The 144,179-nt window shown below is 33.7% G+C and overlaps 11 protein-coding genes across 16 annotated transcripts; 4 read left to right on the top strand and 7 right to left on the bottom strand.

Annotated features, from left to right (window-relative positions):
* The first annotated feature begins 7,798 nt into the window (after window positions 1-7,798).
* LOC113781210 (LRR receptor-like serine/threonine-protein kinase GSO1) lies at window positions 7,799-10,368 on the top strand. 2 transcript variants are annotated; one of them, XM_027327100.1, is made up of 3 exons: window positions 8,020-8,072; window positions 8,161-9,761; window positions 10,036-10,368. In XM_027327100.1, exons 2-3 carry the CDS (start codon window positions 8,222-8,224, stop codon window positions 10,287-10,289), a joined length of 1,794 nt encoding a protein of 597 aa, XP_027182901.1. In that variant the 5' UTR covers window positions 8,020-8,072; window positions 8,161-8,221; the 3' UTR covers window positions 10,290-10,368. The 2 variants fall into 2 exon arrangements, with proteins under 2 accessions (XP_027182891.1, XP_027182901.1); XM_027327090.1 differs by having other exon boundaries at window positions 7,799-9,761.
* Window positions 10,369-53,080: 42,712 nt separating this feature from the next.
* On the top strand, window positions 53,081-55,793 carry LOC113779119 (receptor-like protein kinase). Of its 2 annotated transcripts, none has more exons than XM_027324583.1 (2): window positions 53,081-53,749; window positions 55,397-55,793. In XM_027324583.1, exons 1-2 carry the CDS (start codon window positions 53,114-53,116, stop codon window positions 55,424-55,426), a joined length of 666 nt encoding a protein of 221 aa, XP_027180384.1. In that variant the 5' UTR covers window positions 53,081-53,113; the 3' UTR covers window positions 55,427-55,793. The 2 variants fall into 2 exon arrangements, with proteins under 2 accessions (XP_027180384.1, XP_027180375.1); XM_027324574.1 differs by lacking the exon at window positions 53,081-53,749 and adding an exon at window positions 54,055-55,121.
* Window positions 55,794-56,654: 861 nt separating this feature from the next.
* LOC113764073 (ubiquitin-conjugating enzyme E2 20-like) lies at window positions 56,655-58,786 on the top strand. The gene is made up of 6 exons (XM_027308123.1): window positions 56,655-57,036; window positions 57,569-57,596; window positions 57,719-57,946; window positions 58,043-58,106; window positions 58,220-58,279; window positions 58,387-58,786. The coding sequence occupies exons 1-6, from the start codon at window positions 56,909-56,911 to the stop codon at window positions 58,428-58,430; spliced, it is 552 nt and encodes a 183-aa protein (XP_027163924.1). The 5' UTR covers window positions 56,655-56,908; the 3' UTR covers window positions 58,431-58,786.
* A 1,001-nt stretch (window positions 58,787-59,787) lies between these two features.
* LOC113777385 (THUMP domain-containing protein 1 homolog) lies at window positions 59,788-67,251 on the bottom strand. The gene is made up of 7 exons (XM_027322425.1): window positions 67,140-67,251; window positions 66,920-67,036; window positions 63,122-63,592; window positions 61,228-61,367; window positions 60,996-61,116; window positions 60,408-60,548; window positions 59,788-60,202 (listed from the first exon to the last, which is right to left on the bottom strand). The coding sequence occupies exons 1-7, from the start codon at window positions 67,194-67,196 to the stop codon at window positions 60,119-60,121; spliced, it is 1,131 nt and encodes a 376-aa protein (XP_027178226.1). The 5' UTR covers window positions 67,197-67,251; the 3' UTR covers window positions 59,788-60,118.
* Window positions 67,252-69,914: 2,663 nt separating this feature from the next.
* Window positions 69,915-76,030, bottom strand: LOC113764639 (EKC/KEOPS complex subunit TP53RK). Of its 4 annotated transcripts, none has more exons than XM_027308623.1 (9): window positions 75,907-76,030; window positions 75,650-75,716; window positions 74,305-74,405; window positions 73,076-73,189; window positions 72,715-72,993; window positions 72,455-72,568; window positions 71,700-71,772; window positions 71,510-71,575; window positions 69,915-70,299 (listed from the first exon to the last, which is right to left on the bottom strand). In XM_027308623.1, the coding sequence occupies exons 3-8, from the start codon at window positions 74,365-74,367 to the stop codon at window positions 71,538-71,540; spliced, it is 681 nt and encodes a 226-aa protein (XP_027164424.1). In that variant the 5' UTR covers window positions 74,368-74,405; window positions 75,650-75,716; window positions 75,907-76,030; the 3' UTR covers window positions 69,915-70,299; window positions 71,510-71,537. The 4 variants fall into 4 exon arrangements, with proteins under 4 accessions (XP_027164424.1, XP_027164419.1, XP_027164411.1 ...); XM_027308618.1 differs by lacking the exon at window positions 75,650-75,716 and adding an exon at window positions 74,873-74,976; XM_027308610.1 differs by lacking the exon at window positions 75,650-75,716.
* Window positions 76,031-78,094: 2,064 nt separating this feature from the next.
* Window positions 78,095-82,936, top strand: LOC113780214. Its single transcript, XM_027326031.1, has 7 exons — window positions 78,095-78,262; window positions 78,669-78,806; window positions 79,183-79,319; window positions 79,430-79,532; window positions 80,656-80,878; window positions 82,405-82,464; window positions 82,574-82,936. The coding sequence occupies exons 3-7, from the start codon at window positions 79,218-79,220 to the stop codon at window positions 82,578-82,580; spliced, it is 495 nt and encodes a 164-aa protein (XP_027181832.1). The 5' UTR covers window positions 78,095-78,262; window positions 78,669-78,806; window positions 79,183-79,217; the 3' UTR covers window positions 82,581-82,936.
* A 2,456-nt stretch (window positions 82,937-85,392) lies between these two features.
* Window positions 85,393-87,389, bottom strand: LOC113781093 (serine carboxypeptidase-like 40). Its single transcript, XM_027326942.1, has 8 exons — window positions 87,203-87,389; window positions 86,995-87,102; window positions 86,632-86,903; window positions 86,302-86,544; window positions 86,080-86,198; window positions 85,881-85,976; window positions 85,660-85,765; window positions 85,393-85,536 (listed from the first exon to the last, which is right to left on the bottom strand). Exons 2-8 carry the CDS (start codon window positions 87,068-87,070, stop codon window positions 85,393-85,395), a joined length of 1,056 nt encoding a protein of 351 aa, XP_027182743.1. The 5' UTR covers window positions 87,071-87,102; window positions 87,203-87,389.
* A 15,768-nt stretch (window positions 87,390-103,157) lies between these two features.
* Window positions 103,158-105,295, bottom strand: LOC113771139 (replication protein A 70 kDa DNA-binding subunit B-like). The gene is made up of 9 exons (XM_027315756.1): window positions 105,163-105,295; window positions 104,988-105,084; window positions 104,761-104,885; window positions 104,585-104,663; window positions 104,369-104,498; window positions 104,124-104,275; window positions 103,905-104,025; window positions 103,529-103,769; window positions 103,158-103,300 (listed from the first exon to the last, which is right to left on the bottom strand). The coding sequence occupies exons 1-9, from the start codon at window positions 105,293-105,295 to the stop codon at window positions 103,158-103,160; spliced, it is 1,221 nt and encodes a 406-aa protein (XP_027171557.1).
* A 511-nt stretch (window positions 105,296-105,806) lies between these two features.
* On the bottom strand, window positions 105,807-112,874 carry LOC113771129. Its single transcript, XM_027315750.1, has 8 exons — window positions 112,787-112,874; window positions 111,767-111,959; window positions 111,104-111,480; window positions 110,575-110,955; window positions 110,356-110,457; window positions 109,329-110,240; window positions 106,609-109,234; window positions 105,807-106,518 (listed from the first exon to the last, which is right to left on the bottom strand). Exons 1-8 carry the CDS (start codon window positions 112,872-112,874, stop codon window positions 105,807-105,809), a joined length of 5,391 nt encoding a protein of 1,796 aa, XP_027171551.1.
* Window positions 112,875-115,109: 2,235 nt separating this feature from the next.
* On the bottom strand, window positions 115,110-117,200 carry LOC113771120 (serine carboxypeptidase II-3-like). The gene is made up of 8 exons (XM_027315742.1): window positions 116,890-117,200; window positions 116,674-116,800; window positions 116,358-116,618; window positions 116,057-116,275; window positions 115,826-115,944; window positions 115,592-115,687; window positions 115,388-115,493; window positions 115,110-115,253 (listed from the first exon to the last, which is right to left on the bottom strand). The coding sequence occupies exons 1-8, from the start codon at window positions 117,198-117,200 to the stop codon at window positions 115,110-115,112; spliced, it is 1,383 nt and encodes a 460-aa protein (XP_027171543.1).
* A 5,775-nt stretch (window positions 117,201-122,975) lies between these two features.
* On the bottom strand, window positions 122,976-124,070 carry LOC113771109 (mitogen-activated protein kinase kinase kinase 17-like). Its single transcript, XM_027315732.1, has one exon. It carries the CDS (start codon window positions 124,068-124,070, stop codon window positions 122,976-122,978), a length of 1,095 nt encoding a protein of 364 aa, XP_027171533.1.
* Between the last annotated feature and the right edge of the window lie 20,109 nt (window positions 124,071-144,179).

Here is a 144,179-nt window from a genome sequence, read left to right as displayed (position 1 = left end):
ATAGAGTACCCTGTTTTACATACAAAAAAAAATCGGATAAAATAAACATAAATCTGTTTGCGAATAAAACACTAGCTCTTTAAGGCTTTCCTCCATAGACACAACAGAGTACCCATTTCTCAAAAACAAATTTATTTATTGGCTCAAATAAAAATAAATCCATTTTTCAATAAAACACCAGCTACTTATGGCTTTCCTCCATAAATTATCTATTTTCATAACTTAATTTATTAGTTGGACAAAATGAGAATAAAATTATGTTGAACAGCAAATTAGCCTTTACGACGAAATTGACATATAGGAAAGTAACATATAACAAGAATTAACTCCATTTCCATTACAAAATTATGCTAGAAATTCTTTTTGCAAATGCAAGACACCTAATTCATAAAATGAAATAGTAGCTCTTCACGGCTTTCTTATCAGTCCTCCAACTAGGGGTGGCAAAAAATCCGATCCGATTTGAAACCCGACTAATCCGATCTGATTCGATCCAAAAAATAGGATATCCGATCCGATTTTTCTTAGCAGAACAGATGTGGATCAAGTACCGGCAAAAACGGATACGGATACGAATCAGTAAAATAAAAATTCGCGGGTACCTGACCCGCAGGGTATATTATATAAATATTAAAAAAATAAGGGTTCATTATATAATTTTATAATTTTTAATCCTAAGTATAAGTAAAGTGGTTTACAACCTCATATTTTAATCTTATATGATCCGCCTCTCCTCATTTTGTCTAAAAAAAATAAATATTCTGGGTGAAACCTGAACCAAATGAATAAAACAAAGAAAAATTTATGAAATTCTATCATAAAAATTGTTCATCCCTTTCATTCTTTTTCATTTTTATTATACTTCCATCGATATTTCCTACAAATTATTCATCAATTCAATCAAAAATTTGTGTTTGGAGCTCCAATTTTCTGTTAGCTAGATAATTAAAACATTTGTGTCTTTCATTTATTTATTTATTTTATTGCAATTGTGTCTCTTAAATTTGTCTCCTTTTATTTTAGTGCAAGAAATTTATTTTTCTTTTTGATCACCTTTAATGCAACAAGGTCTATTCCAATGATGTAAGAAAGTTGGGAAATTTTTTTCAAGATTATTTTGGTTATACTTTCTTCAAAAACTATTAGTTCTGTTTAATTCTTTTCCGGACTTGATTCCACAATCGACTCATTTTGATGCAATCTTGTGCCATAACATCCTTAAGGAAGTTGGAAAAGTTGTCATATACTTATTATCCTTGTATTTGTTATGTTGTAGAAGGATAAAATGCATGAGAATGGTGATGTATTCAAAATTATCATAAAACTTCGTTTATCTATTAGATATTATAATTCTAATATGTACTAAATTTATGAAATTGGTTTGATTATTAGATGAAATGTATGAGAATGGTGATGTATGGATTTTGATTATAAAATCTCTACCAATGTTAATTGGAAAGCATACTTTTTTTTATTGGAAAACATGTTGATATTAAGTGAAAAATATATTTTATTAGAAAATAAATTTTTTTTTAGGGGCGGGTATCCTATGACCCGTCCCTTTTTTTCGGGTACTCGAATAGCGGGTACCCAAAAATATTAGGAGCGGGTTAGGGTCGCAAAATGGTTGATCCAATTTTTTAGGGTCGGATCAGCCAAATCTTGTTAGGGGCGAGTACCCGACCCGTGCCCACCCTTACCTCAAACGTATGAGCAAGGTGCCAATCATTAAATTAGTAATTTTTTTAATTCATACATAATTAAGTTTTTTTTTTCCATTTCCACAAAAAACAAATAAAATTTTTTTATCAGAAACCACAAATGCCAAGATGATTGGTCTAAAAGGGAAAGGAATACCACATATGTACAGTACTTGCATTTCACGTTCGAAAATGCTACAGTGCTGCATTTGAAAAATACCCTAAAAAACATCTAATTCAAACGGATGCAATCTTCTTTATTTAAAGGAAAAATCGTTCAAAATGTCCATCGCATTTTACAAGATGATTTTTTTCATCCCTCACTTCTAAAAGTGTAATTTTACGTCGCTTACAAATTCACAGTGACCAAATTTGGTCCCTACCTAGCTTTCCGACTACTTTTTCCCGGAATCCACCACGTGACTTGCATGTGATCATTTTTTAAAGGCAAAATTATCAAATCAAATTTTTACATAATTGATTCATAGTCCCTCATATTTCACAAAATAATTTTTTTCGTGCCTAACATTTTACAAAATGAGTTGCTTCGTTTCTCACATTTCAAAAAATTAATTTTTACATCCCTCGTATTTTTTAAAATGAATTTTTTCATCCCTCATTGATCATGTATACGAATAGCTTTTTTCCTATGAACCCACGTATATGTCTATTTGATTTTATCTGAACAGTATAAATAACATTTAATTTATCTCTATTCGATTTCATTTAAACATGCTAATCGTAGTTATACACATGCTATTCAATAGATATATATAGGGGTTTTAAACAAATAATTTTGTTTAAAACCCATGTATATATTTATATGAATTCACCATTTGAACCTATTTAATATTTGTGACATTTCTCTTTTGGTAATAATCTGTTTATTGAGTTGTATAATAAGATCATCTAATTAATGGGTCCTAACTCGAATCGTATAATTGTGCTAACAAATTTCAATCTGAAATTTTCACTCGACACTTTTAAAACCAACAGTTGAATTACTTTCCTTGTGATTGTGTTAAAATTTGAAAGTGCTAATCACTTATTTCTTTTTGTCCTGCTTTGCTTTTGTTTACTTTTTCTATCCAAATTTAATTCGATATAAATACTTGATAATATTTAGGATTAAATATCTTCTTTATATTCAAATTTCGAGTAAAAGAAAATGAATATAAGTGAAAAGCTAACAATTTTTTTTAACTCATGTATACGTCTATTTGATTTCACTCACACAATACGAATAGTGTGTGATATATCTCTATTTGATTTTACATGCTATTCGTACTGTTCAAGTGAAATCAAATAAATATATACACGGATTTAAAAAAAAATTATTCACACACATAATCAATAAAAGATGAAACAATTCATTTTAAAAAATGTGAAGGACAAAAAATTTTATTTTATGAAATGTGAGGGATTATGAATCGAATTATATAAAATTTTCTTTGACAAATTTTATATAAAACATGATCACGTGCATGGCACGTGGTCAATTCCGATAAAAAACTAGTCGGAAACTTAAGTAGGGACCAAATTTGACCAATGTAAATTTGTAAGGGACGTAAAATTACATTTTAAAAAACGAGGGACGAAAAAAGTTATTTTGCAAAATGTGAGAGAAGTTTTGAACAATTTTCCCTTATTTAAAATACCAAATCTGTGAATGTATTTTAACTGTTATCCATCGGTATTGTAAAGTATCATTTTACCATCAAATACCAACTCTTTAACAATCATTTTTTCATAAATAAATTTGTTTATCGGATAAAATAAAATTATACCAATTTTCCAATAAATAGCTATTTCCAATAAATTACTGCTGTTTTATTAAAAAATGGGTTTATTTTTTATTTTATCCAATAAATAAATTTATTTATGAAAAAATGGGTACTCTGTTCTTATAATAGAGAAAAGCCATAAAGAGCTGGCGTTTTATGAGAAAATATGTACTCTGTTTTTCTAATAGAGGAAAGCCATAAAGAGCTGGTGTTTTTATTGAAAAACGGATTTATTTTTATTTTATCAGATAAATAAATTTGTTTATGGGAAAATAGGTGTTAAAGAACTGGTATTTGATGAAAAATGATATTTTACGAAACCAATGGATAACAGTTAAAATACATTCACAAATTTCGTAGTTTAAATAATGAAGACTGTGATTTAAAATACCAAATATGTGAATGCGCTTTAACTGTTATTCATTGGTATTGTAAAATATCATTTTTTATCAAATAGCAGCTCTTTAACACCCATTTTTTCATAAACAAATTTTTTTCTCGAATAAAATTTTAATATACTTGTTTTCCAATAAAACACCAGGTCTTTATGGCTTTCGTCTATTATAAGAACAGAGTGCCCATTTTTCCTTAGAACACCAACTCTTTATGATTTTTTTCTATTATAAGAACAGAGTACCTATTTTTCCATAAACAAATTTATTTATCGGATAAAATAGAAATAAACCTGTTTTTCAATAAAACACCAGCTATTTCTTGAAAATAGCTATTTATTGGAAAACGGGTATATTTTAATTTTATCCCATAAATAAATTTGTTTATGAAAAAATGGGTGTTAAAGAACTGATATTTGATGGAAAAATGATACTTTAGCATATCAATGGATAGCAGTTAAAACACATTCACATATTTGATATTTTAAATAATGAAAATTGCTTCCATTTGAATCAGATTTTTTGGCGATATTTTTCAAAAACAGCACTGCAGCATTTCGAACGTCAAATACAAGTACAGTACATATCTGCTATTCCTTTTCCTTTCAGACCAATCAATTTGACTTTTGTGCTTTTCATAAAAATTTTTCATTTGTTTTTTTTGTCAAAATGCAAAAAAAAAAATTTAATTATGTATAAACTGAAAAAATTACTAGATTAATTATTGCCACTTTGCTCATATGTTGGACGACTGATAAGAAAGTCGTGAAGAGCTGGTATTTTTATTAATGAAAACTTTTCCCGTTAATGGCCTGTTCTTTATGACATTCCTTCATTATATGATCAAAGTACCATGTTTTTTTGTATTTATCACCAACTCACATATTGTGACTCTGAATTAAAAAATTTTCAACATCGTATTTTCATTAATTAGTCTTTTTTTTCCGTACTATCATTAAATTGAATGAAAAATTTAGTTGTACGGTGTTTGGGAGCAACTTCTAAAGTAGAGGTGAATAATCCTAAATATTTTTATAATTGTTTAGTATATTTATGTCATGGGTATATATTGTTGGTATGTTATTATTAATTTTATTACAAAATTATAGTTTCACAATTTTTAAACTGTAATAAAGCAGTGGGGAAACAATGCACATTAAACGGAGGAATTGGAGGGGAAAAAAGACTGCATCCGCATACGTCTTGTTTTGTTTATCTGCACGGGTGTTACCATTGCAACATAATGGTCCGTCAGCTCCTCATTTTACAAATACACGTGTCAAGCTCTGAGGGGCTGCCTACAGTACGAATGGTCAAAGGCTTCCTACCATAAAGGTAGTGTTTCGGCGTTGCCTTGAAACTACTCCCTCCATTTTACTTTGACAGTCCTGATTTGTTTTTCACACAATCTAAGAAAAAACAGTTAATTTTGTTCGAACAATCAATTTAGGCAGTTATTTTCCTAAAATACCCTCACATTAATTATATTACAACTTTATGGGAACTTGAATTAATGGTAAAAAAAAAATCAACTCTCATTAAATGAGGTAGGTTTATAGTAACAACAACTTACATTGAATAAAGATATTTTAGGAAAATTAAAATACAACTACATTTTTCAATTGGAAAGTGGACTACAATTTGGGATAGACGCAAAAGAAAAACGGGACTATCAAAGTGGGACGGAGGGAGTACTACGGATACTTCTGCTCCGCTTTTCCTTCTTCCAAGTTATTATCCCCCTCACGTGTGCGCTTTACATTTATTATTTGTTAAAACTTCGGTACCTTCTTTACGCATAATTTTTTGCCCAAGGCCTTGGCAGCATTTTCCCATTGCTAACGGGTAGATTTGCAAATATATAAATGCCAGTGGTTCTGAGCTGCAATTACACTGTCCTGACCCAGCAAACTGCATTGGAAAACGCAAACGGATGTCCAAACCTGTGCTTTTAGCTTGCAGCCGCTGACAACATATTAACGTTTGATCTCCACGCGCAATTCCACAACTTAACGTCTTCGTTTGCATTCCATCCACCTTCAACACGTGTCGCTCTCTGGAGGCCTTCCTATCATAGGCACGGTCAAACCCTTTCCACCATAAAGGTATCCCCTTTCAATAGCTTTCCATTTTTTTCCCATCGTTTACTCTGTCAGTGTAGCAGAGCAAAAGTGAATTATTCTAAGTCAAAGTCTCTCTGGCACAAAAAACAAAAGGGGCCAAGGTCTCTAGGACGGATTTCTCTGAGGCTTCGACATTAATGAGTTGTCATACCCCACGGTTTGCCAGAAAATGGGGAAAAAAATGGCATTTTATTTAGGTTTGTCGAAGAAAAATAGGTTGTGCAAAATTAAAAGTATAAACATAATTCATTTGAGGGGGGAGATGGGTAGGTTTTTGAAATTCAGGATCGTAAAGTGTTACCACCTAATAGCTCGAGGGGGGCAAAGTGTTATTTAAGATCTATTTATGAAAATGATCAAGTAGAATGGCATCAATATTTAATGAAACATCTTCCACAATTTTGACTCGTGAAAATAAGGTTAAAACTAAGTCTATTTCGTGAATCGGTTATTAGCATTCTCCAATTCTGCTAAACCTTTAATTTTTTTCTCTCAACTAGATACATGATAAAATGAAAACATGTTGATTTTTGAAACAAATATTACGTAGCATAAATACTCAAACAAAAAGTAGATAAATCAATTTGAGATAGAAAAAGTAGGTGATAGCACAAAGCAGTTATGACCAAGTCAATGCAATGCAATCAGCCTATTATCGGCACAGTACCGGAGGGCGGAGCCAAGTCAATGCAAGTGCCCCAGCCTCACAAGTTTTAAAAAATTATATAATAGGCCCCTTGCACTTTATAATATATTTTACAATAATTTTTTTGTTTTGCACCTTATTTGCCCCTCCTCAACTTTGTAAAATCCCTTCCATAACTACATTATCCCCTTCAAAATTTTAAAATATTCACTCCTCTATCTAAATTTCCTTTTTAAATTTTATAGAGTTCTTTTCTCCACAGAAAATCTTCGGTCTTTGCTGTAGAAGTTGAAATCCTGGAAATAGCCTCTTGGTCTTTAGTCTGTACGAAATCCATTAAGCCCTCGATGTAATATGGGAAAGATTATAATGTCAATATTTACTGCTTTAATTTTAATTTCCACCCTAGATGCTAATTTGCAGAATCGAAAAGTAACCTTATGATAATTAGTGCAAATAGATTACTTGATGTGATATTAAATTTGGAAATACGTAATTTTTGGTTTTGAATTTATTGGAGAAAAACTTTTCAAAAACTAAAGCAAAATTATTATATTCCTTTACTTCATGAAATGAAAGTTATCTTATTAGTTAGAAATTGCAATTACTTACAATGCTTATAAGTTTGACATATTTGTCACAGTTCTGATCGTGTTCCTTTTTCTCCTTATTTTCTGGCTTTACTAATTTTAGTGCATTGTTACCGCAAAAATATTAATCCCAATATATATATGTGCTTAGAACGAGTGAATTTATCACTCACAGCAATATCTGGCTTTGAACAATGTAATTTACACAAAAACTATAAAAAAAAAAAAGACAAAAGAATCCAAAAACAAATTTTATGTTTTTGTAATTTTCTTCGTAAATTGTTTCAAATCATTTCTGAGGTTAAAATTTCTCAATAATGAATCCAAAAACAAATAATAAATTCTTTTCGAAATCAGATTCCTGAGTCTTCCATTGTTGACATGTCAATGTAAACGCAGCAAAAGTGAAATGTGCTTTCCAAGCCTGATATTGATAGCCACGTCAACTGCCAAAGTCGCTTTGAGGCTTCAATAATTTGACGGCCACTGCCAGCTCTATATATCTATCTGCAACGTAGCCGAACCAAGCCCTTTTTCTAGGAGTAGTCCTTTTTCTTCCGACATTTCACATGACCATGGGTGGATCAACCCATTTCTCTGTTTTCTTACTCGTCGCAATAATTTTACTCTGTTCTTCCAGCAAAACTGTAAATGCAACTTGCGATGCAAGTGAGAAACAAGCTCTTATGGACTTCAAGAAAGACTTGGAAGATCCCTATGGTAGACTCTCGTCTTGGATCCACGACGTTGATTGCTGCAAATGGGGAGGAGTTGTTTGTAGCAACCGAAGTGGCCGCGTGATTCAACTTCACCTTCAGAGTGAATCACCATTAAGCGGTAAAATCAGTCATTCGTTACAAAATTTGACTCACTTGCGTTTCCTTGATCTAAGTCTAAATGATTTCAGTGGAATTCCAATTCCCAGTTTTTTTGGGTCTCTCAGAAGTCTGAGGTACCTGGATTTATCTGGAGCTGGATTTCAAGGAATGGTTCCCTATCAGCTTGGAAACCTGTCAAGTTTACGCACTTTAAGCATAGGAGGCGATCCGTCCTATCTTCAAGTTGATAACCTGCAATGGTTGGCTGGTCTCTCTAATCTGGAGCACCTGGAAATGAGTCGCGTGAACCTTAGTACGGCGTCTAATTGGCTAGAGGTGATTAACACGATCCCTTCTTTGGTAGAGATACATCTGTCCTCTTGTCAACTTGATTTAATTTCTCATCATCTTGGCAGAGATACATTTGTCTTCCATGCCAATTTTTCTTCTCTTACTGGCCTAGATCTTTCTGGAAATTTTCTTGGACACCTCATCCCTAGATGGATTTTCGGTCTTACTGCCCTTACTTCCCTTGGTTTAAGTGGGACCTCGTTTGAAGGTCCATTGTCCAGAGATTTTTGGAACTTGACTTCCCTCGAGAACTTGGATCTTTCTAGGAACTTCCTGAGTGGTTCATTACCAGATGAACTTATTCATTTTAACAATCTCATTTCTCTCAACCTTGCGGGGAATAAATTCGAAGGTTCCTTGGATGGAATTTGGAATTGGAGTTCCCTTGCATCTTTGGATCTATCATACAATAACTTCGCTATCTTCCTCCCAAGCCAATTATCCACTTTAACTGCCCTAATTTCACTTGATCTTGGCCACAATCAGTTTCGAGGTTCTATCCCAAGCTCTATTGCCAACATTTCCAACCTTCAATATCTTGACCTATCTAATAACAACCTTAGCTCCTCTTTACCAAGTGAAGTATTCACATCGAAGGACTTGATTACACTTGATGCGAGTAGTAATCACTTGAATGGTCCAATTCCAAGCACTGTTGGCAACTGTTCCAATCTAGAATACCTTTGGCTAGGTGATAATGCTCTATCTGGTTCAATTCCATCAAATTTAGGAAGATGTACCAATTTAGAAATGCTTTGGCTAGGTAATAATGCTCTATCTGGTTCAATTCCATCAAATTTAGGAAGATGTACCAAGCTAGAAATCCTTTGGCTAAATGATAATGCTCTGTCTGGTTCAATTCCATCAAATTTAGGAAGATGTACCCAGCTCAAAGAACTTTGGCTAAATGATAATGCTCTATCTGGCTCAATTCCATCAAATTTAGGAAAACTGTCATCCTTGGAGCACTGGGATGTATCTCACAACAAACTCACTGGAACTCTTCCTGAAAGTCTCTGGCAGCTTTCCAAACTTGAAGATCTTCGTATTGACGACAATTCAATGGAAGGCATTGTGAGTGAGAGTCACTTAGACAATCTGACAGCTTTAACGGATTTTGATGCATCTGGAAACTCCTTGACCTTAAAAGTAAGTGCAAGTTGGACTCCTCGTGCCCAATTTAAAAAACTTGGATTGGGCTCCTGGAAGCTAGGTCCCCAATTTCCTACATGGATCCGGTCACAAAAAATCCTTCAGCATTTGAACTTGTCACTCACAGGAATTTCAAATACCATTCCACCTTGGCTATTCAACTCATCATTGAAAACCGTAGAACTTTCTCGCAATCAATTCCATGGTAAGAGTTCAAATATCTCTAAAATTGTTAGAGGTTTATATGTGCATTATAGCCAAGCACATTCAATGGCTATTCCCTCTTGGTTATTTAACCCATCATTGGTCCACATGAAACTTTCTCACAATTAATTTTATGGTAAAAGTTCAAATATCTCTAAAACTGTTAAAAGATTTATATGCAAACAACAATCAAACATATTCAATTACCTACACACCCAATTAATTTATCATTGATTGACATATTTAGAACTTAATTTCTAACTATTTATTTTCAGGAGGCATCTCTCACATTTTGTGTGAAGTGAAGAATGAATATCAAGTTCTTGGATATTTGGATCTTCGGGAGAATTCTCTATCAGGAGATATTCCTGACTGTTGGATGAATTACCCAATCTTGTATCACATCAACCTCGACAGCAATAACTTCACTGGAAGCATTCCAAGGTCTTTGTTTCATTTGGAAGATCTCATGTATTTAAGCTTGGGTAACAACAGCCTCACTGGTCCGATAACCTTTGACTTTGAATAAATAAGTTTGGAATTCGGAACCCTCCAGCAGAGTTGTGGTGATGTAATTGCAGGTCAAGCTGCAATCCCAAATCTTTCATATATAGAAAATGTTGTTGTAATTTTTAACAGTCGGTCGTTAATGGATTCACCAATGTTTTGAAGCTATGATTGTCAGATTCCACGTAATGGTTTCTATTATACATATGACGACAATAGGAAATGACATTTGCACCCCGTCCTCTTGAAATGAACAAAAGAAAAAGTCAATATTACCTAAAATGCATATCAAACTGTAAACTTGAAATGAACATCTTTATTGGGAGAAGTTCAGTTTTCTGATCCAGTATTAGGCCCAACTGTTTTGATCAAAATAAATTTGGTCTCCAAAATTTCTCCTTTTTTTTTTTTTTCAAATTTAGGACAATAGACAATAATTCAATAATTTTCATGGTCAAAATCAATTTACCTTCAGCCAACAGTTTTTACTTTGCATTTTTTTTGTCCCCACTATTAAGAGTTTGAATTGTTATAGTTTCTTAAGTTTTAAGTAATATTATTAAGAGTTTTAAATAAAAAGATAAATAAATTAGATCAAAATTGTTTTTAGACATGTATTACAAATACTATTTAAATTTCTTTTACTTCTTTTTTTTTTATTTTCTTTGTTTTATAATGCCACTAGTTTCTCATATCTTTCTTCTCTTTTGGATTTATAGTTGGTCTCAAATTGGGCATACTACATGTGCTTATCATTTTGCACTATGAACGATTAATTGATCATGAGTTCTCTCCTTTTCTTTCACATATATTAATTATTAAACACTCAATTATATTATATGTAAATTAGATTGACAAGCTAACATATGTTTTCTTTCTTTTTTTTTTCTTTGTACATTTCAACAGATTATCAATCCAGTTCGAAATGAAATATCTATTGTATAAAATTATTTAGATTTTGAGATAATCACTTATCCTTGGAAATTAGGTTCTAATATGAAGGGGAGGCACAAAAAAAAATTCAGAATCCATAGAAGTACGTCGTATTGATACTTACATTCATTAGTTATTTTCACCACAATTTTTAACTAAAAGCATTTCAATAATTATTGCACAAGTATTGCAATAATTTATGCCCAAAATTATAACCACAATAAAATAATCAATAATTATACACTTAGAAAGTTAAGACAATGAGATAATCACTATGTTACATGCTTATAGTTAATTAATGTCTAAGAATCTGCTCTTTCAAGCATCATTGTTTCGTGGTCCATCAAAAATAACGAGACTCATATACCTAAATCATAAAATTCAGACCTAGTTCTAATAGGAGCCAAAGAATTTCACACTCAACAACTTTATAATAAAAAGTCAAAAATTAAAAACAAAATAAAGCATCTCTACCTAGCAAACAACCATTGCCATGACAGGTTGTAATACCTTCGCACATCGAAAGTCACATATGTAACCACATCTACTTAAAGCCAATTTCTAATATCGTTTGTAATGTTTGGAGGAAAATTTTGAGGCTAGTATCCATATACTCGAAAGCCAAGTAAAAAGTAGTCTTATCGTACTTATGAACTTGTTTAAACATCAACCTGTTCCTAAAAATTTCCTAAATTGTATAAAAAATTGTTCAATTAATAAATCATTTAAAAAATTTAAAAAGGTTTTAAAAATCTGTCAAGAAATTATAAAGCTAATCACTCAATGAATATAATATCTCTACAAAAATGCACCAAATAGTTCCGAGATTTTCTTTCTAGGAAAAATCAAATCACCACTGGGACTTTTTGTCCACTACGTTTTCATATGTATAATTAAAAAAAAAAAAAAGTACATACAGTCATGAATCATCAACTAAAAAAGTTTCTTGCACACATGATCGCTTTTGCACCTTGAATAAAGTAAGGCAACTTGTTCCAGCTAAAAGTTTGTCACACATGCCAAATCAAATGGATTAAAGGGATAGTAAATTTAGAACTCATGGACATGCATTTTCTGGGCTCAAATGCCCAGATATAACAAACATAACAAAAAACAAGAAGATATTCTACCATCCTACCTGACCTGTCGCTAGTTATAGTTTTCCATAGATCCCTTCTCTAATTCCAATTCCATTGATCAAAGTGACAAATCAAAGAGACATATTTGAATAAAGACATATCAAAAACTTCAAATAACATGATGGATCTCTTTTTGGGTTTGTGTGAAAGAGGTCAAGAGAAAGTTTGGTAATTGGCAATTAATATTAAAAAGGAGATGATGGAGGAGGAGGACGGGCCACTGTGAACGTTGAGGGGAAGAGAAATTTAAAAATAAATCTATATGGATTAGGTATTTTTGGAACTGTTTTCATCATCTTTATTGTAATGGTATATAAGAAAAATATTGTAGTTGTTTGTTGAGGTGTTTTTAAAATTTTAAAATTCTTGGGGTTTTTTTATTATTAAATAAAAATCACCCACCACCATCGCTACCACTCTTTCCCTTCTTCTCTCTTCTCCCGCTCTCTCCTCCTCCTTCCTCCTCCCTCCCCTCCCCTCCTTTCACCCTTTGGTCAAAACTTGGGTAGACCCGTTTTTCAAAAACCCAATGATCTATATTGTACCACATCATTTGGTGAGATGGTATAGCACAATTTGGGTCATTGAATTATTGAAAATTTGGTTTATCCAAGTGTGACCCTAACCCAGACCACTCCCCTTAATACGATGAGATGCTTAAGTTGCTACCGACCCTATCTGATGAGATATGGTCGCTATCGAAGGTCTCAACCCTTTTATAAGAGAGGGAGAAGGTTCTGCAAGTGGGAAAGAAGGGAGAGGAGAGGAGGGTAGGGAAAGGGAGGAGTAGGAAGGAGGGAGGATGAAGAGAAAAAGAAAGAGGGAGGAGAGAGGAGGGAGAGGGTGGTGATAGTGTTAGACAGCATTGGATAGTGGTAGGAATTATTTTATTTTTATTTTTTAATTGTATTTGAGAATCTATATCTATATAAATTTGAGAAGGAGTTTTTAGTATGGTTAAATCAAAATGCTTCCAACTCTTCGTTTTTTTTTATAGAATTTTATTTTTTTTAAAATTGTTATATGTCCTTTCATGCCTTTTGAATTTAAAAAGTAAGAAGTGGCTCCACTTATATAGGAATTTGGTTTGAAATATATTAATGTAAGTCTAAATAAAAAGGAAACATCACCAAAACAACTAAAAGTAAAAAAGTAAATAATAATATTTTGTCTTCAACTTCGTAATTCTAACTAAGAGGGCAAATTATATAGAAAATGAAAAGGAAATAATATTCATTGGTCATGGATTTAAAAATTCAAGAATGATACCATTCATGAAACCTAAATTATGAAATCACTAACTAATTAACAAAGTACTACTACCATTTGGATATGGAAAATTTTGTTTGAAATCTTTATTTTTGACAAAAAAATAAAAACAACACCAATTCTACCAAAAATAAAAAAAAATAACAATAGAATATGGATTCAACTTCTCCTTTAAAATTTGAAATTATTCAATTCAAAATGTATATGAAAAATAATTAAATTTGGTGTTTTATACTTTTGTATTGAATTTTTATTTTTATATTTTACTCACCAAATTCATTTTGCAATAGTGTAACATTGACAATATGTTAAGTTATATTTTGAATAAAAATAAAAAAAATTTGGACTCTCAGACCAATAGATGTGAAAAATGCTAATCACAATTACTACAAAAGGAAAATTACAACACACATAGAGCAGTTATATACGTTTATATATATGTAATTCTTATAAATGTATAAGAAAACTTTAGATTTTTTTATAACGTAATATATCTAGAATGAAAAACTTTGATATTACTTTATTCTGATTGGATGGGTAAAAGAAAAAGGGAGAAGTAGAGGAAGTGGGAATGGAGAAGGTTGGCCATGCAGGATAGAGGTTGGGGGCTATCCAAGTGTTTGGGAGAATGATAAGAGGAACGGGATAAAAAATTAAGTTATGAGAATAGGAAGTTAGAGGCAGAGATGAAGAGAATGGTGAGGAATTAAAGAATGATGAGAAAAGTCGAAAAAAGAAAGTGAATAACAAGATTGGGCGAAGAAAGGAGGGAAGAAATAAGGGAATTACGCGAATATGACAAAGATGGCAAAAAACGATAGGAAGGATGACATTGCGATAGGACCTGCGAAAGTCATAGGAGGCAGCGGATAGTCAGTTGGCAAATAAAAAAGGGCAGAAAGGGTAATAGTTTTTAATAATTTAAAAAATTGCTTTTGTATTTTACAAAGATTTTTTTGTAATCTATATTAAACTACATGAAAAACACTATTCTATAAAGCACTCAACAATTTTAAGGGTACAAGATGGGCGAAATTTTTTTTCTAAAATCGAGAAAAATGAATTAGTTATAATTTATGTTTTTATATTATAATTTTTGATATGCCAATATAACATGATATCTTTCGTCGGCTATTGATAAACAGGTTTTCAATTGCTCTATCATGTAAATTATTATAAATTAAATTATTTTATTCAAATTTTTATCTTATATTGATAGACAATAGGTAAAAAAAATTTGATTTTAATTTATTTAAGATGTTAAAATCAAGAAAGTCCATTTTGTGCTCACGAAGTAATTTTTTTGAACATGTTAAGCACAACTTCTTTGAAATTTGTAATCCTTTTCATATCCTCTATCAAGTACTTCAATGTATATGTATACATTTTTTTTGAATTAAAATATAAATCTGTGCATAACACGGATCAAAATTCTAGTATATGTATGAATTGGAGATTATTTTCCACTCTAGATTACTAGTTTTAACGAATAGTCCACACCTGTCCCATCGAAACTTCAAATCTTAAATCAGAAAAAAGACTGACATTGCATCGTTGTCCATTGCTGACTTGTCAATGTAACAGACCAAAAGTGTGTAATTCTTTCCGAGCCTGATTTTTGGCAGCCAAGACAAATTCTCTGAGGCTTAACAATATGAGAAGCGCTACTTGCTGTAAATTTTCATTGAAACATTATTGCTTAATATGCATTTACTTCTTCCAACGAATTTTTATTACCCCCTTCAATCTAATTGTCTAGTGAGCGTAACTTTCAACTCCCATTGAATCTCTTCTTATTAGAAATTCTAAAATCCGATCGACTCTAAATCATGGGAGAATGCCTTTAAAAAGAAATAAATATCGAAAAACTTGAAGAAAAATAAAGCAGTGCCCCAGGAAGGTTTGAGGAATAACTTTGTTACTATTACCCAATCACATGCTATGAAACAAATAGAAGGCTCTTATGCATGTCTGTATTGTGATTCAAGCAGTTGTTGAAATTTCAGCAATTTGGGTGATATTAAAAATTTGTGAGAGTTGAATACTTTCAGTGATTTAAGAATCGACCTTAATGTTCGTAAGAGATCAATTTATGTAAAACTTTGTGAGAGTTTTAATCACTCTCTATCTTTTTCATTTTTTTTAATCACTCTCTATCTTGTTAATCACTAAAGGAAATTTTAGTTAATGTAAACTTTTTTGTTTTTTACTAATTATATATATATTTTTTTGGATAATGGATAAAGGCTATAGAAGGTTTCCAGATTTTAACCATGACATGTTAACGTGGAATAAAATGGTGGCCCGTCAAGGACAGACGCAGTTTACAGTGACAGGAAAAATTTTAAATACATATGAAACTATAAATATCGAGTTTCTTTTATTGAATTGTGGATGAATATTACCTTTGCTTTGGCTTGTGCAGATAAGATTGTGACGTTTATCAATCTTTTTATTTGCATACAATTTCTCTTCGCTCAACACTAACCCTTGTGGAGTTGTAGTACTATAAAAGCAAGGGAGAATTGCGAGTTTGGTCCCTAATCTTTGGGGAATTGACTAAAATCTCACTTTTGTTTCAAATATTAAGTCTCTTATTATTCATCATTACAAATTTTGTTAGGATTTTGACCTATTCTTTGTTGTTCAAACCAATTTTTGTATATAACTGCTAGTGATGAAGTACATTATAAATGGTGCTAACTTTCAAAAATAAAAGTTCCAAATTAATTTTATTAGTGTAATAGAGAAGTTCTCTCCAACACAATAAAGAGGAATCTAGTCCCTAATTCAATCAATAGCCTTGGTGTAAGCACCTTTTTAAGAATTCACAAGTGCCATTCGAGAGCTAGTTATCAAGTTAGCTAAACACTAGTTACAACCATGTTGGGTTGGTTTGTGTTACATTAATTGAATTGTAAATTATTTTTTACCCCCCATTTGTTTCGCCTTCGACCACATAATCAGTCCACTAGTTATGTTTTAACATATAGTTATCCCCTGTAGTTTTAGATGTAAAATTGATTCGAAGCACATCTAGTAATATAACAAAAAAAAAAGCACATCTAGTAACGGCATTCGTTAAAATTTCAATTAAGTTCTTATTTAAATATGAAATATAACAAGATCCTAACCACTTTACCTAAAATCATAGGAAGATCATGTGGTCGAATGTGAAATCACTGTGGGTTGGTCGAATGTAAAATATAATGCCTCACGCACGTTTTTGAAACATGTTTGCATCAATTAATATGAGGGATAAATTCAGAAACCTCCCCTACCTCCCCTAAGGTTTCTGACAATATCACTACTTCCCTTGAGGTTTGTAAAATTACACAAACCTCCCCTAAGATTAATGTTTTAGTAACAAATTAATCCATATCACAAAAAGTAACATTTAAAAATACTTTAAGGAGAAAAATGAAACTTTTATCGCATAAATACCCCTTATACATGTATATAAGTTGTATTAGTAAAAGAATAAAAAAATTAAAAGTTAGAAATAATTAATACATACATTTCACTATTCAACACATTAGACAACACAAATAAACAATAAAACTATACTAATGATCATAAGATTCAGTAAAATAGACCGGTCATCACTTTTAACATTAGGTTTTACTATAATTCTTGTGATTATGAACAGAAAAAAAATTTAAATTTTGCCTTTTCCCTTATTTCTTCTTTATTTCCACGAAATTACTTTATAACTATTATAGTTTTAAGAGTTTCAAAAAAAAAATTTCCATGAACAATCTTCTTTTGCCATATGTTTTTTCTTTTACCAAAGCTCTTCTTCTCACATTGTGTATAACTAGATTTTAATCATTGTCAAGTTCTATCAATCACAAAATAGCACTATCTGGTATATCAATTGGCCTTATCTTATAATTTCAAGTCACTATTCATTATTAAAGAAATTTTCAACAATTATTTTCATTAATTAGTTACTTATAGTTAATTAGTGATCTAATTACTCAATCATTAGATATTTGTTTCTATAAGACATAATGCCTTAGGGTATATGAGTAATTTTTCCCATGTGATATAATTGGGCCCACCATTCTACTAAGGGAGGTAAGTGTAATTTTACAAATCTCAAGAGAGACCAGTGAAATCGTTAGAAACCTCAGGGAAGGTTTCTAAAATTATCCCTTAATATAATTGGAATTGCTTTTACGTCTTTTTTTGTTCACTTTTCATAAAATATAGAGAAATTGAATAATACTATTGAACAAAAGGGATTAAGTGGTATAATGTGAAACCACAAAGGGAGCATATAGAAATCTACCCATGATTAAATTTGGCGAAATCAGGAACTAGATTAATTGTGTCCAAATATAAGGGTCCAGATTGGTTCATCTTTCAAACTTTGGAACTACAATTTTTTTTTTTGGCATAAAATACACACTAAAGGGGACCATTTTTGCCCACCCCTCCAACATACATTGGTATCAAATTTGTAATTGTCTTTGTAAAAGTGTTTGGACTATGGTTTTCTATCAAAAAAAAATTTTTTTGAACACATTTTTCAATCATCCTTTTGCCTTACATATATCAAATTGCTATAATATATATATATATATTATAAAAATCATAAAAATATTAATCCAAACAGGACTGCCACACTTGCAATGAAGAAACAAAAGAGTATTTTGAGGAAAAAAAGGTGTGCATATATGTGACTAATTTCTCAATGGGTGGTTTTAAGGCAATACGTTCGAACTCTAAAAAGCCAATTTTTATTAACCTATTTTAGTCCTATTATTTATATTTATGAAAACAGAATAAATAAAACAACTCTTATGTTTCCTTCTTATTTTCTGGCTTTACTAATTTTAGTGCAATGTTACTACAAAATCTTACTACATGAGTGCTTCAAAGACAGCATAAAAGTTAAATCCTATCATCTTTGCTTAGAAAGAGTGGTTTTAACATCTTGGACCAATATTTGGCACTAAACTAAACAACATAATATACACAAAAAAAAGGACACAAAAGAACTTGCCTCTCCCTCAATCCCAATACTCAGTTTAATTTGTGAAATTCATGCTTAACCCTTTGTGAAATTTCCTTCTTCCCTTTCACCCTCCTAATCCAACCTAAATTTTATATCCAAACCGCCTCCCATGGAATCTGTTATAGCAAAATTCATAATGCCGGCTATGATGTTATTTTTGTAGTGGTTTATGAATTCGGCATGGAGGTTGTGGACCCATTCCATGGCAGGGCCACTCGAATGGCAGATCTCAGATGGGAACAAATTTAATAGTTCCCCTCGCTTGCACGCAACTGGGTTGCAGCCATGGCACTATTCCTCCCTCTTGGCATTGAATACTGAGCCTTTTCACGCATGATTTTGCTAAGTTCCCAACTTTACTTTGGTATTTTGATAAAGTTTAAAAATCAAAGGCGGTATAGGATACTGGGCATCAAAATTAATTCCTAAATCTAATACTGTGGTGATATTCAATGTTGGGCCTTGACATCACAGAATAGGTATTGCTTTTTCTTGCAATTTTCTACATTAGATTATTTCGGATAGCCCTTCCCAATGATGCGCTTGGGGTTATATATCCACAAAAATGCTATTTATCGAAAGTTTAGCTATGATCAACTTCTTTCTTTGGGTTGGTTGTAATGGATGCTGTTATTGGTTTTTGTCCAGCAACTAGAAATCAGTATTCATGATTTTTAGGGAAGGTGTGGTGTAATTGTAGGATTTTTCCATTATTAAATTCACTCTGTTTTTTAATATAAATAATAGGATTGCAAAATTATTGGTGACCATCAGTTCATCATTGCGGCTTTTGTGAGAGCTGTGCTTCCAAGATTCATGCATGAATAGAACAATTAGTTAAAGGGTCATATGATTTCATTAGACTCGACTGCTATACTTCTCATGCAATTTCCCATCGATGAAAATTAAGTGAACTTATACCAGTCGAGTTCAGTACCAACATGAGCTCAGTCGCAGCTTTATAATTGTTTTAAATTACAGCAATTTCGGATTTATTTAGGCACATTTTTGGCTTTTCTGTTGTTATGATGTTGCTGGAGTTTTTGAAGTTAGTTGATCATTGAACTTCAACAATGATAAGTTATCACTTAGGATAGCTCTGCATTCTCTTTTCCTCTTCTGTTTCTTATGGTATTAAGAGTTGAAAAAGCAGGGGCATTGTGTAAGTTGAGAGCTTTCATATCTGAATAAAAACAAAAGTAGAAAAAACATGGCCTTTGCATTGAGGAAAGCATCTGTGCTAGAAAGATTGGAAAGTACATAGCAATATCCATCTGCTATTGTATATTTTTTGACTGCCCAGCTTTATAATGATATACCCTCTGTATTGCTGAAGAAATATGATATATTCAGTTCAAGTTATTGCAAATTTGGAAAAAAAAATCATTGAACCAACTAGGTTTGCATATTATTTTTAGCTTTTAGCTCAGTAGTTAGCTTAGAAGAGAAAAGGTGATGAACTTTTGATATTGTTTGGATTTCAGAAAGAAGTCATTTAGGACATTAGAGATGTTCAATGCTCTACAACCACTGATTCAAATACAAACTTATAACTGCACAGCAGGTTTCCTCTTATTTGCTTATAGGGGTGGGCAAAATTATCTACTAATCCGACGAGGACTATTGCACACATACTTGTAGAGGAAGGAGGAAACTGCGGTGGGGACTATTGCACACATACATGTAAAGTTTGAAACGAAAAAGAATCAAGGCAAAGGAAATGGAAAAGTAGATTAAAATTTCCTTTTATAAATACTTCACTGGCAATTGAGTTGACAAATGTACCTATCTTCATTTTCATTATGTGAAGATGACTTTTTTTTGTGGAAATTTTATGGAGTTGTATGGTAAAATTTTTGTCCAATCAGCTCTAGAAAGCAGAATTTTGTGGATTCCAATCTAATTCGATTAAATTGCTGGCATTAACCAGTCAACGAAATCTGTGCTCAAGTGATTCAATTAGAGATCCAACCTGACCCAATGACTTGTTCAGCGAGATGACCAATTCGACCAATTGGCTGATCTGAGTTTAATAACTATGCTTCAAATCTCAAGAGAAAAGCTTCGTTTCTCAAGTATTGACAGCAAGTCTGCCGTTTATATGGCAACTCAAAAAATTTCCTTTCTCAACCAACTTGTACAATTAATTTATTCATGTATAAATTCTGGAAGTTTGAAATTTGAATTACAGTTACAAAATAAAAGAAAAATCCATAATATTGATTGTTAGTTTATGTTACAATATTTAAATTTTAATCATCAAATGGAGTTGCATCAGAATTTGATGAAACATTCTTCTACAAAATTAACTTGTGATCGATTTTAGCCATATCTTATAAGTGCATTACCTAAGTCCCGGATTCTTACGTGGGTTCTGTGATGGATATTTGGAATTTTTCTTCACTAAAAATTTACGTGCCTGCCGTATTACCTTCCTTTTAGAATTTACCAATCCAACGCCTGCTGTTAAATTTTTTTCCCACAATGAACTTCATGGACAGTTTTCAAATATCTCTAGGAATGTTAATTAAAATTAGAATTAATTACAAAAACTCCCTTTGAGATATAGCCAGTTAATTTTACAGTTTGTCCCCTAATATTGTTTTTCTTTACTTATTTTGCCTTCAAAATTTTTAGCCAACTCTAGGGGTATAATAGAAATATCAAACGAACAACAAAAGGTTTTATACATTAAGCTGTGCACCTTGGCTTCCTAAATGCTAATTTGCAACTAAATCACTTCTTAAACTATAAAACAACAACAAAAAATTACTCGGTCTCGAATCATTAAAAGGTTTTCATAATGAAAACGTATCCATTAAACGAACATAAAGAATTTGAAGAAAGAAAAACTTGAGCTGAAAATAAGGTTAAATAACTTCTTGTTAGTGCATGAATGTTTCTATGAATTGCAGGCATAAAAGAATATGAAGTTTCTTATGCTTAATCATCTTTATATGTAGGTTGTGATGACATATTTACACTTGAAAATATGTATCAGCATAATATGTGTGCTCCCAAAGTCAAGTATTTTCATTCAAAGACACTTATCCTTTATTTTTTTTGTTTGAGCTTGTTGGCTGACATCTATTTCGGTCGAACTTAATTTTTTTCATTCAGTTCTTTTCCATCTTAAACTTGAAATAGAAATTCCTTCGTGCATTGTAATAAAATTACTATGATGCTTTAAAAGCTGTATTTAAACAAAAATTTTATGAATTACTTAACAAAAGGAATTATTTTTTTCCTTTTACCAATTTATCTAGGGCTACATTCGTCTATCCCCCCCGAAAAATTGGATATCCAAATAGTAATTCTCTCGTAAAAATAAATCATGACATTTGCAAACAAAAAAAATTCGGAGTAATTCCTCAGTTGGTGTTTTTTTTACTTTTTTAGGCAAGAGGCTTGAAGTGCGTGTTTACAACACCAGATTTTGATGAATTATTCTGGTACTAGAACTTTTGTAGAGTATCATACAAAAGTAGAATGATCAAAACAACTTTCATGTTTATTTTTCCTTCGTCTTATTTTCGGTTTTTACTAGTTTTAGTACATTGTTACAACAAGAATCTTACTACATGAGTGCGTCAACAATAGCAATAAGAGTTAAATCCCAACATATGTGCTTAGAAAGGGTGAATTTTACCTCTTGGACCAATATTCGGCTCTAAACAACGTAGTGTATACACAAGCCAAAAAACCATAAACGACCAAAATGAACCTTCTTCTCCCTCAATCCCAAGTATCTCTTTAACTAGTCAATTTTATGTTTATGTGATTTCTTCCCATGTCATTTCAAATCATTTCGAAAAAAAATCTGAAACGCGAATCATGAAATATTAGTTTCAGTCCAACAGAACTAGAAGATTTTTTCTCATTCTTTTTTTGTTACTCTTTCATTTGTACATTAAATATACTTATTGAAATCAGATTGAGAGTGATTATAAGCCATATGAGTTTTTTTTTGGTCACTAATCAAGCAAAAAAATGAATAAATTCTCATCCAAATCAAATTCCAATGTACATTCCACTCAAATGCCTAGACCTGTTACATCATGACCTCAAATCATAAATGAGAAGCAAGACCTGGGTTTTCAATAGCTTTCCATTATTTTTTCCCATTGTTTACTTGTCAAATTCTTATCCAAATTACAAATTCTTATCGAAAAAAATGAATACATTCTCATCCAAATTATAAGCCTAGACCTGAGTTTTTATTTGTCACTAATCAAGCAAAAAAATGAATAAATTCTTATCCAAATCAAATTCCATTGTACATTCCACTCAAATGCCTAGGCCTGTTACATTATGACCTCAAATCATAAATGAGAAGCAAGACCTGGGTTTTGCAGTAGCTTTCCATTCTTTTTTCCCATTGTTTACTTGTCAATGTAACATCAAATCATAAATGAGAAGCAAGACTTGGGTTTTCAATAGCTTTCCATTTTTTTTTTCATTGTTTACTTGTCAATGGGCAGCAAAAGATCTCCGTTACAACTTTTTCTGTTATATTTTTATTATACTATCCATCTGAATGATGTGTGTTTCATGTAATAATAAGTAAAAATTTAAGTTCATGGAAAATTCAAGTAACATTCATGGACACTTGTCACTTTAAGAAGTTGTATAAAAAGTGTAACATGAAAAGGTGTAATATAAGATCTCAAGCCAAACAAGTTTAGCATAAGAAAAGTGTCAAAAGAGATGAAATAAGAAATAGAAGAAGTAATAAGATATAATTATGCATGAAAAAGTCAAAGCATTCCCATCAACTTTGTCTAATTTCACATATTTATCATAGTCCAGATCATGACTACGAATAAAATTCCACACGTAAAGACTTTAAACCAAATACTTCTCCAATTTGGTGAAGTCTCTTTCTTTGCGGAAAATTTGAGGTCTTGAGCATCTTGGTCCCTTTGTCTTTGCTGGAAAATTTGAGGTCCCGGTCCGTTGTCTATACGGCATCCCATTAGTCATTGATGTCATTAGGCTGGAGTATTAACTTGCGCACCTTTGCGTCCTAAATGCTAATATGCAACTAAATCACATTTCTTGAGCTTTAAAATAACAACAAAAATTATTCAGTCCCTTATTAAAAGGTTTTCATAGTGAATGTAACTATTTTCAAACGTTCCATTGAACAAATATGTAAAGAATTTGATGAAATAAGAAAAACTTAAGCAGAAAATATGGTCAAATAACTTACTGTTAGTGCATGAATGTTTCTATGAATTGCCAAGACCTAGAAAAAAAATGTAAAAGAATATGAAGTTTCTTATGTTTAAAACAATAGACCTTTAAGAGAATTTGTTTTCTAGAGGCATTCATCACTATCCTGTGCATTTGCACATTCCACAGTTAAAGTCTTCCATCTTTGCTGTAGAATTTGAAATCTTGGTATCTGGTTGCTGGGAAATAGACCTCTTGGTCTTTAGTCTGTACGAAATCCAATAAGCCCTCGATGTAATATGGAAAGGATTATAATGTCAATGGGTTCTCAGAATCGAAAAGTAACCGTATGATAATTAGTGTAAATAGAATAGTTGATGCGGTATTAAATTAGGAAGTACGTAAATTTTTGTTTTGAATTTATTGGACAAAAACTTTTCAAAACTAAAGCAAAATTATGATATTCCTTTACTTCATGAAATGAAAGTTATCTTCTTAGTTAGAACTTGCAATTACTCACAATGCTTATATGTGTTTATGTTGACATCATATGCATAAGTAATTTGGGCAGGAATTAGTTTTGTTCCTCCATCAAAGGAGTCAGAATTGAAGTCTAAAAGGTCATAAAAAATGTTTAAATTGAAAGTAATGCTTTAGATATTGTTAAGGTAACAAAAATTGTCCCCAAGACCTAATTTAGGATATTTAGTCAGTTGTCTATGAAATTCCTTATTTGACTCTTAAGTCATTCCTCTTCCCCTTTCATACTTCTTCCTTTTTCCCCTTTCGCCATTATAAGGCTTGGAGTTTTCCCTTGAACAAAAAAAGATTAACAAAAAAGAAAATTAGAAACTAATTTACTCACTCCTTTTAATCATTTCCAAATATTGTGTTGAATATCCAAAAATTTAACGACAAATAAGAAAGTACTTCAAAAATAGCTCTCCAAATTATAGATAGTTCATTAATTTTTATTCCCATAAACCAACCACATGATGAATCGCATTGAGGAAACAAGTGAGGAGAAGGAAGCTAAAAAAGAGATGAATCAATTTGAATTTGAAGAAGTCATAAGATATAATTATAATAACTCGGGATTTAGAATTTTTATACTCAAAATTTTCCTTTCCCACTCCTTAAATCTCGTCCTTCCCTTACTATATATGCGTATTCTACACGTAAAGAGTTTAAATCAAATACTTCTCCGGTTTAGTGAAGTCTCTTTATTTGCTAGAAAATTTGACATCTTGAGGTCTGGGTCCTTTTGTGTCTGCTGGAAAATTTGAGGCCTTGGTCCTTTGTCAAAACAGTACCCTACTAGCCTCAAAAATATTAAGTTGTGCAAATAAATGAACAAATGAATAGTTCAACTTTAGAATAATAACAAGATTACTCGGCCCCTCATTTAAAGATTTTTATAATAAACGTAATTATCTTCAAACTTTTCATTGGGCGAACATTCATAAAATATGAAGAAAGGAGGAAAAGTTAGTCAAAAAATAAGGTCAAATTACTTTTTATTAGTATATGAAGGATTCTTCGAATTGCAGAAGTAAGGTAGATCAGAAAGAAAAATATTTTGTTTCTTATGTTTAATCTACTTTGCACAAAGGATGTGATGATATATTTATGCCTAAGGTACATATCAGCATTATATGTGCTTCCAAAATCAAGTGTTTTCAGCACTTTCCACTGCTCTTGTGCTTGTGTGCACTGAAATCTATTTCTTTCAATTTTATTTTCCATTTCAGTATTTTTTCCATCTTAAACTTGAAATGGAAGTTTCTGCATTGCAAAAAAAAAAAAAAATTACTACGATTCTTAGAAAACATTGTGCAGACTGAAATTTCTTCTTACTGTTCTTTGTGGATCTTTCTCTTGTACATTAAATATACATATTAAAAGAGTGAATGGCCCAAAAGGTCACTAAACTATTAAAAATGGTATCCTTTGGTCACTAAACTTTTTTTGTGGCCAAAAAGGTCACTAAACTCGCAAAAACTCTCCAGCGTAGTCATTTTACCGAATTTCAACGGTTTCTCATCCGGTGGCATGGGCAACGTGGAATGGAGGAATATAGTCAAAGGGCAAAAATGTCCAAAAGATTATTGAAACAGGTGAAGCCATAGATTGTCTCGTTCTCAAACCACTTTTGAACCCCTAGATTGACTTCGTCTTCTCCGGCGATAAAAATAGAGACTGTAATTTAAAATGAGAAAGAGGGAATGATTAAAGGCAGTGGCAATAATTATAGAGTATTATCGCTGACTTGAAGAGAAGGGGATGGGGATGGGGAATGGTGGTGGTGTGAATAATTGTTGTTCTGCACTCCCTCCTCCCCCTACCATTGAGTAGAAACTGGTACGCACACAAATCAGAGAGAGAGGTAAGGCCCTGAGATTCTTCTTTTACCTTTACCTTTTAGGCTTTATTCATTTTCTTTTCTCTGAGAAGAATGGGATAGCATAGCACTCCCTTCAACGACTGCCCTCGGCAGCCCACTGGTGACGGGTGAGAGCACACGGCTGCGGAAATACAAAAAAAAAAAAGTATCATTCTTTTCTTTTCTTTTTCTGTAAAAGAAAAAAACATTTTTCTGGGTAAATATATATGTAGTGGAGTCACTCTTCTTTCTTTTTTTTTTTTTGGCCGGGTGTAGTCATTAGAACTACCAAGACTCTTTCCAGCTCAGCTAGGTGGCCGGCGAAGGAAATCGAAGACTAAGCAAATAATGGGTATGGCTCGAAAGACCACGTTGAGAAAGCAGTGATGAAACTTGTGGGCTCAAAGGGGTCATCGTCGTCGGAGTTGGATGTGGGGTTGGGGTTAGTGGTGGGACGGATAGGGAGAGTGGGGAGGTCGGAAGTGACGAGACAAAGAGGAGAGTGAATCTCGGTCACAGCTAGTAAACTTCTGCACTGGGTCAAATTGGAAAGTGAAGTGTTCACAGCCAGTAAACTTCACCGGAGAAGACGAAGTGAATGTCGGTTGATTGGTCAACTTTGGGAACGAAACAGTCTGTGAGTTCACTTGCCCCAATAATCTTTTGGACATTTTTGCCCATATCAGAATATTTATTCAATTCAAGACCCTTGTAACCGGATGAGAAACCGCTGAAATTCGGTAAAATGACTCCGCTGAAAAATTTTTGCAAGTTTAGTGATCTTTTCGGCCATAAAAAAAGTTTGGTGACCAAAGGATGCCATTTTTAATAGTTTAGTGACCTTTTGAGCCATTCACTCATATTAAAATCAGACTGAGACTTTTTATTTGTCGCTACTCAGATTCCAATCAATGCCTAGACCTGTTACATCATGGCCTAAAATCATAAATGAGAAATCAAACTTGAGTTTTCAATGGTTTTCCATTGTTGACTTGTCAGTGTAACCGAGCAAAAGTGAATTATTCTTTCCAAAGATTCTTTTCAAAGTCTCTCTGACGCTTCAATCAGATATTTCTTTACTTCGGTGAAGTGTTATGTCTTTGCTTGAAAATTTGAGGAGGCAGCATCCCGTCAGCCGCCAATCTGAAAGAGTACCAATTATTTCTAGTGTATTTTTGGCTTCTTTACAACAATTTTAATATGATTTTCTTCACTAGCACGTAGGTGTTTCCCTGACGTCTTCTTCTTTGTTTTTTTTTTAAAGACACGTATATATATTTGATAAACTTTGACGGCTTTCATCTATACCGAAAAGTTTCAATAAACTATTTTCAATGACAGTCTTATATGTAGATTTAAATCAACAGAATTATTAAGTTTCTTATGTTTAATCGTCTTTATATGTAGGTTATGTTGATGTATTTACCCTTGAAAATATGCATCAGCATCAGTGACGAATTCAAAAGTTTAGTGGGAACGAATCATCAATGATATTATAGCAAATAGAGCATATTAAAAGCAAAATGAAAGCACAATAGATTATAAATAGAAGCAAGAAATTTTAAAAAAAAATAAAACAATGTATTTGGAAATTCTGTGAAAATTAGAAGTCTTGGTTACTCATCAAAACATTTTCCAAGGTTATAGCACCAAATTTTCTGGGCAGAAAAAACTCAGAATTTCCAAAATAACTCATATTCTTACCGAAAATATAAAAATCCACAATTTGCTTGTCTCTGTTTCACAGAAAACATATAGAATTAAGCAACATACAGCTCAATAGAAAGATAATTACTTAGTAGAAAAATATAAACAATCCAAACAAATTAAAAAAAAAAAAAAGAAGAAGAAAAGAAAAGAGCATATATACTATCAAAGCAGATGCCCTACCCGTACATCTAAGAATCTAAATCAGTAGACAAATTGATGATAAACATGCATGCATGTGCTATTTAACTAAAAGTAACAATAGTGAAAGGGGAGTCTACCGCAGATCTTGATTGGTGCTTCAAGCTCCAAGAGATTAGGCTGTTGAAGGAAGATTTCCCGGGAAGCGTTGCAGAGAGACCGGATCTCCGCCTCGGAGAGCTGGACTTGGCGCAACGTCCGCGCGTGCCGGAACTCCAACAACTGGTTGATTATGTCATCAAGTACCGCAGGCTCAATTCCCTGCCCATTCGCAGCGGCCATCCCTACAAATATCGGTTCTCTAACTACTCCTCTCTCTCCAATTTACAGCCAACCTAACCAAACCCGGGAGTGTTTTGAAGCTATGATTGTCAGATTCCACGTAATGGTTTCTATTATACATTTGACGACAATACGAAATAACATTTGCACCGCGTCCTCTTGATATGAACAAAAGAAAAAGTCAATATTACGTAAAATGCATATCAAACTGTAAACTGGAAATGAACATCTTTATTGGGAGAAGTTCAGTTTTCTGATCCAGTATTAGGCCCAACTGTTTTGATCAAAATAAATTTGGTCTCCAAAATTTCTCCTTTTTTTTTTTTGTCAAATTTAGGACAATAGACAATAATTCAATAATTCTCATGGTCAAAATCAATTTACCTTCAGCCAACAGTTTTTACTTCGCATTTTTTTTGGTCCCCACTATCTAGAGTTTGAATTGTTATAGTTTCTTAAGTTTTAAGTAATATTATTAAGAGTTTTAGATAAAAAGATAAATGAATTAGATCAAAATTGTCTTAAGACGTGTATTACAAAGCATTTTCAATATTATGTTTTGACTCTTAGGTTGTTAAAAATTATTAATATACCTCAAATATTTCATACTTTATAAATGTTATCCTAAATTTTGGTGCTATTTTTCAATTAAATCCATAATTTTAATTCTAAACTTGCTAATATTCATTAAATAATATAAATTGCTATTTGATTGTTCTAATTTCTTTATAATTGTTAAGTATATACAGTCATGAATCATCAACTAAAATGGTTTCTTACACACATGATTGCTTTTGCACCTTGAATAAAGTAAGGCATATGGTTCCAGCTAAAAGTTGTTTATTCATGTGAAATCAAATAGATAAAAGGGACAGTAAAATTAAAACTCACGGATATACTTTTTCTGGGCTCAATTGCCCAAGTATAGCAATCACAGCAAAAAACAAGATGATATTCTACCATCCTACCTAATCTCTCGCTATGTATAGTTTTCCATAAATTCCTTCTCTAATTCCAGTTCCATTTATCAAAGTAAGTGACAAATCAAAAGAGACATTTTTGAATAAAGACATATCAAAAGCTTCAAATAACATGATGGATCTCTTTTTTGGGTTTGTGTGAAAGAGGCCAAGAGAAAGGTTGGCAATTAATATTAAAACGAAGATGATGGAGGAGGAGGACGAGCCATTGTGAAAGTTGAGAGGAAGAGAAATTGTAAAAAAAAAAAAAAAAATTCAGCATGGATTAGGTATTTTTGAAACTATTTTTCATAAATGATGGCTACGAAAAAATATTACTGTAATTGTTTGTTGCAGTGTTATTAAAATTTTAAATATTGTTGGTGTATTTTTTAAAAATTAAAAAAAATTACACACCCATCACCCCTTCCCTCCTTCTCTCTTTTTCCTCTCTCTTTCTTCCATTTCTTCCTCCTCCCTCCTCTTTCCTTCTCCTTCCTCCTTCCTCTTCCCTTCTTCCTTCCCCTCCCCTTCCCTCCATTCACCCTAGACTCCTTCCCCCTTTTGCGATGAGAGGTTCCAATCACAACCAGCCCCCTAGTTGTGGCCAGATCTGGCAAGATATGGTCACTATCGAAGGTGGTGACCCTTCTATAAGGGAGGGAGAAGGTTTTGCGAGTGAGGGAGAAGGGAGGGGAGGGGAGGAAGGGGGTGGTAACCGGGATTGATAGTAGTGGTGGGGTTGGATAGTAGTGAATACTAGTAGATTTTATTTTATTTTTATTTTTGTAGTTGTATTTGAGAATATATATATATATATATATATATATATATATATATATATATGAGTTAGGTGTTTTTAGAATTATTTTTGGAATGTTTTACTATAGTATTGTAGCTGAAAAACAAGTTCGTGAAAAACAATCCAATCCAAGTGGAGATATCCTGAGGGGAGAGAGTGGTTGGCAACCTACAAGAGGGGAAGTTGTTGGAACTTGGAATCTGTTCACAGACCATTCGCTTTAGTTTACTCACTAAAATTTTTGTTCAAATACTATTATAATTAATTAATTAAATGATTGAAAGATTATCCAACACTTTTTTTAAGAAAATTAATTAGCATAAGAGATTCACAAATTCCTTCAAATATATTTAAACTGTAAATCATCTATCTTAATTGCTAACAACAATAAAGAAGACTAATAACCAAAAAAATGAAAGAAAAAATGAAGCACAAAATGAAACTTGTAATTGCCAAGAAAACAATAAAAGAACAAAACGAAAAATGGTATTGATAAATCGTGCTTCTGTAATAGTTATTTTGCCCCTAAAACTATAAGCATGCGTGATCCCGCCATATTTTTAGTGCAAAAAGTTTTCTGAAATGGGTTTTGAGATTAAAATGGTGTAATTTGTGTATGTGAGGGACGAATTTGTATCATTTTATAAGTGAGTGAGTAAATAACTATAAATGCAACATGTAAAGGGCTATTTGTATAGTTTTTTCTTAATTTAATTAAGTTTTGAAAAGTTTACCACTTCAGTATTTTTTTTTAGTTTGAAACAAAACAAAAAAAAAGATATTTGGCGTTGATTTGGTAACAAATTATTCTAACTTTTATGGAAAACAGCTTTAAAAGTTCTTGTTTAACAAATTTCTTAAAAACAATTAAATTTTTTTAAGGTGCCCATTTTATCATTTTTTGAAAAAAAGCTCATAATCCATTGTCATAATCTGCATTAATAGCAGAAGATATATCAAACTAACATCCAGTGAGAATAGATATACAAAATTAGGAATATATCTGAAAATTAAAAGATACCACCACGAAATAACCCAAAATGTTTTTATATTAGATGAATCACTACTGCAGCACCATTCTATCCATGGCAGTATTCTGCGCCTGTCTTGAACTGTCAGATTTGATGTTAAACAAACTTGGCCCATAGAGAAAGTTAGATTTGACATAATAGATTTGAGAATTTTAGATCTGACAAAACAAATTTTAGAAATTTCAGATCTAATAAGAAAAGTATAAAAAAATGCAGAACTTTCAAAAAAGAAATCTAAGGAGAGAACAAAACTCCTATTAAAAGAATTTAGGAGAGATAAAACTATCACTAAGAAATTTAGGAGAGAGAGAACACTTCTATTAAACAAAACTTAAGAAAAGCTGCTATTTAAACAAAATAAGAAAAGAAGAAAGAAATTAGAGGGATGGCCCTCCTCCCCTGTGGGAGGAAGAAAGTTGGCTGCAAGAGGAAAGGGTTGGAGAAAAGGCAGGGGAGATGCTTTGATTCAGTTCAGTTTTTTGATCCAGTATTGGGACCATGTGCCAAAGTGGTCATAAATATTTTGTTGGTCACTACTCAAGCTAGAAATAAATAAATTCTTGGGTTATTATCATTTTATCCCCTTAAACTATATCACTACTATCAGTTTACCCTCTTACATCTTTGGATCTATCAGCGAATAACTTCGCTACCTTCCTCCCAAGCCAATTATCCACTTTAACTGCCCTAATTTCACTTTATCTTGGCTACAATCACTTTCAAGGCTCTATCCCAAGCTCTATTGCCAACATTTCCAACCTTCATTATCTTGATCTGTCTTATAACAATCTTAGCTCCTCAAGCTCTTTACCAAGTGAAGTATTCACATCAAAGGACTTGATTACACTTGATATAAGTGGTAATCACTTAAATGGTCAAATTCCAAGCACAGTTGGCAACTGTACCAAGCTAAAATACCTTTTCCTAAATCATAATGCTCTATCTGGTTCAATTCCATCAAATTTAGGAAGATGTACCAAGCTAGAATACCTTGACCTAAATGATAATGCTATATCTAGTTCAATTCCATCAAATTTAGGAAAACTGTCATCCTTGGAGTGCTGGGATGTATCTCACAACAAACTCACTGGAACTCTTCCTGAAAGTCTTGGGCAGCTTTCCAAACTTAAAGAGCTTCGTATTTACGACAATTTAATGGAAGGCATTGTGAGTGAGAGTCACTTCGACAATCTGACAGCTTTAAGGAATTTTGATGCATTTGGAAATTCCTTGACCTTAAAAGTAAGTGCAAGTTGGACTCCTCGTGTCCAATTTGAAACACTTCAACTGCGTTCGTGGAAGTTGGGTCCCCAATTTCCTACATGGATCCGATCACAAAAATTCCTTCAGGATTTGAACTTGTCCTTCACATGAATTTCAGATACCATTCCACCTTGGTTATTCAATTCATCATTGGGATCTATAGACCTTTCTCACAATCAACTCCATGGTAAGAGCTCAAATATCTCTGAAATTGTTAAAGGTTAATATGTGCATTATAGTCAAACATATTCAATGGCCCACAGCCACAACTAATTTTTCATTATTTGACATATTTAGACCTTTCTCATAATTTGTTTTCAGGAGGTATCCCTCCCGTTTTGTGTGAAGTGAAGAATGAAATACAAGTTCTTGAATATCTTTGGTATCTGGATCTTGGGGAGAATTCTCTATCAGGAGAAATTCCTGACTGTTGGATGAATTACCCATACTTGAATCACATCAACCTCAACAGCAATAACTTCACTGGAAACATTCCAAGGTCATTGTTTCATTTGGAAGATCTGGATTATTTAGGTTTGAGTAATAACAGTCTCACTGGTCCGATAACATTTGACTTTGTAAATCTTGAATAAATAAGTTTGGAATTCGGAACCCTAGAAGAGACTTGTGGAGCCATTTGATGTTTGAGCCTATGGGTAAAAATAAGATCGATATCAAAAGTGACTTTGTGTACTGTTAGGTCATGCTACAATCCCAAATATTTCATATAATTTTTAACAGTGGTTAATGGATTCACCATTCTGGGTGTGTGTGTTTATTATTTACTGTTGAAAGACAAGCAAGACCAGAGAGGTGTACTGGTGTGTGGTGAGTTCTTCGTCAAGGCTCTTAAAGCCTCCCCACTTCCCTTTCTCCCCATAAGCTTGTTCCCACATCGGTGGTGATAAGTATGTGTGTGTAGGGTTTAAGGTCCATAGAATTTACCTAGAAGTCAGCAATTGCCTTTTGGATAAACTTGTGGAGCTACCTTAGATTCTGGGTGTGTGTGTTTATTATTTACTGTTGAAAGTTAATGGATTCACCAGTGTTTTGAAGCTATGACTATTAGATTCCACCTAATGGTTATTATTATCTACTTGATAACAATAGAAGATGACGTTCCTTTTTTTGATATAAATGAAAGAAAACGCATATCAAACTGTAAACTTGAAATGAACTTCTCCCAATAAATGCTTGGATGGATATTTTGAGGTTAGTATCCATTGTAGTTGTACAAAGTAGTCTTCTCGTTCTTATGAGCTTGTTTAAACATCAACCTGTTCCTAAAACTTTCCTAAACTGTATAAAAGATTCTTCGATTAATAAATCACTCAAAAAACTTAAAAAGGTTTTTAAAACCTATCAAGAAAATAATGAATATAATGTCTCTACAAAAATGCACCAAAGAGTTCCGAGATTTTCTTTCTAGGAAAAATCAAATCACCACTCAAATACCAATGACCACAATATTTAAAATGGCTGAAGAAATTTAAATTTCAAAACTCAAAAACAAATCCTAATTTTATAAGGCAAGACTCAAAAACATGCTAGAATCCTAATATATATTGGACTTTTTTTCCATTACTTTTTCACATGTATAATTAAAAAAGAACACAATCATGAATAATCAACTAAAAAGATTTCTTGCACACATGATTGCTTTTTCACCTTGAATAAAGTAAGGCTTATTGTTCCAGTAAAAGTTGTTTTTCATGCCAAATCAAATGGATTAAAGGGACAGTAAAATTAAAATTCCTTCTCTAATTCCAATTCCATTTATCAAAGTAAGCGACAAATCAAAGAGAACTTGGAATCTGTTCACAGACCATTCGCTTTAGTTTACTCACTAAAAATTTTGTCCAAATACTATTATAATTAACTAATTAAATGATTGAAAGATTATCCAACACTTTTTAAAGAAAATTAATTAGCATAAGAGATTCACAAATTACTTCAAAGATATTTAAACTGAAAATCATCTATCTTAATTGCTGACAACAATAAAGAAGACTTATTACAAAAAAAAAAATGAAGCACATTGATCACCAATAAAACTTGTAATTGCCAGGAAAACAATAAAAGAACAAAATGAAAAATGGTATTGATAAATCGTGCTTGTGTAATAGTTATTTTGCCCCTAAAACTATAAGCATGTGTGATCACGCCATATTTTTAGTGCAAAAATTTTTCTGAGTGCAAAAAGTTTTCTAAAATGGGTTTTGAGACTAAAATGGAGTAATTTGTATATGTGAAGGATGAATTTGTATCATTTTATAAGTGAATGAGTAAATAAATATAAATGCAATACGTAAAGGGCTATTTGTATAGTTTTTTCTTAATTTAATTAAGCTTTGAAAAGTTTACCACTTTCAGTTTTTTTTTTTAGTTTGAAACAAAACAAAAAAAAGGAGGGAAAATGATCGGTTTTAAAACAAAAATATTCTTTTCGTCGCTCACTTTTAAAATGAAGCAATTTCGTCCTTGACATTTAAAAACTGAAATCATTGCATCCCTGAACCCAAATTTCAATCTGAATCAAACCACCAATCAACCTGATTACAAATTTTGGGGGTGTAATTGGTAGATCACTTGGTTAACTCAACTTGATATTCATGTGAAATTTAATGAACCTACAAAGAAAAAATAAAAAATTATAACATTAAAAAGAAAGATTAATCTTTTCTACGTTATCATTGTATACACTGACGGCACCAAATTTTATATTTATGATACACATTTAGATTCGCAAGCGGATATACTAACGGTGCATGAAAAGATTTATCAAAAAAAAAATTCTACTATTCCAAGACAAAGAATGGCCTTTTATGTTATAATTTTTATTGTTTTGGTTTAATAAATGTCATGTGAATATGATGAAGTTGACCAAATGATCTATCAATTCTATTTTCGAAATTTATTACTAGGTTATTGGATGGTTTGATTCAGATTGAAAATTAGGTTCAGGGATGTAATAACTTTAATTTTTAAGTGTCACGGACGAATTTGCTTCATTTTAAAAGTGAGGGACGAAAAGAATATTTTTGTGAAATGTGAGGGATAAAACAGGTCATTTTCCCAAAAAAGAAAGATATTTGGTGTTGATTTGGTAACAAATTATTCTAACTTTTATGGAAAACAGCTTTAAAAGTTCTTGTTTAACAAATTTCTTAAAAACAATTAAAATTTTTTAAGGTGCCCATTTTACCATTTTTTTTAAAAAAATTCATAATCCATTGCCATAATCTGCATTAATAGCAGGAGATATATCAAACTAACACGCAGTAAGAATAATAGATCTGATACAATAGATATAAAAATTTAGGACTAGATCTGAAAATTAAAAGATACCACCACGAAATAACCCAAAATGTTTTTATATCAGATGAATCACTACTGCAGCACCATTCTATGCATGGCAGTATTCTGCGCCTGTCTTGAACTGTCAGATTTGATGTTAAACAAACTTGGCCCATAGAGAAAGTTAGATTTGAGAATTTTAGATTTGACAAAACAAATTTTAGAAATTTCAGATCTAATAAGAAAGGTATAAAAAAATTCAAAACTTTCAAAAAGAAATATAAGGAGAGAACAAAACTCCTATCACTAAGAAGTTTAGGAGGGAGAGAACACTTCTATTAAACAAAGCTTAAGAAAAGCTGCTATTTAAACAAAATAAGAAAAGAAGAAAGAAATTAGAGGGATGGCCCTCCTCCCCTGTCGGAGGAAGAAAGTTGGCTGCACGAGGAAAGGGTTGGAGAAAAGGCAGGGGAGATGCTTGATCCAGTTCAGTTTTTTGATCCAGTACTGGGCCCATGTGCCGAAGTGGTCATAAATATTTTGATCAAAATAAATTTGCTCTCCAAATGATTACAGTCCTGCCATTTGTCACCTGGTGGATAATAGCGAGGGCATGCTTTAATTTCGAGCTGGTTTAATAATTTTCCTATCCGTACATTGATGTCCTTTTTTTTTACCACTGCAGGGAATAAGGACTTAACTAGCACAAGGCCTTTTTTTATTTTATTTTGTCCTAAACTAAAAGAAATTGCACTATGTATAATTTTTTTTTATTTTCCAATTTGATGGAATCATAAGAAGCATAATTAGCAGATAATTAAGTGAAAAGGAATTGAATTTATATTTCTTAGCACTAGCTATACATTAATAGGTCCGGATGCGTGAAAATTAATTTCATTTTAAATTTTATATACGTGACATGCATTCAAACCTATTATTAGTTTATAAAATATTAAACTAAAATAGTTTACCGTATGAAAAAAGTTTACCGTATACATTTGTCACCTGGTGGATAATAGCGAGGGCTGGTTTAATAAATTTCCTATACATTGATGCCCTTTTTTACTCAACTAGCACAAGGTCTTTTTTTATTTTATTTTGTCCTAAACTAAAAGAAATTGCACTATGTATAATTTTTTTAAATTTCATTAATTTCATTTTAAATTTTATACATGTGACATGCATTCAAACCTATTATTAGTTTATAAAATATTAAACTAAAATAGTTTACCGTATGAAAAATGTTATGTTAATCACATTAGTCATGAATTATATCAACCTCTGTTCTCTAATAAAGTCTTCATCGTCTTATAAAATAAGTCCCTGCAAAAATAATACAAACGTTGACCCTGTAACAAATGAGTCATACTATTGTTAAATGTGATAACTATAGAGATCACGGCAGCATTGATCAAAGTCCTGAAGCAGTTAAAAAATGGTTCAAAGAGCTTCGACATGCAAAGGAGTTGACAGAGCTTCACTTCTATGTTCATGACAGGGTAATTGCAGAGAGCAATAAATAATAGGTGGTTCTAGGGCTTTTCGATTGGCCCGTGGAATAGTTACAGCAATAATCTATACTTACAATGATACCACCCAGAATGAAATTATCGACTTCCACGTCCTCATTATTGGCCTTGATTTGAAGCCATTTGTTGCTCGTACTCTTCTTGTGGTTTTCTTTGTTGTATAACAAAGATTTCATGTTAAGGATACAATCCTCGGATGATACAATTTCCACACTTAAATCCATAGAAATACAAGTTTTCTCACTTAACTACAAAATGCAAAATTCTACTAGAATCCTAACTATTTAGTTCCTATAATGACTAAAACACGCTAAAAACTAAGTAATAAAACGATAAGAGATATAAAATATACACCTATCAACCATTATAATATTAAAAATTTTGTTTTAGTTCAACTCTTAAAGTGATTAAATAGAGTGGCATCACTATTTAACGAAATCTTAGATAAATTACTTTTTGCCTCTTTGTAGTTTGGTGTTTTACCATATAACCTTTTGTTATGGGCTGCCTCGCTTGAAGCCAATAAGAGTGCGAACCGTAAAGCTAATAACTCGGTAAGAGTCGCTCCACCAAGTAACCGAGTAGTATGTTTTTGACGACCCCACCTCTCCCTAGGACGTATTCAAGAGTTTGGCGGACCGCATGTCCAACTCTCGTCAGGACTCATTCACTAACATTTCCAAATCAATAACACTAAAATCCATAATATAACATTTACATGTCACAAATCATCCCAATATTCAAGCCAAAGAACAATCCAAAGAAAAAGAGTTTAAAAAATTAGTATCATACTACAGTGTCGGCCAAATACAAGTTCAAGATATCCTATTACAAACCATTACTATTCTTGTCTCTCTCATCCTTGCACCCTGTTAAGGAAGACAAATAATGAGATGAGTTAAAAGCCTATTGAGGTTCCAAGAACACATGTAATTAAATTGGCAAGATATCAATCATATATCTCAAAATCTTAAAGTGAAGAAAGTAAGAAATAATAAGTGAAATCATTAATAGTTCATATATTCAAATAAACAATTTAACCGATAAGAAAAAGATACGGTACTGATATAGTGGCTCCTGCCAGGATCTGGACAGAGTACCCAGGATTCAAACGTTGATACAACTGATACGGTAGCTCCTGCCAGATTCCAAGCGTAGCACTTAGTCCTGTATAATATTTCACGTGCAGCCAGTCTAGCAATAGCGTTTTTCGAGTCTGTTGACACTCTATCAACCTTTGAAATATAATAATATCCGTAAATCACTGTTTTACTCTAATCTCTGTCCACCGTTCAATCCGCTACCGGGCCCGAATACCAAACAGTAACAGTGATGGTAATACTCGAGTATACCGATTTCAGTGGACCATATCCAGTGGATCAACAGTAATCAGTGGAGAATCAGTATTCAGTGGAATAAACAGTATACAGTATCCATAGCTCGCTAATCTCCTCGATCAAGCCCTTGTTGGATCGATTCGACCAACTAACCAGTAGAGTTTGGGATCCCAAGCAGTGAGTATAGTCGATGAGATAATATCTCCAACCGACTTTCAAGTCATGCACACTTATATCAATTCACTTGCAAACAGTTCACTTATAAATAGGATATCAAGAGTTTAGTTAAGTTAGATCAAGTAGGATAAAGTACACACTTGTCTATGCAATAATAAGCCAATTCAAGCAACAAGTAGCATAGAACATGCAGTTGGAATACTCACCAATTGATCACAACCTTTTTACTTCAAACCATGGTTCTTTCACTTGGTCACTCTCGAGTCTTGTGGTCATATAAGCTATCAAGAGTCTAGCCATTTCATGACAATATCAATGCAAACTATGAATTTCGAAGTTTCACTTAGCCAATAAAGCAATTTACAAGTTTAACTCCCATATAACTTTCAAAAGCGTGCAGTTTTCTTGTTCAAATCCAAAGGAGAAACTTCATGCATGATTGGTCAATGTGGCAAGCATGATACAGTGCAAGAACATGTCGCTTATAGCCAAGACTTGTGAAGAAAACGGAACAAGAAAATCAAAGTTCAAAGTTAGTTCAAGTAATTAGATTAATAACTACCTTCTTACCTAGCCATACTCAAGTACAATTTAAAAAATGCCACATTATTCCAAGCCACAACATTTTAAGGAAATTACTTCCAAGTCAACTAAGTAATCTCACCCCAAATCATATAGTTTCCAGTTCAATTCAAGGGCAAAATTCATCTATATTTTAGGTCAATGATTCAAGTAAAAGATAGTGCGAAAATATCTCCTTTCCATCCATGAATTTGAGTTTAAAACTGTTCAAAATAGTTTGGTTGTAAGGCGGGAAATTCAACACTTGAAACAAGAAAAAATGAGGTTGTTACCTCCTAAAACCTATCATTTTTTCAACTCTCATGCTAGGATTATGGTATAATCAAGCATTTAGGGCATGAGCAAGATAATTTCACCATACAAAATCAAGAGAACAGCTCAACAGAATTGTTGTCTCTGTCTCTCTCAACCAACTTTGAACAAATTTCCAACTTTGGTAACATTCTTTGAAAAGGTATAACTTGAGTTTCGTAAGTCAAAAAATCACAAAATTTACACCGGTGGAAAATAGACTCGAAATATTAATAGGTTTAGAAGACACTTCATGAAATTCAACTCATAGATTCATCAAATATTAGGTTATAAATCACTACTATCACAAGTGCAAAAGCAGAATAGTCATGATTTTCAAGAAAATTTGCAAATTTTTTGGTCTTTATAGAAATTGAACCTAACCTTGAATTTTATGCCATTGAAATTTCTATGAGTCTAGTTTCAAACGCAACAAACGGAAGTCAATTTTGACATTTCTATATAAAGTTATAAACAATTTTCCAAAGCTAACAGAGCTTCCTGTGAAAATTTTCAGATTGCTAATAATGTAAGAAAATGCAACTTTCACTAACAAAACCTCACTCCGTTGACTCAAGTTCAACATACACTTATAGTATAAAATCTTATAGAGTGTTTTGAGTAAAATTGAACTTAAAATCATCATAAAAGTTTGGAATTCAAGGCTAAAAATTAAACCCCTGTTCTCGGCCAGCTTGCTCATGATTTCTCAATTATTTTTCCAAACATTCCTTCAACTAATTTCCCAAAATTTCAAGCAAACCTAGCTAACGCATCCAAAAAAGTTTATTACCAACACAACCCTAGGTATCTATAGTCAAAATCTTAACAAGAAAGCTATCATAAGTGCATCCAAACCCCAAGAATTCAAGTATAAAGTTCAAGGTTCACTGACTTGAAATAACTTCAAGATTCACTATAAGTTTCACCACAAAATTCACAAGATTCACTTGTCTAACACTTAAGACAAAGAAAGAAGGATGATCTAGTACTTTTACCTCTTTTTCTTTCCAAACCAAGATGAAACTCAATCCACAATCCACCAACTCTTCTTCCCTTCCAAGCTCAAGCCAAGTTTGATGGACAAACCAAGTTCTCTCCTTTTTTTTCCCACAAAACCTAAGCAAAATGGAAGCTAGATTGGATGAACTTTTCCTTTCTTTTTTTCTCCCTCAAGGTTCGCCCCCCTCTCTCTCTCTTTTCTCTTGTGCTTTTCCTCCAAATTCATAATTTAACTTCATGGCAAAACAACTCTAATCAAGGCCACAAGTTATAAGATATAAGGGATACTTGTTCGACGCTACAAAAGCTAACCAAATTTGACATATACCCAGCTCATATTTAACCATACCAAAGTTGGAAATTTGAACCTTAAGCTAAAATTTACAAAACAAAAACTGAAAATTCCTATAGTGAAGCCAAAAATGCATATACAAGCTGGAAAATCCTCATGGCAGGACTAAAAGGACATAGCAAAGCTGGAAATAACATTTCAAGGCTGGAAACTCTCAATCAAAGCTGGAAATTGTAAACTACTTCACAAAACTATGAAATTCTCCATGAAACCTACCATAATCAAGTTATAAATCCATTCAAATGCAAGATAAAAGAGAAAAGATAGTTTCTTGACATGAATACCTGCAAACCCTAAGGAGAAATGCAAACAAGAGCTTTCTTTTCCCCCAAATCACTCCACACAAGCTTCCCTCCTTCCTTGATGCAAATTCCTACAGATTGGATTAGGGTTTTAGGTTGGATTTCCCATAAAATCAAGCAAGATTTCAAGGTAAATTTTGAAGGTTTCTTTCTCGCTTTTCTATCTATAATTTCGGCCAAAGGGGAGGAGAAACGAAAGGTTTTTTGTGGTGAAATGGAAGCTTAATCCAAGATAAATATATGACTAGTCTTAGTCAAAGCCTTGGTTTAAAGTTGAACGGATGATTATCACTTGTCAAGAAAGTAACTCAAGTCTATCTCTTTGTCTCTCTTGTGTATCTAATAACCAATCTATCTTGTGTTCCTTTAATTCACTCTTAACACTTCCAATCACATAATTCCTTTAGTATCACACCTATTCTCGTCCACCAAATTTGTTACACATATCTCATTAGTCAGTTACACTAGTTTAATGTACTCCGAAACTTAATATGCACCAAATTATAAAAGGGAAAAGATAGAAATCTTGATTCAACCATTAAAGTCACCATGAAATTAAGGCAAGTAAACTACGATAAAAGAAAATATAAATTAATTTTTTTAAAAAAATAAGAAAAAATATAAAATAATTTTCGAATTCTCACAACGTTGCAATCACACTTAAAGGATATAGCAAAGTAAATGCAATAAATGCTTTAGAGGCATAGTGGAATAAAAGAAAGTAGTACTTGTATTGAGAACAAAAAAAAATTACAATAGTTCTCAATTAGAAAGCAACAACCGAATGTGTATAAGTACTATTGCCCAAAAGTAACACCTAATAGAAAAATTAGGACTAGTAGTAGAATTGCATTAGACTACCTATCTACATATGTACAACAAGACTAAAGGGAAATGGAAATTGAGATGGACTAGTAAGTAAGAATTATATGTCTGGACTCTCTAATTTAGTGATCATCATCGTGCCAAGGCCCAAAGGTTGACATCCATCTCCCATGTAGTGGCTGCATGCATTGAGCGGGCGTGTGGCTTGCAGTGTGTTGGTCCCTGAGCTGTGCTGTTTGTCACGAGGTAGTGCGGATGCAAAGCGTGTAACACCTCCTCCCCATGGTTTAAAAACTAATATGTAATCCTCTTGTAGATTGGATTGAAGTATCACCATTAGTTTTTTTTCATTAAAACTAATGGCCCATAGTAAAAAGTCAAATTCAAACTAATAAATTGATAAATTTATCTTTTTATTATTCTTTTTTTCATCCAAACATAAAAAAGAAGAAATTGAAATAAAAATATAAATAAGAATTAGAAAATATCATTAAAAATTTGGTTTAAAACCTCTAACGATACTAGTATAAAAAAATTAGGTATTTTTGTTTCTTGTTTATTTTTTTAATATTTTTCTTCCATCTTTTTGGTTTCTTATTTATTTATTTTTTATTTCCCTTTTATCTCTTTTGTACATGGAGAAAATTAAGATGTTATGGGCCAAAGTATAGGTTTTAAGATTGTCTCTTCTCTTCCAAAAAAAAAAAAAAAAAGAGAGAAGGAAAAGAAAAAAGATAAAAAATGGTAGTGAAAGGATGAATTTATCAATTTATTAGTATGACTTTGACTTTTTACTATTGACTGTTAGTTTTAACCAAAAAACTAATAATGATATTTTTACCCAAATCTTGAGGGGGTTATATCTAGGTTTTTAAACCATAGAAGAGTTATATAATAAAGTACCAAACTCTACGGCATAAAAGGTAATTTAACTGAAAATCTTCTACAATCATAACTTGTGATTTAATACCATACTTTATAGCTAAAACTAATTCTATACGATCTTATAATAGAAGAAAACTGCACCAAAAAAAAAGGTAGATCAAATTGAGATATAAAATATATAGCATAATAAGCATGACCGAGTCAAAGCAATACATATTTTCTCCCATTTCACTTGTGCCGCGCCCGGGCTGCTGAAGCATTAACGGAAGTTATTTACAAGGGGCCATCTGTTACTTGGTCAAACTTCAAGTTTAATTGGTAGTTTGGCCATACCTCAGGGGAAGTAATTTTTTCCTTCTGTAGGTGGGAAATCTAAATCTTGCTATTTACAATCACTTCTCTTTTACTATCCAATCCAACCCTCCCCTTCCCTTCCCCCCACCTGATTAACTTATGCATTTGTTGATCTACAAATAATGGGAAGATAAATTTGCTGTCTAATTTTCTTAGATTTTGTTATATCCTAAACGTGGTTTGCCGGAATCCAAAAGCACGCCATATTCATGATGGGTACAAATAAAATCTTAATGTGTTTTATGATTCAAAATCCTCCGGCTCTGAGCAAAATCCTCCGGCTCTGAGCAAAATTCTCCTACGCTCCGAAACTGATGCACAAAATTCACAATCTCGAACAAATTCTGGTACTGGAAAAAAAAAGAACAAATTCTGATAAGAAATAGTAAGAAATATTTCATATTCTGCTCTTCGGTTACTTCATGTTAGCCATCAGATTGTTCCTCAAGTCAGGTGTCGTACATGCTGTATGTGATTAATTAGTATTCACTTGGAAAAGGCATTAAGAACATATATATATATATATATATATATATCTCTTTTTAATTTGAGTCTTCTAACGCAATTATAGCTAACAAATTTTTTTTTTTTAAAAAAAAGAGCACAATTGATTAATTAACAATATGTTAAAAGCCAGCATAATTGGGATTACAACAACACAGTGGAATATATTTTTGGGACTTCTAAGTATTTGATAACAAGCCTATGCACTTTGACATTTCTGGTGTGGTTTTAATTTATCAATCGGAAAAAGGCAGAAATATTGAACTAGATATAAAGAGGTGATCATTGCACTCAAGAAATTGTACCCAAAAAATTTTATCTCTTTAAACGACGAAAAAGAACCTTCCTCCACCTCAATCCCAAGTATCTCTTTAACTTGTCAATTTTATGTTTATGTGATTTCCCTCCTAGGTTGTTTCAAATCATTTCACTGTAAATCTGAAACACGAATCATGAAACAATTATGAACCTGTTTAAAAAATATGAACCTGAAAAGGTAAACGGAACAAGATGATTTTTTCTTATTCTTCTTTGTTGCTCTTTTATTTGTACATTAAATCTACTTATTGAAATCAGACCAAGAGTGATTAAAAGCCATATGAGTTTTTATTTGTCACCAATCCAGCTGGAAATGAATGAATTCTTATCCAAATCAAATTCCAATGTGCATTCCACTCAAATGCATGGACCTGTTACATCGTGACCTCAAATAATAAATGAGAAGCAAGACCTGGGTGGTTTTCAATAGCTTTCCATTTGTTTTCCATCGTTTACTCTGTCACTGTAGCAGAGCAAAAGTGAATTATTCTAAGTCAAAGTCAAAGTCAAAGTCTCTCTGGCCCAAAAAACAAAAGGGCCCAAGGTCTCTAGGGCGGATTTCTCCGAGGCTTCGACATTAATGAGTTGTCATACCCCACGGTTTGCCAGAAAATGGGGGAAAAAAATGGCATTTTATTTAGGTTTGTCGAAGAAAAATAGGTTGTGCAAAATTAAAAGTATAAACATAATTCATTTGAGGGGGGAGATGGTAAAGTGTTACCACCTAGTAGGTCAAGGGGGGCAAAGTGTTATTTAAGATCTATTTATGAAAATGATCAAAGTAGAATGGCATCAATATTTAATGAAACATCTTCCACAATTTTGACTTGTGAAAATAAGGTTAAAACTAAACATCTTGTTGTATTATACTGTGGTCTATTTCGTGAATCGGTTATTAGCATTCTCCAATTCTGCTAAACCTTTAATTTTTTTCTCTCAAACAAATATTACGTAGCATAAATACTCAAACAAAAAGTAGATAAATCAATTTTCTTCTCACGGAGACGAAATAATACACACACACCCAACTAATTAATATTTGACTGAAGGTTAAAGCTAAGAGGACCGAAACGGTAACGGTAACCTAAGAGGGACTCACAAAACTTACCTATCCAGCCAATTGATTAGATAAATCAATTTGAGATAGAAAAAGTAGGTGATAGCACAAAGCAGTTATGACCAAGTCAATGCAATACAATCAGCCTATTATCGGCACAGTAACCGAGGGCGGAGCCATATATTCTTGAGGTGGGCAAGTGCCCCAGCCTCACAAGTTTTATATAATAGGCCCCTTGCACTTTATAATATATTTTACAATATTTTTTTTGTTTTGCACCTTATTTGCCCCTCCTCAACTTTGTAAAATCCCTTCCATAACTACATTATCCCCTTCAAAATTTTAAAATATTCACTCCTCTATCTAAATTTCCTTTTTAAATTTTATAGAGTTCTTTTCTCCACAGAAAATCTTCGGTCTTTGCTGTAGAAGTTGAAATCTTGGAAATAGCTTCTTGGTCTTTAGTCTGTACGAAATCCAATAAGCCCTCGATGTAATAGGGGAAGGATTATAATGTCAATATTTACTGCTCTAATTTTAATTTCCACCCTAGATGCTAATTTGCAGAATCGAAAAGTAACCGTATGATAATTAGTGTAAATAGAATACTTGATGTGGTGTTAAATTTGGAAATACGTAATTTTTGGTTTTGAATTTATTGGAGAAAAACTTTCCAAAACTAACGTAAAATTATGATATTCCTTTACTTCATGAAATGAAAGTTATCTTATTAGTTAGAAATTGCAATCACTTACAATGCTTATAAGTTTGACATATTTGTCACAGTTCTGATCGTGACTACGAATAAAATTTGCATGTATTCCACACGTAAAGACTTTAAATGAAATACTTCTCCCGTTTGGTGATGTCTCTCTCTTTGCTGGAAAATTTGAGGCCTTGGTCCTTTGTCAATACGGTATCCTATTAGCCATCAATTTGATTAGGGGAATGACATAGCGTAAATATCACTGACTTTTTTTTTTCTAGCCTGAAAATATTAAGTTGTGCACCTTTGCAACCTAAATCCTAAGTTGCAAATAAATGAACAAATGAATAGTTTTCAACTTTAGAGTAATAACAAAATTACTCGGCCCCTCATTCAAAGATTTTCATAATTAACGTAATTATCTTCAAACTTTTCATTGGACGAACATTTATAAAATATGAAGAAATGAGGAAAAGTTAGTCAAAAAATATGGTCAAATTACTTTTTATTAGTATATGAAGGATTCTACGAATTGCAGACGTAAGGTAGATCAGAAAGAAAAACATTTTGTTTACTCTACTTTGCATATACGATGTGATGATATATTTATGCCTAAGGCACATATCAGCATTATATGTGCTTCAAAAGTCAAGTATTTTCACTACTACTTTCCACTGCTTTTGTGCTTCCATGCACTGAAATCTATTTCTTTCAATTTTATTTTCCGTTTCAGTATTTTTCCATCTTAACCTTGAAATGGAAGTTTCTGCGTTGTAAAAAAAATATATATATATTTACTACGATTCTTAGAGAGCATTGTGCAGACTAAAATTTTCTTCTTTTTTTTTTCATTTTACTTAAGAAAAAAGAATTATTATTTAAATCATCAAGGGCCAAATTTTTTCGCCTTCCAAACTTTGATTGCCAAATTTGCTTTGTCTAACGTCTATGCAAAAGAGACCATATTGGTCTCCATCCCTCGAACATTGGGTATCCAAATCGGAATTTTCTCGTAAAAGTAAATCGCAATAATTGCAATAATAAAAAATAAATATTCTGAGGGAAAAAATCTCAACGGGTGGTTTTTGAATTTTTTGGCAAGAGGCTTAAAGTCTATGCTTAAGTGATGAGATTCCGTTAAATTGTTTTGGTATTACTACTTGTATTAAAGAATAATTACAAAAATAGAATAATCAAAGCAACTTTAATGTTTCTTTTTTTTTTTCATATTTTCTGGCTTTACTAATTTTACTGCATTGTGCAACAAAAAAAAAATCTTACTAAATGAGTGCTTTAGTGATAGCAATAAGAGTTAAATCCACATAATAAGAGCTTAAAAAGAGCGATTTTAACCTCTGGGGCCAATTTCTAGCTCTAAACCACATAATAAAAAAGGAACAATTATTGGAGAAAATTTGAAGTGCCAACCATGAAACATTAGTTTCAATCTGATACTGTTCTTACTGTGGTGCATGAGAACAAGATGATTAATTAAACAAAACTTTGAATTTGAGAAGTTGAATGAGAACAAAAAGATCTCTTCTTACTGTTCTTTGTGGATATTTCTCTTGTACATTAAATATACATAATAAAATCACACTGAGACTAGTTAAAAGTCATACGAGTTTTTATTTGTGGCTACTCAGGCCAAAAATGAATACATTCTTATCCCAATCAGATTCCAATCAAAATTCCACTCAAATTAATGCCTAGACCTATTACATCATGGCCTAAAATCATAAATGAGAAATCAAACTTGACTTTTCAATGGTTTTCCATTGTTGACTTGTCAATGTAACCGAGCGATTCTTTTCAAAGTCTCTCTGAGGCTTCAATCAGATATTTCTTTACTTCGGTGAAAATTTGAGGAGACAGCATCCCGTCAGCCGCCATTGTGAAAGAGTACCAATGTATTTTTGGCTTCTTTACAACAATTTTGATATGATTTTCTTCACTAGCATGTAGGTGTTTCCCTGACGTCTTCTTCTTTGTATTTTTTTTTTCAAAAGACATATATATATTTGATAACCTTTGACGGCTTTCGGTTTCATCTATACTGAAAAGTTTCAATAAACTATTTTCAATGACTTGTATAACAATCTTATATGTAGATTTAAATCAACAGAATTATTAAGTTTCTCATGTTTAATCGTCTTTATATGTAGGTTATGTTGATGTATTTACCCTTGAAAATATGCATCAGCATTAGTGACGAATTCAAAAGTTTAGTGGGAACGAATCATCAATGATATTATAGCAAATAGAGCATATTAAAAGCAAAATGAAAGCACAATAGATTATAATTAGAAGCAAGAAATTTAAAAAAAAAAATAAAAACAATGTGAAAATTAGACTCTATACCTTTCTATTTACTGTCAGCGTAAGGCATTCAAAATCGTAGTTGAAACTTCTTTAATTTGTCCTATGTAACATATTACCTTAGTTGCTACTGTAAAATTATAGTTATCAAAGAAACTAAGAGTTGGTTTGTTATAAGAAACTTGGAGAAAAGAAAATTTATATTTTTGTAATTGTTATTCAAAAATAATGCTAACTGTATAATAATGTAGATATTAATGGTATCCTTTTATAAGGAAACTAATTGTTAGTTTGATATATGACACTTTATCAAAAGAAATTACACAAAGTAACGAAAAGAATAATTTTGTTTAGGGGGATAATATAATAAAATTTTTGTTACAACTAAAATTATAGGGAGAATTTTAAAATTTTTAAAACTTTTGGAGGGCCTGTCCACCCTATGCCCGCCTCTGATAAATTATTTTGATACTACAATTTGTATTAAAGCATAGGTACAAAAGTGGGACAATCAAAACAACTTTCATTTTGGATAATGTGTTGTTTAAAATATTATTTGGAATAATTACTGTAGCACTTTTTGTGATATGATATATGTGAGATAAAAAGGTGATTGAAAATATAAAAAAGTGAGTTGAAAAATGTGTTTATGATGCAAGCGAAAAATTTTTAAAGTGATAGTCTATTACCCGCACCGACAATAAGTTTTTCAGTCCAGTACAAAATATTTTCAAAGTGATAGTTGGTCCCCCTGCCCGCCAGCTCTTTGGCTCTGCCATTGACAGTAACTCTCGATGCCGAAGCACTGTCCCAAAAAATAAGACAAAACAACAATGAACGAGTCACAGCAGTAACAATAATAAGTAACAATTCAAGTTATTTAAAATCTCCGTAATCATGGGACACTTGTCACTTTAAGAAGTTGTATAATAAAGTGTAACATGAAAAAGTGTAATATAAGATCTCAAGCCAAACAAGTTTAGCATAAGAAAAGTTTCAAAAGAAATGAAATAAGAAATGGAAGAAGTAATCAGATATAATTATGCATGAAAAAGTCAAAGCATTTCCACGTCTAATTTCACATATTTGTCACAGTTCAGATCATGATTACGAATAAAATTTGCACGTATTCCACACGTAAAGACTTTAAACCAAATACTTCTCCATTTTGGTGAAGTCTCTTTCTTTGCTGGAAAATGTGAGGTCTCGAGGGTCTTGGTTAGGGATGGCAATGGGGGCACCCGCCCCGCGGGGGGCTCACGGGGCGGGGGTTGGGGCGGGGGGTGGGGCGGGGGCGGGGGGGAATTTTTTCCCCCCGCTTAGAAACGGGGCGGGGGGCGGGGAGTATACCCCCGCCCCATCCCCCGCCCCGCCACCCGCAAAACAAAAAAAAAATGTATATATATATGTAAGTTAATTAGTTATAAACTTATGATAATGATATTATTAGTTAGATGTATTATATAATGTATATTAGTTTATGTAATATAATTGATATTATCAATTATATGAATAATTATACATGTCTACTAATAGAATTTATTAATTAGTTATACTAAATGTACTAATACATTTATACTAAATTTCTAATTACATTTAATAGAATAACACTTTTTTCTCAAAAAAAAGCACAAACACAATGATGAATTAGTGATTGCATTTGTACTAAAAGTGAAAATTTGACTATTTTAGTTATATTTATTTCATCATATTGGATTGTATTCAAATAACTTCTGTTTGATTGTTTTTATGAGTTTCAATTATAAAATTATAATGAATAATAATTTGGTGATGTGTTGATATTTTAGTACTTGATTATTTATTAAAATTTAATTATAATAAAATTATATAATAAAATTTTATTAACCCCGCGGATGCCCCCGCGGGGGAAGCGGGGGAAGGCGGGGCGGGGGCGGGGCGGGGGGAGCAGGAGGCGGGGGACGGGGGGAACTAATAGGCAACGGGGCGGGGGACGGGGGAGGGGTCCCCCGCCCCAACCCCGCCGGCAACCTCCCCCGCCCCGTTGCCATCCCTAGTCTTGGTCCGTTGTCTACACGGCATCCCATTAGTCATTGTAAAAGAATATGAAGTTTCTTATGTTTAAAACAATAGACCTCTATGCGAATTTGTTTTCTAGAGGCATTCATCACTATCCTGTGCATTTGCACATTCCACACGTAAAGTCTTCCGTCTTTGCCGTAGAATTTGAAATCTTGGTGTCTCGTTGCTGGGAAATAGACCTCTTGGTCTTTAATCGGTACGAAATCCAATAAGCCCTCGATGTAATAGGGGAAGGATTATAATGTCAATATTTACTGCTCTAATTTTAATTTCCACCCTAGATGCTAATTTGCAGAATCGAAAAGTAACCGTATGATAATTAGTGTAAATAGAATACTTGATGTGGTGTTAAATTTGGAAATACGTAATTTTTGGTTTTGAATTTATTGGAGAAAAACTTTCCAAAACTAACGTAAAATTATGATATTCCTTTACTTCATGAAATGAAAGTTATCTTATTAGTTAGAAATTGCAATCACTTACAATGCTTATAAGTTTGACATATTTGTCACAGTTCTGATCGTAACCATCATCTGATTATTAGTCTCTTATCCTTGTACTCTGATGTTTCAACACCTTTATGATTTAGGGTAAGTTTTTATCCATAGATTTAAAGCTTTGAACCATAGATCTAAAGCTTTGAAAGGAGGGAGCTGCCGCGCTGGGGAAGAAAGAAAACAGAAAAGGAAAAGAAAGAGAAGCTGAATACATACCTGCAAAATCTGGGTTTTGACCGTTGGAACTTGGATGAAATGAAGTCGGGCCAATAAGGATTTGGGAATTAGGTAAACTGATAGAGAAAGTGAGAAACAGTCAAACAGTTTAATTGATATAGGGGTATTTTTATAATTTTGTATTTACTCGAGTCTATCGAACGGCTCGTCGAACTATCGAGCCTATGAAACAAAGACCCGTGCTCGACTCGTTTGTATTAAAGAGCAGCTCGAGCTCGGTCAATACGAGCTCGAGTTGAGATTTGATCCGAGCTACTCGCGAGCGGCTCACAAGCAACTCGGGTCGTCTGCAGGCCTAGGAAGGACACAGTGTAAATATCGCTGATTATTGTTTCTAGCCTAAAAATATTAAGTTGTGCACCTTGCAACCTAAATCCCAATTTGCAAATAAATGAACAAATGAATAATTCAACAACTTTATAATAATAACAAAATTACTCGGCCCCTCATTCAAAGATTTTCATAATAAACGTAATTATCTTCAAACTTTTCATTGGACGAACATTTATAAAACATGAAGAAATGAGGAAAAGTGGTCAAAAAATAAAGTCAAATTACTTTTTATTAGTATATGAAGGATTCTACGAATTGCAGAAGTAAGGTAGATCAGACAGAAAAATTTTTTGTTTCTTATGTTTAATCTGCTTTGCACATAGGATGTGATGATATATTTATGTCTAAGGTATTTTCAGCACTTTCCTCTGCTTTTGTGCATGTGTGCACTGAAATCTATTTCTTTCAATTTTATTTTCCATTTCAGTATTTTTTCCATCTTAAACTTGAAATGGAAGTTTCTGCATTGCAAAAAAAAAAAAAAAATTACCACGATTCTTAGAAAACATTGTGGAGACTTAAATTTTCTTTTTTTTTTTTTAATTTTACTTAAGAAAAAGAATTATTATTTGAATCAAATTTTTTCACCTTCCAAACTTTGATTGCTAAATTTGTTTTGTCTAACTTGTATGCAAAAGAGACCATTGTGGTCTCCATCCCCCGAACATTGGGTATCCAAATTGGAATTTTCTCGTAGAAGTAAATCGCAATAATAAAAAATAATATTCTGAGGGTAAAAAACAGTGTGCTTATATTAAAGAATTGTTTTGGTATTGCAACTTGTATTAAAGAATAATTACAAAAGTAGAATAATCAAAGCAACTTTAATGTTTCTTTTTTTTTCATATTTTCTGGCTTTACTAATTTTACTAAATGAGTGCTTTAGGGATAGCATATGAGCTTAAAAAGAGTGATTTTAACCTCTGGGGCCAATTTCGAGCTCTAAACATTAGTCTCAATCCGACACTGTTCTTACTGTGGTGCATGAGAACAAGATGATTAATTAAACAAAACTTTGAATTTGAGAAGTTGAATGAGAACAAAAAGATCTCTTCTTACTGTTCTTAATGTGTTTATTAAATATACATATTAAAATCAGACAGCCGCCCCTACAATTTGATAAATTATTTTGATACTACAATTTGTATTAAAGCATAGGTACAAAAGAGCTTTCATGTTCCTTTTTCTCCTTATTTTCTGGCTTTACTAATTTTAGTGCATTGTTACCACAAAAATATTAATCCTAATATATGTGCTTAGAACGAGTGAATTTATCTCTCGTAGCAATATCTGGCTTTGAACAGCATAATTTACACAAAAACTATAAAAAAAATCCAAAAAAAGGACAAAAGAAGAACTTACCTCTCCCCCAATCCAAAAAGTTCATTTTATGTTTATGTAATTTTCTTCGTAAATTGTTTCAAATCATTTCTGAGGTTAAAATTTCTCAATAACGAATAAATTCTTTTCGAAATCAGATTCCAATCTAAATTCCACTCAGATGTTTAGGCCTACCACATCATCACCCCAAATCATAAATGAGATACAAGACCTGAGTCTTCCAAGCCTGATATTGATAGCCACGTCAACTGCCAAAGTCGCTTTGAGTTTGAGGCTTCAATAATTTAATTTGACGGCCACTGCCAGCTCTATATATCTATCTGCAACCTAGCCGAAGTACTGCAGTGTATTTCTTCCGACATTTCACGTGACCATGGGTGGATCAACCCATTTCTCTGTTTTCTTACTCGTCGCAATAATTTTACTCTGTTCTTCCAGCAAAACTGTAAATGCAACTTGCTATGCAAGTGAGAAACAAGCTCTTATGGACTTCAAGAAAGACTTGAAAGATCCCTCTGGTAGACTCTCGTCTTGGATTCACGACGTTGATTGCTGCAAATGGGAAGGAGTTGTTTGTAGCAAGCGAAGTGGCCGCGTGATTCAACTTCTCCTTCAGGGTCCTGATCCTGAAATTCATGTCGTTGGTGATGAGGTGGTGTTTGTTTATCCTATGTCACCATTAAGCGGTAAAATCAGTCATTCGTTAAAAAACTTGACTCACTTGCGTTACCTTGATCTAAGTCAAAATAATTTCAGTGGAATTCCAATTCCCAGTTTTTTTGGGTCTCTCAGAAGTCTGAGGTACCTGAATTTATCTAGAGCTGGATTTCAAGGAATGGTTCCCTATCAACTTGGAAACCTATCAAGTTTACGCACTTTAAGCATAGGAGAAGTGTTTCTGCCGTCCGATCTCCGAGCTGACAACTTGCAATGGTTGGCTGGTCTCTCTAATCTGGAGCACCTAGACATGAGTGGCGTGAACCTTAGTACGGCGTCTAATTGGCTAGAGGTGATTAACACGATCCCTTCCTTGGTAGAGATACATCTGTCCTCTTGTCAACTTGATTTGATTTCTCATCATCTTGGCAGAGATACATTTGTCTTCCATGCCAACTTTTCTTCTCTTACTGTCCTAGATCTTTCTAGAAATTTTTTTGGACACGTCATCCCTAGATGGATTTTCGGTCTTACTGCCCTTGCTTCTCTTCATTTAAGTGATAACTCGATTGAAGGCCCATTGCCCAGAGGTCCTTGGAACTTGACTTCCCTCCAACACTTGGATTTTTCTTTCAACTATCTGAATGGTGCACTACCAAACGAGCTTATTCATCTTAACAATCTCATTTCTCTCAACCTTGGGAGGAATCAATTAGAAGGCTTCTTGGAAGGAATTTGGAATTGGAGTTCCCTTGCATCTTTGGATCTATCAATGAATCACTTCGCTACCTTCCTCCCAAGCCAATTATCCACTTTAACTGCCCTAATTTCACTTGATCTTCACGGCAATCACTTTCGAGGTTCTATCCCAAGCTCTATTGCCAGCATTTCCAACCTTCAACATCTTGATCTGTCTTATAACAACCTTAGCTCCTCTTTACCAAGTGAAGTATTCACATTGAAGGACTTGATTTCACTTGATACAAGCAATAATCACTTAAATGGTCCAATTCCAAGCACAGTTGGCAACTGTACCCAGCTAAAATACCTTTTGCTAAATAGTAATGCTCTATCTGGTTCAATTCCACCAAGTTTAGGAAGATGTACCCAGCTCAAAGAACTTTCGCTAAGTGATAATGCTCTATCTGGTTCAATTCCACCAAGTTTAGGAAGATGTACCCAGCTCAAAGAATTTTCGCTAAGTGATAATGCTCTATCTGGTTCAATTCCACCAAGTTTAGGAAGATGTACCCAGCTCAAAGAACTTTCGCTACGTAATAATTCTCTATCTGGTTCAATTCCATCAAATTTAGGAAAACTGTCATCCTTGGAGTTCTGGGATGTATCTCACAACAAACTCACTGGAACTCTTCCTGAAAGTCTTGGGCAGCTTTCCAAACTTGAAGAGCTTCGTATTTACGACAATTTAATGGAAGGCATTGTGAGTGAGAGTCACTTAGACAATCTGACAGCTTTAAGGTATTTTTATGCATCTGAAAACTCTTTGACCTTAAAAGTAAGTGCAAGTTGGACTCCTCGTGCCCAATTTGAAACACTTGCGTTGAGTTCGTGGAAGCTGGGTCCCCAATTTCTTACATGGATCCGATCACAAAAATTCCTTCAGTATTTGAACTTGTCATTCACGGGAATTTTAGATACCATTCCACCTTGGTTTTTCAACTCATCATTGGATACCGTAGACCTTTCTCACAATCAAATCCACGGTAAGAATTCAAATATCTCTGAAGTTGTTAAGGGTTTATATGTGCATTATAGTCGAGCACGTTCAATGGCTATTCCCTCTTGATTATTCAACCCATTATTGGTCCATGTGGAACTTTCTCACAATTAATTTTATGGTAAAAGTTCAAATATCTCTAAAACTGTTAAAAGGTTTATATGCACACAACAATCAAACACATTCAATTTGCCTACACACCCAATTAATTTATCATTGATTGACATATTTAGAACTTAATTTCCAACTATTTATTTTCAGGAGGCATCTCTCACGTTTTGTGTGAAGTGAAGAATGAAAATCATGATCTTTTGTATCTGGATCTTCGGGAGAATTCTCTATCAGGAGAAATTCCTGACTGTTGGATGAATTACCCAGGCTTGTTTCACATCAACCTCAACAGCAATAACTTCACCGGAAGCATTCCAAGGTCATTGTTTCATTTGGAAGGTCTGGACCATTTAGGCTTGGGTAACAACAGTCTCACTGGTCCGATAACCTTTGACTTTGTAAATCATGAATAAATATGTGGAGGCATTTGATGTTTGATCCTATGGGTAAAAATAAGATAGACATCAAAAGTGACTTTGTGGGCTGTTGGCTATGTAGAAAATGTTGTAATTTTTAACCGTAATGGATGATGCACCAGTGTTTTGAAGTTATGACTGTTAGATTCCACCTAATGGTCATTGTTATGTACTTGATAACAATAGGAAATGACGTTTGTACCCCTCCTCTTGATGTAATTATGAAAATGGAAGAAAAGTCAATATTACCTAAAATGCATATCAAACTGTAAACTTAGAATTACTAAAGTCAATGAGAAATGAACATCTTAGTATTGGGCCCATGTGCTAAAGTGGTCATAAATGTTTTGGTCAAAATAAATTTGGTCACGAAAATTTCTCCTTTTTCTTCAAATTTAGGACAATGGATGAAAATTCAATAATTCTCATAGTCAAAATCAATTTATCTTTATCCAACAGTTTGACTTTGCATTTTTGTCCCCATTATATATTTAGACTGAGAAGGCAGAGGATGTGCTCAATTTTTCCATTTTATGGACATATTATTATTATATGAACAGAAAACTCACACAATTTACTCACATTTGTGTCAGTTGCATTATAATTATCTACCACACTCCTAATTTGCAATATATGGATCCCATTTCTTCAAGTTTTACTTCCACAACCAATCCAAAAATTAGATTCCAAAAAATGATAAAGAAAATATCTTAGAATTAGAATTCAATCATTTTCTTACAAGTGCAATTCAATCATTCAAAAGGAAGAAAATCCCTCGTCTCCCTTAACAAAATTTTACAACGGAATAATAACCAATAAAACTATTATTTTTCAAAAAAAAAAAAAAGAATAAAAAAAGCATAAAAAACTAGCCGTTACGAGAAAACATCAACCAAACCCCACCGCCGCAGCTCTTTTAACGTTCAAAATGTTTTTTGGATTCTTATGTAAAACTCAGACAAACTCTCACATTTATAAACATCTCTTCACCCATTCTTTTTCTGCATCAGTCCAATCTCTCTGTCACTTTTTCTCTCTAAGCAAGATTCAATAATTCATCATCATCATCAGAAGAAGGGGGCAGCCCTTTAATTCTCACTAGCCTCTTCTTCTTCTTTGACGAGATTTCTCGAAATTCCGGTTTGATTTGGTCAGAATTTTTGGAACCCTTTATATTGATTATTGTTTAAGCGTTGAGAGGTCGAATTTTTTGAGGTGTGAATAGTAAGGAATCAAGGAAGAAGGGATGACTACCACAATGAACAGCGAAAGCAGCAATAACAGCAACACCCCGGCGGCTGGTCCGGTGATGACGTCATCCAAGCAGCCAGTGCAATCGGCAAAGAACGTTGATACTCAATCTGTTCTCAAGAGGTACATTTTTTTTTGAAAATATTTTTTAGGGTTTTTATTTTTCGAATACGTGTGTAAAGAAATTTTGAATTTCTTGATTTGGGATATTAGGGTTTTGATCCCCTTTGTTTCTCTTAGAGTTAATTTAGGGGATTTAGTGTCTGAATTTGTGGTTTCTGTTTCGATTTGATTTCTGGACACGGTTATTAGGTGAAAGAAATAAAACGTATGACATATTTCTAAATGTGTTTTCTTGGTCCTATGTGAGTCTATTAATTTAGCTTGCGTTATTTGGAGGATTTTTACTTTCTAATGTCTGATTTTGATTTAGCTAAGATCCTCAATTTTTGATATCAAACTCATATCCTGTTTGTTGTTTTATTACTGTGACCTTTTCAATTCTGAAATCTAAAGCCTAACTAGTCTTGTTGGTTATGAAAAATTGTCAATTTGATGTCTTAAAATGGGCAGAATACGTCCAAGAAAGTGTTTTTATGTATAAAGAAGTTGTTTATGTAACTGATGTTTGAACTTTTTTTCCTCGTTAATACAGGTTGCAATCTGAGCTGATGGCCTTGATGGTAGGATCTCTGATCTCTTTTAATCTTCCATTCATGCTCCCATTTAGCAATGTTTTTGTTCTCTGTTGTTGGCTCCTTATTTGGTTGAATCTCTTTCCTTGACTCTGTTGATGAATGTACAGATGAGTGGCGATTCCGGAATATCTGCTTTTCCCGAGGAAGACAACATATTCTGCTGGAAAGGAACAATTACTGGTAGCAAAGATACCGTGTTTGAGGGCACTGAATACAAACTATCACTTTCCTTTCCAACTGATTATCCATTCAAGGCTCCAAAGGTCAAGTTCGAGACTGGCTGCTTTCATCCAAATGTTGATGTTTATGGAAATATATGCTTGGACATACTTCAGGTATTAATAGATAAAGTTTCTCCATAACTCTACTATTGTCTCAAATTTTGCCCCAAAATTGGAAACCTGATTAATCGATTACATTATCTGTTCCAGGATAAGTGGTCGTCAGCTTATGATGTGAGGACAATTCTGCTCTCCATTCAAAGCCTGCTGGGAGGTAATCTTACTTGCTGTTGATGGTAGTTTTGCAATTGTTTTAAGAATCACGACAATTCTCTGATTTTTTTTTTCTTTATCATTAACATAACCTGTGGATATTGCTGAATGCAGAACCGAACACAAGCTCACCTTTGAATAATCAAGCAGCAGCACTCTGGGGCAATCAAGCAGGTACATTTTCTGAGTTCTGACCATATTTGTATACATATATGAATTGTCTTTTTTTCCTCAAATTGGCAATGGAAATTCTTTAACTGAATTCTGTTTCTGGTTTGCAGAGTACAGGAAAATGGTTGAGAAGCTTTACAAGCCTAGCTCCTAGATTTCTCATTCATATCGCCAAGCCCTGCAGGGTCCAGCAAGTGAAGATGCTGTCAGCTGATCAATGATAAAGTCTGCTTTCTTTGGAGAGGAGAAACGTGAATTGATATTGTTTCTTCATGTTTCTGTGATTCCTTCTCATTGTTTTTTCCTTTTTTTTTTTTTCCTTTACAGCAGTTGTACTTTCAATACATACAAGACCAACAAAGATAGTTTGATTTTGATAATTAGTAGATGGCATAACTGATTTGTCCTCAAGTGGAATGCAGTAAAATGCAGAGGTTTTTTTATATCCATCAATTGTTGATTGTATTCCATAATCAAATTTGATGGGATGCATCCAATTTTGCTGTCCTAGGGCTTTGTGTGCTGCTTGTTTAATTCATTGGTTATTTGTATTGGTGCTCTCGTGACCAAAAAGATGAACTAATGGGCCTTTTGGATTTTCTATTATGGAGAAATGCTTGTTAGACCTAATCTTAGGTTCTCTTTTGGTTCTGCTAGAATGACCTGCTTTCTTATTCCCCCTACCGACTTGAACACATCCCTCAGCGGGAAGCCCGATGGAATGCTTTCACGCCCAGCTGTTGTCACTAGGAACTATCACTCTCCTTCCAGCCCCCTTCACGGGCCAGTATTCTATGACGCTAGCCAGCGAGAACTTCCACCCTTTCCAGCAAGCGCCTTCACCTTTTCTTTCTATGCCCCCTTAGTTGAAGTCACCCCCTATTAACCAAGGGTCTGAAGGTGGTTTACAAAATTAACACTTGTAAAGCAAGGGAAGTCATGGGCGAAACTCTCGTCGTAGTTTGGCGACCCCGGAATGGAATATCATTTGTAGTGTAAAATCAGATACGAAGAAACCTTTGGCATGGCACCTGATTGTTTCTCTCCTGTTGGTCGAGTTACTTCGTTCCTTCTTTCCCTGGTTGCTCTTTGTTGGTAGCTGGCTGGTGATTCCTGGTAAACTCCGATATATATATATATATATATATATATTGCTTTTTGTATTCTGAAAGTATTTGGCATTTATGAAGGTTGTTCAATGACCTTGTTCACTCTCATGCAATATCTTTGAGTTAATTGACTTGGAGCTCTTAACCGAAAAGCATTTTACACAATTATGTATTGACTTGTTAATTTTTATGCAGAGACCTCTCTAGCCGACCTTTTGCTGATTAATAAATGCAAGATAAGCTGAAAACATTTACAGAAAGAAGGTTTCATACCCACAATCCAGCATAATTGTTGTCAAATGTCATTTTGGAAATTTGAAGTTTGGTAAATTACATTGGCAAAAGCTAAGGATCAAAAAATGTTATCAAAACGGAAATGTTGCAAGAACGCAGTAAAGAGCATATCAGAAATCTCGTTGCCTCTGGAAAAAGAAGACAAAATTGGATTGACTATTCTGTCTGGAAATTTCAGACACCTGACTTTTAGGGGGAATGAATGACTGTGTGTATCCGAAGTGGAATATTTCTTTTGTTGACAAAGAGTACATAAACACCTCCGAAATCATCTTCGTTTTTTTTTTTTTTTTTCAGGCTAAGCCACAAGTTTAAGATTGATATGAACTAAGCATAACAAAGTACAAAATTTGGTAAAATATCGTAGGAAATACATTAAAGAAAATGACTGTGAGAACAGAAACTGGTAGGCTGCTTAAAACCAAACTGAATTGCCAAGTTAGGATTTAGAAGATGTAAGCTGCCTCACATTGAACTTGGCCAATTCCTTGTACTTCTCAACCAACCCAATCAAGCAAACAGTCTGCAAAAGGCACAAAAGCGAATTATACCGTGAGCATAAATCATAATCACTTTTGGACATGAGATGTTGAAAATAACTCAAATTCAGTGCAACTTTTAGTACAAAGTAATCACTTAGTCTTGTAGATGCAGATCAGCAACTCATGATCTGAATAACTAGTTTCCTTTATAAAGGAACTCTGAAGCCGTGCATGTGCATGTCTTACCTTGACAATTTGGACAACAATATGTATATCAGGATGGCTAAGATCAACTTTATGTGGTGAAGGAACAGATTTTGCGACTGCATCGATGATTTTTGCTCTTTCAATACCAGTATTTGCACGGGCTTCATACAATACAGCGAACTGCAAAAGAAGATTTATAATGCCTTTTTGCTCAGCCAAAGAACAGGGAAAAAAAGAAGACAGAGTACCAAAAGTCAGGCCAAATATAGCAGTTATTGGTTGGATAAATTGCAAAGAATCAAGTAAAATCAAACTCAATCGCCCCTCTCCACCTTTAAGTACCTAAGTAGGATACTTGAATAATTAACACACCAAAACTTTAAAGCAATGCAGGTGATAGTAGAGGAACCCAAATTCTTCTCCAAGTAATAGACTGAATAACATCTAAAGGCCAAACCCGAGGTCATAAACTAGAGATATAAAGTAGAAACCAAGTACAATTGGAAATACATCTATGAGCTACAAGAATATTTTGATAGTTTACTTAATGGGGTACAGGCGCTCAGGTTTTGAGCATAGATTATAAAGCAAGGGTGTCATTAAAAAGGAGACAAAAATCGAAGCTACCTTGTGGGGATTCTGAGCTTCCACTGGAAAGTATTTTGCAATAAAAGGTTTAATTGCCCTTACAATTTCCTCTTCTGATGCATAGCAGCTTAATTCAATAGGCAGCACCCTTAACATGAATCTGATGCAAGCCAATGCAATTTGAACCAGATAAGATACTTAATACTAGTTTACATTACAGCACAGCAAGCCAATTAGCAGAAACAGTTAATGAACATGCGGAGAAAGTAACCTAGACATGTGTTTCCGGGTTGAAGCAAGGGAAGTCATCATATACTGCACGATATCCTTCGGATTCGGATCATCATCTCTCTTGCGCATTTGGACAAATACAACACCATTACAGCCTGAGTCAAGGTTGCTGAATCGTCTCTGTTTGATAAAACAAAAAGAACCGAAGAAAATGTTGCTGCAAAATCAGGATAGATCCCCAACTATTAAAAAAAAAAGAATGAAATCTCAGGACCCAGGTTTTTTAGTCCTAGACAATTGTAGCAAATTAGCATACTGATATACAATTGGGGGAAGTGTTTCATTCTTGAAACCAATGTCTCTTCACAAGGCCTGCCAAGTGTCATGCGATGGCCATGTGAAGGTGACATCTGCTAGTATACTAGCAGCCAAGCTATAGCTATATTGTTCAACAAATGCATAGTCATACAGAAGAAACATTTCTTAAAATCAAAAGACCGGCTATAAACTTTAAAAAAAAAATGCTGCAAGACTTATTAGTAGCAAACATATTCTTATGGGTAAAGAAAATTGATGATTCACTCAGAGATCAAGTTCATACAAGCTTGAGTACAAACAAAAGAAATTGAAAGTGAGGAGGCATCATAATAAACTCTTTAGTACAAGTAGAAGAATTTCAACTACATATTCATTTCAAACATGTTTTCACATTTTCCGGGTAGCTTTCAGCATGTCTCTTATCATATGTCTCAGGACATCAATATGAATTGGGTAACAACATTTCTAAATCTCACTTTTACACCAGCAATGCAGGCCTCAAACACACGAAAAATGCTAACAAATCAAAGTTGTATTTTTATGTTCGTTTTTCACTATTCATTTGTAGCCTGACAATCTTATCTAGCGAAAATCATAATTCGATTGTCAAAGTTCTGCCATTTCATGTAGAATGCACTTAAAAATTCTTAGCAGAATCCAAACAGCTTCTGAAAATCTCAGAATGAGCCGGTTTTTCTGATCAAAAAGAAAGGAGAAGATAAACATCACCTCACACAAATCTAAAACCACTTTACCCCCTTCAATTCTTGGATTATGTCATTTTACACCTACTATTTACCATGTTATGGGTCATGATCAAACTCTAATTTCTTTCTCTTTGTCAATTCATCCTACCCAGAAGAAGACCTGTCCTTCCATCGAAAAGCCAGCCATCTCCAAATGCAGCCCTTCTCCTTCTTCCTTTGGGCACTGCCATTGGTTCCACTGATAATATGGTAGTAGAGATATACACATACATGTGACTGTGTGTGCATGAGGGGATTTTTAAGAGAACAACAGTGGAAGAGGTGACCACTGGGCTAAGGGGGAAGAGTGGTGATGGGAGAGGGCAGGTCATATAAGATAAGCCTACTTATTGAGATGAAGATAATGAGAAAGAATGGATATTATGAACATTCTGCAACCACATTTCATAGATGTATGTAGAGTTTGACATAAAATTTATCCTAAGAGATAGTCTCCAAAAAAATCAAAGGTTAAAATGACATCGACCTAAGGGTTGAAGGAGGAAAATGGGGCAAGTCGTATTAACTCTACCACATTCTAAATGACTTGGGTCAGTTCATGATGTTTAATTAGTTTGGAACTCTTTGAGACTGTCCACAGATAAATAAAGGAGGCCCAGGGCAACAGAGCATGAAGTCATGGAATTATGCCCCCAGTTGACACATGTGCTTTTACAGAAAGATAAATCTAAAGAGCTCATGAAGACATAGAGAATCCAGTTGGGTGAGTAGAGAATTAAGTGATGTCCATCATTCTTTTGGTATAAGAAAGAAAGCCAATTTAAAAACAGAATGCATCAACAAAGGCATTCTTCCCAAGCAAAGAGTAAAAGATCATAATTTGCAGCTTCACAAATGATTTCTACTTACCTTACTTTTGTCTCCCAACTCAGCTAGCTCAGCTTCGATCAATTTATCAACTGATTTCTCCTCCATCTTAGAAGATGCCAAATTTGGGGACTTTGATGAACTTATTTCAACACACTGCTTTTTAATTGGCTGCTCTCCAGCATCACCTTCTTGAAATTTATGCTTCTTTGTCACTTCCTCCTTACCATCTTTATGTTCTTGTATTTCCTCTTGAACAGACGAGTCGTCCTCATTCTGAGACCCTAGCTTTTCATCAACTAGAGTTTCACAATTAGCATCGGTTATATTATCCGTACGTAAATCTTTCTCCTCTGTGCTCCTATGAATGTTATTGCCAATCCCGTCATCATCTCCATCTTCATCCTCACTACTATCAGAGTATACAAATTTAGTTTTCTTATTCATGAATTGCTTTGGTATTGCTTCTTGTTGTTTATTTGAACCTGCCCCATGCACATACTCTTCAAAGAACTGCAGCAAGCATGATTATGATAATACAATTAGCTCAGAGTGACATGATAAATAAGTAATCTTATGGCGAAAAATAATAACAAAAATAGACTTACTAAACAAAAAAAAATTAATAAGGAATAAAAAAGCAAACAATGATTTTAGATTTCAAATGTTAAAACTAGATAAATTGCACTAACCATGAAATGCATTTGAACAGACAGTTGAAGCATTAAGTTTGAGATGATTTTTGTGTTGAATGTCTCAAAACCATGCATAGCAAACATTAAAAGGGAAAATGGGTATGCCTGGCCAAACTAGACAAGCAATACCATGACAAGATTGAAATGTTTTAATAGTGGAAAATATCTCAAAGCCAAAAGTAGCATAGCAGGACTGGGAAACAGCAGGCAGTACAGTGCAATGCATAAAAGAAGGCAGAGAGTCTCCAATAAACCTTCCCCACGAACCACCCCCAACACCAAAAACAAAACAAAAAAACTCCAAACCTCTTAGAGAAAAAAAGAAAAAGAAAAGTTTGGTTAATAATTGATCAACCAATTAAATGAAAATAAAAATTCTAATTAAGAAGGATGGGTAAATCAGAATCCTATCTCTTTGACCCATTCTAATTCTTTTCAAATTTTTAAGGAAACAAGCAGAAAGATTTATTGGTACATTTCCAGCTCAATTTACGAAGTCTAAATTATCTAACTGACCAGAAAAGATTGAACTTAAAAAAGGCCATCACATGAAGCTCTTCACCCTCTCCCTTGACACGTTAGGTGCAGTCATTACCTCATAGACACATCTGAAGCTATTACCACCATATACTAAATAATACAGCATTCCATTACCTCATAGACACATTCAAAGCTATTACCACCATATATTAGATGAACAATGAATCATAAATACAAGTCAGTCCAGGATTTTCATATTTTTATAATTTGAGAGGATGAAAAGAGAATTAAGCTCAATTTTTCACAACCTTTTCTTAATATTACAATCCATTTTGCTGCTTTCGTTACATGCATGAAGCAGTTCTGAATTCTACAAAGAATAGCATGTCAGAAATTTTTTATAGCATGGTGACTCTTCTTTCCTGTCTGTTTTCCCTTCCCTCCAAACAAAGTATTGAAGATTACATTCCAAAATAAGGCAGCAGTTAGAGATAAAGCTACTAACTTTTCAGATTTTTAAGAGTTAACCCTACCCACTGTAGGCCATTAGTCAATAGGTACTTTTTGTAAAGGTTTACAGAGGAAAATGTACTAAATTTTATTCATACATGACTAGAGCTTTCTGTAATCCCTATATAATTAATATTAGTTGCATAACTGTTTCCTTTTTCTGGAAGCAAACATGCATGTATATAGGGTTATGTTTTTAGCTTATATACTGCTCTCCACTTATTTTTCATACATTCCTAATAACATTTATAAGTATCAAAAGAAGACAAGTATTAAAGACCATGTTCTGCCTGTCCTCCCTAGTGAAACAACTGAAAGGACTCTTAAAAAAAAATCAAGGTTTCTTAAAATCAACAAACACCAAAAAATCTTACAAATACAACAATCATAATTAAGGCCCATTGTTTAGTAAGTGGCTAGAGGCATAAGCACTCAAAGATCCCAACAATATTTATTAAATGCATCTATTTTCTCATTGGATTTTGTTGAGAAGTGCATCTGCAGTCATGCGTGCCTTACTGTATTAGATGGAATTATCATTCGAGGACAACCAAATGGGAGTACACTAAATGTAACCATCAAATCTCACATCCAATGAAGCTGACACTAATCAAATAGCATATGGTAGATAATTGTTCCTCATGGAAAAGATGCTTTTTAAAGGTCACAGAATCCCTGAAAATATAATTATTCACTTTTTGTCAAGAAATCCAGTTCAAAAAACAGCATTTTTAAAGTGCCGATTGAGGTCAGTTGTGAAAACTACTTCTCAAAACCAAACATTACCCATAAAAGGCCACCAAATATTTTCAGAAGCACCTTTGAAAAGTACAAGTACTTCCTGGTAAATGGACCACAATCTGTTGAATAGGCTCCAAGAAGAGATATAATAAGACTAAAACAATCACAGAAATTTGGATGAACTAGTCATGACATATATCAGATTGGACCTTACAAAAATAAACAGAATTCCCCTTGCAGGTCTACTACTTAAAAGAAAATTGCCAAAAGTGTTTAAGTTGGTTAGATCGAGCAAAAAAGGTTAAACCATAAAGAATCATAACCAAAGTAGATAAATCGTCAAAACTCAGTCCAAAATAAGTAGCAGATAATGAAACAAACTATGGTGTTTTAGTCAAGGAATACAATATAAAACTCATGAAATCAACTAATAGGTAAAAAATTTCTCAGGCCTGAGATTTGTACAGTCGTCATTACAAAAGTCAAGAAGGTTAAAATAATAGTTGTAGAGGTCTTAAAGCATCTTCGTTGGTATGGAAATAAAATACAAAATGAGACAAGATACTATTGCCAAAGTTAGAGGACACAAGCAACATTAGGAATTTCACTGTGGAATACACATAAAAGAGGTGCAAAATATAGGATAAGACGTCTAAAATTTTCAGCATCTTATCTGTAGTCTCTATAGTTGAAGAAAAGCAATTCCCCAAATGATATCATACGTCAATTATCTTGAAGTTACACCTTCAGTAACTTCAGAAAGTAATCAGTTTTGCACAGTTTGGCCTATCCACTGCATTGCATGTAATCCTAGTACAGAACTTGAAAATCACAGAAAAAAAACCATTGATATCCAGCACCACACTGAAAATTATTCATTTTCTCTGAAGTTTGAAATTGCATAACTCATGGATCAGCTAAAAGAAAAACCAAAGAGTTGTCCGCATAGGCATTTAAAAATGAATTTAATTACAAGAACACCTTCAAACTTTTTATGTCAAAAAGCCTGCCTGAAGACTGCAGAAATATGAATTCTTTTTTAATCATTTTTCAAAATAAAAACCTGGGTTCTGAAGCTTTAGTCACAATTTGGAACTTTAATCCAAGTAAACGGTGAAAAAAACGCATATAGACAGAAAAAATAATACAACAAACCACATTTCACAACACAGTTTATGGCTTGTACAATTTTAAGGCTACAGCATTTGCACAGAATACATATATGAGAGGCAAAAAGTAATACAATACAGAAAAAAAACCCAATAAATGAAAGCAAAAACCCAGAAAGACAGCTAACAAAAATTTGAAAAAAAAAAAAGGTGTAACTTTATGCACCCAAATTGAAATAAGGTACCGTTTTTTTTTGGCAAATTTAAAATAAAATAAAATAAAAAAGGAATTAAAGCAGACATACGGAATCAATAACATTAATGGCTTCATGAGAGGCTTGGCGTTCCCTTCCGCCATCACATGTTATAAAGAACCCTTGTACCCCTGGATGTAATGGGTATGCTCCCTTTTTCACTGGTTTCTAGTATACACACCAAAGAAAAAAGAAAACCGGATAAATTACAAGAGAAAAACAAAGATTAGTGAAGTAAATGCTCTAAATTGAGAAGAGTAAGTGGACATACATTGTGGGGAAGATAGCGTTGCTTCCTTTTCTTGGTGGACGTGTTCTCAGTTGCCATTGCAGAAGAAGAAGAGGGAACAGTTGAGACTTGAGAGCAAAATAGAGGGAGAACATACGAAGGGAGAGGGAGAAGGGTGGGGAGTTTCAACTTTTGATGCTTTAATACGGTGTCGTATTGCATAAACGGACCACAAACCTTTTTTTTTGGGTAATAATAAAAAGGCCAAAAAAAAGGTTTAGCTATATTCGATTCACCACTAATGTACTTAGAAGTTAGAACTAGTGCCAATAGGCCCAATACCCGTACTCTGCATGGCGGTGACATTTTATTATTATTGGAAGAAATAAAAAGACAAGGTGAATAAAAAAAAAGTTAAAAAATTCCACCAACATATTTAAAATGTAAAAATTGCCTAGTAATAATTCGAAGTATAATAAAATATGTATATCATTTAGGAACTGTTATTTTTTCAAAAAATGGATCATGAAAGAGTAATAGAAATTTATATTAGAAAATGAATGATATATGATATATCATGAAAATGTATGCTTTATTAGATTTCAAAATGAAATACTTACAAACATTGTGCATTCGATTCGATAATTTTGTATGAAGGTGCAAACATTGTGTTACCCCAACCAATCTTTAGTACGAAAAGCCAATATTGGTGGTTTTATTTACTCTATTCAATTTTGTGGAGTTTGCACTACAAATGAGAATACATGATCTTTGCATGAATTGATTCGTTGGTTAAACAGTCTATTCCCATTTTCCTGAGAATTAAGAGTATACGGAATTTGAAATTAATGTATCCTTTACATATTTATAAATGGTACTATAAAAAATAAATATATATCAAGAAATTCTACCTTCCTTTGCAATTCTCTAAAATAAGAAACATTAATGAAATACGAATCGTACATTTGAAAATTTTAGTATAGTTCAAAAACACTATTGCTTTTTTTCCCCCTCGGTGTATTTGATTTGTGTGGATGACAAATGAGAATAAAATGGGTTAGTGATCATCAGTTGTTGTGAATTATTATGAAAAATTGTAATTCAAATGGCTCCTCAATTTTTGATATGTGAATAATTAAAAAAATTGTAATTCAAATGCGCTCCTCAATTTTTGATATGTGATTTTCATACTGTTGATTTCATTATCAGTTACTTGGTACTATTAGTTATCCATTAGTTAAGCGATAAAGATTACTAAAATAAAAAAAAATGCAAATTTGTGGTAAAGATATAATGAACTTGCAATCTTTGTAATTTGGGAACATGATTTGTATCAGATGTGGTTTGTAATTTGCAAACGTGATTTGTAGGGGTGGTTACCATTAGTTAAGGGATAGAGATTACACAATTTAAAAAATATATATATATATAATTGTAATAAAGATAAAGTGAACTTGCAATCTTCCTAATTTGGAAATGTGATTTGTATCAGACGTGGTTTGCAATTGCAAACGTGATTTGTAGGGGTGGTTATCATTAGTTAAGGGATAAAGATTACTAAATTAAAAAAAATGCAAAATTGCAGTAGGATTCGAATTTTTGATGTTTTTGAAATCTCCTTATCAAAAACTTGCCCTCTAATACATATATAGATATAGATTACCCATATGATACTAACATCGAAGTTAAACTAGAATACACGACTTTTTGTGAAAAAAAAATGTTCATTTCTTACAATTGAATCAATATTTTTAGTGAAAAAGTATTCATTTGTTACCGATTGAACTAATTGGTGTTTGTGGTCCTTAAATTCAAGGTACATCAAAACCCTATCAAGGGAAGGCAACAATAGTTGATCATTAGGTATCAAAATTTAGTATTTGATTAAGTAAGTTTGAGTTTGAAAGCAATTAGTAGCAATAAAAGTGAAATGTAATGTACCTATCCTAGTCTTTAGACAAGTAGGTTTAACTCAAGCTCATAATTGAGCCAATTGATATCCTTACGGGGCCCGACTAATCCCCCTGTGCTCCGGAAGAGGAGGCCCCACTCCACACCGAAGACGTAAGCCATGAGACTCGAACCCTAGTTGCCAGGTAAGTGGCCATATCCTAAAGAGGGAGAGCGCACCGTCCGAGCTACCCCGTCTCCCTACTTAAAAGTGTCAATTTCATTACTCTTATCTTATTAGTCCGAATAGGAGGCGTCCCGTCTCCCTACCATCCCAAGACCCCTCGTAACAGAATAAGATTTCAAAAAAAAAAAACTTAGGTTCCTAGTATTAACATGCCGAATGATCTTTGTCGCAGGCTCAGAATGCAGCTTTGTTAAGACAAGTGAGGTTTAGCGATGACCATATGTATATTTTTCAGCAACTTGAACTTTAGTAGAGAGTTATGGGACCGTTTGCAACCCAGAGTACCAAATCAATAACAGAAAGGATCAGCCAAAGAAGAATACTTGACAGGAATGGGAAGAGTTGCATTATTAGCATACCGTAATTATCCTTTGTAAAAACATGTGACTTTGTATTTCATGAGCAGTAAAGCTTGAACTAATGGAATCGAATTTTAGCAAGACAAATGCACAATAAATTAAAAAAGAAAATATACAGAAGTTCAATTGTAATTGCTTTTCTTTAACGTTTTGAAGAACAAATGATCTTGGTTTCACAATTCCCTCTGATCAAGCGTAGATCTCACTTTTAGTCACAAAGATAGCTCCTCCAGTAGTAAAAGTAGAGCTATAGAAGTCTAAGCGAAACAAATTTTGTGAAGACTGGAGATTGCACCTCAACTTGGTTCAGAACACTGACACAAGTGAAAAATATCCAGCCATTGGCACTTTTAAGCAAACTGTTCCATACATTAGAAGAAAAAACAGAGTCATCCACCAGAAAACAAGAAGGAAACCAAATTAGATTACACTCATCTGATCACATTCTTCATAAATAGAAACCGAAGACCCCAGCATCCCTTTTAATGGTGCCTACTCCTTCCGATATACAGCTAAGTGCGAATACTACTGCTATATTTTCTCATGGCACAAAGAACAATTTAAGCTATCAGTTCGCGTCAACAATTTGAAGAACTTAAAATATTAGCAGTATCTTCAAAACAATCACAGACGTGGGTGAAGCAAAGCATAACTCCTCCTGCACATTATGATCAACCAAAGTCCTTCCATCTTTAAAGCTGTTTACCTGCATATACAACGCACTTGTGACTATCCCGAGAACACTACAATTGGGAGAGAGGAGACCAAAGGCAATCTATCAGAAATCTGACTTTAAAATTCTAAACCAAGAATAGTGTCTAACATTAACATAATATTGCTATGGCGTTGTATCTTAAAATGATCCAAACAGATCATTCCATATGTGACAGAATATAAGAAAAAGGCCTTTGGAACCTTTGATTCTGCTGAGTGCTAGGGAAAGAGGTCCTTAGGCCTTAGCTGAGATTCAATGTCCAGAAAAGGGAAAGCAAACATTTAAGCTTCAAACAACTGAGTAACTAAAAAGAAAATCAAAAGAGAAGAATGGGAATTATAAAAGAAAAAGCATTAACAATTCTGCTATAGCTTAAATATCCCATCTTATTAGCAGCAACAGTAGTTCTGCTGAAACTCAAGAATGGGTATTATATAAGAAATGATATTCTATGTCCTTTTATGTTTAGTTTATATTTTCACAAAAAAAGAATCCAAAAATGCTAACGCTTGCTTGACATCTAATAGACTCAAAGTAAGATCTTAACAATTTACCCAAATGAACTGTTCAGACTCTTTTGATGTGAGAAAACAGAAAAATCTTCATAGTTATACTGCAATTACAGGAAGGGAGCTCTGTGAGAGAGAGAGAGAGAGAGAGAGAGAGAGAGAGGGAGAGGAGGGAGGGAGGGAGGGAGGGAGGGAGGGAGGGAGATCTGAGATGTTTTCTTTTTCTTTTCTTAAAAAACTCCTAATCCAAGAAATGAAGCAAATCAAACAATAATGTGAAGACTTAAAGGGATTGCAATATGGAGTCACGTCTAAGGTCCTTTGGAGTGTCGATGCCTAGGGTCATTAAAGGGGTATTGCTCAAAATGGGCAGATGGTCTTTAAAGGTGGGTCCTGGGAAATAAGTCGGTTTAGAGAGTGTTACATGATCATATATGTGAGAGTGGAAGTAGACAGAAAGGTGTGCAGGCTGCCAGCGCGGGAAAGCCATGAAGAATTCGAAGTTGTTGGGAAGCAAGGGAGAAGAAGCTGTCTGTCCTTCTAAAAGAGAAGAAGCATGTAACAATGTGATGAAAACTGCATAAAAACTAGTATTAACTACTAACAAATTCTTCAGTGCTAAATCTGTGGTCAGACAACATAGTTTCCTCTTGTTAGCATCAGATATAAGCTCGCAATCTTTGTATTCTTACCTTAATGTAAACAGAGAGCTGCAGCAGCTTAACCAACGATTGTCCGCTTCCTCCCCCTTTGTCGTACTGAAACAAGTTACAAATCAGCAAAAGGACATCAAGCAAAATTAGAATAAAAACCTGCTACAGTATTTTCTTCAAAAAAAGGGAAGAAAAATATAGGATCAATTATCAAAGTGGAGCTCTGCACCTTGGGCTAGCTTATTAAGGGTTGAAGACCACTGCTTTGAGGACTTCTTATATGCAGCAAGAATTCGATCCATCTGTGCAATGTGTACAACGCAAATTGATTAATTTCAACTTTACATGGATTTCACTCTAAGTTCAACAATAGATACCTAAACAATTTCAAAAGAATTATGATAAAAACCAACTTATGCAGTACAACCATATTATGCAGACATGAGTATGAAAATGCTAATATAATTCTAGAGCCATTTACAGGTAAACCACTCATTGTATGGTAAAAGTTTCCTTCAACAAATGTTCTACCTATACAATATCCAGAATAAAGAACACATCGACCCAAACAAGAGGTTGCTAATGAAAACTACTAAATTTTGGAGAGTGCGCGCGTACAAGCACCGTATATTGCAAATAGCTGATATGATAATGGAAATGCTAAACTTTCAGTACAGTAAGTTTGACCATAAGCTGATGCTTCATGCAAAGCCTAGGGAAACAATAAAAAGGTCAACACACAATTGAGCACTATAAATACTCTACAGAAATCAAAGTACTGAAAAGGTTACTCTCTTGAAGCACTCAAACAAGATTTCAACTGTTGTTACTTTATCTATTTTACAAAAATAAGCATATAATAATGACATGCATACCAAACTCCCAAGAAAAAAAGGTCTGCTTTCGCATTTGATAATGAGGCTAAATATCAAATTATCCTAACCAAAATATATTGTTTACTAATAAGACAAGAATATTACTTACTACATTTCCACAAGAAGAATGCATGGAGAGTAATGCTCGTTCAAGTACATATAGATCAACTGCTTTATCTTCTGGAAGAGTTGACGTAAAGCTTAGACCAAAGTCAATTAGTACCTGGCAGAGAAAATAATATTAAAAAAAATTAAAAGAATATTACAACATTTATATACAAAAAGGAAGATGAATAAACATGCTTTGGCAAATATATCATCAAAAGTCTGCAAAAGTGCCAGAAAAACACTAGACAGGATACCACTTACGAGCTGATTGGTGCCACTTTGAACTAACATGTTAGATGTTGTCAAATCACCATGTATGAGGCCACCATCATGCAGTTTTCCAATTGCATCACCAATCTGTTTTGCAATATCATCCATCCTTTCTTCAATAATACCTTGCTCTCCAAAGTCAAGAAATATCTCTTTGACTGAGGGACCTTCAACATATTCAAAAGTTAGGGAATGCAGCATGGGGTCCACAGCATAAAGCACTGGTGTAGAAACCCCAAGTCGTCTTGCTTTTGTCATGCACCTAGCCTCCTGTATCAGTTACTAGAGTTAAGCAAAACAGCCATATGATTCACCAGAGCAGAAGAGAGCAGTTCCATCTAGCTATACTCACCGCATTTAAGCGTTTGAGAGTGAGTTTTGAGTCCAGGGATGGATGCCTATATTTCTTCGAAAAGCGTTCTTTTATAATAGACCTCCTACCCACAAATGTTGATTCAAATACCCTCTGCAGTAGGAAGTGCAACATTAGAAGAATGATAAAGGAAGGAATAAGGTAGAGACATGTAGATCAGGGCTACTACATGACAAGCAGCAGGAGGAACCTCAGGCGGAAGGAGAAGAAGATTGTAAATAAGAGTAACTTTCAGGGTGGGCTAAATGGAGGGAAGGTTGGAAGGAAAAGAGAGGGATTCATCCTGTCTCCGGAAACCTGGGACGAAAGGGGGAGGCAAGGAGTTTTTAGGGTACGGGGGAGGGCAGAAGAAGAAGCAAGCAATGTGAGGTGATTGTTTTATTATTTGCCATCTTTGACCCACCAATAATTACTTCGTAACAGCTATTTTTACATCTTTTACATCTTTTTTTACGGTCTATTTTTGCAAAGCCTGCACTCATTCTATTTTTACATCTTTTACAGTAACCAAAGGGGTTGGTTACTGAAACCACAAGGACCTGACTGTACAGTCTGTAACAGATCTGACTTCATTTCACAGACACCCCAGAAAAGTATCTCACTTTATTCTATACCTAAACTGCACACAAGTAATTGCAGTTTAACTCCCAATTAAAACCAAAAATTAACACAGCAATCCAAATTTGAATATAGCAGGTACACTTGTTTTTATTTAATTTCCGTTGCACAGTACAAGAGTGTTAATGCATAATACCTAAATTTCATTATCCTGTGAACCAAACAAAGTTTCAAATGCATCAGCACCATATATAGACAACAATAGGCACTCAAATACCAATAACTATGTACCCAAGAATAAAACCAATCTGCTCTATCTGATGACAGAAAAGAGAAGTCATTAAGTAGATGAAGACTTGAGCCAACAAGACCAAGCAAAAGATATATGATCTTTGCTAATGTAGTTGTGGCAGTGAAGACAAGATGCAAGACAACTGATACAGAAACTTCAAAATAAACTACTTACCATCAGGTTCATGGAATGACTAAACTATAAGCTCTTTTTTTTTTTTCCTTTTTTTGTCGTTAGATGAAAGAAGACAAGTAGGTTATCGAGGAGGAATACAATGTTCAGGATGCCAATCTTGGTGGTCGCTTATTTTTTTATCAAATAGAATAAAAAGTGGAAAAATATTTTTTTTTTTACTTACAGCCTCTGCACCTTGCTTGATCAAAACCAAAGAGCTTTGTTTTGCATCCGCATCAGTCTCCATTAGGATGGATGCCACTAGATAAAAGGTTTATCTTATATCTGCAGTGAAAATGAGGGAGTTACAACATAAGTGAAAAGTTTTAAATTAGAAAAAGCAGCAACAACTATTGAAAACTGCAACTGATATTTACTTACAAAAAACATAATAGAAAACTGATTGTGTTAAAGAGTGAACCCATTTCAACCAGTAAAAAAGTAAAATTATTTCCTGAAGGTAATAAAAAGATAAATGTCCACTAATGAATATCAAAAGAATTGCAATAGAATTTCCATTAGCTCTAAAAGATCTATCCAGCCAAGTTTAGATATTTATAGGGGGCTGGGACTCTAGGATATAGCTTAAATACGACCTCATTATGATCACTAGAAATATCAATAATATTGACAATATGTAAATGCCATCAATCTGGGCAACTAATACATAAGTAAACAACCACTATCATCACAAGATAACCAATAATGCAGGTACAAAAACTCCATCTTCATAGGACAACTTGCATACATACTTAAGTTTTAGGTTGTAGCCAAGGTTTTAGCTGAAAGTCACAGATTGTAGGCTCATGTTTATACTGTATCAGCATCCTCTTTGTTTCGGGCTAGCCTTCTTCATCTGCAACTCACATTACCATACAAGTTTTGAGCTTTTGTCTTCGCTCACTTATTAATTACTGGAAGACAACATAGAATATCCCCAATTTCATTGCAAAATACAGAGGAACAAAAAAAGAAAAGAAAAAAACTGAAAGCTTCTGAATTACCATAAGCAAATTACAATTCCCAAGAAATATAAAGCAAAATCTTCCAAATGTGCTCATATTATAAGTTACCGAATCTTTTTTATCTTTAAGTCACTGAGATATCCAAACTGCTTGCTGGTAGACAGGTTCAATGCAACTTTTACTGTGATAAACTTGGCGACTCAAATAGGGATATCTCTAGATGTTAACTATAACGGCAAAAGGATAGAGCAATTTCCCATATCCAGTCAGGGACAACTTCACCTGACTTCTCTTCTATTCATTACAATCACATAAAAAATTCATTCAACTGCAATATCCCATTTTAAGTTATTTTTCATGAGGACCCTCAACTAAATAAGCATATACTAAGCTGTTTTTGATGTTTGGCTTCTATTCTCTTGAAGACAGGGTCATGAATCTTTTACTTTATCAGCTTCTGGACATAAAATTGCCAACTAAAATCACACAAATTAAAAAGGAAAAAGAATTATTTTCTCCTTTCTGACATCTTAGGTGAATTTTTACACTATCTTTACCAGGTACCTTAATTTGTTTTCATCATCAGCAGTTAAATTCAATACCTTTTGAACTCGTTCAACTCTGACATGGCCTTAAAAAGGGAACAACGCAGGAGGAGTTAAGCTTCATTTCTTCCATTTTCTATCTTTCCTATTTTCAAGTTGAAAATTCGACAAAAAATGAACAGAACCCAAAAAAAAAAAATCCTAGCTTTAACCCAAAAAACCACAACTTCAACCAATTACAAGTAACATTCACAAATTTCATCAGAAACTTAGTACCTCAGAAGAAATTTGGACCTTTTTTTGGCTCGGTAGACTTCCCGGGATAGAGGAGGAGGAGGCGGCGGCGGTGGCGGTTATATCTACTCCTAGTGTGAGGGAACGGGAAGCCTGAGAAATAAGAGAAAAAATGGGACAGGTTTTTGAACGGGCAAAAAGTAAATAAAGAAAGAAATAAATAAATAACTTATGTAGGCCTGGTGTATGTTCCCACTCCAAGACCAAGCCGTGTAGAACTTGCCACGTCAGACTGAAAATCTCCCACGCAATGCCCTCAAAATTTTCAACTAAGCAACTCAGAATTCAGCCGAGGATCGAGGATTGTTCTTTGCGTTGAATTCAACCCCCAATACTCTCCAGCCATTGAATCTCTAGCTACCACTTTAATTGAACCCTCAATTAGTTTTTTTCTTTTAACCAAAATATTCCATGCAAGTTTTTTATTTTTTTTTAGGTTTTCTATCTCACTCTTTAAATAAAAAATATAGTATTAATATCAAATGTTTGAGATATAACATGTTGGCGATCATAATCTGTACTTAAAAGGCATTAATTGGTTGTGAGTACAATAATTAGTTTTTACTCTTTAACTACATGATTATTGTGCATGCATGCGACCAATTAGTGGCTTTGAATTAGGGGTGAGCAAATTCGGTTCATACCGAATTCAAATTCAATTCGGTAATTTAAAATCGGGTATTTGGTAATTTGGTACAAATTTAGTACATATCGAACTCACCGAATTCTAATATGGTATGAAATAGGTAATTAGATTATGAATTTAGTAATAACCGATTTCGCATTCAAATTCGGTAATTGAAATTGGGTACCGCATTACAGCATTCAAATACCAAATTGGTATATAAAATTATATAATATATAGATAAATGCTATTTAGTATTATTATATACTACTAATATATTATTATATTATATAGGTAAATGCTATTAATAATAATTATTATATGGTATTATCATCATATCATGTACTTATAATAATAATAATATATAATAATGTACAATGTATTATTTTAGTATTTGTTAATTGTTATATGACTATAATAATACAAATATACAGTAATACATAACAATATAAGATAACTATAATACTTATTATTTTATACATGAGTAACATGACTAGAATTAGATAATAATTAATACATATATGTATAATACTAAATATTAAACAATAAACATAATTAGTAATTAGAATTTAGATATTGATAATTTGATACATCATTCATGTTTGAATTACTGAATATTTGAATGCGTAATTTGTAACTTGCAAGTATTAGTGTGCTCTAAATTTACATTACATATTTAACATAAAAATTCATATTATCTATTTACTAATCTTAAGGCTTTGAGTATAGACAAGACAACTAAGCAGTATAAGTGAATGCATGTGAATTGCAAATCAATGTATTAGTGTATTGACTTTCACAATAACATATGTAAGTAAATAAGTTTTATTTTGATTTGAAATAAATTATTGTAACTAATATAACTTATCACTAATCATTGTAATTTGTAAGTTTATAACTAATATTACTTATTATTAATCATTGTAAATTATAAATTCATTGTAACTACTAACTAATATTACTTATTATTAATCATTGTAAATTATAAATTTATAAATTATCACTAATCATTGCACAATCTAAGGTTTATTCTAGTTTAAATTAATCACTTTTTATGTGTTCCTTAAATCATAGACTAAGGATTCTAGATATAAGTAATCAAATAAATGCCAATTAAACCACAAAATGATTAGAACATAAGTAACGTGTTAAATTATGACCGAATTTCATAAAATATTTTTTAATAGATGAATTCGGTTAGACCAATTCGAAATGAAAACGATTTTGTACTGGTCATAATATTTTAGACCACAAAGGCCATACTTTGTACTGGTACTAGTATTAGGCAAAGAATACATATAAAAAAAATAAAGGAGGAGAAGAATTGCCTATTGAGAGATCGAAATCTGGCAAAGCCAAAGGTTAAGGTGGGTGGGGAAGACAAATAGAAAATCATGCTTAACTAAGGTGCAGGAACAAAACTCTAGCGTCTGAAGACTTTTGATTCTCATTGATGACGTGGCGAGCGTTCACCGTTCGGTCTACTTGTCAAGAGTAGACCAGACGTACACAAGTATTTGCCCCACTCTACCACCACAATCCCCCATGAAAAGTTGGAAACCCCGTCGCCCGACTCCTCCACCTCCCTCCAAAAATCACTTTACGCTTAACATCAAATTCATATAAGAGCAAAAGAGGGGAAAAAAACTGCTTAAATCAAGAACAAAGCCCACATGACAGCAGATGAAATAGCAACAACTTCTAATTAAACAGGTTTGTCATGAATTTCCAGCAATTCGGGGAATTTAGTTTTGTCTAAGGTTGTTGGGTTTTTTTTTTGGGTCTGACGAATTGATCAGAAGGAAAATTTGCACTGCCTTCCAGTTTATTTCTAACTTTCTATTATGGGTTTGTCTTTTTTTGAGTTTGAATAGCTTTGGCTTCTATCTTCCGGTATTACTTTTATCATTTAGTTTGATACCACCGGTCCTCAAATAAATTTGGGTATTATTTAGTAACAGTTACCGAAGATTGGAAACTGAAGTTGGGTATAATGTGTTTTTTGGGTTGTTTTTTGAATTTTTTGAGTTGTTTTTTGAATTTTTTGTGGGTTTTTTTAAAGTTGAATATAATTTTTATTGTGTTTTTTGGGTTGTTTTTCTATTTGTTTGATGCACAGGTAGTACCAGTTCTCGGTGCAAAGGCAGTGGAAAAACCCGGCAAACCTACTCTGACGTCAAAAAACCTTAGCCCCATTGCTTCTGAAGCTTCTTTTGGACAGCAGTTGAGTCTAGAAACATCGCCTCCGCCGCTACCAGTAAGTCTCCAGAGCCAAAAACTTCCTCTCTTGTTATGACCTGTGGGGCCACTGAGGATTCTTATGAAATTTGTGATTTTTTGAGTATCAATTGGCTAAAGTTGGGATTTTTTTCCCGTTAATCTGGAATTTCCAACTTGCAAAAAATGCTAAAGAAGGGAAAAAAGAAAGAAAGAAGAAGATGCTTGTTTCCTGCTGTTTCCTCTTGAAGGGCCACTTCAGAATTGAACATTTTCTGAAATTAGTGAAGAATTTGAAGCAAATAATAGTGCCTGTGTAGTCGTGCATGATTTCACTTAATATATCAGAAAGGAGTTTTTTTTTTCATGTGATTTTTAATCCTAAACTTTAAGATACTTGTACAAAACCTTGGCAGATACTTGAGTTTTGCTGCATCACTGTCTTTTTTCTATGGGGAAAAGAAAAGAGGTTGATACTTGCACTAGTGATATGCTGGGGAATAATGACATTGAAGATGTCCGTTGGCTTTGTTCTTTATCGGAATCAGAACTTGTAAGTTCTTCTTTCCCCCCGTACACTAACTAATTGAATCAGCACCATTGCAATCCTTTTCTTTATGGTTCAATGTTCATTATTTGTAACGACGGATTTTCGTTTGGTAGGATATGTTGATTGCCTTAAAAATGCTGGCTATGCGGCGAGCAAAAGTAATTGGCCATCCATCTTTGGCCAAGGAGTTTGACTTGAAAAAGCTCCGACACCTTAGTATGTCTTGCTTGTCATTTCCTTGAAATATGCATCTGCTTTTGTTACCTTTACGCTTCTTTGGATTTATGAAATGAGCATGATTTCTTTTGTATTATATTTAAACCTTGTAAAAGAGCCTATATGTACTAAGGAGGTCCATGCACCTGCTTTCAAACATCATTCCTGAAGTTTATCTTCATTCTTTTAATCGTAACTAATATAATTTACTTGTAAATGCAAGGTTGAAGTTGTAAACAGTGCATTATAGTCTTTCTAAAGCATATGGATGTTGTTGTCTTGAATTTATGTTGTGTATGGTTCCATTGCCCATAATTATCCTCATAGACTGTTGGATAACCTTAGAGAATTGACGATTGACTTTCTTTCACCATCATCAATACAGTTTTTCTTCAGTTCTTGGTCATAACTAACATAATTTACCTGTAAATGCAAGGTGAACTTGTACCATGTACATTAGTTATTCTTCTAAAGGATATCAGTAGTATCGACTTGAATGTAAGTTGTCTATTTGGTTGCATTGGCCATAACCATCCTTTTAGGCTGTTGGATAATCTTAAGAAATTGAAGTTTGGAAAGTCTTCTATGCCCTTAGTACTGCTTAAATGCAACACTTTTTGGTAGCACAAGAAATTAGGTAACTTGAGAACTTTAAATTGAGTAATTACTTTTGTTAATAAAAGCATGAAATGAGTCAATATATGGAGTACATACTTTATCTTCTTCGAATCTGTATATCACAAGTCAGTATCAAACTCCTAGATGGCATTTTCCCCCCAAATTTAAGAAATACTTAGTTTGTAAAATTATAGAGCTGTTTTCTTTTAATTATATGCCATGGTATGTATTGACTCTATTTGCTTCATACTGTAACATTATACTACGTAATCCTTAATTATGTTGTTAGGATTGGATACGTGTTTGTTTGTTACTTCAATGTGCATGACCTTAAAGCTTGTTCTCCTGCATGTTTTTAAAGCCTGACATTTGAGCATAAGGGTCCACGTCCCCAAATGTTAAGTCAATGAGACCTGGGTTCATTTCTTTGTTTAACCTGAATATAGATTTGATGACTTTTATTTGTATTAAGCTAAATGATGATTGGACAAGAGCAATTGTGTAGGTTTTACAATGATGGAGCATCTTAAAGAACAACTTGAGGATTTATCAGCCGGCCCAGACCCTGCAGAAGGTTCAAAGCTTTTAGATGAATGCAATTTATCCAGGCTTCATGTCAGTGACAGTTTCTCCTCAATGAGCATAGATGAATTGGAGGAATACATTTGCCCTAAAAAAAGTGAAGTACCAACTCAGGAAAAAGATAGGAGTAGCAGAGCAGCAGACAAGTAAGGGCAAGATGAATAGTGTTTCTGCTTGTTTTTTAATCACATGCCTGTAGCTTCTGAGTTTACCCCACTTCTGAACAATTATGCAATTGGACATGTTTCTTTGGGTGCAGCTGACAAAAAATTATGAACAACTTGTTTTAGTAAAAGTTTATCTGCAAAACAGCTATTGCATGTGAGAAAATTCAGGGGTGACTTTTATTCTATCATCAAATGAGACCTGTGGGTTTAATGATGTATTCACACAAACATTAGCCAATTGGCAAAAAGAAATCATCATGCTAAAATTTTTGGTCGCACTTGCTGAGTAAATGATGATCATGTTTGCTATTGAAGTAGGCTTCTGTTAAACATCATATTACTCCAAGCTGGTGAAACCTTTATGACTTCTTTGTGTTATCATTATTGACAAATAATGATAATTTTTCTTTAGTTTAGGTAAGCTCAATATTTCCCCTGCTTGAATGGATTAATTTTTCTGTCACCTTTTACTGGTTTTGAATTGACTTTGGTTTTCAATTAAGGGATAAAATATAATGCATTACCTTGTTGGTTAAGATCAGTCCTTGTTAACAGTTCTCAGCATGATGCTTGGAGCCATCTTAGAATGTTTTCCTTGCTTTGGCTCTTATTTGCTTCCTGAATTGCAGTTTGTGGATGATGTGATTACTTGCTGAAGAACCCTTACTCATTATGTATTTTATTTCTTTTGTTTGCTCCATGAGTTCTGAGTTAAGGTAATTGAGGATCCTTCCTCATTTATTTGTAGAGTGAACATTTCCTGGTTAGTCAAAAACATTGGACCAGGAAAAGTTTCATTTTGGTGCTGATGAACTCTTCAAAAATAGAATATTTCCTTCATGAAAGAAAGACTTGGAAGATTGAGCTACACTGGAACCAGAAATTCTAACTGTTGCTGATATACATAGTAACCTATTTTTACCGCCAAATCACTGCAACTAATTGCAAGCATATCTGTCCTCTCTCTTCGATGTACATGTTTGCCTAGTCCTGCTTTCCAATCTCTGATCAATTCTAGCTAAAATTTTGTGATTTGAGTTGGACTACAAATCTTCTCTACCATTGACATCAGTTGATGCTAGCTCAAATCATTTACTTGTCTATATATTCCCGTAGCAGGTCTTACATTTAATATGCTAAGTCCAAGTATGCTGGGATACTTTTTTGTTACCTGTTCTCAAACTTTGATGTTTGCCTTTCAAATTCTTATTTGTTATACATATCTATATATTTCCTGTAATAGGTCTTACATTTCATATGCTCAAGTCCAAAGTATGTTAATATATAGTTTTCGTACCTGTTTTCAAGCATAACTTTGTCGTTTCCTTTTCAAATTCTTATTTGTTATAAATACAAAAATACATACACCAAATTCTTATTTGTTATATAGATACACAAACACACACACACACACACACACACACACACGCACTCACACACACTCTTTCTCTCTCTCTTCAAATTCTGAAGCCTATATTAAGCCAACTGGTTTTTCACTTGTACAGGTCTTGCGAGGATGAGTTGCCCACAAAAAGGCGTAGACTTGCAAAGAAATGGCTGCCAGAGTAGGACTAAACTTGTTTCACACACACACACACACACACTCTCTCTCTCTCTCCCTCTCTCTAAATTCGCGAAGACCATCTTAAACTAACAGGTGTTTCACTTGTACAGGTCTTAGAGGACTCCCACAAAAGGCATAGAGCTGCAAAGAAAGGATCATCAAAGTAGATTTGAACTTGTTCATGTGGCCTCTTTCAAGTAAAATGATGTTTATAGTACGGCATACCCACAGTAAAGTGTGAATTGTCCAAAAGTGCTCGCCGAATCCGCCTCCCCACCCCCTGTCTATTACTAAAGAAAGGCATGAGATTTGAAAAATGAAAGAATGGATGAAATTTCAAGGCAAAAGTGTTGGTTTTTATAGATTTACAACATAATAATTACAGAATGAATCCAACTGATGTCTTCATCCCAATTGGAGCAGCTGTGGGATAAATGCACAAAAGAAATCCTACGTGCAAGAACTTGTGGAAAAATTTTCGCAAAAAATTCTTGTAACGTACATTCCAATAATCATTTTAGCACTCATACCCCTTCCATCAATGTGCTCTACACTAACAAGTTTTGAAGAAAAATGCAATCCAAAATGGAACCTTAACTTTGAAGCTCGAAATCGTGGGGAAGCTGATAGATTGAGAACTCATTTCTAGTCCATAATACAGGCAAAGGTCAAGAAGAGTTAAACCATCCTGCAATGGTAAATTAGTAAAATTTTGCCTCATACAAAAGACATAAGCAACTTACATAATTCACACACAAACAATAACCAAGTCCTGTAAAGGAAAAACAACCCTTCAGGTCAATGACATTCATGATTTCCATGTCATTAAAGTAGACCTCTTACAGATGATAAGGTAAAATTGTTCCAAGAACACCTAAAAGGGGCTGGAGCGAATGGGATGGTTATCAATCTAGTGGCAACATTCTGGTCAGGTCAGTGAGAGCATGTGTCACTTTATTTATTCATACAACTGCAAATTGTTTATGTACGTCAATTGGTCAGTGGGGGACAAAACCAGCACAATCATTAAGAAAGAAATAAGCATTGTCTCATCAATTAGACCTAAATAAAGATCACCATTCAGGTGGATGATACGTCTATGAAAATCCACATAAAAAAAAAAAACCAATCAAGTTGGACCAGAAAACATAACAAAACAGATAAAAGTGTACCTTCAAGATTCTAACAACTTGGTCATGCCTTGTTGCTTAAGGTCTTGTCAGCTCCCCTGATCAATAACAGCCTCACCAGTCACCACATCTGTTCTGCGAGACTGAATCCTGAAAGGAAAGATAGCAATATCAATCCAAATTTATAAAAACTGAATAAAACATAGCAAGAGCCATAAGTAGGGAACATTAGCCATACATTGTCCTGGAGGTTTATGTCCATGTTATACAAAAGAAGGATCTTTATCGTTTGACTTGAAGCTGTTCGAATAGGATAATGCATCAAGGTGGCCACATTCTGTTGCCACAAAAAGATGTAAAAAGAATCATAGATAAACCCCATGCCACAATGAAAATTCATTACTGAAAAACGAAAGTCTTTACTAAAATGCAAATGAACAAATAAAAGAGGCATTCATGGATTTTGAATTTTTAAATTGTATTACATACTAAAATGCAATGAACAAATAAAAAATGTCTAATTGTAATTATTGATATTACATAAAAGGTGTCATATTATTTTCTCGAATATATGTTGTCTTCTTGGTTGCATTGCCTATATTCATCCTCATGTTTGATGGATAACATTAAGCACTTGGTGATTGGAAAGTCCTCTACACTCCTACACACTGCATAAGCCAAGCATTTTAACCAAAAGAAGCTTTAGGGGTATATCGCATTTAACCCTAAATATTATTTGTTAAATTTGTCGTATCTCTATGAATATATAATAATTACGAGTTAAATGCTTTAAATTCCATGTTGCTGTCACACCTTGTATTCCATCGGAGTCCAATCATTAACACCATAAGCATATTCATCAACAGTTCTTGTAGAAATCCAATTAATTGCCTGTTTTGGATCAATTTTGGTTTCCAAGTTCCACCAATTCATAAGTTTAGAAAATGTACTAAGCAGTTAACTGTGTTTTGGATCTTGTGTCTGTTTTCATCAGTTCTATCTCCAAGAGAAAAAGGGCGATGCCTTAACCAATTAACAGCCACAAGACAACTTAATAGAGCTTGGCGTAATTTGAAATGCAGTTCTTTGAAAAACTTGGAAACTTGATGTTGTTAGAGTGCATGAAACTCCAGATATATGCAGCTAGTGGAGGATAGGTTAATGAAGAACCTTGCATCTTTGAGGCACAAATCTTTTCTCTTGGGCATTCTCATGGCTGAGCTAAACTGTGGAAAGCGCGATAGGTTGATGATTTCCCTTGTTTCTTTGATTCCTAATTTTGAGTAAAAATCGATAAACTTGTTTGGTTTTTAGAAATTACGAGTAATTTCTCGAGTTTTTCTTTGGAAGTAGTTAACATACGTTGTTACAGAAATAGTATGCCTTCTTGGATGAACGTACCATTTGAAGTATATGCCAGAAGGCAATTAGATTCATCAAATAACTTTTCTTAACATAGTCATGTAGGGTGAGAATAAAATTTGAAAGAAAATTTCTTTGCGACATTGATCATTTGCTTCAATAATTGTAGAGGAAATGTAAAAAAAAATAAATTGTATCAAACAAAGATTCCATGGTTAAAACATAGCATAAAACCTTTCTCAACATATTTATTAGGTCAAGAAGCAAACTTTTCCATCATAATGATTATTGACTTCAACAGTTACAGATGGAAATGATAATCGAGGATTAACAAATCCGGATTGAACGAAAAAGACACAACCGATCGGTGTAACATGAAAAATTTTGAGGTGGAAGCAGAAGCTTTGCCAATTCATGCACCGGATTCTGGTAGAGTTCTAGTTGGAAGGTGGAAGCTTTCCGGCCAAGAAGGATGAGAATAAAGTGAGTGCACGAGAAGGCTGATAGCTAGGAACAAAATGTCCAGCTCCCCTCACTGTCACAAAGGTCAGGTTTTCATATTCCACTGCATAACCACCAACCTGAGAGGACAGAAATGAAGTTAAAACCATTCATAATTATCTAAATCCAATTCCGGTTTTCAGCAGGAATTGATCCAATTAAACAAATCTTAAGTATGGTCTTAAATCTTGATTTTTTCTTACCTCGCCTTGGGTGTACCAAGCATACCAAGGAGTTTTCACCGATAATCCGAGTTTGTTTAAGGCAAACTTAGTTGTTGTTACAGAACATACACTGTCTGTGTCTCCACTGCAAGTCAAAAGGTTCTAAGCCTCAATTCACAAATCACTAACACAAGGCAGATGCATAAAAAAATTCATACACTTCGTAATTTTGCTTTTGCACAAACTTGTGATATTAGTACCTATAGATCCAAACGCTAATGCCACTCTCAGTCAATTCCTTGATGGTAGGTAAAACTGTATCTGGTTCGTCATCCCAATTAAGGTGTATGTAGTCACTGTTTGAACATGCAGATTACAAGAAGGCAATTAGTTAAGTCACATAGGAAGTGTAATGTAAAAATTATGCGTCTATCAGATTTTGAATAATGCAATGCTTACTTGCAGGGATCCCATGGTCCTGGGATGACAGTGGTGTTAGCATGAAGTGACTTTTGCACTTGAGGAGTATTTAGATAAGTGTATACATAATGATCCGAGCAAGGATCGAACTCTGATATCTACTTAATCAAAGGGGTAAGAAAACCATGTCAGAGTTGATTTGTCCATCAGGGATATGGAAAACCAAGTCAATGGATTTTACAATCGATAACGAAATCTTACCGTAGTAGGAGTATTTGAAGAAGAAGAACACAAGGGAGCATAGATATTGTAATAATCAATATTGCCTATAGCTGAATCTGCTTGGTCCTCGTATGTCTGACAAGCATCTGATGTATTTCCTGAAGAAAAATTGCAATTGGAAAATATACCCTGATGAATTTCATCAGATATCAGAGCATGGGTCCAGTAATAATCATAAGTCCCACTGCCTTGTGTTTCAATATCAACGTATGGATTCCCAATCTGAAAATCATGGACGATATTTAACCACCATTCGGTGTGAAAAGAAGCCCGTCAAACTGTTGAAAGTTCAAGAAAGAAAAAACTTACAGCAATTCCTTTCAAGTTAATGACAGTTTGGTTCGTTATCTCATTGTTATGGAGAATCAGTTGAGCAAGCTGAGGCACGTAATGACCAGCATAGCTTTCTCCAGTTATCAAGAAGTCTCTGGTTTTGTACTCAGGGAACCTTTCCAGCCAGTTGACTAGAAATGTATAGGAATCTGCTGCAGTTTTTGTATCTCCGGTAATGTAATCTGAGGATGTGTTGGAGTAAGAAAATCCAACACCAGCTGGAGATTCCAAGAAGAGTACGTTTGCCACTACATTGGACAACACGAAACTGGTAGAGTTAATTGTGAATTCATCAAAATTTTGATGACGATTACTCCAATTAATTGATCAAATTTTTACCAGTGTTCCAGGCATATGGATTAAGCCAGAGGGTGCTCCCATCTTTATTAACTCGGAAAGGTCCCAATTCAGTCATTGCTCCAGCTCCAATTGAGGAGCATCCAGGTCCTGTTTTCGGTTACAGACTTTTGTCACCTTAACTACTACTCTTCAAACAATAGCCTCTCTACAGAATGCTAATCACAAAATTTCAAATAGAAATACGTACCTCCATTTAGCCACAAAACCAGAGGCTTGGCCGAAGAGTTTTGGGATTCGGCAAAATAGTAAAAGAGAGCTCGACCAGCTTTAGGATCAACTGTGACATACCCTGAATACTGATCAAAATTTACTGCATTTGGCTGTCCTGGCAATGTTGTGATCCTGTCAGCTTCCTTCAACCCTTCTTGAGGGCCAACATAAACTGGCGAATACTCATTTCCCAATTCCTCAGTCACATAATTCACTGATCTTTTCGAGCTTCTTCGAGCCTTGAGGTGCTTCAAAAGAGGGTCATGCTTTTTTCCTGCAAAACATTGCACAGATGCCACTAGGCATACAAAAATGAGAAGAGGTAACACTAATGCACCTTTCATCCTTTAGGTGTAAAATTAGAATCCTGATATTTTTCACCAATGCAATTAATGTTTGTGTTTTATAGGTAGCTCTGAAGAAGAAATGTCGAATTTATCGTCCTTCTTTCTTCTTGTTCTTGTCACATTCACAATCATGTGGCATTTCCAAGGTTTGTTTTCATCGCAAAAAAACTGTCTCATTCCATTAGTGTAACTTTATTTGATTTTAAATATGTCGACCCAAGAAAGGTTATTGACATCTACAAAAGAGATTACTAAAAAAGAAGATCATGACATTGAAGGTGTCAACTAGGCAGACAATTACGATGAATCGATCTATCCCACACGAATTTGGAGCTCAATAAATCCCAGACGAATTTGAAGGCAGACGAATTTTGGCTTTATTATTATTTTTTTTATTTTTTGGAATAGTAGAACAAAAGATGGTTTTTCATTTATTGAACGCCAGAAATTGTTACTAACTATTTATTCTCTATTTCAGTCCTTAAACTTTTTGTTTGACCAAAAAAAAATACATTGTTTTACTACTAAAATGATCACTCTGGCCATATAAAAATAATTAATAACCAAAACAGAAAATTTCAAACAGTTTTGTGACTATTTTTGCTATTTTCTCTTCTTGAAAATAGAAGAACAAATTTTTTTTTAAAAGTAAGCTTACATACAAAACTTGGCTTCTCATTAGTCCCTGGCATAACTTTTGTTTAAGGAATAAAGAGAAAATTTTTTGTAAGACTAGCCTCTTGTAGAAGTAATTATGATCCATATGATTGATTTTAAAGTGGTTAATATTCTGATTAATTAATTAACATTTTGTCAATAATTAATTAGTATCTCTTATTTAATAATGATTGATTGATGTTTTCTACTAATTGATATCTTATTCAATCAGTTGAGCAACCAAATAAATTAATTAGTTAGAAAATATTATTTTGAGTTATGAATTATGATAAGATTTTCTTGATGGAAGGAAACCATAGAGATTTTGATAGTAAGGGTCCTTAGTTTAGCCTATAAATAGTCATTGGTACTCTATTAACTCTACACTCTCTAGTTAGGTATAAGTTAGAAGATCCTTATTCTATATTTCTCTTTTACTTATCTCTTCTTCTGCACATTTTCTTTGTTAGTATAGAGAAGAAGAAAGTAAGAAGGTTAAGTTCTACTTGACAACAATGGTTGGAGATAAATTATTTAAATTTTCACTATTTAGTACAAATTGTTTGTACTTATTTGTTTAACATGTGGATGTGGTATCAGAGTCACCTTTTAGCTAGGGATGGCAATGGGGGCAGGTGCCCGCGGGCAACCGCCCCGCGGGGGGCTCTCGGGGCGGGGGTATACTCCCCCGCCCCATTCCCCGCCCCGCCACCCGTAAAAAAAAATATATATATATAATATGTAATTTAATTAGTTATAAACTTATGATAATGATATTATTAGTTAGATGTATTATATAATGTATATTAATGTATGTAATATAATTGGTATTATCAATTATATGAATAATTAGACATGTCTACCAATAGAATTTATTAATTAGTTATACTAAATTTACTACTACATTTATACTAAATTTCAAATTACACTTAATAGAATAACACTTTTTTCTCAAAAAAAAAGCACAAACACAATAATGAATTAGTGATTGTATAATTTGTATTTGTACCAAAAGTGAAAACTTGACTATTTTAGTTGTATTTATTTCATTATGTTGGATTGTATTCAAATAACTTTTGTTTGATTGTTTTTATGAGTTTCAATTGTAAAATTACAATGAATAATGACTTGATGATGTGTTGATATTTTAGTACTTGATTATTTATTAAAATTTAACTATAATAAAATTTTATTAACCCTGCGAGGACAATTTTATTAACCCCGCGGGGGAAGCGGGGGGGGGGGGGGGGCGGGGGCGGGGACGGAGCGGGGGTCGGGGAATTAATAGGCAACGGGGCGGGGGTGGGGGAGGGGTCCCCCGCCCCAACCCCGCCCCGTTGCCATCTCTACTTTTAGCTATCTGTTGTTTAACATATAATTTCATGATTTACTGACAATCTGATAAAAGTTGCATAGATTCATAGAATATTAGATAAATCAAGTCTAATGTGGCATGAGATCTATGTTTCTATTATTTCAATGATTGAGAATTAATGGCTAATCCCATATATATGTATCATTTTGGTGATGATTTATTTGGCCATGCAATTTATTCGGGTTTGTTTAATCTAGTATGACTTGCTAATGATTTGAATATTTCTTGGACTCACATATTCTTAGTTGTGGATGTTATATGTATCGATATATATCATTATTATTGTTATCAATGTACTATAACAATCTCAGAAACATATAATTGGACTTTGGCCATCCAATATGTAGTTATTTACATCTCACTTTTTGGTTGAATTGAGAATTCATCAAGACACCGTGGTATGATTTATATGATTGAGTGTATACATGTATAGTTACTATGACATCTGATCAACAAAATCATTATGTAACATTCGCTTGGTCATACTTGTATATGACAACATAACTATATATGTCTTGTATGAATTTAATATACTTATGCTCTTTAACTTTGCATCATATATACTAAAATATCATAAAGGTTGCAATTTGCTTTTGGGGCACTTCATGTTTATATGAGTTCCATTTAAGCAACTCCATGCCTCTTGAAATTGTGATTAATAATTGTCATCAGTAGTTTGTTTGTTTGCTGCACTTTTGTCTAATTATTTAAAATTATAAATTGTAACATCTTTCAACTTTTAATTTTTGTCAATTATAAATTATTTAGATATTATCACAAAGATATTTGCATCTTGTATTTAAAAGTGGCCACAACATCTTATATACTTGATATTTAGAATTTTAATCACATAAATGTTAAGTGATTAAATGAATAACGTCTAATTAAGTAAATAATTAATTTGTTAAAATTTGTCACTTAGCCCACAGGAAAGTGATAGTTTTAATAAGATTAATTGAAATAAGATGGTAAATTTAACATTTTGTTAAGAGATTTTCCTAGACTCACAGGTATGAAAAATTTCTATTTTTATAGTTTTAATTTACTAGTTTTATTATAAAGAAAGTAAATTCAATGCATATCTGGTAGCCTCTACCACATGAAGATTTGAATTCATTATTTGAGTTAATATTGGTTAAATTCATAGCAACAATATATGTTTATTCTTGGATATTGCAATTTTTTCTACTACTACTCTTTTTAATGATTCATCTCATATTCTAATGCTATTTGACAAAAACTAGACTGAATGGAACAACAAGATTCTTCTGACTTTGGGGTGCATAGATCTTGATTTGATGTTTCGTGAGAATGAACCACCCATTCCCATAAATCCTAGATCGTCAAATGAAAAGGTTACTTATGAGCGGTGAGAACGAAAGCATATCAGTCAAAGCATTAAGGGTTCAATCCCTGATTGTGGTCGAGTCAAAACTAACATGAAGGCAATTGATGAACAATTTATAAGTTTGACAAGGTTTGGCTAGCACCCTTATAAAGAAATTTGCAACCATGACACTTGATAAAAGCAAGAGTGTTTGCGAGCACATTATGGAAATGAGGGACGTTGTTGCTAAATTGAAGTCTCTTAAAGTTGAGATTTTTGAGTTATTCCTTGTGCATTTCATTCTCAACTCTCTCCCATCGGAATATGCTCCGTTTAAGATCTCTTATAACACACATAAAGAAAAATGGTCAATTAATGAATTCTTGACCATGTGTGTTCAAGAGGAGGAGAGATTGAAAAATGAGACAAGTGTTCATCTTGTGACTTACGGTAAAGGAAAAGCAAAGAAAGGAAGAGTGTTCCTATAAAATGAGATGGCAATAAAGACAAATGCTATTTTTGCAAAAAGAAAGGGCACTGGAAAAAAAATTGCCTCAAATACAAGAAGTGACTTGAAAATAAAGCTAATCTCACCTTTGTGTGTTATGAATTTGACATCGCTAAATTTTTTATAATACTTGGTGGATTGATTGCTACAATTCACATGTTCAAAACCAAACAGTGCTTTCTGAACCTAAGGAAGCCGTTTGAAAGTGAACAAAGCATCTATTCTGAAAACTGGATGTGTTCAATTGTTGAAGGCGTGGGGATCTATGGACTTATTTTAAAGATTGATTTTCAATTAGATATTGAAAATACCTTTTATGTTCCATACTTTTCTGGAAATTTTATTTCTTTTCTAGATTATTTATTATTGGATATGATTTCAATTCTTATCTTTCAACTACGAATCTTTTGAAAAATAATAAAGTTACTGATTCTACCAATTTAGACGGAATGTTATTTAAACTAGAGTTAATCCTCACCTCTTTCCCTCTCCTCCTCCTCCTCCTCTGGCTCCCCCTTTCTCTGCCCTAATCGGATCACGCATCTAGTCACGGGGGAGAAGGGGAAGGGGAAGGGGAAGGGGAAGGGAGAGAGGAAGGGTAGGAGGAGAAGGGGAGAGGAGAGGGAGAGAGAGAGGAGGTGAAGGGAGAGAGGAGAAGAAAGAGAGAGAAAAAAAAAAGAAAAAAAGGACTCGTTGACCAGCACTAGCCGGTGGCGGAGGTGCAGCATTGTGGCAGGATGAGGAAGAAGAAGAAAAAAGAAGGAAATTTTTTTGTGTGTTTTTCGGTATTTTAAGGTGTGTATTTTAAAAAAATTTGAGAAATTTTTTGATCTTACTATAGTTAAATTGTTAAAGAATTTGTAGAAGAAAATTTTGATAAAAACCTTGCTCACCAAACAAGCCCTTCTTTTCAATTGATATGTGTGTACATATTGAGTACTTTTTTTCTTTTTTCTAGTACACACTCTATCAAGGGTGTCAAAATCCCCTATCAGCGAGTTCACATACATCATGAAAAACTTATAGTTTTTCAGCGCTAATAGTAGAATCTATGGCGTATAGTGCTGAAATTGATAAATCAAGGGCACTTTGCCAACCCCAAAAAAGTTTTAAGAAGTATTTTGCAATCAATACTAAATACCATTGTTCAGCGCTGATAGTTTCTACAATTTTTTTTCAATATTTTGTTCTCTTCCGAATTACACGCCTTCCTTCTTGTTGTAAATCTCCCTTTCTCATGATTGAAAAGCATGCAAATATTGATTAATAGATTATATCTTGGGCAATGAATTACTAATAATCAGTGTTTTGAAACTTGGATTAGTCAATGACACGACGGAACTCAAGAATTGAGACTCAATAGGCTTGGCGGGTTGGGTTGGAATTGAAGAATCGGACGATGTCATACGTATATATTAATTAAATATCTATAAAAATGTATCTTAAGATATTTTTAAACTTAAAATCAAAATTGTTGTTTATAATAAATTATTTTTTATTTATTTTAATGTGTTAGGGGTAGGATTTAATATTTGGGGAGAGGGTAGGCAGATTTGAACCTAGGATCTTTAATTTTTGAATTTTCATTCCTCAACCTTAACCTCTTAACCAAAGCGTTCTTGGCTTATAATTAAAGTGATAAGACCTATTTGATAAAATATAGAAAATAAGATTGCAACTGAAACTAAAAATAATTCAAAAGAGCATTTATAACTGTCAAAATTATCTAAAGATAAAAAATAATTACTATAAAGTTTTGATTATTATTTGCATATATTTATGTTATGATTTTCTTAACTTTTATTATGGATTCGTCAAATTATGAGTGTATTTTCTATGGTTTTCAGGAAAACAAGTTGGAGGTTTGAATTGAAAAGATGTGGAGGAAAATCAAGAATATTGTGGTGGAAGTTATTAGAGATATGTTTGGAGATATATTTGAAGCAATTATCAAGGAAATATGGTTGAATTTGGAAAATCTTATCAAATGGTTAAACATTGGCCAATCAAAAGAGGCCATTGCAATCCAACTTTTGGGAAGAAGTATTTTTTTGTCGAAAGAAACCACCCAAAGGTAACAGCCACATTTAAGTGGCAAGTTTGGTGGGAGGTAAGGGTTGAACCCATTACCAACAGACCAAGAGGCTGTTGGCATCTTATCATTCGGGCAGAATAGGAAGATCAACAAGAATAATTGATCTCTCTATAGCTCAATTTTCTCTATCTCTTCTCGATGTCTATTTTCTACTTTGACTGCATTTTTCTTTAGGGAGGGCGGCTAGGCTTTTTCTTATCTAGTTGAAGGATAATCAAGGTTTTGGTTCAATAAAATTAATTGTGAGACCAAATTTGTTTTCATTCTTCAACCTATATTTTGAGTATCGAATGTTCTTTTGTACATATCTTTATGATTGTTCAACCTATATTTAATCACTAGGAGGTCTACTAGTTTATTATTCGTTATAATCTACTGCTAAGTTAGAAATCAAATCTATAATTGTTGTGTAGCCACTAAGATTTATTGATTTGGTTGGGGGAAGGGATGGATTTGATGATATGAAATAAGGTGTTAAATATCCTAAGTTAGAAACCTTCCACTTACACTTCAAAAAAAAAAAAAAAAAAAGAGAAACTTTGTTCAAAGTTGAAATGTTTTGGGTCTATGGTTTACGCTACAAAACCAAAAAAACAAAAAAAGGGTGGATCAGCCTATTATCTTGGGTACAAAGTTGGTTTCAGAGAAAATCCCATACATAAAAAAAAAATAAAATTGTGGAACAGCCCACTGTCTTGGTTATTATAATTGATACCGGAGCAAGTTTTATCTGATTTCTGCATCAATGAACATGGGCAAGATAAAATTACGTAGTGCAATTAATGGCTCAGATATGTTTAATTTGAATTTAGCCAAACCTTTGGCTATATTAAAAGTTGAACCATTTTTTCTACCTTGTCAACTTCCAATACACAATTTGACATGAATATAAATTTTTCATCAAGTGTAACAATTAATCCTTAAAGCCTCAAATTTACATAAATAGTCGCGATTCTCTAAGCAGAAATATGTGAAAACCGTTGTTGTGGAGAGTGATAGTTAAGCACTTTTTCTATTTATTTATTTTCTGGCTGGATTGGATGAAAGTATCTCAAATTATTTTTATCTAGAAAATACATAACCGAAAATATTTTTTTTTTAAAAAAAAAAGAGAGAAAGACGTTGGCAAATCTCAGGAAACATGTGGTTAGAGGCATAGGATGTTTTTCTCGTTTTCAGGGGCAAACAAACAGATACAATGATGTGTAGTTAAACCAGTAGACATCAGTTCATTACGTAAACAGTTCTTAAGAAACAGTTAGATTAACCATCTGACAAAAGGGGAGTCTTTTGGCCTATAGTTTTCCATTTTAATCTGCGCATGCATCAGATAGACGACAGCTTAGTTGTGATTTTGGAGCGTGAAGCTTCCCGTGAAAAGAGCAAGGGAAAAAATTGATTGCTCCGCCCGGTTTATAACTTTATTGTGTAATAATAAATGGTTCTATGCATAATTTGGCATCTTTTCAATAAGTGGAAAGATAGTTGCATCGAGATTATACAAACTCATTTAGTTAAATTTACTCATATCCGCCCATGAATAGGTGGGTATGGGTATAAATGAATTACCCGATAATACCTATTTAATACATTGATATAATTGGATAAGTCACTAAATCCAATTAACCTATTTAAAATTGTCTTGATAATCACATCCACTGCTACTCAGGAATCATAGCCATAGACTCTCTTTTGTTCCCAAGACTTCAATACTTAATTTGTGCTTTTCTTTTCTTGACTCAATTATTCTCTTAATAAAAGAGACTATAGTCATTTTGTCATGATATCCTGCTTAATTTTTGTTCTCAGATTCTTCATTTTGTCATGATATTAACTACTTTTGTTTTATTTATTTATTATTATTTGTTGGTTTTATCTTATCATTTTATTTTCTCGTAATTTGTTAATTTGCTCATTTTTCAGCATTACCAATTTATGATAAGTTTTAGCCTTCTTTCCTACTTTTTCAAAATGAAATTTTAAATTTATGCACGAAAAAAAATGCTAGGGGTTCAAAGTCTTTGGATTAAGTTTTATGATAACTTTCATATTATTTAGTCCAATTTTTTATATTCTTATTGTTCAATTATTAAATAATATGTAATTCTGCAACATAGCAGATGGATGGGAAAAAAATTTGTAATTAGACTTATTGGACATTATAAGTAAATATTTAAAATTAATGATGGGGGCAAACTGCAAAGGGTGGTATAAATTGAAAATTTGGCTTACAAAATAAATTTAGATGAGTTTGTCAAAGGTTAGAATACATGGGTAATTGGGTTACCCAACTCTTTTTTTGACTTACTCATTTATACACATATAATTAAATAGGTATAAATGAATTGATTTACTTATATCCATTATCTATTTTAACCCGTCCAAACCCATCTAAGTCATCCATTTTGACACCTCTAATGGAGATGACAAATGATGTATCTCTACAGTTGATTGTACCGGTTTCGCGGTGATTTCGCGCCTCATTTCGTCCTGTTTTGTCCTTTCCCAGCTTCCGTGCAGCCCCTTTGGCTGCTGGTGCCCTTTTGCTTATTTTTGCTTTTGTTCCCTTCTTTGGATTGTACCCTTGTCCTGGTTTCTTTGTAATTTTGTGGTCAATTTTGTCCTTTTGTTTCCTGTCCATCTTTCGCTACTGCAATTGTTATCGGACTTTATTGACAAAAATATATTAATTTATCGATTTTATTTATTAACTTCCTTTAACATATAGCTTCCTTCTTTAACTTTGTATTAACGTTTCCTTCTTCAAAATATAATTTCCTCTACTCTTTTATATATTAACAAAGATATTGATTTTCAAAAAAAAATGCGAATCAATAAAATTTCTGTGTGCATCTAATATATACAGAACAATATAAATTCTATGTGTTGCATTCTTTATTTGTTGATTTTCAGTAAGATATTGATTAATCAACAAATAAATTGCTTCATGATTAAATAAATATTTATTCATATATGCTATTGAATCAAACATTATTAATTTTTGATATCAATGAGCAAATGGACTCTCCGAAATTGTGTTATCTTTAAAGTTTAGAACCTTATTAATTCCCAAAAAATTAAAGCAAGTAGTATTGTTTCCGACAACATTTATTTACAAATCAATCGATCTAATACTCATTGAATTCAAAAATGATTATTTCATTAATAAATACAAATATATGATTTTTTTAATTTCTAATATCACATTGTTAAAAATCTTTAGTTTATATATGTTATATATATTTATTCATATATGCTATTCAATCAAGCATTATTAAATTTCGATGTTTATTCATATATGTTATTCGATCAACCATTATTAAATTTCGATCTCAATAAACTAATTGACTCTTCAAAATCATATTATCTTTAAATTTTAGAATCTTATTAATTCCCAAAAAATTAATGCAAGTACTATTCTTTCTTGCAACATTTATTTGCAAGTCAATCGATCTAATGCTCATTGAATTAAAAAATGATTACTCGATTAATAAATACAAATATATGATTTCTTAATTTCTAATATCACATTGTTAAAAATCTTTAATTTAGATATGTTATATTTACAATTTTATGTTCTCCACTACATTTATTTTCTTCCATTGTCTCTTACGTGTAATTCTTCCACTATCCAGTCTTCATTTAATGTGCCCATGTGCCTATTTACTATTTAGCTTACTTTATCCTAATCTCAGGTTTATCGACAAGCTCATTTCTAATCGAATATAGATAAGCATTCCCAGAAGGATTGGTAAGCTAATAATACCCATACATACAGCTCTTAGTTTCCACTCATTTATGTTCCTTCTATTCCCTTTCCTTACAGAGAATTAATACATCATTTTATCCACATTTGAGAAACCATTGGACAAACACAATGCTCATACAAAATGGAAATCACACATGGTTCATCAAACTTGATACCAACTTTCAGCTATCCGGATGGAACAAATTCATACAAGATCACAATCTCTCAGATGGTTCGATTATTCGATTTTTACATATAGGCTGCATGGTATTTAGAGTGGCCATCTATAATCCAAACAACTGCTTGGCTTCTGACGAATGGAACATCCTCCTCAACAATCCGCTATCATCCATTGAATGCAGCAAACAATCCGTTTTACATAAAACTAGGAGGTGTGCACCGCGCATAAGCGCGGTGTGGATTTGAAAGATTGGCATGCCCAGTGTTGTTGAGTAAAGTAATAAGAAATTGGAAAGTTGAAAGTAAGAAATTTGGAAATTGTAATGAACAACATATTTAACAGATAAGTAAAAAAACATTAATACTAATGAACGTAGATTTAGAAAACAGAATAAGTAGGTCTTCAGTGATTAATGTTGAGATCATTGATGTTGAGGTTGTCAACGTTGTGAACTTCATCCATAGTGTAGTAAGTGATCATTTGATAAGCTGAGCGTCTGATCATTCTGAACTTTGATGTGGAGGGTTTGACGTAGCATGTAAGTATTTTTCCGTGGAGAATTGTTTGGAGATGCTGAGTTATATTTATATTCTGGTGAGAATAAAGTGTGAAAGGAATATAATAAGTTGTTGGGAAAAAGAGACCGAAACAAGTGATGCATAAAAGAAAATAGGTACTTACCTCCATTTGCAAATAGAATAGTTCAGCAGTTGAAAATTGAACTAGCTTTTTGGCTTCAGAGCCCATAGCAGTAAGACATAGAGTGTCAGTTGAATCCGTGATCCAGATCGAAATGCAAGCCCTGGAATTAATGAGGTGATGTACATGCGATTGGAGGTATAGATTGAGTAAGATAAGCAGGGTATATTATTTATAAGTACCTGGGTTGGAGATCAACATTAGCTTGGCAGTATTTGCAAGTTATTTTCCGTTCATCTACACAGTTGTTTGGGTGATAACAATTGGGACAAGCTATGTAGGTAAAATCTTGAGGTTTACAATCAAGCTCGACGACACCTCTAATCCATGCAGTCCTTGGTTTCTACATAAAATAATAAAAGCAATAGGAGCAGCAATAGGGAAATATTAACAAGGAAATATGAAAAAGAAGTTAAGATGTGAAATTGGCTAGTAGTATAAGAATTTTACGAAGTGAAGCAGAGCGGCTATGTCATGGATTTGATTGTAGTGAGGGGGAGGAAGAAGGATGTGCGGATTAGTATAACTGTGTTCATGGACCATCTGTGCTAGCTAAGGCGCGTTGTGATGATACCTAAAATAAGAAAGGAAAAGTTAAGGTGGAACAGAGTAATTGGAATGATGGAACATAGAGCGCCTAAAAAATTCTAACCAGTGATGCAGATCCGTTGCTTGTTGTACTATTGGAGATATCAAAATAGTGGTCGAATCTTGAGTTGAAAGACTAAGATCTGGGATATAAGGGAAAAAAAGGAAGAAAATATGAACAGCAAGATGGACGAAAAAGATTTTTTTGCTTATAAGTGTGATGGTGTTTTTTAAATAATAAATAGTAGGTATTTGGTTACAGTTCTGTGTTGTGACTTTCATTCTTATGCCAATGATGACTGGAAAATCGTTTTGAGCAGCTGCAATTGCAGGACCATTGGCTTGTTCGAAGTCATTCTTCAAAGTTAAAATGAATGGCCTCATGCTAGCAAAAACAGGAAGAATAAATATTTATGTGAATAGTTTGTTCGGATATATGATGTATGGAATAACTAAATGAATTAGCAGGTAAGGTTATTACTCTCGATCGGCAATGACATAGCCTCGAGCAATGGATGTTTCTCTGTCAGAAGCGATAGTTTTCACAGGTAAAGCATGTAGTACAATTCCCATGACATCTAAGGAAGTTTTAAAAAGAAAATCAGGATGCTAGTAATTTGTTGGCAGGTGGACAAGATATTGCATGGTGTGAGGGCTAACTTACTTATAAGCTGATCAGTGTCAGCAATTACGGCTAATGTAGAGAAAGAATGTAGCTGGAAATGAAGAGGAAGAGAAGGTTGACCAGCCTCTTGAATTTCTTCAATTAAAGTATCTTCAGTAGCAATGAAATGAAATGGATATTGACTGATGGCAGTATCAGTAATTGGCGGAGAAAGCAAAGCTCCAGAGATGTGGTATGTTTTAAACGGTACAAGCAGTTCAGTTCTTTGATCGAGAATGCTCTGAGGAACATGCATTTCGACTGTCGTACCCTGTGATTAGCAAGTATTAAATTGTATTGAAGTTAGTTTGATGATTTGAAGGTAAAAGGAAGACTTGGATATATATTACCTCTGCGTCAGCAAGCACAAATGTTTGAAATTGTTGCTGAAGAATTGAGCTAGACTTCACATGTGTTGCTTCAATTGCCTGGACAGTAACTCCCCAGTGTTTCAAGGATGGATGAATAGCAGACAAAGGCATGGTAGAAGGGTTCATCTTACGGGTATTGTTTAGCAGGATGTACTTTGAAGAGAAGATTGAGCGTGCTAGGTATTTGCAGAGGAAACTAAATGTGATTTATTGGTAGCAGGTGATGAATATGTAGGAGAGAAATGGTAAATGATTTGTAGGGTGGTACGAAATGTAAATATGAGTAATAAGTTGAGTGATGGGTTGAAAAGAGAACAAGTAAAGAGATTGGCAGGCATGAAGTTGCAAATCTAGCAGTATAATGCATGCAGTAAAGGAATCTTTGTTAGGCCTGCGGCATTTTGTCTGCTAGTAGCTCTAGACTTTTTGATTTAAATCAAGAATTCCTTTTTTAATGCTTATAAGGTGAACGAATAATTTGGTGTAAAGTAAGATGGCTGTGGCTGGTACTGGAAAATTTTACGAAAAGGAACAATAAGTATGGGCGCACAACTCTATATCTAAAGTGGAGAATTTGTAATATTTGTTATAGTGGATTGGTAAATACTGTAATTTAAATTATTAGTATATAAAAAGTATGAATGTTGATATTAAGGAGTGCAACTGTAAGGATTTTTTTATCTTAGTTTTTGTTATTTTTAAATTATACTTATATGATTTTAATGTGGCACTTATTAAAGGAAATAAAACACTTCAATTGATTATATTTTAATGTTATTGGTAATTATAATTAAAAAAATTTTATTAAAAATTATTTACCTATCCTTGGACTCAATCTTCTATTATTATACATACCAATCATTATTATTATATAAAACGTATGAATGTTGGTATTAGGCAGTGCAAGTGCAAGTAGTTTTGATTTTGATTTTTGTTATTTGGAAATTACCTTCATGTTTATATGTAATAGAGTGATGAATATACTATAATTTTGGCTAAACATAATATTGTCAATATTTGATATGTTAAAGTTTAAGTTATAAATGAAAAAGTATTTGGTTTATGATTTCAAATTGAATTCTAAGGGATATGTGAACTATATTGGAATGTTTTTTTGATTTGATAAAATTTTTAAAAGTAATTAGCTTTAGAAAATAAATAATATAAAAATACGATATTATGATATTGATGATTAAAGTTTGAAAAGAAATTAGTTATTTGAAAAATAATATATTTTAAGATATTACAATTATGTACAAAGCATGTGAGCTATTACTAGTTAATTAAAAGAAGGGAACTTGTTTCAATGGGTGAAGCTGTATTATGACATAGAATAGATATCGCAAATAAAATGCACAGTGAAGGAATATTGTAGGGAGAAAAGAATAGCTTGGTTGCTCAGTGTTGGGTCATGCGTGATGTTCAGTTCATGTAGGTCACTGCATTGTCAGAAATCTGATAAAATTTTGCAGCAAGGGAATATATTCCTGGGCAATGTAAATTGTTGGATATGTATTGCAGTAAAAATGAGACAGACCAGTCTTTTTTGTCGAGAAGCAGGTTAATAATAAACTGGTTATATATTTAATGAAGGATTACATATGTAAGTGGATATCTGTCCACCATAAAAGTACAGCAGAAAGATATTGTACCAAGGGAAAATCTTCTCAATTCCATCACTATTAAAGATTAAAACAGCAAAGCTTGTCTGTGATTCTGGAATGAAGACAAGCGTATCATTATGCTGCAGATGATGGTCCAGAACAAACTTTCTCCAATTTTGTTTGAGTCGGTTGCGCTTTATTCCAACTTGAGTGATGTTGTTGCCAGTTTTTAGAACTATAGTTGGAGTTTTGTTACCATTTAAAAAGTGATCGACAAACCGAGGGAGTTTCTACAAATAAGAGAATGTAAGTTAGTTAATGAAGAAGGGTCAATTATTCTGCCGGAGGAAAGGTGTTTAGAAACGGTGGATAGAAAAGAAGATTACCAAGGAATTTGGATATGCTGAGTCAAACGTCTGATAAAAGCAGATTGAATTGGATAGATCTTGAGAGAAATCCAGGCTTAGCGACGAGGAGGAAACAATTTGCTGATGAAGTGATAAAAAGGTAGGATCTGACAAGACGAAAGAATAATATTGTAAAATATAGTAAGTGGTATATATAGACTGCTAAATTAGAAAGGGAAATATAACTTGTGAACCTATACTGTTTTGCTGATGCAAAAGATTCGGTAGGGAAACTGTCCAACGGAGATAGACTTGCTTTTTCAGTTCAGAGAAATGAATGATATCAAAAATTAGATCTCCAGCATGGCGAAGCAATAGCATATCATGCTCTTTGGTCATGTTCTGGTGATAATATTCTATCCATCCTTCTTCAAAGCAGCTATTTCTAACTGAGATAGTCCATCGTTGCAATCCATGTCTGAAGGTGATTGTAGTGTTATCGTGTTGGCTCAGCAATATTTGAAATTCAATAGGCAAAGGCTGTATGTTGCATAAAAAGGAAGGTCATGTTTGAACGCAAGTTGAAGAAAAAACCATAAGAAAGCTATAACATTGGAGACAAATATTATTACCTGTCCTTTGTTTTTGCATCTAATAAAAAAGCAATATGTTTGTGGAGCATTGTTCGTGCTGTGAGAGGAATTCATAGAAATGATAGATGTTTGTGCCATGAAGGTGTTAAGACGAATGGATGAGAGCAGTTGGTCAGTGTAGTTGCATAAGTGTGAGCTATGAAAGCATAAAGAAAGAGATTTGTAATAAATTGTAAGTAAAGGCATGCACATAGTAAGAAGGAATGGAAGAGGAAACAGACACATATATATATATACTATCAAGTGATGCCTGTTTATCGTAGCAGAACAAATATAATTGGTTGCGTGTTGGGCCAGTAGTTTAGTAGATGACAATGCTGATGTTCAGAGAAGTACATATTATAATTGATACTATATCTGTTATATCCACTGAATAATTAATGCAGAAGGAGATAACTCTTCAGTAAAATTGTGACTAAAGTGTTCTGGTGTAACTGAAGGGTAATGAGCATCGGATTGAAATGAAAAGATGGAATAGCTGGAAAAAAGTAAATGACAGTAAAATGTCCTGTTAGAACAGCAATGGAACAAGACATAAAAGTTATTTTCATTTTAGCTGCAAGTTTCAACAAAGGGAATCAAGCACTGGCAGCATAGTTCCCCTAGGAGAATAAACCATCAAACAAAATAAAGTTCAAAAGAAGGGGATCAGGTATGGGTAGCGTGGCTTCTGAGGCAGAATAAGGCGGTGAACAAAAAGTAATTGATAGCAATATACAGTATAGCTACCTATTTGGAGTTATTAACACAAAAGGAAATAACACCAGTCTACATGAGTCTGGACTTCTTCTTAGAGCCTTCACTGACAGAACGGGAAGTATTATTGGCTTCATCAGCTAAGAGTTCCAATTTTTGAGTTAAACATTGTCTAGCCTTGGAAGCTGGTTTGGTTTCTTGAATAGGTGTGGCTCCTGTAAGAAAATAAAATTTGTTAACAAAGGCGAAATAGTAATATATGTCTATATAGGCTACATCTAATAATGATAGATGAATATATAGTCAATTGTATAATAGAATCAGAAGAACAAAGGAGTTTTTGAACAGATGTTTATGAGGCATTATTATTTGACCTGAGAAGGAAATAAAAGTTTTATTAATGTCATAGATACAATTAAATGTTAATGCTAAACAGTTAATACCTGAAGTGACGATGTCAGCAGTGTCAGATTGCAGCTCGATTAACAAAGTAGGATTTTTGGATTCAGCATTTTTAGATTCAGCAGGGGAATCAACAGCATCACTATTGAGAAGTTCAGAATAGTAGATAACTGTATAGCATTGTTTTGCATCAGACATTTGAGCCTGCACTGGTTTTATATGTACGAGAAACCACTTGGACTCCAACTCCTTATGGACAGCCTCCAGAGGGAGCTCAATGTTCTATGAAAGGAAAATATGGACACGAAAAATAGGTGAGTGGATAAGCATTATATTCACAATGCAGAAGTCTGCTACAATAACAATTAAATGGAAGGGATAATAATTTGACAGTTATTTTTTGCAAGGAAAACAGGCCTGCTTAAAATGGTCCATTATTTCAAGAGCAGTGAACTTTAGCAGCTTTTCAGCTTGTTCTCCAAAAACAGAAGCTGTGATGGTACCAGTATCATCACATAAATCCATATCAAAGCGACACCTATAGATGTATGTAAATTGGAGTGAGGCATATGTATTAAAGAAGAGTTAGCAATAAATAAGTAGAATATACACATTAATTAATTTCAAAGTAACTACCTAGGCTGAGCAGGATGTTTTTCTTTGCACGTATTACACATAAAAATAACTCCATCTGTAGCAGCAGTGCCCCGACAACATTTTTTACAGCTCATATACCAGTATTTCTGGAATATGTGCTGAAAGGAGAACCTTGCTTTAACCCATATATTCTAAAAGACAGTCAAGGAAGCCACAGTGTTAACTTATATGTTAATATGTAAATGGATAGTTAAATGACAGATTAGATGAAGAAATGCTGAAACCTTTTGTGATGGTCTGACATTTGAAATCAAAATGGTTTTTTGATCTGGCTTTGCAGATATCTGAGGGTTATACTTAATATAGCTCTTTTCATCAATGATTGCTGCAAGTAGTTTGGTATTTCTGATCGCCCTGGGATAGAGGAAACAAAAAAAATAATCAAAACAAGTGATTATATATGATTGATTGCTAACATGATATAAAGCATTAATCAATACCATTTCTTTAATTCTCTTGCTTCCTGTACAGGAGGATCAACAAGGATTGCAGAATCAAACCATGTCGACAGCGCAACTCCTATACGATTAAGAATGAAGATACATTGGCAAATTTTCTGTATCAGATTTTTTACAAAAATGAAAATTAAAATAAAGATGTATAGAGGCAGAATTACCATTATAGTTGTTAACTTTGAGCCTGCGACATATGACGACAGGGTAGTTGCCTATTTCAGCTATTATCTGTTGCCCTTCATTTTTAATGAAATCATCCCACATAGAAAGTATGACAGCTTGTGATCTAACATGAAGGCAATAGGCAGCTGTTAAGACATGTAACAGATAGACGTCGAATTATAACAGAATTAACTAAGAGTGGCAAGCGGCAGAAAGGGTCGGTTACTGTTCATTGACAAGGACGAATTTCTGAACAACTGATTCTTTGAAATGTTTATTAATGACCCTTCTGTCCTGTGCTTCAATAACTATTCCAAGGACATCTGTGAAAGGAAAAAGTTGTTGTAAAAGCTGTCCTGATTTGAAATGCATGATATATGTCTAACACAGAACATACATACCTACAGATTTATCTTTACGATCCACATACTGTGCCAAGTCTGTGAATTGAGTATAGTTAAATTTGACAGGCATTATATCTTCATCATCGGCATCCTCTTCAATGACAGTTTTACTAGTGAGCATCCACTGCATTGTTAGTTCAGGCGTTTGATATTTTGAGTCGATTGGTCTAACCACAACATTCGATATTTTGTACTTTTTGTAGACCTGCAGGATTGGTCCGACCCTAGATATATCATGGTTGAAAATAATGCCCTCAACCTTTGATCCCTATTTCGTAAGTGAAAATGTTCAAGAATGAATCAGGTGTGATTATGAATATAATATAAGGAGAAACTTTAAATATAGAAGTTGTATTTATCTACCTCTGTATCAACAAAAATAAGCTTTTGCTTCTTCGTCGGCGTTGACAATGATTGGGCAATCTACTGTTTTTCCTGAACAATAACTTTGTATGACCAGTCTTGCATATCAGGCACAATTTCTTTCATGGATAAGAGCTTCTCCATGCTAAATGGAAACCAATAAAGAGAATATCTATCAAATGTCAGTATGAATAAGGAATGGCATTGCAGACATTATAAGAACAGAATAATAATTATGGCTAACTAACCTTAAATATAAATAAGTCTAACATGCAGTCCTAGTGTTTAGTTAGTCGGAGTATTTCTTCAAAGACAACATTTCTAGTCCTGCAATCAGTTTTTATGCCATCAAAAGTTCCAGGCAGGATAAGGACTTTAAGTGCTGCAGAAGTTTTTACTCTGGATAAAACAACATATAATTGGCCGTGAGAAAAAACTGGCTCGCGAAGGTAGATTCCAACGTAATCCAATGTTTGGCCTTGGGATTTGTTAATTGTCAGAGCAAAACAGACACGGACAGGAAATTGAGTCCTTATAAATGGCAAGCCATTCTTGTCATTATCAGAAACTTGTAAAGGAATTTTAGGCAGAAAAATTCTTTTGCCTCGATGTTGGCCAAAAGCTATCTCTGCACAGATAGTATTCTGCTTTAGCTCCCTGCAAATGAGTCGCGTACCATTGCATAATCCTTCTGTAGGGTTCAAATTTCTTATAAGCATGATTGGACAATTTTCTTTGAGCAGCAACTTGTGAGGAGGAAGGCCTTTTGGATTTTGAGAATTCAAGAAATCTTGATAGTCTCCTTGATGCCGGGGATCAACGGTTCTATCAGAACTGACGTACACATGAAGGTTTCCAGGAAATCTTTTGATCATCATGTCATTTATTTTATCAACGGAGCTATTTTTTGGAGCAAGGACACATCTATTGATCATACTATAAGGATTTTTTGAATAGGTCATTAAATCTGGAAAAACAGATTCGACCAACCTGTTTGTAAGAAATATAAGTGAGAATGTATGAACATTCAACTAGAAAAAAATGGATAAAAGTAATACGTTGGAGGGAAAATTCTTTAACCTGTTCAAAGATTGCTCTTTTTCAATATAAGGAATGACCATGGCAAAAGGTAAAGTTATTTCGCCATGTCTATCAACAGTTTCTCTTCCTTCTCCTATTCTTAATAAGAAGTCTGAGAATGCTGGATCTAAAATGGCTCGCATATTGTGCACCAACTGCAGCTTTTGCAGCTGAGACCACAGAGGAGAGTTAGGGAGACTAGATTCTATAAGAACTTGCTTTGTAGCTTGTTTGATAACTGGCAAAGTTTGGCGAAAATCGCCACCGAAAATAACTACTTTTCCTCCAAATGGATGGTCACAGTCCATTATATCCCTAAGCAAACCATCAAAGGCTTCAACAGTCTCTCGCTTGGCCATTGAAGCCTCATCCCACAAGACTAACTTTGATTCAAAAAGTAATTTTGCAACACTGCCCTGTTTACTAATCTGGCAGGTTTTAGTTCTAGAAAAATCTAATGGTATTTTGAATCTAGAATGAGCTGTTCTTCCTCCTGGAAGAATAGAGGCTGCGACACCCAACGTTGCAACTGCAATAGCAATGTAGCCTTGGGATCTCAAAGTAGCTAGAAGAGACCTATATAAGAAGGTCTTACCGGTTCCCCCAGGGCCATCAATAAAAAAACTCTGGCCAACAGGACAGAAAACTGACTGCAGAATTAAATCATAGGCATGCCGCTGTTCAGCATTTAATTTGAAAGGCATCATTAGATCCTCTGCTGGAACTTCAATATTTTTTTCACATTCAATTTCCTTTGTTAGCTGATCATAGTGAACATCTACTGAAGTGTCTGCAGCTAGATGGTAGTCAGGAAAACTCTTACCCATTTGTTCGACCATTTTTTTAATTTCTTGCAGGACTTTATTCCTTATTTCTTCAGGCGTATTAAAACAGAGATGTTGAGATCGGTGGTAATCTGCAGAAAGATCAAGCTGAAATTTGTTCCAAAGAAATGCATGATCTGCTGGAGAACAATGAACAAGAATAGTAGCAAATAGCAGCCTCAAAGAGGATGGCATTTGAAAAAGAACTGCTTCTTCAAGAGTTTCTTGTATATATGTGTCAGACTGTAAAAGACCAAGGCCCAAAGCAGCATCTCTAAAGCAATTCATTTTTTTGCCATCAACATTCAAGAGGTTATCAAACGACGTAGGAGCTCGAACATGAGTTAGCAGGAGTCTAAGGTAATATCTCTCTCCTTCATGAGGGCTGACCGTGACCAGTCTTCCAATGGCTCTCTTACGCTTTCTCTCAGTCCAAGCTTTAAATTTAAAAGACCAAACAAAATGCTCTGGAAATTCTCTATAAATGCACTTCAAGGTTTTAGCCGTTCCATTTGCTTTGTTCATTTTGAAGAACTCAGTCAACATGGTTTTTGAAAAGTCAATTTTCCTCATCAGCTGTAAAAGGTCTGAGTTCTTGTTGAAAGTAATCAGTTGCTGGTCAGGTAAGTGAACTTGTAGAGTATAGACAGCTGGAGTCATCTCGTTTAGCCTAAATTCAAATATGCGCCAAAATGCTTCAGGGGGTGAAATCCATCTTCCCTGCTGGAATTCTCTAATCTCATCGACATCAGCACGGGAATCATCAGATATAATTTTGAAGCTGATAAGATCATGTCCTTTGAAGATATACTTGTATAAGTATTTGACCAGCTCCAAAGTGGAACAGATTTCCACATTCATGTGACAATCAAGCAAGGCTAAAAGATATGGATTATAAGGAATGATCCATCTATTGTCAAGTTCAAACCTGCGGACAGTTATTTTGCTACCATCATCTCTTCTCCTATAGTATGGATAGCTGTCTTCAGCATGAGTTGTATGTTCACAGAAATTTTTCGGATAATGATTTTTACAGCTACCGCCTTTCATACAAGGGCTATTCTTGCCCATGTCTCCGCAAGGTCCATGAACCATGTGCTTAAGAACAAGAGAATACAAATGAGGAAACTGCTTAGGATCAGGGAGTTCAGCGGAAACTATTCTATCATATGACTCAGGATTAAGCAATTTGAATTGTGGTTTCAAGATTAATAATAAGTGTGCATGAGGAAAGCCCCGTTTTTGGAATTCAATAACATAAACGCATGCAGCAACTTCTCCAAAAATTTTTCTGTCCAAAAGTTTTGCCTTGAGCATTTCAAATTTTGCTCTAAATACTCTAGACAACAGGTCTGGCCTATCCTGAGCTCTCTCTTTAAATTGCAGACAATCTTGAATTTCTTTCCACATTGGATTACATGTCATGGTTAAGAAAATATCTGGCTTTCCATATTTTTGTACCAATGCCATTGCATCAAGATATCTGCGCCTCATATCTCTTGGACCACCGATAAAAGATGCTGGCAATATAACCTTTCGACCAACTTTTGAACCTTCAGTCTGACCAATGGAAACACTATCTAGCACTCCTTCAAGGATTTCTGTCCGAATTTCATTTTGCCTCTTACGCTGGAAATCCAGGCGCGATGTTTCAATTTTGACATAGGAATCAACCGAAAACTGCTGCAACAATCTAAGGCTATGCAATAGCATGGATTCATCATTCTTCCTGATTTGGAACCTATAGCAGTAATATTCTCTAGCTGATACAGTATGCTCATCCTTTTTTGCATGGTCAGCAGCTATAGGGAATGAAAAAAGAAGTCAACATGTAAAGAAAAGTTTATTTGATAACGGTTACGTCGGAGAATTATAAAACATAGGAGATATACTTGCCTCTCTTTTCTAAATCGATAAGGTAAGATGGTTCCTGCACAGAAGAGGGATCAATGATAACCTCTTCATCACAGGAATGTTCAGTTTGCTTTCTTTTATAGGCTCGCTTAATTCCGTGGTGCCAACCAGATTCACCACGGGGAAACAAGAGAGGATACTGCAAAGGATCATAACAAGCATAATAATGCTGGACCTTGTGAGCAGTATTTGAGTGGCTATATACGAGAATATGTGCTTGCCTATTTACTGATTCATCATCATTTTCAGTCCATATAGCAGCAACTTGAGAAGTAGAAGTAAGATTATAAATATGCTGGTCAAGGCCAGGAAAGCAATTAAGCACAATATTATGCTTTTCAAGATCAGGAATATCCCTTAGATCCTTAAAGAATCTAGCATAAGGATTATTAGAAAGTATGTCCATCAAAAGCTTTAAAGTGCTCTCGCGAAGCTTGTCAGAAGCAGCAACTCGGTTGATTAATTGTTCATCAGTATCAAAAAAGTAGAGATGGATTCCACAAGTTCTATCATCAGGCTGTGATAAGCTGTTTAGAAAATGATAAACTTGTCCCTGAACACGAAAGGTATATACTCCTCTTGTATTCCTTGTCAATTCTGGATCATACTTTGCAGCAAATGAAGTGAAAGACAAGTTATTGTTGTAAGTACGAGCTAATTTTCTGAAATGGTCAGATTCTTCATCATTTCCTATAAATAGACGCTTTAGAGCGTAAGGCATTGGAGGAGCAACAATAGAAATTTCTCCTTGAGAGCAGCAGAAGCTAGGGGGCTCCAAATGGAATCTTTTAGCTCCACAATATTGACAATCAGGAGCATCAGGCAATAATAAAGATTCTTTAGGAATTTCATCAATCCTAGAGTTTTTTGAGCGACGTTGTCTAGGAAGTGTCCCTGCAGTTTAGGTTATGTAACGGGAACGATACTCAAAAGGAAGTCCGAAAGAAATCTAATATGAAAGGAATATGGATGGAAAAGTCACGAATATGACAAACAATGAAAGAGCAACCTGTTTGCCTCTTTGCTGGCAATATAACGGTTGAACAATTTGTTGCATTGGCTGTAAAACCAACAGGAGGAGCAAAGGATGCGCTGGCCTCATTTGTGTTGCCTGGCAAATCATTGTATTATTTTAAACCGAACAACCGTTTGTTGCAAAAGAAACAGGGGTTTGACAAGCTGGACGTGGAAAGAAACAAAAAGGATTACCAAAATGAATGAATAATACCTGTAGGCTGAGTAGGGCTAAAAGACACAGGGGTGACTGTGATTGAGGAAGACACTCCATGCTCACCTAAGTCGTTTAAGCATGAAGGAGCAGAAGAACGAAGGGATCCAAGATTTGACTCATCAATAGATTCTAAGACGACATCTGTACTTTCAGTATGCAAATGACAGGTTTGTTCATTTTCATTTTGACTATGCAAAGGCAGGAGCTTGTTCTTTTTCTTTTTCCGAGAACAATTGGCTGTGGAACGTTTTCTACAAGGACGAGAAGGCTGAACAGTAGCCGAAACATGGGGGGAGAGACAGGCCTGCTCTTTTAGCGTTGCAGTACCACTATTTACCGCAGCTTCTCTACGGTGAACCGAACGACTTATCAGAGGTGCTGCAAACCATACAAATATATGGACTCACTTGTATGAGAATAGTACGGAGGGAAGCGAAGACAATAAAAGATGTCAACATGGGGAAGACAACTAAATAACTATAAAGGTCCTGGGGGAAGAGAGCTAGAATTTTGCGATGGTATATACCTTCAGAAACTAAACTACATTGAACTAAATGTGGGACAACAGCAGAGGAAGAAGTTCCACTAGATAGGCAGAGTGGAGCAGGGATAGTGGTAGACATATAGTCCAACGATTGCTGAAGCACAGCAGGACAACCATCAACAACTTCATTATGGCAGCCTGGTAGCTGGTCGTTACGAGCAGGAGCAGAACCAAAGAAACAAACACCAGTTTCAACATGTCCGAACGGTACACTACGAACGTAAGATCGAGAGGATTTGTCTTTTTTCTTAACAAGCCTGGCTTCACATCTCCGGCACAAAAGTGCAGCCTTGGCATCGGGAGACATTTCCGCATAGCGCTTTCGGCGCAGAGCATTTTTATCCATTTCACTAAGATAACTAAGGAAGAACATTCCATATATGATGACTTTGTAAGAACAAACAATAAGCATAAAAGAACATAGCAGAAACCAAGGGAAAGAACAGGAGCACATGCGAATTGGTGTAAGAAATTAAACAATCAAAGGATGAAGACATGCATGAGCACGATGTACAGTACAAAAATGCAGCGAGCGAAAAGGATAAAGAAAGATTAAACAATGCACCAAGCAAAAACACTAAAGAAAGCATGAAGATTCTGAAGAAGCCATGCATGCTGGGGAAAATACGTAAAGTACGGAATGACCAGGAAGGAGGCAAGAAATAGTCAGCAACTAATGCAGGCAGAAGGAGGGAAAAGGCAAGCAAAACAAAGAAACAAGCATCTGACCTGCAACCAAGTTCCTGCCATAACACATAACAGAAGATCAGCTCCATAGCAGCGCCCTCGGAAGAACGAGAACGCCAGAAAATCCCAAGCACAACGACATCAAATAAAGCTGTAGAAGAGGAAATGGCAAGCACAGAAAGATGAGATATTGGAAAGAAAACAAAGAGGCGGGAAAGGTTTTTTTTTTTTTGGTTTTAAAATGAGCTTACCACAATAGCAACGGCATGCATGGATCAGCATTCACAAGCACGCAAACAGGGGAAAATGGAACAAAGTCAGCGAATAAAATAGCAAATGCTGGCACAGCTGATAAAGAGAAGCAGTAAACAGTACATAAACCGAAAAGGAAAAACTGGCGGAGATAATTACCTCGAAGCTGGACAATAGAAATGAAAGCTCCAAAAGAACAGAGAACCAAGCAGAGGGAAAAAGAGCAAACCAACCTTATAGCTGAAACAACGGAACGAAAGAGGAAAAATGATCACCGGATGCATAAACCAACCACAAAGCATGATAGCATCTGTAAAATCCAGGACAGAAAGTATGGAATAGCTTCCCAAGACGTACGGAAGACAACGTTTTGAAAGTATAAGAGGCAAAGAAGGTACGCATGGCTGAGAAGCTACAAAGTGACAAAGCATTATTTTGACATCTATAACCCAACAATAGCTAAACTAAGCCAAGCCAAAAAAAAAAGTAAATAAACATGTAAGACAAGGGTAAATAGGTAAAATAGGAGTTGTCACTTTTACCCAAATACACACTCTAACCTCACCAAAGACCTGACATTAGGTAAAATGGGAAGCAGAGTAGCATTATTATCAGCACCACAAGCCTAACACTATTATTATTATTGTTGATGACCACTATGAGTCCGGTCTCGGGTTCCATTGAAGGAGTTGATTTTTTCCAGCCAGGGTTCGGTGGCTCACAAACGCAATCCACAGACTAACAATTGCAAGCAGCAGTTCACGTGAAAGGCGCATGGAGAACGACCACTTTCCAGCAAATCATCAAATGCCATGTCAGCAAACAAAACGCACCATTGGACAACTTCCTAAGCACTTAGTCTATAATATGGTTGATAATTTACATCTTCCACGCAGATACGTCAACCCCCTATTACAAAATAAACTGATGCCTTCCTTTCTTTATTATTGAAGCACTATTCACAGAACAAGAAAAACTGATGACACATTTCTCATTTTACATAATGTTAACAGCAGACGATCTTGAATCTTTGGTAAGTTTCATGTAAATTACGTTTCAATCAATACAATCCATACATCACGTTACTGCTTCCTCCTTCATATAACCAATACCTTTTTTCCCCTATTTTCTATCTCAAATCCTCATCGGTGATATACCAACATATATACAAACAAATGAAGCAGGAATCATCAATTGCTGTCATACTAAAACTCGATGGATCTTTCAACTAGAAGGAATCCAGATAACAGAAGGTTGGCTGACATTGGCACATAAATATTTCTTATATGAAGGAAGTGTCGTTCTCTTCACCCTACTCAACGAAAATAATTATTCTATCCAACTCTTTGACAGAGACTTCATCCAGCAATCGTGATCTAGCATCTCCATTACAACTTATTACACATAATAATCATATTCCCCTGAATTATGTATCTTTCATGTAATAAAATTAGAATTTTACCACCAACTATTAAATTTCTCTCATTATACAACTTCACAAAATTTTTACCATTACCAGCCACTATTCTCCATTATAACAAAAATTCATAAACAAATATTTACAATAATAGCCATACATATACAAACAAAAATATACATAATATAAACAACATTAAACAATCATAACATATACTTTTTTTCTCCAAAATACATATATCAAAAAAAATAATTTTCTCAAAAACACATATATCAACAAAAACTTCATACATATCCAATAAATATAAATCAATTATACCAATTTATCTTTAACTTCCATTAATCCCACCAATCATTTTTTAAAAAATATACATAATATAAAAAACATTAAACAATCATAAAATATATTTTTTTCTCCAAAATATATATATCAAGAAAAATAATAATTTTCTCGAAAATATATATATCGACAAAAACTTCATACATATCCAATAAATACAAATCAATTATACCAATTTATCTTTAACTTCCATTAATCCCACCAATCATTTTTTTAAAATATACAATAGTTCTTTCTATTCCAAAAATCTTATTTCAATAATATATATGAATTGCCAAATTATCAACTTAAACCTTTTACACTTCAAAATTGAATAATACAATGTACATACGTTCAATAAAAAGTTATAATTAATTCTATACCCTTTATTTATGATTTATTTTCCACAATATACATATATTCACAAAAATATCTTTTCTCTACAAAACACAACTTTAATTCCGTAATGCAAACACAAAATTCTTTTCACTATACAAACATATAAATACATTTTTATATCCTATTTATACCTCTTTTTATATATCTCCACTTCTGCCAAAATATATTTTAATACAGCCAATTGTTTTTCAAAATATAACATAATTTCCCTCTATTTCAGAACTACTACTTCAATAATGTTTGTTCACAACTGAATTATTAACTTAAAGCTTTTACATTTTAACATTAAATAACATAACGCAAATACAACCAACATAAAATACTAATGTACAACCAACATTATGCCACTTTGTATTACCTTGCATTAACACAACTAATTACTTATAGACATATAAAACATTTTTCCTCTATTTCAAAAATATTACTTCAATAATATTTCAAAAACTAAAAAATTCCAAATTATACCACTAAAACCCAAACTAAAAAAAACAAACTTTTCTCTAAAATCACAACTTACATTATCAAAAAACAATCAATAACGGACATCCCGCGAAACTCGCGGGGCACCAGGCCTAGTAAAATATAAATCCCTTTGGGATTTACATCTAAGTGGCCAAGATTTTGCTATTAAACTCTTGATCAAGTCACATTCTTGGGTTAAGAACAGTCGAGATTACTTTTCAAGGACAAGCATGACAGTTAACATGATAAGGGAACTTTTTGGCAAGAAGCAAATTCATGATGATTAACTATAGTACTTACAGGACAGAGTAAGTTTTAAGGATCAATAATTTTGATTTGAGAAAATAGACGAGATCATATACACAACTGATCAATACGAGGTGAATGATTCATAGGTATATCTCAAGTCATATTCCATTTCACAATTGATCATACACTTTGGTTTAATCAGCTCTAGTTGGAAGGTGGAAGCTTTCCAACCAAGAACGATGAGAACAATGTTAATGCCCGGGCAGGCTGATAACTGGGAACAAGATGTCCAGCTCCCCTTACTATAACAAAGGTTAAGTTTTCATATTCCACTGCATAACCATCAACCTGAACAAGTATACAACATAGGATTAAAAAAACTTAATTTTCCTTGTACAACAATTGAACATAAGGATTCTTTTAACCAAAGAAATGAAATGCAAAAAAAGAAAACGTATAATTTGCAGTTGATTCTTGTTTACCTCGCCTTGAGTGTACCAAGCATACCAAGGAGTTTTCACGGAGAGCCTGAGTTTGTTCAAGGCATATCTAGTTGTTGTCACAAAACAAACACTATCTATGTCCCCACTGCGATTCAAAATGATCAAACTTTAATCAAACACTAACTGGATAGGAAGGTCCTCAGGCATTCATGATTTTACAGCTTAAATTTTTTCCTTCCTTACCTGTACAGCCAAACGCTAACGCCACTTGAAGTGAGCTCCTTGATTACAGGTAACACTGTGTCTGTCTCGTCATCCCAATTATGGCCTATGTAGCCACTGTGTGTAGAATTAAGTTTTTTTTCTTTTTAAAACTTAGTTTAATAAAATGAAAAGGAAAGTATAAAATTAAGTCTCCATTGTGGATTTCTCGTATACTACTGGAAATAGAATAACAAAACATCATATCATACGTACTTGTAGTTTTTCCAAGGTCCAGGTATTCTGGTGGTATTAGCATGAAGTGATTTTTGCACAGCAGGAGTATTTAGGTAAGTGTAAACATAATTATCCGAGCATGGATCATAGTCATTTATCTGTTTCAATCAGAGATATATTAGAAAGTATGTTACTTTAATTTGGTTTTCATTTAGAGCAGAAAATCACAAGGGAAGAAAAGTGGTAGTGTATCGAATCAAGGTTTAGAACCGAAGGAGGAGTATTAGAAGAAGAAGAACACAAGGGAGCATAGATATCGTTATCGTCGACATGGCCTTTAGCTGAATGTGCTTGGCTCTTGTATGTTTGACAAGCATCTGCTGAGGAAAAATTGCAACTGGAAACTATGCCCTGATGGATTTCATCGGATATTAGGGCATGTGTCCGGTAATAATCATAAGTCGCCCAGTTTTGTGTTTCAATATCAGTCTCCATTCCCAATCTGAATTCCATGGACAATTTATATTCATCATTGAATGTGTAGGGTAAGCTAGTTAAATTAAATAGAAACAATTGATGATTCAGCAATTCCTTTCAAGTTAATAACAGTTTGGTTAGTTATCTTGTTGTTATGGAGGATTAGTTGAGCAAGTTGAGGCACGTAACGACCGGCGTAACTTTCTCCGGTTATAAAAAAGTCTCTGGTTTTGTATTCTGGGAATCTTTCTAACCAATTGACTAGAATTGTGTAAGAATCTGCAGCAGTTTTTGTGTCTCCGGTAATGTAATCTGACGATGTGTTTGAGTAGGAAAATCCAACGCCGGCAGGAGACTCGTTCGTTAGAGCTTATTCTAAATCGTTTCAAATCAATTAACAACTGCTTTACAAAGTATGAGTTCTTACCATTGTTCCAGGCACACGGGTTTTCCCACAGCGTTTTTCCGCCTTTGCTAACTTGAAATGGTCCGAGTTCAGTCATCGCTCCAATCCCAAATGAAGAGGCACCAGGTCCTGTAGTCAAATCTCGCCATGTAACAACTTCTTTACACGAAATATCTACCTTCAGAAAAAAAAAAAGAATAATGGAGACAAAATGCTAACTCCATTTAGCCAGAGCACAAGGGGTTTGGTAGATGAATTTTGAGACTCGGCAAAATAGTAGAAGAGAGATCGACCGGCCTTTGGATCAACAGTTACATACCCTGAATATTGATCAAAATTCACGCCCTTTGGTTCGCCTGGCAACGCTGTGATCTTGTCAGCTGCCTTCAGACCATCTTGGGGGCCAATGTAAACTGGCGAATACTCGTTGTTCAGTTCCTCATTCACATGATTGACTGATTTTCTTAAGCTACTAGCCTGAAGGAATTTCACAAGACGATCATATCCATCATATCCATGTTCACCTTTCATTTTTGGGATGTTTGGCTAGCTAGATATCTGTGGTTTCTTTCTCCGATACAATGCTTCCATTTTATAGGTGGCCATTAGAACAATGATTGAATCATTCCTCATTCTTAGACTTGTCCAATTTACCAACTGAAAACGTGTGAAGCAAACATAATATTTGTATCAACAATTTTGGTATACATACTCCGTGGTAAACTACTCAATGTAGAACCAATGTAGGCGAGGTCCTTTCAAAATAGTTAAATCAAAGTTTAAAATTAAGAAGGAAAAAAAGGCCTCAAAACCCAACCCCCCCCAGCCAAAACGTTCCAAAATCCCAATAACTAAACATCCAGGTATTCCCCTTATAGTGTGGGGCAAATGTCCAACAATACGTACGCCCCATTCAAATGTCCTTGACACTTGGATCTCATTTTATCTCCAGACTCAATATTCGTGCCAAAAACCCTTTTTAAAACAATGTGTTGAACCTATAAGCAAGTCTCCAGAGGTCAATCTTAGCCCCTTCTTTCATTTGTTCTTTTTTCCAGGTTTATTCCATTCCACTTCACGGGCTGCCTGTAACGGAGCTTTATCCGTCGTGGGTTCCATGTCCCGGTCACAAACACAAAGAACACGCCCACTTTTAGTAGTTAAAGATTGATTTTTGATCATTGACCGAAGAAAAAACAAAATGCCAACGTAAGCTATGAGTCGTAGATTTTGGATTCTTGGCTGAAAAACAACGTTCCCGGCAAACATGGATACATTAATCACTAGTCTAACAATTCATCGAAACATTAAATTTGTGCGCAATGTTATAATAGTAGTACAAATGATGTCTCTAATGAGTAGAGATTAACAAAATATTCTAGGGATAATTTCAGAAACCTCCCTTGAGGTTTCTTAGTATTTCGTTTAGTTCCCTTGATGTTTTAAAAATTAGACTTAGCTCTCTTGATTTGACACTTTGGTAACCAAATTTTAAAATAAAGTAAAAAATTTGATTTGACACTTTGGTAACCAAGTTTATGGACTATTTTTTTAATAAAAATTTATCGACTAGTTTAATGGTGTAACTATCATAATTTGGTAATGATGTTTGGCCATTTGTTTTTAATCATTGTTGACTTATCCTTGATTTTGATATCCAAAAAAAAAAGAGCTACAAAAAAAATTGGAGGATATTAAAAGTTATCAAAAAAAATTACTAGTTTAACGTTTAATTTGGATAGATATTAGGGACAATATTAATAGTTCTTCTATACTTCCAATGAAATATAAGAGCAATGAATAAGAAGGAAAATGGTAAAAAAATTATAAAATCCATCCTTTGCATAGACATGGCAATAGAGAGTTTTATTAAAAATATTAAAATTAGTATTTTCATTTTAAGTGGGCAAGGGAGGTAAGTGTAATTTTTGAAACCTTAGAGGAGCCAAGTAAAATTATTAGAAACCTCAGGGGAGGTTTCTAAGATTATCCCAATATTCTACCTTATCCGGATAGAGTAGAATAGTATGTAAGATTTATTAGCTTGATGGTGAAATTACACAAATTTAATTGCTCATATTTTGACAGGTGGGTAAGGTGGTTGAACTTGTTTGCTTCTGGCTGGAAAATTCAAATAAATAAGTAGAGAAAAAGACAATGCTGAAAATGCATCTCCACTTAGAGACTACGTGTTAAATACAAGAATACGTACAGAAAGGTTAATGGGACGATGCCATTCTAAAAATTTTAGTTTCGTTTTCAGCCTTACATTATTCTGTCCAAATTCATTTCCAGTACGAAAACCATTTCCAAAATTTTATTGGACAAGGCGTATTTCAATCCAAAGGAGTAATGATATATGTCACCGATTTTTTGTCACGGGTGTATCACCTCCAATATGAATGTCCACATAGAACATGCCACATGTTAAGATTTATTTATAAAATTAAATTTATGTATTTTTTAATTTGAAAAAATTTGTATTTGTGTAATTTTCAATTTTAATCAAGTTTTCTAATTCACATGTAGGAAGCCTTTTCAAAGGATGATTTCTACACCAATTAGCTTTATTGCATTTATTCAGTCAATCCTCTCTAACACCCGACCTTTTTCTTCCGTGAATTCAAGTAGACTCCATAAGCATTTTTAATTCAAGACGACTCCATAAGCATATCTAATCCAAGTAAACTCCACAAGTTGTGTAATTCATTTCTGAATTGTATAAAAAAAAAAGGCATAGAAGGAGTTAATTCTACACCATATAGTACATCTTTGGTCATTAGTTCATTTGGTCCTAAGTTAATTTTGTACATGTTCTCCTACTTAGTTCTATTCGGTCCTTGGCTCTAGATTATACTAAATTTAGTTAATTAACAACAATAATAGCCAAGAAACCTTCCAATTTGACAACCAGTTATTAGTTTGGGAGCTTACAAATACCAAACCTTAATTGATTTTGTATAGGTATTATATAAGGTAAGCTTGAAGAGAATAATTAAGCATGATAAATTTTATTAATTTGATATATATTTCACGTAATTATTGCCATGTCATTACTCCTTAAAGATGGGAAAAGAAACCTTATTATGCATCATCACTCCACATAGGCAATGTGAAAATGAGATGTTGCCATCCTACCGAAAATACACAACCAAAAGAATGAAAAGAAGTTCAAGACATCAGATGGGTGGAATAGTCAGACACTATTTAGGATGAGCAGATGAGCCCAGATGCCTTTGGAGCTTCAAAACATGCTCTTTTCTTCTTTTTTTTTTTCCAAAAGATAACCCAGATGCCATTAGGCATACAAGACTAAGAAGAGATAATGATAATGCTGATGCTGATGCACATTTCATCCCTTAAGTTTGCAATTTTGTTGGATTATCACTCAATCAACTCTTAATTTCATTCGCATACTTCTGCATCTCTTTTACTGTCTGTTTGATGATAAGTGCATCACCGAGTAAACCAGTTTTAGAGCTATAGTTAGCAAACCTGTTTTTGATGTAGACCAATTAAATATGAAACATGTGCTTTCTTGAAATCCTCGTTATACGCTTGTGCTAATGTCTGGTTTTGTGTATTTTATGTTCCTCTTGCAGTGGTCGGCTAATAAGAACATTTGCAGATGTCAAGTACGGGAACTATCATTTGACTCCATTGGAGATAATCTACAATGTCATTTCTTTTGTTGTAGCAATCATCATTGTGGTTCTCTTCACAGTCTACACAAAGAGGAAAATGGATGAACTTAAAAGGGCAGAGACCAATGACACAGAATCTGCCCATGGCAATGAAAATTGTGAGATGGAGAAGCTTCCTTGACAGGTTATCAACCAATGCAATAATAAAAACCTGCTCAACTAAAGTTAATTTTTGTAAATAGTGGTAAGTATGGTCGAATCCACAGGGACTGGGAGTAACTGTTTCTTTTCAAATCCACAGTAATAAAGGGGGTGTTTTTGTGCAGAAGATGACAATCAAAGAAATTCAAATAAAATCTAAGAAACTATTAAAAATTAAATAACAAGTTACTAAAATCAAATGAATGATAACTAAGGCTCTAACCAAGAAATAACTTCAGCAATGGTGCACCTAATTGATCATCGAACCAAAGGCAATTCCAATTATTTATCAATAAATAAGTTATAACTACCAAACAAGCAATGGCAGCCAATCCCTCCTTACTGTGTCGGTGATTAAGGTACGCCCGTTAATCACTGCTCTAATTGAGAAATAATTCTAGTTATGTTGGTAAGATTTAATTTCCCAATTGCCTTACGTATTAGAGGAGCCCTATTTTAATCAAATAACACACTACCAGGGTTATTTCAGATTAGCCCGCGTATTCTCTTGACACAAATTTAATCATGCCAGTTGTCACTAATTCAAAGCGATTAAACAATTATGGATTTAATGCCCTAATTGATAATAGATTATCAAATGAACTAATTATTCGGATCTACGACAATCAATTAATTAAATAACCATAAGCATTGCAATCAGGGAATATGCAAATACCAATAAATAAGAGAAAAAGATAAAATTAAATCGATCTCACAATTTTAGGCGACCCAAAGCATCCGTTATTCCTTGACTAGACAAAGGGAATTAGTTCATGTTTGACGAACGAATCCCATACAAGACTGCATAAATAGTTGCGACGTACATTCTCCCAATTAGGGAGGAAGAAACGGTGGAAAACCGAATAATGGAAAAAAAGACTGCTCCCTCAAAAAAAGATGATGACCCCTTATTTCTACCCTAAGTGTAGCATACGTGGACTAAAAACTACTAAAGAATGAAATTGTCCAAAGCCCCAAGAGAAGTCTTCTGCTACTCCCTGTACCTATTGAATTACTAATCTATTCTAATGCTTGGCTCTCATGTGCGGCGGCCCACTAGGAGAGAAACGATTCCAGTCTTTTGTGCTTCTTTTTGAATGTTGTCTTCCGCAAATTACTAAAAAGGACTTGTGTCTTTTTGTTCCAAAAATACCCCTGAAGACCTTCCATTTGAATTCTTTTTCGATAACTGTCAAATTGGTCTTGATTGTGATATTTTTGTTTTACTCTCTGAAATAAATGTAAATTATGAAAAGTGAGTAGAATCTAATAATTAATCCACATCAGGTCAGGTAATAAGGAAAATTAATAATAAAATAAATAATGAAATTGTAACCGATCATTCCTCTTGAAAAGCCCAAACAAATGAGTTTCCAATCATGCGGTGATTTACATATATATATATATATATATATATATACATAACTTAGGCATGTTTGGGAGTGTATATAATCTAAGCTTCCAGGGGAGTTCTTTTAGATCCCTTGGGAATTTGACAACTTGTAACTAGATAAATTGAAATCCATTGAGAATATATATCACAGCCTAACATCTTCTAGTTCTAGAGGTTTTCTTGGTGTCTCCAGTTTCTTTATAATCTGGCACATGATATATCAGCTGTCAGCTCATGAACGTTTGTCCCAAGTCCATATGAACTGCTTCAATGCCTACGTGAGACTGATGCCAATTAGGCAATAGTCGTACTTGTATGCGTGTGCCAGATTATAAAGAATGGGGAGGGGACGGAGGATTAGAATCAATAATGACTTCTAATTCTTGATACTTCAGCCTGGTTTTCTTGTTCTATTCTAGTGTCAAAGGAATAAACTGCAAACAAAACAGAATTTAAGAGATATGATTTGCAAGAATAACCTCTAATTCAACATTATTTTGAATTTAAAAAAGATTTTCTTTAAACAGTATTTAGAAATATTACAAACAAAAACTATATATAGAAAAATATTATCAACTCGGCAAAGTTTTTTGTACTGATTAAGCCTCATCCCTTCCAATTTTTGTGGCCATATAACACCCTAATAGTTACAACTCTTCTATTCTTTCCATTTTTACTTTTTTTGTTCCTCAAAAACTTCTCCATACCGTGCAACTACTAATATAAGGCCACCTCAATTGACTATTACTTTCAGGTTGTGTACTCTGATTGCATGCGCCTTACTGATTCCTGCCTGCGTATCCATAAAAATGGTTTTATGGGATCAAGCCCCACGTAGTTCTGTAGTACATATTGTCAGCTGAAGATCTTCTTTGCATCGAAGTCTTTGTGGGTTGTCCTTCAAGTCTACCAGCTTCAAATCTAGAGTTTTGGCCGAACACTCTGCTCTTCTCTATACAGCAACACTCGACTGTCAGTGTTAACTCTCCTTCTTTAACGTGGACGAACTGATACTCGTAATTCATGCGTGTTACTTGCCTCTGAATCTTCCCCACGACCTTGTATTTCTCATGCCAGGAGACGGTTGACTGATTCTATTCCACAAGGAATAGAAAACGGACCTCCAACGGCTTGTGTATTGCATTGAATTGGGAAAAGCTGATATGAACTATTCTCTTTAGGAGGGGAGGGTTGAGACAAGAAGGAAGGATATGACTGAGGTTGACTGGGAGTCGAAAACAGGTGTTCGATAACAATCCATCCATCGTAGATGCCAAAAGGGTTGTTCTGAAATTGAGTTTCTTCAACTGGAGGTAATCCCTTCATATTTTGTGTAATAAACGGATGATCAAGAAGCATGGGAGCTGTCCATCTACAATTTGGATCTGTTAGGAAGAATCTCCTCAAGAAATCTTTTCCAAGTTTGGAAATTACTGAAGATGGACCTTGCACCATCTCAACATACAAATCCCACATCTCCTCGTCCGTCCAAGTTTGTCTTCCCGTCATCATCTCCAAGATAGTGCATCCAAGTGACCATACATCGGTTGCTGTCCCGTGCATCCTAAACATTATGGACTCCGGTGATGCATAAACCTGCGTGCCACGATGGCGACGCAAAAATTCGACTGGATGATCCTCCCAAACGTGCTTGGCTAGTCCAAAATCAGCGATTTTCAGATGGTGCAAATCAGTTCCATTTATTTTTGGAAAAACGAGGATGTGGCAGGGCTTCAAGTCACAGTGAACTAACCCTCTCCGATGAACATGGGAAAGACCACCAAGCAACATGTAGGAGTAAACGGCTGCATGGGATTCTGGCATGGTACTTCCCTTAACGTTGTAAGCAACGATCAGATCATGAAGGGTGCCTCCGGGTGCATATTCCATTAACATGTTGTAAACTTCTTTTCCCTTCTCGATGCTAATATCCTCGCCAAAGCACCGAACAATATAGGGATTATCTGCTACTTCTTTCAAGAACTCGGCCTCCTTTATAGTTTCTTTTGAGTGCTCAAACTCAGCACTCTTAACTGCTGCAAACGAACCTCCCAGGAATAGAGAATTAGCTTCGCCAGCCAAGTATACAGTCCCGTACGATCCGGCTCCAAGTTTTTTGTACTTCTTCCACTTCAAAGTTGTAGCAGTGAATATACTTGTCATCTTGACCATCTTGAAAACGCCGCAGCTGAATCACTAGTTGATGAAACTGCTGCACAATTATTGATCTTGAAGAGGGGATGGTTGCTTAGAATGCGATATTATCTTGATAGTATTGGCGTCTGTATCATCTACAGGAAACTCTTTTGCAGGGCTCAACTTTTGTGGTGAAACGATCTCTCTTATTGTAGTACTAGCACATTATTAATCCTTGTCTAGATTGGATTCGGTATTCTTATATTAGTTAACATGTTGTTAATCCTAGCCAAGATAGATTTCGAGAATCTTTTTTATAGTTCACTTTTGGAAACTGGATTGCATCATTTTCTTCTTTTTTTCTTTTTTTCCAGGACATTGGGAATTTATATCAATGTTGTATTTGTTACCTAAATCAATATCACTTTTGGAAACTGGATTGCATCATTTTCTTTTTTTTTTCGAGGACATTGGGAATTTATATCAATATTGTATTTGTTACCTAAATCAATATCACTTTTGGAAACTAAATTGCATCGTTTTCTTTTTTTCCGGGACATTGAGAATTTACATCAATATTGTATTTGTTACCCAAATTAACTTATCTACTTATATCGGATTTGTTGCCTAAATTGATTTATCAATTTATATCGGAAAGTAGCCAGTTTATATGCTTATAGACCAAATAGATTACATAATAATCAAATGTTTTTGTTTATATGCTTCTAGACCAAATGCATTATAAAATCAAATGTTTTTGATAGCTCGCTTTTATATATTGATTTCTAAATGTGATTGGTTGCCAACGAAATCATGCTCAAGATTATTCTTTATCCCTTCAAACATGAGCCAAATTAGAAATTAACCTTATGATTAATTTAATGTTGCCATTTAAAAACAAGAAAAGAAAAATAATTCATTTTCTACTCCTTTATGAATTAAATAGTACATCTTCCTCGAGTTAAAAGATCAAGAAAATGGAATTTCAGATATGTTCTGATGTGTAAGCACAATTACTGAGGTTGTAATGTCATCACCAAGAGATGGATGCTCAGTTAAATAAATGCTATTAATAGATTCGTTAACCTGCTGCCTATGACTTCTAAATCTTCCAAAGCATCTTGCCCAGCCCAAAATTTGCCCTTATGTATAGGCATCAAGCGTGTCTGACGATAGATTTGTAAGAATATGATTTCAAGGTATACTCTAATTCATGATGGCGATCGGAGTCGAATCCATTCAAACTCTTTTTTACAAAAAAAATTAAGCGTGTTTGGTTTAAAACAAGCTACATGTCCATAGAAAATAGATTAACCAGTCAGGAATCAAAATTTTAGTAAAAAATCAGTGTTATGTTCTATAAAAACTCATCTTTGAAGAAGATTCCTAAACTTTTGCCAAAGTTTGTGAGAATTAGGGTGGTCATAAATGTGGTAAAAAAAATTGCTTCTTTCAATTGGTAGAATATCTATGCTAAAATATGGGCTATATCAAATGTACTCAAAAATTTTTCCAAAAAAAAAAAGAGATAGAAAATACTTTTTTTTCAGATAGAAAATAATTAACGCCTTTTATATTTAATATCTATCAGACTAGAGCACACAAAGGTAAAGTGTTGCAACTGGTAAGGACTTGAACAATTATTCTGCATGAGGAATATATATATATATATAGCTATCAATGTGTATACATTTAGTCACAAGAAGAAACCAAAGATATTAGTCCTTCCAAGTGATTACCCTAAGTAAGTCTCAGAATAATAAAACCCAATTCTCCCATAATTTATGATTTGAACAGTTTGAACCCATATGTGCCCTTCAGAGTGATAAAAGGGCTTTGGATTAGTACACTTGAAGATATTCAACATGATATCAAGAACAATGAATCAGCCAAAATGTCAATTTACTTACTCAAACCCAGAAAAGAAAAGCAAATCTCAAATGAATTCCGAAACAGTATGAAGTGAATCAAGTGTAGAACCAGAGCTGGGAGGTGAAATCAAAACAGTTCATCCGAATGCTCCACTCATGTAGCATTATCTCTCAACTTCTCCATTTCTTTTGTATGCAACAACATCTATAGCTAATTCGTTAAGTATGTGTTCTAATTTTGCGCCTACTAGAAATAATAGCTTCAAGTGGACAAAGATTAAAATCTCAATGCTGCACAAAATAGGTAGTTAACTGCAGCTCTATAAGTGGGTAATTAAGTTGATTGACATACTAGTGAAGGCAAAAATGATAGCCAAAAATATGTGTGCCACCTTGCAATAATTAACCATACCAAGGATAGAATATCAATTCAAATTCCATCACCATATCAATATGTAAACAGACCAGAAAGGATCCACCTACCTGATAAATTCATTAACAAAAAGCGCATAACAAAGATCCACATGTACCAGCTGAGTTAAGGATCAGCCATCAGTATTATTGGCATGAAGAATTCCAGTGACTTCTCATTCAGTTTTCTACAATGGAAGAAACTATTTTCTTGATGTCATGTACATCATTACACACCCGCCACATATACATGTGAAAATCAAAATTAGGCATGGATTGGAGGGACAATGGCCCTGAAAGCAAGATAGGGACAAGAAATCAAGAATGCTAATTAAGAAGAAAAATATTGGTTACATCAGAAATTACAAGTTTTAGTTATTAGCAACATATTATGATCATTGTAAATGCATAAACATTTTTCGCAATGGAATGTGAGTTTTTTGGGAGTTTGTCTAAAACTTTACTGTAGCTTACTGTAGAAGTTTTTTAAAAATTTTTTGAAATGTATAGATTTTTGAATATTTTGAAGTGTATAGTTTAAAAATTTTGAGAAATTTTTGAAGTTACTGTAGTTAAAGTTTTTAAAAAACTTGTAGTAGACAAACTTGACAAAAAATTTGGATTCCAAACAAGGCCGTAGTCTGACTTGATAACTGAGCCATGGAGCTTTTTGGAGAACGATACCTGCAGAACACTTGGACCAAACAAATTTCTCTATGAGATTACAGAAATGGTAAGTTAGATTCAAACACAACGCATCTCTATTTCCACACATGACAGATAATAAATGGTTTCATTATTACAAAAATTGATTAATTAAGTACCCGTCTCAAATATGACAATTGACAGTCATCTTCTATTCTATTCTTCTTCGAGACTTTTAATATAATATATTAAGCAAGTTCCTGCACATATTACTTGTATGCAATGGAAAAGATATAGGATGGGAACTGACGTTAATTTGCATAAACAAAAAAAACCCCTTAAATTTGCATCAAATCCAAGCATACTGGAATCTTTGGGTCTTTGGACATAGAACACTAAAATATTTACAATTCCCTTTTGTTTTAAAAATTTTTTGGTGGGCCATTTTCATTCGTTTCTCATCTCATATAATTTTTCCATACTATACGACTACTTAATTTGACACTTCCACGAACTACTCAGTCAGTTAACGGCAAGTATCGGAAATGGAAATCCAGAGCAGCTTAGTCCAAATGGAGCTAATTGCTCTATGTTTGAATTGATAACTTCGCAATTTGAATAAAGTGGCTAAAAATGTTATTATTATTTCAAGAGTACTTTTTTATTATTATTTTAACCCTTTAAACATGAGCTATCACTTAAATTAGAATCTAATCTCATCAATTATGATGCTGTTATTTACAGAAGACAAGAAAAGAAAAACACAAAAAAAAAAAAAGAAAAGAAGAAACTTTTGTTATCTGCACATTTATGAATTGGATACACGATAGTACATCTTCCTCGAATTAAAAGATCGCCAAGAAAATGGTGTTTGAGATTCGTTGTGATGATTAAGTTCAATTACTGATGTTGCAATAGCATCATCAAGAGTTGGATGCTCAGAAGCATAAATGCTATCCATAGATTGGCTAGCCAACATATGACTTTCACCGGTTGCAGAACTAGGTCTCCTCTTTGCCCATTTCAAAATAAGCGCGTGCATGTATTCATCGAACATGCCTTGCTTAAACATGCTACCCATCTATAATAATAAATAAATAAAAATAAAAAGTTAGGAAAGAACACAATATTTCTAGTTCAATAGCAGTCAGTATCATTCTTAATTATAGTACCTGTGTGACTAAAGCATATAAAGGTAAAGTACTGTAACTGCAATGAACTTGGACAAGTATCCTGCATAGGTGAAATATTTATCAATCGACAAAATAAGAGCAAGAAAGCTACAATATTTATTTTTCTCATTTCCTAGTAATTACCCTATAGTAAGCCTTGGGATAATAAATTCCAATTCTTCCATAATGCATGATTTGAACCCATATGTGGTCTGGAGGGTGATAAAACGGCTTTGGGTTGGTACACTTGGAAGTTATTCCAAATGAACAAGAACAACGCATCAGCAAAAATTATCAATTCACTTACCCAAACCCAAAAAAGAAAAGCAATCTCGAATGAATTTTGAAACAATATGAAGTGAACCAAGTATAGAAAAAGATTTGGGCTATGAAACCAAAAAAGTTCATCAGAAGGCTTCACCGGTGCAGCATCAGCTTCTTCATTCCTTTTCTCTACAACCTCTTGAGCTAATTCAGTAATTATGTGCTCTAATTTAGCACCCACAAGAAGTAATAGCTGCAATTTGAACCTCATGAAAACCTTAGTAGTTGCATGAACTGAGCAGGTAACAACTATTTAAGCCGGTAATTAAGTCGATTTACTCACTACTAAAGGCATAAATGATAGCCAGAAATATTAGTACCACCCTGCAGCAATTAACCATGCACAGAAGGGCAGGATCAATATAAATTTTCCAAATGTGGTCATGACAAGAATGAAATTCAGAAGCAAAGAAGGATTTGCCAAATCCATCGACAAAAAGACCAATACAAAGACCCACAAGTACCAGCTGTTGTTAAGGATCAGGCATCAATATTGTTGGAATGACTTTTCATTGTAGTCTAGAATATGAGAAGTTGAATGTGTATAGGTAGCTAGTTATACCTTATACCAACTATTTTCTTGAAGTCCTGTTCGAGGGTTCTTATCATATAAGTGTGAAAATCGAAGTTAGGCATGGAGGGACAATGAGCCTGAAAGCAAGATAGGTGGACAGCACACACAATGAGGAATGATAGAAGAAAAATATTTGTTTACACCAGAAATTACATGTTTGAATCAGAGCAATGTTAATTGATAATTGTACACGTATAAATCCTCTTCGCAAAGCAATGTAGTCTGGCTTGGTGACTGAGCCATAAAACTGCTTGAAGAACGACACCTGCAAAAGATTTTGGACCAACAAAAAAATTTTGTATGAGATGAAAGATTGGAAGTTACTTCACCAAGCCATAGCCAAATTAAATCAAGAGAAAATGCATCTCAAAAAGATGTTTCCCACCAATATATATATGTGGTTCATTTTTACTCAATTTAAGTAATTAAATGCCTTCTCAAATATGAAAGTCATCTTCTGCGAGTATTCCTTAGATATTAAGCAACTTGAAGCTCATGATACAGGATTTTTTTTTTTTTAAAAAAGGTAAATAGTCCAATTTTACTCCTCTATTCCCACGTTTAGAATGATAGAAACCAAGCTATCTCTTCGTCCATTATTTAGGTGCAGGGAGAAAAAATTTCGACAGTATCAAGGAAAAAAAAACTGGTACAAGAATCTTGATATAGGATTGAAACCATGGTAGTTTCCATAAACACAAAACCCTTAAATTCCTATCAAATCCAAGAACACTTAAGGACCAATTTGATGTTTTCCATTCATTTGCCAATTTTTAGTGGAACGTGATAGGATCAAGAAATCTGTTACAAACCAAGAAGAAAATTCATATGAAAACAGAATTTCCCTAGTTTTTCAGGGTTATTAAATGTTAGAATAAAAGAATTGGGTATTTTAATTGCTGGTATATTTTGTCTGGGATGGTCAAATTATAAGGGAGGCAAATGTAATAAACCCCTAAACTAACTACTACTTCTAGTAAATGATATTTACAATAAGCAAGTAAAATGTACTATCATATGACAATCGGTACTACAGCTAAATATTTAACATGGATAAATCAAATTATTTTTAGTACAATTCATTAATGAAGAATGTAAAGAAACTCACCATCCAACTCACAACAGCAAACTTTCTCCAATATCTCCCCGCTTTCTCCTTGAATATTCGGTGGTGGTGGATATGAATTGCATGAGCTGCAACAATGAAAAGTGCAACAAACCCCACAAAAAAAAATTTTTTAGACCAACGAAACCAAATAATTCTTGGTAGAATAGATAGAGTCGTGGTAGAATAATTCTTAAATAGTTGCTAGTATAATTTTGTTTATAAAAAAAAGTAATAATTTGCCAGAAAAATTACCGCTATGTGGTTGTGACATCTTGCTTCTAATTGAATTATCACAGTGCTTCCATTGTCTTATCTACGATGAGATCAAGTTTATGAATTGAAAAAAAAAAAAAGAAGCTAAATTTAGACAAAAACCAACAATTCATTTTCTTTGCTAAATATATAGATCGACTATGGGTTTTGCACTTTGAAAAATTTCTGTAACTTCTCCGGAAGATAGATATAGATTTGAGATCATATTTGATGCAGTTGTCGGAAAACAACTTTTACCAAACTAGAAATTTTTAGTGTGTAATTCAGATTTCTCGGAATGGATAACCAAAAGATAAATTAAAACCCATGCTGAATACCATTTTTTTTTAGTTAGGGATATTCCAGCTTTTCGACCGGACTAAATACCATTTGACCCGGTAAAATTCACTTTGCAACATGTCTTTTGAACAAAGGCAACAAAAATTCCAGCGAGACTATGATTTTCATATTATTGTACGACGAGCTTCGAATGCAGTACCTTTTCTCCTTCTAGAAGCATGGTGTAACACAGAAGATCACATGAACCACAGCCAACACAAATATGAAAATGTGCAGCTGATGCAATGCTTCCAGTGACAACAGTGGGAGTTTTCCCTGTAAATGTAATCCAACATATAAACAAGAAAAGAAAAAAAAAACAATTGAAACCACAAACATAACTTGGAAATTATCATCTTTTAAGTAGTAGAATGGAACCTATGTATACATGAATTTTGTGCATTTAGACCAGAAGGTAAAAGTAAAGATTACTTTTTTTTTTTTTGGGAAACATGATACCTGGCGTGCACAAGTTTCCAAGCTCACATCTTCAGCCAAAAGCCTCCTCCCATGTTTTGCGATGTCAAGATGCTCAGAACCACCAGAGGATGCCTCAGTTTTAAGCTTGCATGGGAGCATGATGTTTGCAGAATCATGAGGAATGCATACATGGCTTATTAGACCTTGAAATGCCATCAAGAGTAAGGAAATAAACCCCAAAAGCATCAATTCTGCAACAATGGGAAGGAAAACAGCACATGCATTGTAAGGCAAAAGTAGTGAATACTGTTGTTGATCAGAAATTCTGGGATACTTAAACAATCACAAACCCCCCTTGACCTTTTCTAATGCCTCAAACAACGAGTGTAGCTTCCGGTGCTTGAACAACTGAATTCCAAAACAACATCTTTTTTTCCTTAGGTTAAAAAGTTATTGTTTGAGCAAAAAACCGTGGGTTGGATACTAGAGTTGCAGTTAAAGTTAGGAACTATAGATTGACCACAAGGTAAATCCATTGACGGCAAAGATATGTTGATTGGTTGTTGAATGATTGCCCATTAATTAGCATTGGAGCTTAAGTTGACCATTGAACGAGTGCTTAATTAACTTAAAGTTTGACCCGTACTAAATTTCAAGGAGGTTATAGTTCAACATGGTTGATTAAAGGTTTTGCTGACTATTAAGCATATTCATAATGCCTCCAAATCAAGGAAAACATATATACAACAAATGAAGTATTAAAATGTAATTACTGTTATAAAACTAATCAAATAAGCTACTATAATATCAAGTGAAATATTGGAGAAAGAAGTAGAGAAAGAAGTAGAGAAATGGAGAGTAATATTCTTATATTCCAATAAGATACAAAAGTCCTCTCAAAGGGTTTCAATGTACCTCTATATATAGGTACTACAAGATTAAAGGTACATAAATCCTATTAAACATCCACTACTACAATAATATGAAAAAACCTATGAAACGGTTTCTCCACTACATGAATAGATTTATGAATTGTAACTTCTATACATAATGTAATCATAAATCATGGATTAATCCTCTTGGGAATACAAAGGGACATCCATACTTTTAATTGTTTCATAACACTCCCCCTTGGATGTCCATTACACAAAGAATATGCCTCGTTAAAACCTTACTAGGGAAAAATCCAGTGGGACCAAAAACCCTAGTGAAGGAAAAAGAGTACACTATTCTTGTGTATTAATTTCTCCCCCTGATGCAAACATCATTTGAGATCTTTTAATCGTCGCATTCCAATATTCTTTGCCAATTGCACTGAGATATGGTACTTCAGGACCAAGTATCTCTTCATCTTCCTCTCACGATCTAAAAGGATCTTTATTAGAATCTCATGATCTGACGATCATTGGAATACTTAATATATGTGTTTTATCCATATAAAATCGCTTTAATACCTTTCGGGTATATGCAGTTTGGTAGACAAAAATTCTACATTTCAAATGCTCAATTTGTAAACCAAGGCAGAATTTTGTCTTTCCAAAATCTTTGATCTCAAATTCTTTTCTCAAATATTCAACATTATTTTGAATCTCTTCAGGAGTTCCAATCAAATTTAGATCATCAACATATACAGCAATTATCACAAAATTTGATCCATTTTTCTTAATAAAAACACATGGACATATTGGATCATTGGTATAACTTTCTTTTGTCAGACATTCATTGAGACGGTTATACCACATACGTCCAAATTGTTTGAGCCCATACAGAGACCTTTGTAATTTAATAGAATAAATATTTTTAGGATTTGATTTGCATGCTTCAGGCATGTTGAATCTTTCGGAGATTCTCATATAAATATTATTTTCAAGATTCCCATATAAATATGCAGTAACGACGTCCATTAGACGCATATCTAATTTCTCATGTACTGCAAAACTTCACAAGATATCTAAATGTAATAGCATCCACTACAGGTGAATACGTTTCATTATAATCAAATCCAGGCCTTTGTGAAAATTCTTGGGCTACAAGTCTTGCTTTATATCTCATAATTTTATTTTTCTCATTTCTTTTTCTCACAAATACCCATTTATATTCTACTGGCTTTACACCTTCAGGTGTTTGGACTACAGGTTCAAAAAAACTTTTCTTGTAGCCAGTGAGTCCAATTCAGATTGGATCGCATCTTTCCACTTTGAACAATCATTTCTATACCGACATTCATCAACCGATATAGATTCATGATTCTCATCAACTTCTATAATATCAAGTGCTATATTTTATTAGGCTCCAATTAATTTTTTTTTATGATTTCATTATCTTCATAAGTTGGCTCTTCAGGAGCAACCTCTTCAAGAGATTGAATTTTGTCATGACATTTAATCTCCGGAGATATATGAAATCAATTTATACCTTATTTAGGTAGGCTGGCCTTAAATTTATTTGTAACACTTGTGCATGTCCTTCAGGGACATCAATTTTAATCAAGGTATTTCCTGCAGGAACAGTTAATTTAATAACTCTTCTGGAGTCGATAATATATCTGACAACTGGTTTGCAATTTTCTGCAAATGAATAATTTCTTGAACTTCCAGTTCACGTTATTTTGTATGAGGATCGAAGAAATCCAATTTTTCAGGTGATTTCCTTTCGATTGATTTCTTCCTCCCCCTAATATCGGGAATCGCAACTCATCAGAATAAATAAATCATTTAATAGATCACTCATCAAATATTTTACGATATTTAATCGTAAAAAGTGATTCATACCCGACATAAATTCTAAATTTCTTTTGGAGCCATATATAATATAAAGGGGGTATGTATAAATACTTGTCGGCTCTCAAATATTCTCACTTTTGTCAAATCATATATCCATTGGGATCAGTAAACTTCTGGTTTGCTGCAATTGATGATTATAAATCAAAATGAGAATGAAGACAACTATATCGATAACCATTTCTCTCTCGAATGGTTATTATAATATAATTAACCTTTATCTCACTTGATTTCTAAATATGATCTTTATTATTGTCTCATTTAATGTCTCAATTTGATATCCATTTCAACGGATATTCAAATTCAATAAATTTTTCGAGACATGGTAAAAAGTAGTACTTTATTCATGATAAACTTTTCTCCTACAGGGAGAAATATAGTAGTGGCTCTTCTGGAGCTTTCAATCACTTAAGCACTAACACTAATTGTGTTTGTCTCTTTTGTTGAAAATAGTGTATATAGTAACACTTATTAATGAAACACATATCATTATCACCATAATTCTTATGGGACAAATATCATCACTATAATCCTTTGATCCCAAATGTTTAACATTTATTTCTTCTTCGGGAAGAAAAACTAATTAAATCAATCATCATACACCTTCAGGGTGTTTAAAGAAATTGGCCATGTGAAAATGCTATTATAATTTTGATTCGTAAAATGTACTTCGGGACATTTATCTTTAGAACCTTTATTTTCATGTCCTTATCATTATTATCCCATTTCAAGTGGTAACTTTTTCTCTTGTCATGGTAAAATATATATTTACCAAAATCATAATCATGGTAACAACCATAACTAATAAATTGAAATTTAATCGCATTCACTTCTGGGAATGGACTAGAACTAGCATGCAATAAATACAGAATACTTCTCAAATTTCTCTTAATATTGCTACTACAGGAGCATATTCGAGAAACCAATTGTGGAGAATATCATTTTCAATTAAGAAATAATTCTAAACATAGTAAAATTGTGTACTTGCAGCCATAAGTAAATTTATCATATCTCGCCAAAGGACAAGAGGATCTTTAACAGTAAGATATTCTGATTTTAATCCTTCATCTAAATGATGACGAAGAAAAATCATAGCTTTGGCACGGTCTTGGTTTGAGGATTCATTTTTTTCCACAATAGTATTACCAAGACCCATTGCCTCAAGATGGATTTCAACATCCAATACCCATGATAAATAATTTTTTCCAGAAATATCAAGAGGTACAAACTCTTGTTTTGTAAGATTAGCCATAAGAAATTGAAATAAGATTTTGACTTAGAAATTTACCTCAAAAGTCACTTGAAGAAATACGGGCAGAATTTCGGCAAAATCTTGTACTTCACTTTTGCTCAAAGTAGCGCCTTCGTTTTCGCCTTTGCTCAAAAGAAGAGCTTTCGTGCTGATAACGTGTTATAAAACTAATCAAATAAGCTACTATAATATCAAGTGAAATATTGGAGAAAGAAGTAGAGAAAGAAGTAGAGAAATGGAGAGTAATATTCTTATATTCCAATAAGATACAAAAGTCCTCTCAAAGGGTTTCAATGTACCTCTATATATAGGTACTACAAGATTAAAGGTACATAAATCCTATTAAACATCCACTACTACAATAATATGAAAAAACCTATGAAACGGTTTCTCCACTACATGAATAGATTTATGAATTGTAACTTCTATACATAATGTAATCATAAATCATGGATTAATCCTCTTGGGAATACAAAGGGACATCCATACTTTTAATTGTTTCATAACACTCCCCCTTGGATGTCCATTACACAAAGAATATGCCTCGTTAAAACCTTACTAGGGAAAAATCCAGTGGGACCAAAAACCCTAGTGAAGGAAAAAGAGTACACTATTCTTGTGTATTAATTTCTCCCCCTGATGCAAACATCATTTGAGATCTTTTAATCGTCGCATTCCAATATTCTTTGCCAATTGCACTGAGATATGGTACTTCAGGACCAAGTATCTCTTCATCTTCCTCTCACGATCTAAAAGGATCTTTATTAGAATCTCATGATCTGACGATCATTGGAATACTTAATATATGTGTTTTATCCATATAAAATCGCTTTAATACCTTTCGGGTATATGCAGTTTGGTAGACAAAAATTCTACATTTCAAATGCTCAATTTGTAAACCAAGGCAGAATTTTGTCTTTCCAAAATCTTTGATCTCAAATTCTTTTCTCAAATATTCAACATTATTTTGAATCTCTTCAGGAGTTCCAATCAAATTTAGATCATCAACATATACAGCAATTATCACAAAATTTGATCCATTTTTCTTAATAAAAACACATGGACATATTGGATCATTGGTATAACTTTCTTTTGTCAGACATTCATTGAGACGGTTATACCACATACGTCCAAATTGTTTGAGCCCATACAGAGACCTTTGTAATTTAATAGAATAAATATTTTTAGGATTTGATTTGCATGCTTCAGGCATGTTGAATCTTTCGGAGATTCTCATATAAATATTATTTTCAAGATTCCCATATAAATATGCAGTAACGACGTCCATTAGACGCATATCTAATTTCTCATGTACTGCAAAACTTCACAAGATATCTAAATGTAATAGCATCCACTACAGGTGAATACGTTTCATTATAATCAAATCCAGGCCTTTGTGAAAATTCTTGGGCTACAAGTCTTGCTTTATATCTCATAATTTTATTTTTCTCATTTCTTTTTCTCACAAATACCCATTTATATTCTACTGGCTTTACACCTTCAGGTGTTTGGACTACAGGTTCAAAAAAACTTTTCTTGTAGCCAGTGAGTCCAATTCAGATTGGATCGCATCTTTCCACTTTGAACAATCATTTCTATACCGACATTCATCAACCGATATAGATTCATGATTCTCATCAACTTCTATAATATCAAGTGCTATATTTTATTAGGCTCCAATTAATTTTTTTTTATGATTTCATTATCTTCATAAGTTGGCTCTTCAGGAGCAACCTCTTCAAGAGATTGAATTTTGTCATGACATTTAATCTCCGGAGATATATGAAATCAATTTATACCTTATTTAGGTAGGCTGGCCTTAAATTTATTTGTAACACTTGTGCATGTCCTTTAGGGACATCAATTTTAATCAAGGTATTTCCTGCAGGAACAGTTAATTTAATAACTCTTCTGGAGTCGATAATATATCTGACAACTGGTTTGCAATTTTCTGCAAATGAATAATTTCTTGAACTTCCAGTTCACGTTATTTTGTATGAGGATCGAAGAAATCCAATTTTTCAGGTGATTTCCTTTCGATTGATTTCTTCCTCCCCCTAATATCGGGAATCGCAACTCATCAGAATAAATAAATCATTTAATAGATCACTCATCAAATATTTTACGATATTTAATCGTAAAAAGTGATTCATACCCGACATAAATTCTAAATTTCTTTTGGAGCCATATATAATATAAAGGGGGTATGTATAAATACTTGTCGGCTCTCAAATATTCTCACTTTTGTCAAATCATATATCCATTGGGATCAGTAAACTTCTGGTTTGCTGCAATTGATGATTATAAATCAAAATGAGAATGAAGACAACTATATCGATAACCATTTCTCTCTCGAATGGTTATTATAATATAATTAACCTTTATCTCACTTGATTTCTAAATATGATCTTTATTATTGTCTCATTTAATGTCTCAATTTGATATCCATTTCAACGGATATTCAAATTCAATAAATTTTTCGAGACATGGTAAAAAGTAGTACTTTATTCATGATAAACTTTTCTCCTACAGGGAGAAATATAGTAGTGGCTCTTCTGGAGCTTTCAATCACTTAAGCACTAACACTAATTGTGTTTGTCTCTTTTGTTGAAAATAGTGTATATAGTAACACTTATTAATGAAACACATATCATTATCACCATAATTCTTATGGGACAAATATCATCACTATAATCCTTTGATCCCAAATGTTTAACATTTATTTCTTCTTCGGGAAGAAAAACTAATTAAATCAATCATCATACACCTTCAGGGTGTTTAAAGAAATTGGCCATGTGAAAATGCTATTATAATTTTGATTCGTAAAATGTACTTCGGGACATTTATCTTTAGAACCTTTATTTTCATGTCCTTATCATTATTATCCCATTTCAAGTGGTAACTTTTTCTCTTGTCATGGTAAAATATATATTTACCAAAATCATAATCATGGTAACAACCATAACTAATAAATTGAAATTTAATCGCATTCACTTCTGGGAATGGACTAGAACTAGCATGCAATAAATACAGAATACTTCTCAAATTTCTCTTAATATTGCTACTACAGGAGCATATTCGAGAAACCAATTGTGGAGAATATCATTTTCAATTAAGAAATAATTCTAAACATAGTAAAATTGTGTACTTGCAGCCATAAGTAAATTTATCATATCTCGCCAAAGGACAAGAGGATCTTTAACAGTAAGATATTCTGATTTTAATCCTTCATCTAAATGATGACGAAGAAAAATCATAGCTTTGGCACGGTCTTGGTTTGAGGATTCATTTTTTTCCACAATAGTATTACCAAGACCCATTGCCTCAAGATGGATTTCAACATCCAATACCCATGATAAATAATTTTTTCCAGAAATATCAAGAGGTACAAACTCTTGTTTTGTAAGATTAGCCATAAGAAATTGAAATAAGATTTTGACTTAGAAATTTACCTCAAAAGTCACTTGAAGAAATACGGGCAGAATTTCGGCAAAATCTTGTACTTCACTTTTGCTCAAAGTAGCGCCTTCGTTTTCGCCTTTGCTCAAAAGAAGAGCTTTCGTGCTGATAACGTGTTATAAAACTAATCAAATAAGCTACTATAATATCAAGTGAAATATTGGAGAAAGAAGTAGAGAAAGAAGTAGAGAAATGGAGAGTAATATTCTTATATTCCAATAAGATACAAAAGTCCTCTCAAAGGGTTTCAATGTACCTCTATATATAGGTACTACAAGATTAAAGGTACATAAATCCTATTAAACATCCACTACTACAATAATATGAAAAAACCTATGAAACGGTTTCTCCACTACATGAATAGATTTATGAATTGTAACTTCTATACATAATGTAATCATAAATCATGGATTAATCCTCTTGGGAATACAAAGGGACATCCATACTTTTAATTGTTTCATAACAATTACAAATTTAATTGAAAAAATTACAAAAAGACCTTACATGTCTTTTAAAAGTTAAAACTAATAAAACACATAAAATTAGAAGATGTAATTAATTTTTCACTCACCATATTAATTTCTGAGAAAACATCAATGTTAAGAGTCTAAAAAACTAGTTGTATTCCGTGCACTGCACGTACTCCTAAACTAGTTAGAGAAAGGGTAGGGTGAACTTATGTTTAATTTAGAAGAATCAAGCCAATATTTTGACACTTACATAGTGTCAATCAAGACGAAATTGCCTAAAATTGATTAGAACTCCACAGCTTCAGCTATTCATAAATTAGATTGCATCTCTCAACCTGAATTATTCTTCACAACAAATGATAGGCTTTTTACCTATTTGTCTCCCATTTTATCCTGTGCATTTATTAGGCGACAATTTAGTTGTGATTTGAAGGGAAAGCTTCCCACAAAATGAACATGAGAAGAATTGAGTGCCCGACCAGGTTGATAACCAATGTTCTAAAACCCGGGCCGTCAATTGAACCGGTGAAGTGAAAGGGTCAAGATTCAACTGATCGGACCGGTTCAACCCCGATTCAATGAATTTTTTTTAAAATAATTTATATAAATATATATATGCACAAAATAAGACATGTAATAGACTAATTTAAAACTTTATATGATGAATAGTTTACTATTTTTGAATAACTTGAATTTTCAAAAAATAAAATTTTTAAATTATAAGTTAAAACAAATAAATTTCATTTCAATTTCAATTATATCTACCAAAATAATCTTAAATCCAACCCAAAAATATCACAATATTTTGAAATTATACAAAATTCAAGTATATGAGAATTTGACATTGTGAACTTAAATTTTAATTTACGTCTTTGGGATTTAGAGATTGCAATTTTAAAAAGAAAGTGCGGAGTTTGAAGGAAGTCAAGAGAATCGAAAACAGAAATGCAAACTTGATAAGAAACAAAAAATGAGATAAAAGTGAGTGGTTGTAGTATTAAATAATTTGGGTTAAAGAAAAATAATTCTTTTTTAACTTTTTTTCAATTTAATGGACAAAAACAAAATTAAAAAAATGGAAGAAAAAATCAATAAATTAAAACTAAAGAAATTTGATTTAAAAGGGAGTAACAAAAAAAAGAGGGGAGATAGAGAGAGAGTGTGTGTGTGTGTGTGTGTGTCTGTGTTGAAGATTAAAAAGAAAGAGTCATGAAAGAATGAGATTTTGTAAGAAAAATGGAAAAAATAAATATGGATGTTTGTTATATATATTTAAATAAGTTATCAAAAAAAACAAATAAGATGTGATGGTGCAATAGTTACTACATTGGTCTTGTATTACAAAGGTCTTGAGTTTGAATCTTGATAGAAGCGTTTTGCAAAACTTAAAAAAAAGGGGGGAGGGGGGAACTTGAAAACCGGTTCGATCTGGTTCAGCGGTTTTCACGATTTTGACCGGTTTGACCGGTTTTTTGACAAAGTCAACACCAACACAGAACCGGACCGGTGTCATGGCCGGTTCGCGGCTCAACCGGTCGAACTGGCCGGTCCGATCCGATTTTCAAAATACTGTTGATAACTTGGAACAAGTTTCAGGTTTAAGTTTTACTACATGTGAGTTGTTTAGTCTAATTATGCCTTAGTAATGCTTCCACCATTTGAAGGTTAGTTTATAGTGTTGCTCATTTATAAGTCAATCTATATTGATCATGCTATTATGGGTTAGTTGTAGTTAGACTTGTAAATTAAGTTATATGAATTGAGTTTTGATATGTTCAAATTTTTTGAGCTCAAACTCAACTTATCTATGATCATATTTTTGTAACTCATAATCAACTCACAAAAAAAGTTGGGTCTACTTCGGTCAAGCACAAATCTGACTAAAAGAAACAACCAACCAATCCAAAGAAGTCGTATAACACTCAAGTAAAGTCGCAATGCTAATAAAATATTGAGAAGGATAGAAGAAGGGATTTTTTGATCCTACAGGGGTAGTAGTGTAACAGATGGAGAGATAACAAACTGTATGTTAAAAAAATCTAACATTTTAGTAGTAGATACTCTAAAACAAAAAAATAACATACACACCCACACACATATTGGTAAAGAAGGGGCAGAATTTATACATACATACATACATATAATATATATATATATATATATATATATATATATAAAGGAGGGGCAGAATTTATGAAATGGAAAGGGATTCTACGGACTCAATATTAGCCACTATACTAAGGCCTACTCCACACATACATGCGCAACGTATATACACATGCATGCACGCATGCACACAAATATTAGCACTAGTATATATATATTATTTTGACTTATTAAGTGGGTCGAGTTTAGTGCAATCCAAAATCAACTCATTTTCATTTGGACAAAATACTTCGGCCCAATCTCAGCTTAACTCACACTGCACACAGCCCGATAAATCAGGGCTGAATGGGCAAAATATTTTGGCCAAATTGATAGGCCTAGTTGTACTCTTACAATGAAAGGAGGGGTAGAGGGGTGGGTTACGTACAAAATTTACCATCTTTTCAATAGGTAGAGATGACATATAAGGTATAAGATATAAATCCTCTTTGGGATTTACTTCCAAGTGACTAGGATTTTGGCGCTAAATTTTTGACCGACTCACATGGTTCGTTTCAAAATATTTGGGGCATAGACAAACCAGAAAATTTTTCTTTAAGGGAGCAAAATTTAACGTATCTAAAACTTCCATATATACATATATTAGTTTCAAGTTTTGTAGGGATAAAAGTTTTAATTTACAGACACCTTTTTGAAAATCTTTAATTTTCTGAAGAAAAAAAATAATTTTTTTGAACTTGGCGGAGCAATGGTCCCTCCATACCCCTCCCTAGTTCTGTTTCTAAGAGGCTCAAGGACAAACATGACACGTTCTTCAAAATATGACAAACACGGAGGGCGACATAAATCTAACCCCAAAATTATAGGTGGAAACTTAAATAAAAACATGAGGAAACTATTATCTATATATGAACCTTACATTTCCTAAAAACTAGGAAACCTAATCTATCAAGTCTTGCTACTCCATGAACTAGTCTTGGTAACTCAGCCTCTAATTGAAAAGTTTTGTATCCACTACCGTTGCATCCGATATTTGCCACTAGATCAACCACCTGATTTGCTCGTCTAAAAACAGTGAAAAATAGACACAAAGACTTGCTTTAAAGACATTAGCTGGTCTACAGTGTCACAGATACTACACTGTCTGTGTCTCCGCTGCAATTTAAAATGTTCCAGTTCTTGATTAGACACTAAAACTTTGGCTTAATGATCAGCACAAACTTTTCACTCCATTACCTGTAAATCCAGACTCCAATACCACTTGATGTGATTACAGGCAACACTGTCTGGCTCGTTATCCCAATTAGAGTTTATGTAGCCACTGTGTGTAGAATTAAATTAATAAAAAAACTTAGTTTAACAAAATGGAAAGGATAGTATAAAATAAAGTATCCACTCTAGATTTCCGCTACTTACTTGCAGGCTTCCCAGGGTCCAGGGATACCGGTGGTAGTTGCATGAAGTGATTTTTGCACAGCAGGAGTATTTAGGTAAGTGAGAAGATAATTATCCGAGCATGGATTATACTTAGATATCTGTTTTAATCAAAGCGATTTTCAAAATTTTGTTAATTTAATCTTGTTTTTATTTAGAGCAGAAAGAATGAGTATTAGTGTATAGAATCAAGTTTTACTGAAGAAGGAGCATTTGAAGACGAAGAACACAAAGGAGCATATATATTGTAATCGTCGATATGGCCTTTAGCTGAATCTACTTAGCCTAGGTATGTTACGCAAGCATTTGATACTGGATCTTCTGAAGAAAAATTGCAACTGGAAGCAATACCCTGATGAATTCATTGGATATAAGGGCATGTGCCCAGTTTTTTTTTTTTTTTTTTTTTTTTTTTTTTTTTTAAAAGGATACCATCCCTTAATATATTAAAAACCGAGAAAAAAATACATCAAATTAGAGGGGGGCCAAACCTGACCTCTGTTAAAGAAAAAGAAACATGTAATGATGGAAAATAAACACACATATAAAGGAATTGTAAAGACATAACAGATCAATCCAAAGAAATCATCCACACGAGGGTGCTCCACATTTGTGTGACTGCGAGTGAGCATTGGAATTTGGTTTGAGATCTTGACGTGTTTGCATTGTTTTACCTTTTTTTGAAAGCTGTTTCCTCGCTTTCTTTGAAATCACTTGGGTAAATTGCTGTTGTACTAGATTCTGGTCTTGATCTTTGTGTTTGTCGTGTTGTGAGTCGTCTTCCTCTTCTTCTTTTTTGTCGTTATTGCATGTTATACTTGAACGAATAAAACTAATTTGATGTGGTCGGGGAAGTGTACCATGTAATTTTTCCCATTTAACCTCTTCGAACACATCTTTGAAAGCTGGCACTGGATTTTGAGGCACCGTGGTTTTCGTTTCTGTTCTTGTACTTGTACTTGGAACCACAAGGAGTGGTAAGGCAACGTCGGGGTCAGTGGTGTCGACCTTTTGATGATTATCGTCTCCCAAATTCTGCTTCTCAAAAGCTTGGGACCCATCACTTTTATTCCAATTAGAATTTTCAGCATTTTGATTTCTAATTGAAGTATTGTCGGCCATTTGCTGCTGACCATCTCCCAATATTTGCTCCACTAGAATATGGGACTCCTCACAATCATTTCCAGCAATGTGATCGCATGGTCCCTCCCTTTGGTCATCAACAACGAACTTTGCTTTTCCATGCTTGACAGCTTTTTCGTTGCAGTTTTGCCCTGGCACAGCAGCCCCCTCTATGGGCTCCATCATGCCTGGGCCTGCTACCACGTTCAGCTCCACCAGCGCCAATTCTCCCGTATTAGCAGTCCCTTCCATCACTTCCTCTGGTTCGCCAATCACGCGGTCAGCCATAGCGTGAAGAATGGCATCAGCAGCAGCCTCTATCCCCTTCTCCACAAGCACAACCGTAGACCCTCCAAGCTGGTTCAGTAAGCACGATGCATCTCCCACAGCAGTAGTA

The sequence above is a fragment of the Coffea eugenioides genome, chromosome 1, assembly GCF_003713205.1.
Source record: "Coffea eugenioides isolate CCC68of chromosome 1, Ceug_1.0, whole genome shotgun sequence".
Classification (NCBI taxonomy): domain Eukaryota; kingdom Viridiplantae; phylum Streptophyta; class Magnoliopsida; order Gentianales; family Rubiaceae; genus Coffea; species Coffea eugenioides.
Note: the sequence above shows the minus strand (reverse complement) of the source record. Positions and strands in the feature narration are given on the sequence as shown.

Excerpts from the sequence above, each read along its gene's own strand:
- LOC113764639 (XM_027308623.1), bottom strand. The coding sequence starts at position 74,367 with ATGGAGACTGATGCGGATGCAAAACAAAGCTCTTTGGTTTTGATCAAG. Across the intron at positions 71,773-72,454 it reads ATTCTTCTTGTGGAAATGTA|ATGGATCGAATTCTTGCTGC; the intron begins GTAAGTAATATT and ends CACATTGCACAG. Across the intron at positions 71,576-71,699 it reads CCTTAATAAGCTAGCCCAAG|TACGACAAAGGGGGAGGAAG; the intron begins GTGCAGAGCTCC and ends AACTTGTTTCAG.
- LOC113771120 (XM_027315742.1), bottom strand. The coding sequence starts at position 117,200 with ATGAAAGGTGAACATGGATATGATGGATATGATCGTCTTGTGAAATTC. Across the intron at positions 116,619-116,673 it reads ATGGTAAGAACTCATACTTT|TCTCCTGCCGGCGTTGGATT; the intron begins GTAAAGCAGTTG and ends CTAACGAACGAG. Across the intron at positions 115,494-115,591 it reads GTTAGCGTTTGGCTGTACAG|TGGGGACATAGATAGTGTTT; the intron begins GTAAGGAAGGAA and ends TTTGAATCGCAG.
- LOC113771129 (XM_027315750.1), bottom strand. The coding sequence starts at position 112,874 with ATGGCATTTGATGATTTGCTGGAAAGTGGTCGTTCTCCATGCGCCTTT. Across the intron at positions 111,481-111,766 it reads TATTTCTTGCCTCCTTCCTG|TTATCTTAGTGAAATGGATA; the intron begins GTCATTCCGTAC and ends GTTCTTCCTTAG. Across the intron at positions 110,956-111,103 it reads ATGTAGTTTAGTTTCTGAAG|CACCTCTGATAAGTCGTTCG; the intron begins GTATATACCATC and ends TATGGTTTGCAG.
- LOC113779119 (XM_027324574.1), top strand. The coding sequence starts at position 54,170 with ATGAATCACTTCGCTACCTTCCTCCCAAGCCAATTATCCACTTTAACT. Across the intron at positions 55,122-55,396 it reads TTCTCACAATCAAATCCACG|GAGGCATCTCTCACGTTTTG; the intron begins GTAAGAATTCAA and ends ATTTATTTTCAG.
- LOC113777385 (XM_027322425.1), bottom strand. The coding sequence starts at position 67,196 with ATGGCAACTGAGAACACGTCCACCAAGAAAAGGAAGCAACGCTATCTT. Across the intron at positions 63,593-66,919 it reads CCATTAATGTTATTGATTCC|TTCTTTGAAGAGTATGTGCA; the intron begins GTATGTCTGCTT and ends TGCTTGCTGCAG. Across the intron at positions 61,368-63,121 it reads AGTTGGGAGACAAAAGTAAG|AGACGATTCAGCAACCTTGA; the intron begins GTAAGTAGAAAT and ends TTTATCAAACAG.
- LOC113781093 (XM_027326942.1), bottom strand. The coding sequence starts at position 87,070 with ATGACTGAATTGGGACCTTTCCGAGTTAATAAAGATGGGAGCACCCTC. Across the intron at positions 85,977-86,079 it reads GGACCATGGGATCCCTGCAA|TGACTACATACACCTTAATT; the intron begins GTAAGCATTGCA and ends ATGTTCAAACAG. Across the intron at positions 85,537-85,659 it reads CTTGGTACACCCAAGGCGAG|GTTGGTGGTTATGCAGTGGA; the intron begins GTAAGAAAAAAT and ends CTGTCCTCTCAG.
- LOC113780214 (XM_027326031.1), top strand. The coding sequence starts at position 79,218 with ATGGGGAAAAGAAAAGAGGTTGATACTTGCACTAGTGATATGCTGGGG. Across the intron at positions 79,320-79,429 it reads CTTTATCGGAATCAGAACTT|GATATGTTGATTGCCTTAAA; the intron begins GTAAGTTCTTCT and ends TTCGTTTGGTAG. Across the intron at positions 80,879-82,404 it reads AGTAGCAGAGCAGCAGACAA|GTCTTGCGAGGATGAGTTGC; the intron begins GTAAGGGCAAGA and ends TCACTTGTACAG.
- LOC113771109 (XM_027315732.1), bottom strand. The coding sequence starts at position 124,070 with ATGACAAGTATATTCACTGCTACAACTTTGAAGTGGAAGAAGTACAAA.
- LOC113764073 (XM_027308123.1), top strand. The coding sequence starts at position 56,909 with ATGACTACCACAATGAACAGCGAAAGCAGCAATAACAGCAACACCCCG. Across the intron at positions 57,597-57,718 it reads CTGAGCTGATGGCCTTGATG|ATGAGTGGCGATTCCGGAAT; the intron begins GTAGGATCTCTG and ends ATGAATGTACAG. Across the intron at positions 57,947-58,042 it reads TATGCTTGGACATACTTCAG|GATAAGTGGTCGTCAGCTTA; the intron begins GTATTAATAGAT and ends TATCTGTTCCAG.
- LOC113771139 (XM_027315756.1), bottom strand. The coding sequence starts at position 105,295 with ATGCAGTGGATGCTCACTAGTAAAACTGTCATTGAAGAGGATGCCGAT. Across the intron at positions 104,276-104,368 it reads ATGTCAGACCATCACAAAAG|AATATATGGGTTAAAGCAAG; the intron begins GTTTCAGCATTT and ends ACTGTCTTTTAG. Across the intron at positions 103,770-103,904 it reads TAATGGACCATTTTAAGCAG|AACATTGAGCTCCCTCTGGA; the intron begins GCCTGTTTTCCT and ends TTCCTTTCATAG.
- LOC113781210 (XM_027327090.1), top strand. The coding sequence starts at position 7,805 with ATGACCATGGGTGGATCAACCCATTTCTCTGTTTTCTTACTCGTCGCA. Across the intron at positions 9,762-10,035 it reads TTCTCGCAATCAATTCCATG|GAGGCATCTCTCACATTTTG; the intron begins GTAAGAGTTCAA and ends ATTTATTTTCAG.